Source organism: Anopheles marshallii, chromosome 3 (genome assembly GCF_943734725.1).
Source record: "Anopheles marshallii chromosome 3, idAnoMarsDA_429_01, whole genome shotgun sequence".
Taxonomy (NCBI): Eukaryota; Metazoa; Arthropoda; class Insecta; order Diptera; family Culicidae; genus Anopheles; species Anopheles marshallii.
The window spans coordinates 41751590-41877968 of NC_071327.1; the positions used below are offsets into that span (position 1 = coordinate 41751590).

The 126379-nt window shown below is 39.5% G+C and overlaps 17 protein-coding genes and 1 pseudogene across 18 annotated transcripts; 7 read left to right on the forward strand and 11 right to left on the reverse strand.

Annotated features, from left to right (window-relative positions):
• Positions 1-308: 308 nt before the first annotated feature.
• On the reverse strand, positions 309-2700 carry LOC128711191 (probable glutamine--tRNA ligase). Its single transcript, XM_053806055.1, has 2 exons — positions 1200-2700; positions 309-1117 (listed from the first exon to the last, which is right to left on the reverse strand). Exons 1-2 carry the CDS (start codon positions 2698-2700, stop codon positions 309-311), a joined length of 2310 nt encoding a protein of 769 aa, XP_053662030.1.
• Positions 2701-3367: 667 nt separating this feature from the next.
• LOC128715384 (28S ribosomal protein S9, mitochondrial) lies at positions 3368-15095 on the forward strand. The gene is made up of 7 exons (XM_053810276.1): positions 3368-3433; positions 3507-3893; positions 3959-4047; positions 4110-4354; positions 4431-4546; positions 14762-14924; positions 15004-15095. The coding sequence occupies exons 1-7, from the start codon at positions 3368-3370 to the stop codon at positions 15093-15095; spliced, it is 1158 nt and encodes a 385-aa protein (XP_053666251.1).
• Positions 6301-9934, reverse strand: LOC128715383 (transient receptor potential channel pyrexia-like). Its single transcript, XM_053810274.1, has 2 exons — positions 9804-9934; positions 6301-9505 (listed from the first exon to the last, which is right to left on the reverse strand). Exons 1-2 carry the CDS (start codon positions 9932-9934, stop codon positions 6301-6303), a joined length of 3336 nt encoding a protein of 1111 aa, XP_053666249.1.
• A 1301-nt stretch (positions 15096-16396) lies between the features above and the next one.
• LOC128716160 (ionotropic receptor 25a) lies at positions 16397-20110 on the reverse strand. Its single transcript, XM_053811081.1, has 10 exons — positions 20005-20110; positions 19728-19877; positions 19431-19636; positions 19020-19284; positions 18647-18884; positions 18210-18570; positions 17544-18136; positions 17300-17485; positions 16871-17200; positions 16397-16805 (listed from the first exon to the last, which is right to left on the reverse strand). The coding sequence occupies exons 1-10, from the start codon at positions 20108-20110 to the stop codon at positions 16397-16399; spliced, it is 2844 nt and encodes a 947-aa protein (XP_053667056.1).
• A 625-nt stretch (positions 20111-20735) lies between these two features.
• On the reverse strand, positions 20736-24329 carry LOC128711903 (phosphatidylinositol 3-kinase catalytic subunit type 3). The gene is made up of 14 exons (XM_053806793.1): positions 24268-24329; positions 24000-24188; positions 23755-23914; positions 23545-23694; positions 23357-23479; positions 23187-23282; positions 23023-23108; positions 22683-22946; positions 22518-22620; positions 22347-22446; positions 22053-22286; positions 21683-21968; positions 21259-21617; positions 20736-21181 (listed from the first exon to the last, which is right to left on the reverse strand). Exons 1-14 carry the CDS (start codon positions 24327-24329, stop codon positions 20736-20738), a joined length of 2658 nt encoding a protein of 885 aa, XP_053662768.1.
• A 1163-nt stretch (positions 24330-25492) lies between these two features.
• Positions 25493-27983, reverse strand: LOC128711913 (PP2C-like domain-containing protein CG9801). Its single transcript, XM_053806804.1, has 5 exons — positions 27850-27983; positions 27180-27757; positions 27025-27108; positions 26526-26741; positions 25493-26454 (listed from the first exon to the last, which is right to left on the reverse strand). The coding sequence occupies exons 1-5, from the start codon at positions 27981-27983 to the stop codon at positions 25493-25495; spliced, it is 1974 nt and encodes a 657-aa protein (XP_053662779.1).
• Positions 27984-28812: 829 nt separating this feature from the next.
• On the forward strand, positions 28813-31692 carry LOC128713528 (myotubularin-related protein 10-B). Its single transcript, XM_053808388.1, has 9 exons — positions 28813-28875; positions 28972-29023; positions 29090-29238; positions 29314-29466; positions 29548-29672; positions 29737-29971; positions 30125-30355; positions 30434-31156; positions 31279-31692. The coding sequence occupies exons 1-9, from the start codon at positions 28813-28815 to the stop codon at positions 31690-31692; spliced, it is 2145 nt and encodes a 714-aa protein (XP_053664363.1).
• A 640-nt stretch (positions 31693-32332) lies between these two features.
• On the reverse strand, positions 32333-36194 carry LOC128710956 (pyruvate dehydrogenase (acetyl-transferring) kinase, mitochondrial). The gene is made up of 8 exons (XM_053805819.1): positions 36092-36194; positions 35301-35508; positions 35000-35190; positions 34764-34925; positions 34392-34688; positions 34207-34316; positions 34029-34127; positions 32333-32407 (listed from the first exon to the last, which is right to left on the reverse strand). Exons 1-8 carry the CDS (start codon positions 36192-36194, stop codon positions 32333-32335), a joined length of 1245 nt encoding a protein of 414 aa, XP_053661794.1.
• Positions 36195-36861: 667 nt separating this feature from the next.
• LOC128713878 (succinate dehydrogenase assembly factor 3, mitochondrial) lies at positions 36862-37376 on the forward strand. The gene is made up of 3 exons (XM_053808749.1): positions 36862-36919; positions 37001-37110; positions 37221-37376. The coding sequence occupies exons 1-3, from the start codon at positions 36862-36864 to the stop codon at positions 37374-37376; spliced, it is 324 nt and encodes a 107-aa protein (XP_053664724.1).
• A 50-nt stretch (positions 37377-37426) lies between these two features.
• Positions 37427-38056, reverse strand: LOC128712017 (dihydrofolate reductase). Its single transcript, XM_053806911.1, has 2 exons — positions 37974-38056; positions 37427-37904 (listed from the first exon to the last, which is right to left on the reverse strand). Exons 1-2 carry the CDS (start codon positions 38054-38056, stop codon positions 37427-37429), a joined length of 561 nt encoding a protein of 186 aa, XP_053662886.1.
• Positions 38057-53558: 15502 nt separating this feature from the next.
• On the reverse strand, positions 53559-55748 carry LOC128712617 (segmentation protein even-skipped). Its single transcript, XM_053807507.1, has 3 exons — positions 55622-55748; positions 55018-55220; positions 53559-54293 (listed from the first exon to the last, which is right to left on the reverse strand). The coding sequence occupies exons 1-3, from the start codon at positions 55746-55748 to the stop codon at positions 53559-53561; spliced, it is 1065 nt and encodes a 354-aa protein (XP_053663482.1).
• A 9235-nt stretch (positions 55749-64983) lies between these two features.
• LOC128714073 (L-dopachrome tautomerase yellow-f-like) lies at positions 64984-67438 on the reverse strand (annotated as a pseudogene).
• A 2574-nt stretch (positions 67439-70012) lies between these two features.
• LOC128715707 (gamma-aminobutyric acid type B receptor subunit 1) lies at positions 70013-74925 on the reverse strand. Its single transcript, XM_053810618.1, has 15 exons — positions 74869-74925; positions 74547-74786; positions 74336-74470; positions 74083-74253; positions 72656-72872; positions 72413-72578; positions 72095-72344; positions 71870-72019; positions 71660-71802; positions 71461-71584; positions 71266-71382; positions 70951-71158; positions 70450-70706; positions 70229-70366; positions 70013-70162 (listed from the first exon to the last, which is right to left on the reverse strand). The coding sequence occupies exons 1-15, from the start codon at positions 74923-74925 to the stop codon at positions 70013-70015; spliced, it is 2523 nt and encodes an 840-aa protein (XP_053666593.1).
• Positions 74926-76578: 1653 nt separating this feature from the next.
• On the forward strand, positions 76579-79629 carry LOC128713396 (DNA mismatch repair protein spellchecker 1). Its single transcript, XM_053808253.1, has 6 exons — positions 76579-76615; positions 76675-76724; positions 76788-77318; positions 77392-77663; positions 77738-79379; positions 79447-79629. The coding sequence occupies exons 1-6, from the start codon at positions 76579-76581 to the stop codon at positions 79627-79629; spliced, it is 2715 nt and encodes a 904-aa protein (XP_053664228.1).
• Positions 79630-81963: 2334 nt separating this feature from the next.
• Positions 81964-84322, forward strand: LOC128715822 (protein Wnt-2). Its single transcript, XM_053810740.1, has 7 exons — positions 81964-82016; positions 82523-82677; positions 82749-82811; positions 83012-83151; positions 83332-83466; positions 83752-83942; positions 84004-84322. The coding sequence occupies exons 1-7, from the start codon at positions 81964-81966 to the stop codon at positions 84320-84322; spliced, it is 1056 nt and encodes a 351-aa protein (XP_053666715.1).
• A 5339-nt stretch (positions 84323-89661) lies between these two features.
• Positions 89662-109725, forward strand: LOC128715819 (plectin). 2 transcript variants are annotated; one of them, XM_053810737.1, is made up of 22 exons: positions 89662-89812; positions 91191-91301; positions 91377-91538; positions 91613-91851; positions 91925-92074; positions 93623-93719; positions 93869-93924; positions 99738-99827; positions 99899-99976; positions 100133-100300; positions 100368-100859; positions 101309-101425; positions 103891-104073; positions 105813-105980; positions 106050-106187; positions 106335-106340; positions 106383-108113; positions 108398-108619; positions 108696-109058; positions 109124-109194; positions 109415-109549; positions 109635-109725. In XM_053810737.1, the coding sequence occupies exons 1-22, from the start codon at positions 89662-89664 to the stop codon at positions 109723-109725; spliced, it is 5019 nt and encodes a 1672-aa protein (XP_053666712.1). The 2 variants fall into 2 exon arrangements, with proteins under 2 accessions (XP_053666712.1, XP_053666711.1); XM_053810736.1 differs by having other exon boundaries at positions 100368-100860; positions 101286-101449; positions 106050-108113.
• Positions 109726-118637: 8912 nt separating this feature from the next.
• LOC128712618 (uncharacterized protein K02A2.6-like) lies at positions 118638-121435 on the reverse strand. The gene is made up of 2 exons (XM_053807508.1): positions 118709-121435; positions 118638-118658 (listed from the first exon to the last, which is right to left on the reverse strand). Exons 1-2 carry the CDS (start codon positions 121433-121435, stop codon positions 118638-118640), a joined length of 2748 nt encoding a protein of 915 aa, XP_053663483.1.
• A 1743-nt stretch (positions 121436-123178) lies between these two features.
• Positions 123179-123898, forward strand: LOC128715823 (YY1-associated factor 2). Its single transcript, XM_053810741.1, has 2 exons — positions 123179-123317; positions 123579-123898. Exons 1-2 carry the CDS (start codon positions 123179-123181, stop codon positions 123896-123898), a joined length of 459 nt encoding a protein of 152 aa, XP_053666716.1.
• The last annotated feature ends 2481 nt before the right edge of the window (positions 123899-126379 follow it).

Here is a 126379-nt window from a genome sequence, read left to right on the forward strand (position 1 = left end):
GCACCTTCATTTTTTATCAGTTCGGCTACTATTCCGTCGGTGCCTTATTATTCTTGAGTCGACGGATGACCTTTCATCAATGTTAGATGATAGTAGCTTTTCACTACTTACTACTTTTAATTTTGCCCAATATGTCTGTTAAGAACCTTGGCAAGATCATCGATTCACACTCATTCAAGTTATACAAATGGTCCATAAATTACATTAATTGATTTTATTGAACTTCATAGGAAAATAATGCCTGGATCGTCAAAACGGTACAACGATTATATGGACACATTGTCCGAGAATCCCTTAACTTCGTCTAACTAGTTCATTTTTCCCGTATCCTCTTTTAGTGTGACGGTACGATTGAAAACTAATTGACCGGTTCTGCTGTCCGGATCAATGGAGAAGTAACCGATGCGCTCAAATTGATATTTATCGTAAACTTTACTATGGGTCACATATGTGTCGACGTATCCACAAATGGTGCGAATTGTATCGGTGGCACAATCACTCAAAAACCCTCCGGGAACTTCATTGCTATCTTCGGGGTTTTTGTGTATGAACAATTTCTCATACAAACGAATTTCCACCGGGATTGGTTTGGCTACCCAGTGTATATATGCCTTCGGTTTTTCCGTAGCAGTGCATGGTTCAATTCGGCAAATTAATTCCTCCACAACGTTGGCCTTGCGCACAACGCTTTCAACTCGCAGCATGAAGCCGATGTACTTCAGTCCAACCGGTTGGCCTGGTGTCAAACGGCGGAATGATTTGTCTGCCTTCTCCATGAAATCCGACCGCTCTATATAAACCACGCGGTCGAACCATACCATGTGCGTTCCTTTTTCCGGTATGGTTGGAAAATCAGCCACCGAAAGCTGAATTGGTTCATCATGGGGATAATCGAGTATCGTAATCTTAAGCGGTTCCAGAACTGCCATTGTACGTGGTGCAGTCAAATTCAACACATCTCTGGCAGATGCTTCGAGGGCAGCAGGATCAATGGACGTTTGTGCACCCGTTAGGCCCATCTGGGCACAGAAATTATTTATTGCTTCGGCAGGATAACCCTTGCGTCGCAAAGCCGACAGAGTGAACAATCTTGGATCGTCCCAATCGTTCACAATATCTAAAAATAAAAAGAAAAAGGATACCAACATAAATTACAGGATCGTGCCACCTGTTGCATGCTGTTCTATTCTTTTACTTACTTTCAGTGATTAGCTTGTTAATTTTGCGCTTCGAAACAACAGTGTAATTCACGTTAAGACGTCCATATTCCCACTGCACAGGACAATAGATGTTTAGTGCATTGCAGAGCCAATAATAGGACGATCGTCTTGATTGGAACTCCTTTGTGCAGAGGGAATGGGTGATATCTTCCAAACTATCGCACAAGCAATGAGTGTAGTCGTATGTCGGATAGATACACCACTTCGTGCCCGTACGGTGATGTGGAATAAATTTGATCCTATAAGCTACTGGATCCATTTTTCCCTCTTCCAACGTAATTTTCATGCGCAGCGTCGCGGCTCCTTCGTCTATTTTCCCATTCTTCATATCTTCAAAAAGCTGTAAGCTTTCCGCTATCGGACGGTTACGCCATTTGGATGGCTCCGTAGTGAACCCCTTCATTTGTTCGGCAGTTTGATGACACACATACGCCATGTCCTTCTCTATGAGCTTCACCGCAAAATCATACAGCTGTTGGAAGTAATCAGACGAGTAGGTTATTTTATACGGTTTGTACCCCAGCCATTCGACGATGTCTCGAATGCCTTTCACAAACTTGTCCTCTTCCTTTTCCGGATTAGTGTCGTCGTAGCGAAGAAAACATACGCCATCATTTGCTGCTGCGTAGCCAAAGTTTATGTTGATCGCTTTGGCGTGACCTATGTGAAGAATTCCGTTTGGTTCCGGTGGGAAGCGAGTTCGCACTTTGCCGCCAGCTCGATGCAGGTGTTCTTTTAATAAACGCTCCGTTTCGGGAGTAACCACATATCCGTCCGTTTTAAAGTTTTCACCCGGGCGATGGAAATCCACATTTCGCATTAGATCGACCATCGTTCTAGGTCCATCCGGTCGGTTAGTGCTCGTTACTGATTCAACCGTAGTTGCCGGCTTTGGTGTATTAACAACCGGGGGTTCGCGGCGCTTTTTAGCAACTTTTTCTTCATCTGCCTCCGTTTTTGGACCAAGCAAATCGAACATCTGAACATCTACTTCACTCTTTAGCGCCTTACCATCGACCCATGGCAGAGCGGCACGAATTTCGATGAGCAATTTTCCGACATTAAACCGGTAACGCTGTTGAACGATTTCATTACGATGTTTGCCAATAGTTGTCTCAACAGCTCTTTCGATTTCTTCTGGCGTCACCACTACCCCGACACCGCAGGCCACATCGAAATCAGCTTCGTTGAACGTGGCTTTCGTGACGTTAGCTAGCACATACTCTAGTGCTGTATCCACGCGCAAGCTAGTGTCCAGGTTGTTGTTCAGGATTTTTTTTACTATTAGTTCCAAAAACTGACCACTCTGCGGCTTGATCTTCGAGCACGCCTGGAACAGAAGCAGCTTTTGGGCAGAAGTCAGCTCTACACCCGGCGGAACGTAGGAGAAGGCACGTGTAATCGTCGCAGTGAGAGTTCCATTTTTAAACGTTTCCTTCACCTTCTGCTCATTCAATCCGAGAGAAATCAAATGCTCCATGGTTACAGGCTCTGCACTGTGGAATGGATCGTGAAATAATGTTGAAAGTTTAATGTATTTACATCAGAATAAAACTAAACCGAATGCAAAAATGGCATGTACCGCTCACACGTATGATGAAACAAATGACAGAGATTGGCAAACAAAGAGTAAGCGCATGACCCTTTATACTTGACATCTAATGAAAGAAATTTCACTCGAATATGATTTTTTTATAAAAAAAAATTCTGTAACTGTAATTGGTAAACTAACATGAATGATCGGTGAGTACAATATCGAATGCAGTTAAAAATCAACACGACCAGTGCGCCTTTACCTTTATGCTTACAGCCAATATCGCCAGGGGATGAAATTGTCGAATGATCTTGTGTTCGTTATTGTGTTATAAAATGCGGTTATGAAGAATGGTAAACTTTTTCATTTCGGTTAAAAAAGCCTTCTTTATCGAGCCTTTCGCACCTCTCACAATTAATATGCCGTTTTGGAACGTCCAAATCTAAACTCCATTCTTTTTCGTGACATTTCAGTAACAGCAACGTGTAGTCGAGACCTAATGAATATTCTGCACGTCACATTTCGAGAAACAATAACAAATCAGCAAAAGGAACACGCATCGTGTTCAGCGGACGGTGTTATTTAATAACTGTACCGGTAATTGAGTTCAGAAATGTTTTCGATGTTAGTTCATGGTTTACAGTCCATATTTCCTCGGCAATCGAGGTGTATGAATGCGGTAAGCTGTTACACTACAGACACTTTGAACGGTGTACACATTGTGTGACCTTTCCATGCTAATATTCTTGCAGGCCCTTTTTCATTTTTCGGCTGTCTGCAAAGCCGAAGATGTGGTCAGTGTGCAAAAGGCTAAGATAAGCAAAGCAATGAAAGCTTACTTGGAGCGTGCTAAAGAACACGAAAGTTGTATGGAAACTGCGCGGTTAGAATATCAGCTGGGTAAGCGACATTTAGCCAACATGATAGGAGCGGACGTAGAAAACTTCACTCAGCAGGACATCGATCAGGCGGTGCAATATTTATTCCCATCCGGTCTGTACGATCCAGCGGCAAGACCCACTATGAAACCACCGGAAGAATTCATTCCCAAAACGAAGGGAGCCGAATTCGATGAGACGGGTCGACCGTTTCACACATTGTTCTACACTGGCAGGCCTAATTTCTTTCAACTGCTGTTTGTAAGATATACTATTGTACGTATAATTAGTAAACCATAGATTACAAACGGTTGTACATGTTTTAGGACATTGTTGAAAATATTAACAAGCTAAACGCGCTGGAAGATGCAACCAGACTCAAAGGCAAATCGTTGGAATCGGCGGGGAAGGCATTGTAAGTAACTGCAAACCGATATTGGTATGTTGAGGGCTATTATATCTTATGCTATATTACAGAGACACAACAGGCTCTGAATGGTTGCCTAAAGAATTGTTGGAAAAGAAAATTGTCGAAACTATTTCTGACATTGAGTATGAAAACTTTGTCAGTGCTATGAACCGTCTCGTGAGCCATCCACTGTCTGAGCGTGTCAAAGGGTTTTTAATCGAATATAGGAAACCTCTAATTTCCAAGCTCGAAAATGATACCATACCTACACCACTACATGATACCGACGGTCGCCAGTATGTGACGATATACGGTAAAATTTTACTAACTTGTGATTCACATTGATCGGTTGGAACGGTTAAACTATTTTTTTTATTCTCATATTTTAGAGTGTCTTCGTAAAACTGCACGGGCAGACGTGACTGTTAAATTTCCTGGTTCCGGAAAAATTGAAGTGAATGGACAGGATTTACGCAGTGTAGGAAATGTACAGCAGCGTGAACAGGTGAGTGTGATAGCATTATTTTAAAAATTAAGTAATTATTCATAATTTACATCGTTAGTTACTATAACAGGTGGGTTGGGATAAGTTGTTGTCCTGGTGTATAGATGGCGGCACAAAAATTAAATTGAATTTAGCCAGTTTTTCCCCACAGTAAAAAGAGACTAGTATGAATTTGGTAGCAGTAAGTTGAATAGATTATGAGATACAGTCAATACCCCAGTTATGATGGCAATCGGAGATACGCGGATTAAAAAAAACATCACGGAGTTTTACATGCAAAATTCAATTTTTAAATTGCAACTATCGAAAATACGTTACATTGTATCAGTATAAAAGTTAATTTTCATAATTTTATAATCGTATTCCATCCCTTAATACGACTTATATACGATGTTTTAGAATAAATTTGAGATACGCGGATTCCTCTGGAACGCATTATCCGCATATCTCGGGCTTAGGTTGTACAGTGATTTGAGCAACTTCCGTTATTTTACAAAACATGAATAACCAGATTTCATGTGCTGATTCATCACTGGTTTTGAGCATTGCTCAAAATTAACAATGGCAAATCAAAACTCCGTTGTGGCAATTTTTTGCATTTTTTGCCGAGGTGGCCGCCATATCCACCCACCGTAAGATTGCCACGGGAAAAATCCTTTAATCAGAATCTTGAGCCGTTGTTTCTGGTTTATCGCATAGTTCTCCGGCAAAGCAACTGAAGTTAAAGTACTAAAGCAGTTGCAACAACTTTGCGGTTCATCGCACAAAAAGAATTAGCTACCTTGTTCACCATGTTCTGGTTGCCCTTTATAGTCTGGATCCTAGGATCGCTGTTCTAAGAAGCTGTGGACGGTAGGATCCATGGAAACACGACCGACACGAAGTGCGTCGCGATGATTTTTTTTTTATTCTGGAATAGACCAGGCAATATGAACAAGCATAGATCGAAGCTTTGGACCTGTCACAGTAGTTAACTAGTACATATTGACTACTTACCAGGACTGGACTTATTGCACCGACCACCAGGTGGCTGAGTTATCACAAGAAATATAAGAACATTCTGTCACTTTTTAATGTATTCGTGAATACTGTCCTGATGTTTTAAAATAGTGATATTCTGTAGGTTAAAATATACGTGTTAATTAATTCCGATTTATTTCGGAGGATAACTATATGAGGACAACGATCTGTATTCAGCAAAAGTATGGCGCATAATGTGCAGAAATCCTTTTTATTAGAATCACAATTGATTATTTGCGCATAACTGTATATGTTTGTGATTTAAAACATTCGCTGCTGAAAGTGCTGTGAAGTTATCATGATCGCTAGCTATATTTATAATGCATAGTTCAACCTCTTTTTGGAAACCTGTCCTTTGCGATGAATGCAATTTAGAGGTAATACTAATGTCGATCAACGCTACATATTGTAACAATAATTATCTATCGATCATCTTCCTGTGATCAGCAACATTATTTCTGAATGATTTTTTAACAGTAACAGCCTTTATAAAACTGTTGTCGAGTTCCCGCGGTAATATTATATGTTTACTACACACTATGTAAAATCACATCTAGGTTGTTACTGTGGACAATGTATTGATAGAAAGTTGAAATCAGCTTTCACAACTGCATTTTGTCGCAACAAAAATCGATTAAAGTAAGCTTCAGGTTAGATTAGCGCCACGGACCATGAGTTTTGGCCATGCTTCTACTGGACGGGGCTAGGATAACATTCTTGTCCAAGGTAAATGATTAGTTTGATTGAACATTGTGTTTTGAACTTTTGCTTAACAATTGAAGCACCTGGCGCAATATCTGCTGATTCTCTTCTACCGACGATCGCAGCTCAGCGATCTCTGTTGCAATATTACCAATGTAGTCACTGTGCTCGTCTAGCTTATTGGTGAGCCCATACAGTGTCGGTGTATCGTAGACGTATCCAAATTTTGCAGTATGCTCACTGTTTGCAGACGATAGTCCTATACCTTCGTTAGGGTCTCGTCGATTGGCGGGTAAAGTGAAGCCACTATCAGAACGATCGTATAATTTAGGTCGCATTCCATTCATAGATGCTTTCTGTGGTTCGTACGATAAATTACGACGTACCGTAGAGACATTTTTTCTAATGTAATGCTTCTTTTGCTTCGCCACCTCGTACGCTGCCATCATAATGTCCCGCGGGAGTCGTGTTTCTCCAGGGTTGAGTGGTTTGACGCTAAGCACCACACGGTAAGCTTGTGGCGAAACGAGTGCTGTGTAGTACAGCAAATTGCGCAACCAGTTTGGTAGCCAACCGTTAAAGAGAGCCGATTCGATATAGGAAATTAGTTTCGTCTGACGAACTAATTTTGATAAGCCGGCCGTTTTTTTCAACCCTTGTATGTCATGCACAGCAATACCTATGAGCAGGTTCATCAGAATGACTGTGACAAACAGCAAAAATAATATGAAAGTAATCTGCGCACTAATCTCAAGCAGAAACGGAGGATCTTTGCCATCGGGATCATTGATCAATAGTTCAAGATCTTGTTCCCCGGTCATCATTACTAACACCGTGATAAATCCCATGAAGGGATTTGCGAACGAGGAGGACGATGGAAAAATGACACAGAAACTGATCGTGAATCCTATCAACATGCACGAATATGCCATGAACAGTTTAGCAAATTCTACCTGCACTTTGGTGTACATGGCGACATAAGCACCAAAAACGGGCAACTGCCCAATCATTAGCATTAGGTTGGTCCATCCAAGAAGTACTGCGAAGGCTCCTACATGGTTCTGCCAGGTGTAGGTCCGCTTAGTGTAAATGTGCGAGATAACGAATACGCTCATTATGATGAACCATTCGATTGCATTTTCTGTCTGCGTGACGTAGTGTTTCAGTGAGGAATACCCGGTAATGCCATAGATCTTGCGACAGATCTCAATGATTGTAATTGCCACTAGCACCATCCACTGCATTTCCATCACGAACGGATTGTTCCGCAACATATCACCAAAGATAGACTGCTTTTGGCAGAGCTCCTGTTCCTGGATCGTTTCCTTCATATCCTTGCTGCCGTTGTAGCAGTTGTGTGCAAGCACCGTGAGTACATACAGTGTTAAAAATAGCACAAATGTAAAGCAAAACAGTAAACGAGCGATGTAGTATTTGCGTATTTTGTTCCATTTGATGTACAGGAAGGCCGAGCACAGTGGATGCTGCAGAAACTCCTTCTGTCCATCGTCCACAAACGTGTTCAAGTAGCTGATTTCCCTAGGATGGCAATGCTGTAGAATACTGCGAAAGTCAAGTTCCAGCTCTACCTCCCGGCTGGATGAATCTTGCGAGTGCGTTAGTGTGATAGCTGCGTCAAGCTTGCATTGTATGACACCTAGGGAGGCCGGCGTTTTACGGCTGATAATATTGAGAGCGCTGGTTCCTTTGCGCGATTTCATCGTTACATCCGCGCCGTGATACAGCAGTGTTTCGACACACGGGCCCAGTGCGTCCAGTGCCGCAAGATGCAGTGCCGTAAAACCATACACATCCCGTTGGTTGACATTGGCACCCCATGCGATGAGCGTTTCAAGCATCTCCACGGCTGTATCGGATTTGCTTACCGCAGCGTGCAGTGCCGTTCGTTGGTCGAAATCGGCCATATTTGGATCACAGCTACCAAGTTTTAATAGTGCCTCGACGCAATCGGCACTTCCACTGCGGGCTGCCAGATGCAGCGGTGTAAAACCACGATGGTTTCGCGCACGGACATCAGCTCCGCGTGTTAGCAATTGCGTTACGCAATCCAAGTTACCTTCGTCAGCGGCGAGATGTAACGCAGTCATCTGCTTGTCACCCTGCTGTATACGCACGTTAGGATCTGCATCCGAACATTCCAGCAGCGCAGCGAGACACTGCGCATGGCCGAGATCAGCGGCCAGATGGATTGGGTTCGTGCCATTTCGTTCAAGTGCGTTCACGTTTGACCCGTGGGCAATAAAGAATCGAAGACATTCGATAGCATTTGACCGTACGGCACAGTGTAAGAGAGATTCCTCGCAATGTTGCTTGTTTGTTGGCACGTTTATGCGAGCACCATTTTTAATTAGCAACTCAGCGGCAGCTAGTGAGTTACCGAATGCGGCACAGTGAAGTGGAGTGTACCATTTGGGTTGCATGTTTACATCAAGCCCATGGTGAATCAGGAACGCACAGCATTCGGTACAATCGCTGAACGATGCGAGATGAAGCGCGGTCAAACCGTTCGAGTCGCAGAAGTTAATATCCGCCCCAAGCTGCACACACTGCTCCACGAGATGGAACTTTCGCAAAAAAGCCGCCCACAGAAAGCAGATATTTTTCTCAAACTTTTGTCCTCCGCTTGCTGGAGTGTTGTTGGTAGAGCCAACCGCTGAGGCATTTGCAGGACCCGACGAAGGTGGTGTTGATGTTGTGCACAGCAACTGTTCGATGGTGGTGGCGTCAAGTGTTGGTTCGAGTTCAAAGCTCTCGAGCAGTGTCACTCGGCCACCAGCAAGACGCATCTGCTCAGTAAGAGATACGCGAATGATGTCATTGCAGAGTTGGGCACTAGATTCGGAGTAACTTTCATCGTAGCTATCGTAAAGATTGGGGGCACCTTCGGCGGGCGGGGATGGTCCAACCTCCATATACTCGTAACTATCAATGTGAGATTTACGTCCATTAGCCTGACCCGTTCCACTATGTGGTGTAGTTGTTTTGGTACTAGAATTAGTGACGGTAGAGGTTTCATTGGCCGATGCAGATTTGTTATGATCATCAACTGAAGTGGGACTGGTGCATCCAGCCACATTGGGCACAATGTTTTGCATAAACGTTGATTTGCTGTTGGTATCATTGTGTAGACCATTTTCGATCACGACAGGTTCTGCTAAGGCGGCTTCTGGATCCATCTCCTGTGGCCTGGTATCCTTAGTAGTTGATGCATTAAATCTATAATTGCAAAATGGATTGGTAGTTTAGAAATTGAATATTACGATCGAAAGTCGATCAACAGCTTAATTATAATATTTGTTTAGTAGAAGACTTGGTTGAATGCTCTGAGAGTCCTGCTTCGTGGCATGATTAATAATTTTGGAAAAATAATTTACAAGACAAACATTGCCAAAAACAAATAATATATATCAACCGTTAATATTAGGTTGAAGCCAAGTACATGTTTTACTGTACGGTGGTTAAAGTTTCCACAGACTACGACTCAAGCGAACTCACTCCTATAGTGACTACTTACCTGGTCGCCAAGCGAGGAAATTTGATGGAACCATTCTCTATGCAGCTTACTGTCCGAAATATTCTAGGGGGTCGTACCGGTGGTGTCGAGGGTGGTGTACTATCACTATCTTTAAAGCCATAATTGTCCATTATGTCTCTTCTGCCAGGCTAGAGTCCGGATGTAACTTTGTTGTGTGAGGTTTAATGTGCTTTGTTTAATCAGTTAGTTCAATTTGTTGAGCTCTATTGTTTTGGGTGCTACTATTGTTATTCTCGCCAGCTGTAAATGGTGATCGTGTGATGGTGTCGGAGCTAGAATACCCATACCCCGGTGGTGGCGGCGATTCATTCTGACTGTTCCATTTGTGGTTTCGGTGTAGAGAGAAGGTGTTTGATGCTGCTTGTTATTTTATTTTATCTTTTCAATCCCCTGTGAACCGTGTTCGGTTGGCAATGTCGCAGATGGACAACTATTGATCGGCTGGCTGTTGCTGTTAGCTAGCGGGATAATGATCAGCACTACACCTGAAATGTAGCAACAGAAAAGAGACAAAAAATCCACGTTTATAACCACCGCGAGCAAAAGAGCAGAGGTGGAGGGGCAGTTTGGTATACATAAAAACTGGATTTAAAAAAAAGAAATTGAAATGAATGAAGGGGTGGGAGACATAACGGAAGAAGAGACGAGCGATCTTGATTTTGTGCCGACTTGTATTTGAAACGAGTTTTTGCACACACAAAAAACCCTCGTCGTTTTGGCTGGTGCCGTCATCGGATTCGGCGTTCAACAAAAAAGTTGAACAAAAAGATTCGTATGATTGACTGAAAGCTTTGTAGCATTGGATCGTAAGGTATTTGAAGTGTATTCTAACTAGGTAACAGTTTATATTTAATTTAGTTTAGGACAGCAATAGAGCGAAATCCCTACGATAATCATTCTGCCTGCTGCCAGTTCAGTTATTTGTCTTGTAGAGCACACAAAAAATATATGCATATTGTAATGACGCCATCCGGAATGAACTGAATGGAATATGTATATCAGAATCAAAGCAAAATAGGCTTTTTCATTGGAACGTAATGAATGGTTGCCGAGAGCGAGACTAAAATCCACTGAAATTGTTGCTAGTCAGCTTGTTTCGTGAATACACAGTTGTGGCTGATGAATCATGCTTGCTACAGATGCTAGGAGAATTTTTGATTTTTAATTTGTCTATAGGTAACATCGGCACACGTTGATGTTGGACAGAAACTTTATGGCCAAACTGAAAAATATATGTGCAACCCAACTCCAAAATATCTTACTGTCGTACGTCTCTTCTTGTGGGAATAGTCGTAAAAAGCGGTGATAAAATTTATGTATGATGAAGAACAACAATGGAAACAATCTATTTCGTTTGTGCAATGCTCAGATGCAGAAAGGAAACGGTGACCGGGCGTGGAACAAAATCACAATCAATTTTTCTTATCACAGACACACACATACAACCACACACGCGCATAATTTATAAATGCAATCACTTTAAAGCTGTGTCTTGCCTGGCGTCACCAGGAGCAGAACACAATGTTAGTCTAACGCCGGATAAAGCTTAGTGCATGACAATACACCGAATAATCGATCATTAATTCTGGATGCTGGAAATCACATGGCAACATTTAATTTAAAATCAGCAAAACCTTAAAACTTTACTAGAAGTGATGTACCCACTACAAACAATATTATGTTCAGCTAACAGCTAATGCAAAAAACACACGACAAAGATTTTGATTGTCAGCAGCACAAGACCTACCCAACCTGATCAAGCCAATAGGTTTGGAAAAATGATCACTAACCGTTCCCAAACACGCGACTATCGTGCACGGCGGTAACTGTCAGACTAGCGGCTTCAAAATAGTGAGTGTCGTCTCGGTCCGGCTGTGCGATTGTCTGCTGCTGTGTTGATCGAGCCCCATAGAGGACAAACACAGCAGCAAACAGTAGCATGCCCTCCCGGCATCATTCCATTGTACACGCAGTGAACGTACGTACCATGTTCTGAGATGAAGCATCTGATTTCTGACTTTTTCTTCTGGATGATAACAATCCATAAGGGGATGAAGCGTGTCGAAACAATCTAAACCGATCAAATAGAGATAAATGAATAGGAAGAGCAACGCGTGAGCGAGCAAGAGAAAATGTTTGATCGTGCTGGTGGATGCGTCAAACGCTCGATAGCATAGGTCTATAGCAACATTTTGAAAGTTTCGAAAGAACCAACACACTGGAAGAGATACTGTTCTCTTCGACGGGACATCTATTACGTTCGCAGGTGAAGCAGACATATGCATGTGGTCAACAGTGGTCGGCAAGCTGATTGAAGAGACACGAGACACGATGACGATCATGATGGTGGTGATGATTGGGTTTAAGAGTTTGTGGCATCGTGCCAAAGGTGTGCTTCTTTCAACTTTTCGCACCTTTTACACAACAGAAATTAGGCAGAGAAGACGAAAAATTATTCCAAAATTCCAAAAATTCCATCACAAAGTTTACATTGTTGAACCATAAGTAAGTTTCTTTATAAGATCCATCGTTGTGCTCTGCTTTCGTATATGCTTTAAATTCGAAGTTTACTTTACACTGCATATTGGGAAAACCCCAATGAATCCTTTCATTTAATGTGCCATTCATTCTCTGATAGACCGTTCACTCTGTCTTCATTTAACTTGTCCCTCTGCAGCTACAGATTTTAATTCACGACCCTGCAGTGTCTCTCTCGATCCACTTTATGAGCTCTTTATTTTGCTCGAAACAGGTTGCCAATAAAATCCTTCATTGCTAACCGTTCGTATCCTTTCGCTACTTTTTTCGGGTAGGTTACTAAGCCAACTGTGAGTTCCTCCGCTCTATGCATGCGTTTTCTGCAATGGTAATTCCGCCGCGCAGACTGTCTAGTCGAACTTGAAACTAATGTGGGAGAAAATATTTATACTGGTATTCAATATATTGAAAATCGTAAATTGAACGGTAGCGAGTTCAGAGGCTGATACTGTCGCCCTGGTCGAACTCGAACATCAGTGATCATTCAAGCAATTCTATTTCATTGATCTCAAAAACGTAAACAACAGCATAAGCAGGTTGCAACTAATCAACGTAATGAGTTCTTATGGAAATCCTTACCACCTCTCTGTCTCTCGCCACTTGTAAACACTCAGCTACTGTTCTACTACCAATAGTTTCCACCAGGGTGATTGGTTGGGATTGTTTAAATTCAAAAATATATATTACCATAAAGAAAGCCAAGTTCTGATAAGACGTTGACCATAAAAACGAGCAGACAGTAGACAATCTCGGACTGGATATTGGAAAGCGACGAACCTGCATAATAGGTATATATTAAGGAAGATGTGACAATCATATAAGCGATCGCCGTCATTTAAGTCGTTCAAAAGTTAACCTGTCTAGGGCAAAACATTAGTGCAAACCACAGTATCATTGTTCAGATATGTTCAAGGTTGTTCTTGACAAGGTTGATCTTATAATATTGCTGTCACGGGATAGTAAGTCGCGCGAGAAAAACATCTTTAGAAGGAATTTTGGCCTCATGCTTGAGGTAGATCAATTGAGCTGCTATAGTCGTGTAATGTTTTATGTTTATTATTCAGTCGAAGGACAGGTGAGCCCTCTCGATACCGGGTTAACGTGCTACGTGACACTGACATTGTTGTTTGGATTTCTTGATTGCAACCAGAATTTCTAATGTTCAAGTGGAACCGATCGTCCAGGCGATTCGTTCCTCATCCAGGCTTAAGTCCTTTTATTTATACCAAATTTTTGAAGATTTCTCTTATTTATTTGTCTTACGTTGTTATATAAATATTTTGTTATAGTGTGGTTTAAAGAGACCTCTATTTTATCTACTAATTTAGCTGTAAGGTTATTGTGGCATGTGTGTTAAAAGATATACAGTCTTTTAACGAGTTTCGCGAATAATGCGTGCCAGAGAAAATCGCGTAACTCGCATTATCGCGTAACTCGGATTCCCTTTAGAATATTGTTTATAGTTAGTACAGGCAGTCCCCGAGATACGCTATTATAGCGGTCCGCTTTAGCCCTGGAAAATCCGCGTAAGTCGAAACCGGGGGTAAATTCGTGTATACTTCAAAATTAGATAGTTGTCTTCCTTCTCTGCACTAAATTTATTCAGAAAAACAGGCTACTTTTTGATAGAATACATTAAAATAAACTAAAAACAAATGTTTTATATGACAAGGGAAGGTATTTTCGACCAATTTTTAACCTTTTTGATTAGATTTTGTGCTGTAAACTAACTCAGCTGTCAAATTTCTAGAAACTGCGTATCTCCGAATCCGCGTATAAGAGGTACCGCGTATCTCTGCCTGTACATCCCTCAGTCGGGGACTGCCTGTACATCCCTTTCGCTACTGTCGTTCTTTTTTAGATCGGAGCGCGCCGTTTCGGCGTTCGGTCCCCGAAGCTCATTTGGCCGAACCGACGGTTTAGTATCCCCCGAAGCAAGGCTTTCATTTGCGTATTATTATTATTATCCGTGTGGATTGTGTTATTCCGTTACATGTTCACTTCATGGCTCTTCAAAGACGACCCCTTCTATTGATTACTACACAACATTAAGGGGTATTCAGAATTTTTCCCCAAAACTAATTTTCCTCCCAATTTAAGAAACATAATCAAAATAGCTAGGCTACAAATATCATACTATTCGAGTTAAGGAAATATCCGGCACCGATTAAATACCAATACTGTTAGTGACTACATATATATTATAAATAATAAATACGAATGAAATGAAAAAAATGATGACTACACAACATACTGTAGTGGATCGCATAGATCTTCTAGTGAGTGCTGCCCAATGTTTAATACATTGACTCACCTCTTCGATTGTCATATTTCCTTTGCATTTTTCGGTTCTCACCAGTAAAGTTTAACTAACAAGTAAATGTTTCACTATATTTCAGGTTCTTTTCCCTCTATTGTTTACCAACATGAACGGGAGAGTTGATATTTCAGCCAACGTTTCCGGCGGCGGACCCTCATCACAGGCAGGTGCTGTACGATGGGGCATTGCGATGGCATTACGCAGTTTTGTGGATGCTGAGCAAATTGCTCGTATGCGAGTTGGTAATTATATTTGCTCTAGAAAAACAATAAAAATTTTCTACAAATTTCAATCAACAAAGTGCAATGATATCGTTTTCAGCTGGTCTATTGACTCGCGACTATCGTCGGCGAGAACGCAAGAAGCCGGGACAGGCAGGTGCACGCAGGAAATACACATGGAAAAAACGTTAAAAACAGATGGTATTGTAATTGTAGGTAAATGAAAACAGATTTTCAGAGGCAGTGGTATGAATAAATTGCTCTAGTGCTTGTAGAAATCCCTGTAAGTGGGCCATAACTAGTGTTCAATTTAGTTTTATTCGAATATTTTTCAGTTGATGTCTTTAGATTGGATAGCAACCTTTTACTCCACATTCAACAGGGGAACATAGAGTCCTGCAATTACAGGGATGATATAGTAATGTTGTAGTGTAATGTAACATCGGAAATAATATTCGAAGAAGAGTTAATTGAAAACTATCCAAGAGGATTCCCATACAGAAATTCAATCCCTATTCCACAGCCAAATATTGGTAAAGATGGTGGAACAACAGTTCCATCTCTATATTGATTTCAAAGCCGCATATGATAGAACAGCCATGGTTAAAGTTTATGCCGCTCAGAGTCTCGACTAAACTCACCTGACTCACCTGACTGACACCTGACTTAAAATTGACAATTATGTCACTTGCCTAGTGGTGGTGTATGGACACTCCTAGGACCTTAAGCTATCACCAAGAGTATACGCTAAGGATTTGGCACCATCTGCACTTCTGCTATAATACTCCAAGCTACGCAGATACAGTGAAGCACATATAGTTGATCGCTCTTTTGCAGTCGTTCAAAATGTCAACTATCTTTGGTTAGCACCGACATCAACACGAGATACGAACCAGGACCCTGGGTGCCAATCGGCCTGTTTGAGAAAAAAAACCCTTGCGCGACTGTTGAATCTTGCACCCTTCAGATATTTAGGGACGTTTAAGATTTATGAACACGAGTCGTGTTCGTGTTCGAGTCGAAATGAAAATGCTCAGAAAGACTTTTGGCTCAGGAAGGAGTTGCTTTATTGACGCACTTTATAATTGAGAAGCCGTCACAATCGCACGATGAACCTACTATCGTGCAAGGAAGTAGATTGGCTAGACACTGATGGGGGAAAAAGATTCTTCTACAGACGAATGTCTATGGGACTTGGGCATTTCTCTTTCTCATTGCAGGTTGAAATAATTACCACAATAATTAAGTTAGCCAGGGATTGTGTTTATTTTTGCAAAAAAAGTGTGAAACATATTTATTATGTGTTATGCTAGAATTTCCGCTCTAGAATAGGTACCGTAAAATGATCTTATATCTATATCCCCATAACGTTAATGTGTCAAGTTAGTAAATAAAGAATCAATCCATGTAAAATGGAGGTCCAGATTCCGTATTCGTCTGTCCATCCATTTTATTCTGTACCGTTAGCTAAGGTTAAACCGCGTACTAACACCTCAGAATCGGGGTTGAAATTTGCTTAGGTTGGGCATTAAGGTACGTGTTCGGAGGGTTTGAAAATTTTGACCTTTCGTAGAATCCTTTAGTGAATCTTGCTTGATGAGCTTACCAGCAGGGCGAACATTTTTAACGACTGCATTTTGCTGTTGCTGCTGATCGTTTGATTCCACAATGTCGATCACTTTTGAGTTGTTGCGATACTTATAATACCAAAATTCAAACAGCAACGTAATGCATGCCATGCCAATACCGACAAATATTACGATAAACACGCCACCAATGTTCTGTATCGATATGCCGTCCGATTGGTCGTCCGGCTTTTCGCATTTGTTTTGTACATCATCATTTTTCCACCATTGTTCCTTCAATTTTTCCAGCTCACGACGGTTCAACAGCATCAGTATGCTACAAGAAAATATCAGAGTGAGTCAAGAATGGTTGGTATGCTGACATTGGAATCCTATACATACGCATTGTTAAACTGGTCTTTTAGCGGTGACCCTTGCTGTACTGCAATTGCATACGGTTTGCGTGAAAATTCTTCTCCAACCATTTGTAAATCGCAGTTCGTTAATACTTGGTAACGAATGTCGGTAGCATCACCGAGGAAAGCAAATCCCGAGGCAGAAGTTGAATTTCGAATACGCTGTACGGCTTCTTCAAGGCTGTTCGGTAAGCCTGCCTCGAGCATAGCTTGCCACATCTTGGTATATTTGTCGCTAACCGGATAGTCCCAGACGGCTAGCTTAGATCGTTCGACCGCTGTTAGTGAATCATTAAGGGACATTTCCTTCCAGATTCTGTAAATACCAAATTGTACCATCAAACAATCAAACGAGGACAGCGGACTAAGCAACATGATTCAGACGATTGGGAAGATGTCATCTGTGCATACTTACTCGTAAAACTTGGCTTCAATATCGGCCATACGCTGGAAGTATGTCATTGCTGACGATCCGTTCAATGGCGCATACAAAATTTTGTACTGCTTGGACAAATCATCCAAAGATTCCACCGGTGTATCTAAACGGGACACCGTTAGAAAGGCTGCCAAATTAGCAGTGTACGATGCAATGATGATAAACCTGTCGAGTAGCATAACCTGTAGTTAACGGTTGTTAAAGTGTGAGCATGGCCACTTACCCAAACAACCACCAGGTGGCAGCTACTAAGCGTCCCGATAAATTTTTCGGTGCTTCTCCTCCGCCTTGCGGAGTGAGTGATGTCATACAGAACCAGAGGCACTCTTTTATATTAAACTCCCGCTTTTCGTCGTCGTTCTTATACTTTTCCCGATTATTTTGGTAACTGTACGGGCTGTACCGATCAAAGACCCACATCAGAAAGCTGGTAAAGAAGTATGCAGCCAAAATGCAGAGCCACACGTTCGTTTCCAGCACAGTCAAGAACTTAAACAATGAGCTGGGCGTGCTGGGCAGCTGCATCATGATACTAATGCCAACCAGATCGTAGTACGGGACGGTAAAATCGATAACTGTTTCCCGCTCAGCCATTACGGACATGGAACCGAGCCCAATATCGGCCTGTTTGTCGATCAGTTTGCGCACAATCCCATTCCATTCGCCGTTTTCATTCATATTGCCAAACTTGCCATCTTCTACTTCCCGAATTTCGTAATCAAACTCCACTATTTCGGCGATCTTGTTCAGCAGATCGATGCAATACCCTTTAAATCCTTTGGGCGCTGCTGGGTCTCGCATGATAAACGGTGCTTGCTGCAAATGCGCATAACGGTAACGGTTGATATTGTGTGACGAATGGATTGTAAAACAATGGTGACGCACTTACCACTACCGTGTACACACGGTATACAACATCGGCAGTGAGATTTTTTATCTCCGCCTCATTCGCCACATTGATCGGCGCATTGAGACTTGCTTCCCATGTGCCGAGATTGCGCGTATTCACCGAAGCACCGCCACGAATGGAAACGGCATTAATATCCATATCAAATTTCATGTACGTGTTACCGTTGAAGGGTATTTTTGCTCCCTTGGGTATTTCGAACGGCCCGAAAGTGGTAGGTTCGGTCACTTCGACAAACGCCGTTTTCAGATCGATGGTGTGATTCGGTGTATTAGTACCGTCGTAATCTTCGCACGTAATGTACTTCATGTTCGATGGCCACGATCCGGACTGCAAAATGTTTCTAAAAAGAGGCAGGCACATGCAGTTAGCATATTTGGATATTAAAACAAATAGCAGTGTACATGCAGTCGTCTTACTTGATCGCGATCAACGCTCGTAGGGTTAGATCGAAGTAGAAAAACCCGGTGATTTGAGGTTCCTGCTTCAGGTTATATGTGGTACGAATACTGCCCAGTCGATCTTTGCTCGAACTGTCGGATATCGGACGAAGGAACATAATTGTCGCGTTCTCTACATTGCACGTGAGATCCTTTTGCTCTTGCGTTATCACGTGCCATGCAAAGTTACGCTCAAAGTATTCGTTTTTCGCTGATTCTGTGCGTAAAGATGAATGTGAAATGTGAAATAGTACAATAGTTATATTTCGTTTGAGTTGGAGAATACCGCCACTAACTTTCTAACAGTCGTTCTGCAATAGAGTAAAACGTTTCTGCACGTTCAACCACTTACCCAATACTTGCTTAATTGATGATAAGGATCCCAGCACAAAAAAATTATTAATATCCAAATTGCGAAGCTTCTCAATCTGGCTGGCTCTGTCACGATCATCGGCAATACTGGTGATAACGTGGCGGGTGGGAATATTTTGCAGTAAAGCTTTATATTTGTGATCCATCACGAACGTATTGTCGTACAAAATTGCTGCATTCGTAATGTTCATATAGATGATGATTGATCGAATCACTTGTGGAATCATATCGGCCGGTGGCATAACCTGAACGTGAACACAACAGCGAAATGAATGTTTCACGTGTAGTATATAAAGTTGCTATAAACTAGCTAATAGACGATAATTAACAGCGTACTAGCAGAAAATTGTCTAATGTTCACACAAGAAGCGCATCAAACATTATTGCTTACCTGCAACAAATAACCTCGTTTGGTAGGTGTCAAGTCTCTCCACTGACGCAAATCGCCCTCCTGCCCAAATGAGGCCGATACCGTCGGTATACCAAGAGCCAGGCTGAAGGATTTAACCGTTTCCGATGATACTCCAGTCAGCGTAGTGTCGAGTAGCAGATGCGGTGGCCGATTATCGTTCAAAGATTGGCCATACTTTGAACATACTATTGCCACCGATAAATGACAAATGATAAATACACTGAGAAACCAAGTTGGCAACACACTAAAATAACTGAACGGAATGGAAATTCTTACGTGTTTGTAACAGGTCCTTTGAATCCGTACGGTTGCCTTCAACGTACATCATATCGACCGAAAGCCCTAATTGAGGATTTTTTTTCACGTAGTTTAGCGCAACTTCAACAGCTACATTTGCCAGATTGTTGTCCACTTCGTTGACGAACACTGTGGGAATGTTTTAAAGTGGTTTTGATTATTTTTACTTTGTTTTTGGCATAGAAAATGAATGGTCAAATCGTCACTCATGAATTAAACAAAAGAAATGAAAAAAAAAACAAATCACTGTTCTTACAAATGTTAATATTTTGGGTGGTTTGTCCCACGATCGCTAATATTGCATACGATACAATTTGCAACAAGATTAAGAATATCCACCGCCTTTCGACTCGGGGAGCCATGTTGATGGGACGAGAAGTGAACCACGGATGTACAGTGCGAATAGTACGATTGAAAATGAAACCCGTCAGTAGTCAAGCATTGGTCGCAGACCTACTGGCATTAAAGGTATTCCTATGAATTCGTACGGCATATGAAGAATCTGTTGTCGTTATGCGTTACCGAGGAGATCCTAACGATTACAGTTCCAGTGTAATAACATATTGATTTGTAACACAAGTGCATGCGCAAATATATCGATTTGTAAGAAGATCGTTGTCACACGTGTACTTACGTGATTGCCAATGTATCTGTGTTAATATAATGTGTTTGTAGAATTTCATCCCCTAGCCGCCCACTCCCCCCACACGCTTACTGAAATGACATAATTAATGTTTAAACATCACAGCTTTGCTATTACAATTGTTGGTACAACGATCGAAAAGTGCAAAATTTGCATTTAAAACACCAGAGTATTGTGCCGTGAACGTTTTCTTTTGAATTGATGGATACCATTTTGTTTTTCTATTATGCTTTGTTAACAAATGTTAACACTATTAACATTGTTTATTTGCTGTTAACATTATTTCTTCGATATCGTAATAAAAAGTACAGTAACAACACATGGGCCCGTTACATTTGAACACATTACTTTCGCCAGTACTGTGCCAACTTGTGTATTTGTTCTACCAAGGCTGGCATGACGGCCGTTATTGAGATGTCCAACAAATTTTGCAAATGCTGCACCGCCTCTTCATCGGACAGATCCAGTCGTAAATTGTCCTCTACCTTTTTCACCGACTTATCAGGCTCTAATGCAATGTCAGGAACGGACGCATCCACCATCAAACCGAAAAGGTTAAGCATTACGTTTGCATGGCGACGTAGATGTAAGAATGCGGTGTAGCACAATTTGCGGAAGGTGTTATAGTACTCTGAATTGATTCCGCCCATCGCCTCGACCATCTCCTTACTCAGCTTCATTGGTGGAGGCATTGGTTTTGGATCACGACCCAAAATATATCCGAAATCGATGTGAAACAGTTTCCCGCTCGATGTGAGCAACAAATTGTCCAGATGTCGATCACCGATTCCTGTACCAAAAAGGAGTCGATATTTATGTTTTACACAAAAAGAAGTGGATATTTATGTTTTAGACACAAACACTTACCCAGCAGATATGTTATGACGCAGTATCCTGCACAGCTCTTAATATACGTGTCCATTATCTCCGGCATGATGCCGAATGGACCCGTTTCGCAGGGATTAAATTTACGGAAGTAGTTATGAATGCTTCCTTCCGTGTTGAGCACTTCGGCCACCGTTACCGAATCAATATATTGCATAAACCCATGCTTAGAGCTCGTGGCTAACACACGGTATGGCGTTAGCTTTAGGTCGAGATTTTCTTTCTGCAGTAACTTATCCATCAGAGTAATCATTTGCAAAATCAGCTGATCCTGTCGAAGATCGTCTCCATGTTTAAAGATCGCCACGTAATCCCTTCCGGTAGTGGTGCGAAAGGTCAATCTAAAACAACAATGACCACTAATTTTGTACAAGAGAGAAGGCGTATATTACGTAGCTAAACTTACTTTGACGGCATTAAGGCACTTTTGAACAAAGAAACCTTTTCTGCAGCAATGCCCGCTATCTGTACGCTGGGATCTAGCGGGAACACTATCGGGCCAAAGCTGTTAAAGTTGAACTTCGTAGTAGAGTTGGAAGAGCTCGATTCTGCCAAAAACTGCTGAAATTTCTCCGTCTTACGCTTCCTGTTGCCCGACTCTTTCGCCACTATCTTCACCAGTGTTACCAAACGATCGACGAAGTGCTGCTGCTCCTTTAACTGTGCGTGGGTCATTTTCATTTCTGGCGTCCCTTTTTAAGTACCAGAACCAGAAGAAAATAAAACAGTGGATAAATTTGGCAAAAATGCTTATAAAGGGGTGACTTTGGCATTACCTTTATACAAACGATTCAAAAACATCCGTAGCACGTTGGAGTACATTTCGCTTATTTTTAGATCCTTCTTACCGATTCTTTCATCTTCACATTCAATCGATAGATACCAGTACAGATAATTGGCTAGCGTTGGATTTTTGCAGGCACGTTCGACAAGAAAACTGGCCAGATTATTAACATTACTGTTGTGATAGCGATTTTTGATTTCCTCTTCTACATTCGTATCTGATGTGCCTACAAATTTAAGGTAAGTTGAAGTTAAAGGTACGCCATGTAAAACAACATCAAACAAACCTCCGTTATCTGTCTGTAGTTCGTCATACTGGGCTTCCGTAGATTCGTCATAGGATTGAAAAATTTCTCTTCCATCACCTGGAGGACGAACTGCTAGATTCTGTAATAAAAGAGTTTTCTTTTGTTCAAAATCATATCCCCATTCTAAAAGCGTTTATCAATTCCACGTACAGTTGGTTCATCAAATGGCTCATACTTTAAGGCTTGTACCAGCTGTAACAAATACAGCAGCAAATATTCATCGGAAGCTTCATTGAGACGTGTGATGGCGTACCTAAATGATTCAACAATAATTTTCAACACAGTCACACACTAAACAATTGATTCTTCTCATACCATCTGACGACCGGATGACGGAATGTTGAATTCAGTAGCTCAAGGGCATCCTCGACATCCATCGGAGACCAGCTTTCGAGCAACGCGAGCGCCTGTCGAACTTCGGTAGCAGTTTCCCAATTAACGCACTTCAAAAATTTTGTTAACGCTTTCTTGTGGCTACTAAGATAGAAACGATATTTCCAAATGATGTCCTGCTCCTCGCTACTCAATGGATACGTTGAGGAATATCGATACACAATCGCGTTTAGTGTATCTCGTACGCTTCAAAATAAAAAAAAAAACAATACGTTAAGCTCACTGGATTAGTAACAAATTCAGAAAGAAAAGCAACACATACACAGCATTAGGCTTGACATCTCTATCTGATGTGCCGGAACGGGCCGAACGGGAAAGTCTGTGGTGTTTGCGTTCAACAAGATTTTCCTGAAAAGTTACGTACATAATCATGAACATAGTGCGATTATTCTATGTGCTACTAGAATCGTTGACATAAACTCCTACCTGATGAATTTCACAGTCCGGGACTACCACTATTTTTGGCTTCGGTATAAATGTAAGCATAGAATTGGAATTTTTTTCCAGATGTATTACGGAGTACTGTTAAAGAAGAGAGTTAATAAAAGATTTACTACAATTTATCGTACAAATGTTACGACAAATAGCAATCGCACCATTTTTTCTTCGATGAACACTTGAGGAAATTCCACCATCAGATAAAGGAATTGGGAGTTGCGCTTCTCCATTTCATTTATAACTTCCAGTTCGCGGAACGTGAGACGATCAAGCCAATCGATCTGCAAATGAAACACACGGGAACATAATGATACGTTTGTTCCAAAACAATGATAGTTTCAACTACTTTTTCCATCTGCCCGTTACGGTGCTTTTTTGCCAACTTTGATAATCGTTGCATTTGATTAACACCCGCATTCGAGCACTTGCCAGGAGTTGTTGAATTTCTGGTCCCATCTGGTTCCATCTGCGGCCACACTTTTAAATCATATAAACCCTAAAAGTTTGCTTTTTTAATGAAGTTGTAAATCGTACGTTAAGCGTCGGTGCTGTTTACCTGGCGAAAGAGTCCGTTCGTGCTGAAAAACGATATCGATGTCCCGCCTACTACTGTTAGCTGTTCTCTTCCTCCAGCACAATCGTAGATCGTCAGTCCAATCACAGCCGTGCGGGATATATCGGTGAATCTCAGGGGCAAGGTAACCCACTCGTTCCAGCTGTAAACAATCAGAGGGAATTATTTAATATACATTCTTAGTGGTACTACTCTGCGCAACTCAAATCCCACTATTCGCAACATACCTCCATCGCGTAGAGAAGTGCTTATGGGATGTGCATACCGGCAGACCCACTGGTTCTCCGTGTTCAAATATCTGTAATTTTACCTTCAAGGGTGGCGTTTTCTCAGTGTACATTCCGGAGAATTTTAGCAACGGTTGCTCAATCAGCTTTTCGTACGAGTAGCCAACATTTTCTCCTTCCAGAGTACCTCTGTAAACGGAACGGATGAATCAATGTTAACGGTGTCATATGAGATCACCCAGAGATAATAGAAATGGGGCCAGTTTACATTTTGATCGCTATTCTTTGATGCAAAGAAGAGCTGCTAATGTATCTCAGCGAGCTTTCCATGTTTGTCTGCCTTTCCCACTGTGGTGCTGTGCAACAATTTTACTTTCTGGCCAATAAACTAACTTTCTACAATTGCTTCCACACACGGACTGTATCTACAGACAGCATATTTTCACAACAATGTTCCTTGCTAAAATTGTGCCCCGATGACGTTTGATTTGTTTATGTTTGATAAATCATCGAAAGTTTCGCTCGGTTCGCTTATGGCAAAAAGCGAGCAAAATGTTAGCAGGGGTCGTCGTCTAATGCGTGCGCTCATATTTTCAATAGAGTTTTTACAGTGAGTGCTATAAAGTAGTGGAAGTTTGTATTATGGTGTCGATATATTGTAAATGATATTCTTTGTTTCAGCGTGAAATTATGCCCGATTGGTTGAAACAGTGTTGTATAAAAAGAGATAAATTTAAAAAAAATTGCTGCACGTGAAAGAGGATAGAAAACGAAAACTGCACTATTTTATTTAATCAACGTATTACGCCACAGTTCTATTGGATTTTCTTCCTATCTACCACAAACGTACGTCACTCTGATTAAACTTTAGCTTAAACAACGCCTGCAAACAGTGAAACTATAATAACCAGTGACAAGTAGTAAACTATATTATGATTTCGGATGACAATAAAGAAGCAACTAAATCGGTTTCACTCGAAATCCATCGCTTGGCTGACGACTCTTTATATGTACTTTTCATACACTTATCGCTGCAGTACCTTGTACGAAAACTTGGTTAAAAAGATGTTTGATCAAATTTACTCTTCTCAGCAAATTCTTATACTAAAGGCGCAAAGTCGCTAGCGAGAGCAACAAATGGACGAAATGCGACGGGTAAAACCATTTTCCGTGACGTAGAAAATAAACAAATTTAAAATAAACTGGTACTAGAGTACTGGTCACTGGTACTAGAAAAACTTGGTACAGTGTTAAATTTTAACTCCAAACGAACAGAACTTCTGGTTTAATAGACCAGAACAGCCTGAACATGTTCACAATTAATTATGTGTTGTGAATTATGTTCACAATACTATTACTGAAAGCTGAGACAAAAATAATACTTTTGTTTCGCACGTTACGCTATTTGCGTTACTGAACGTTAATAGTGGCCTTTTTCAAGCGAATACATAAACACTGAACTATGCGAAAAATGGGCAGCTAAAAGATTATCTTTATATAATATGTTCAGCCGTAGGTTTCGATTTATATCTGTGTACGGTGTACGCGACAATCGAGGCGTGATCCAGTTTACCCGGCAGCAACGAAAATGTTGTTCCATCAACCATACGCTTCCGTATCACTTTGTGTTCGTGTACACTGTGCGCAACTTCCTTGCGACTTCCATCTGGATTGGATACTATTTTATAGTAAAGTTCGCGTTGCTCCAGTAGCTTGCGTTTGGCCGCTGTAATACACGATACAAAATCAATCAAAAGCTGACACAATTGCTTTGCATTCGTGCAGGGCCGCAGCGAACCATTAATACCGTACACCAACAAATCGGCTATTCGTAAAAGTGTTAGTACGTGTCTCTGCTGTGCTGTTACTTGCGGCAGTATCATCGGAGAGGAGGCCTTTGCAACGATATTATTCGTTCGCCTTACTACGGCCGCCGGTTCAATAAATGTTTTCGACCGTGTCACATACTTCGAACCGTAATTTTTTTCCTGAGCTCCAGCGAGTTGCGTAGGCGTTGGTTTTCTTACAGGGACCGGTACTTTTCGCTCTGTACGCGAACCACCTGCATGATTTGCATTGGCATGTTGCAGATCCATTGCACCGTTACTTTGCGCTAGAGTAAGCATTGGCGCACTTTTGTTTTGTCTTTTGGGTGCTAATCCCGGCTTACTTTTACGCTCATGATGTTGATGTGATGATTGTTTGTTGACGTTGGTCACATTTCCGGGTGGGTTGTTTCCGGCGCTAGTTTTGCTGCCTACGGCTTCAGCAAATTTTCCAACTACTGGATCAAAATTATCGCTGATTCCATCCGAAGTAAGGAACACGATGTCTCCTTCGTCGACGTAGGACATGGATAGTGTGAGATTGCTCATTTCCGGTTTATCACCATATACAGGACCCAATGCACCTAACGCATCTCGCATATCTCGCATAAGACTAACATCATGTGATCCTGCAAAATTGCACCGGAAAGAAACATAATTACCACAAATAACCTCTCAATTTGGGGTGCACAATACTAACCCATTGTAATCTCTCGCATGATGTTGTTCTTTGCAAATATATAACCAAGCGAGTCTCCTACATTGCAACAGCATACTACACTTTGTTCAGACGATTCAACGGGTAAAATAATGGCGACTGTCAACGTACTCAAAGCACCTCCAACTTGGAGTATGTAATTGTGCGCTTCCCAAAAGCTACGAATCAAGCTAACGAATATTTCTCTGGTTGATGACACTGTAATTGAGAACAACAGTAAAAAAAAATAAAACTCTCACATATCAATAAACGCATTTAAAATGTATCTACAATAAACATAATCTCAAATTCCTTTGGATATTGAAGGTAAATTATCGAATTCTTCTAGCTCTAACGGAGGCTCTATGATGTACACCGATCAGTCATCAGAGGTATCACGCTGCTCTAATCCGTCCAATGTAGTCCACACATAATTCAAGTCGAAAAACGTTGTTCTTGCGTGTAAAGTTAGCAACAAGAAAAAGTTGATACAAAATCTTACCTTGATGTATGCCAAATACAGCCGAATTTAAATATTCAATTGCACCCTGAATAGCAGACCTTGCAGCAATCCGGGCTCCTTCACCTAAGCACAAAAAAGAAAGAACAAAAAAGTTGATTGCATTATGATTGCAAAATAGATGCATCTCCAGTTACCCCAATTGACACCATCTGCCATGGCCATTATACATGAGTCGGCTCGGGATATTATACCAAAGCAATCAGCAATCGGATCACCAACATTGCCCGACGTATGCAGATGCTTCTCGTACAACGAAACAGATATACCGTACGCATCGTCGTTTGGACGGTTCCAGTCAGTGATGTTAGCAATAGGATCATCGTTGATCTTTTTGGTTTCCAGATTTTTGTCCGCATTCGTCTGTTTTATGATCGTGGAATGAGATTCGGAACGTTTCACAGCAGCATTCAACATAAGCGACTGTGTGTTTGAATTTGTATCCAATCCAGGTACTGATGGTTTGGTAGATGGTTCCTGTTGCGACGTGGAACCTTGCTCTTGCAGAACGTCAATGTAGTCTATGTCGTCTTCAATGCCAGCCGTTAGATGCGACTTTGCTCGCCTTACTCCCGTTAGGCCTTCAAATGGTCCTGTATAGGCGGCATCAGTTTCGGTTCTGCTGACAACATACCGTCCGATACGTACATCCGGCAAGTCCTCCGGTAATTTACCATTGAAAATAGGCGCCTTAATATCTGGAGGTTCCCATTCGCTACAGGTTGGAGGGATAACAGAACAAATGATGTTGTTAATTATGTTAACGTTTGTTCACTTTTTTGGTGCATCACATCATGCATTTCTTACCCTTCTAAATATCTGGTCATGAAACTTCCGGACGCCATAGTAGAGCATTGTTGCGTTGGCACACGCTGGTCTCGTTCCGAAACAAAACTTAGTTGACGGAAGTAAGTTGTAACCTTCTGTCGGAAGGAGGGCATGATTGTCCTTGTGGTGTTTAACACAAAGATCAAAAATTCCTTCGTGTATCACAAAGCGTTTATTGATACACACGATTGATACAGCACACCGATGAACTGCAGAATTAAACCAGATTAGTCGACAGTGGCCACCGTATACCCCAATTTCTTTCAATACGCCATTACCACTTTTCCTTTGTTTCGATCGGACTGCTGTATTGCTCCGCACAAGATTTCCCGTTAACTGATGTATGTAAATCAAGGCAAAGCTTTCCACTCGATTGAGCAGAACTCACGCACCGAAAGATTGTCTCAGACGGGTAATAACTATCGTTACGCAGTGTAATATTCGAAGGATTTTCCGATTTTCCTTGCTGTGCGTAAACGCCTCCTATTGACTTTTCCAATTGACGGAGTTCCGTAGTAATGTTGTGACATCTGGAGACATCGATGTAGAGAGCGAAAAAAAAAACGAGCAGAAATGTGACGGTTGTACCCAACCGTCAAAATATTCGTAGCGAACCAACCCGGCCCGCAACAGGGGTTTCGCAAAGTGGCGTGTCAAATTACAATAATTTGTTTTCTCATCTGTTGTTTATCTTGTGTAAAAACTTGGGCTATAAATTTTATCGACTGTTTCTCTTCTATCCCACTGGCACAGTTGCTTGTCGCAGATTCATCGCACAAGGATTAGTTGATTGTACTGTGTAAATACATCCAACAGTCATCATTAATCAATTGAACCAATAGAGCTACGGCACTTGCTCGAACCACTTGCTTACCACTTGCAAGATTCTCATTCGATGTGTGCTATTAAATAGTTAATGTATAGAAACACGGCACATACCGAATGCCAACAATGTCTGAGGGTCGCAGTAAGACGAAACAGAATTTTACCAGCTATGTAAATCAGGTACCGGCTCTGCTAATAGTAATGTGATGGCGGTGTATTCTTCCATATTCCCGGAATGGTGGCGTAATCTTAATCCGTAATGTCTTCCCGTTACAGGTTCCGGAAGAAAACTTTGTCAATGATGACTATAAACCAAAGTTACTGTCAGGTACGTATCATCGAGCGATTGGTTTGTCTGGTTCATCGAGGCTATTCACAAGATGTATTATTTTAGGGGAACTAGAGGCTGCTCGTGCTAATAACGTATGCATGTACATTGCATCCTACCTCAAAGATGGGAAGGTGTACGGTGAAAAAACGGGAATCTTGCTGATCACTAACTTTCGGTTATCTTTCATATCATTGGACATGGAAGACGAACAGGCAAGAGAAAAGTGTAACTAAAGCAGTGATTTATTTACCTAAATATTTCCAATTTGCTTCCATTTCGATGCGAAGCTCTCGTTCCAGAGTAATCGATTCCTTGGCTCATCAGATGTGTCACTTTCTAATATCGACAGAATTTATCAGTATGTTGATAAAAAGAAAAGAATTATAAGTCCACAGTTTAAGAATAGCAACAAGATCGACAAAATACGCATCGTGTGTAAGGTAAACAACGAAGGAAATAGATGCCCAGTACGGAACACGATATAAGCAGCTTAGTAACGAATGTCTGTTTTTATGTTGTAGAACTTTAAAACTTTTACATTCGGTTTTCAACTGTCGGAAATAGGAAAAGGAAAATACATCGCGGATGCACTCCTAAAGTTTGCCTTTCCCGCACGGCATAATTTATTGTTTCTGTATCGGTTCAAGTGAGTTTTGCACAAAGTTTGATAATGAACATCGAAATGATTGTTTATATACTGCATGTTTTAGGGAGAAGTACTACCGCAGCCCCATGTGTGAGAATGTAACAATGTACGACAAGAAAATGGATTGGTCCCAAGAACTGCAACGATGCAATGCAACCGGCGGTTGGCGCGTATATTCAAAGGATTGCCGAGTCTCTAATAGCTCCTTACCGATGCATTTCGTGGTTCCAAAGCACCTCAGCGATATCGAGTACGATAACATATCGAAAAGCTTTCGCAATAATCGTTCGGCTATTTGGGTAAGTGAACATTAAGGAAGCATCTAATTGCTCTATGTTAATTTAAATCTTTCGGTACTTTTTACGATATCGGGACGCATTCACACGGCATATGTTGTAAAAGTGATTTATTAAATTGCACATCTAATATTATGTCCACAAAATAACTTGCAGGTATGGGGCCTTAAGGATGCGGCACTGGTTCGCTTAGCCGAACTTAACCCTGATATTACTAATACGACGGTAGAAAACATTTTGCTGGAACACGTGCGCCGTTGCGATCCACAGAAGAGACAACCGAGGTTACTGGAGTTGTATAAAATTTTGCCTAGCATACAGGATGTCAACCTTAGCTACATCAAATTGCTCGACCTTTGCACTCCCGACACCGATCAACAATTTATGGTGAGGATAATGTACCAATTTAGTGCCCAGACCGTCCAGCAAACAAAGAGATAATACTGTCAATAATAAATATTTCAGGCGCAGGATGGACGATTTTATACACTGTTGGAAAAAAGTTACTGGCTCTTTTACGTGTCGCTGTGCTTGAAACATTCAGATATGGCAGCCAAATTATTGCGTGAGGGGCAAACTGTAGTGCTGCAGGAAATTAATGGGCGTGATATGAGCTGCGTGATATCGAGCTTGGTGCAACTACTTCTGGACAGTAGTTATCGCACGATACAAGGCTTTCAAAGCCTAATTCAAAAGGAATGGGTGATACTTGGGCATCCGTTTAGCGATAGGTTGGGACACGTGCCTACGGTGAAAGTAACCGAGCGCAGTCCTTTGTTCCTTTTGTTTCTCGATTGTACATGGCAGCTGTTGCAACAGTTTCCGGAGGCTTTCGAGTTTTCGGACGTTTTCCTAACCACTCTGTGGGATTCTCTGTTCCTTCCCATTTTTGACACGTTTCAGTTTAACTCTGAAACCGAGCGATACCAGGCACTGAACGCTGAGCACGTTGTGCTGCGACCGGTTTGGGATTGGGAAAAACAATTCGACAATAAAGATCTCGCCTTGTTTACAAATCCACTGTATCAGGCGAAAATGCGACAAGCGGTACTAGCAGTGCAAAGCAATAGTAATAGTTCTTCCAGCCCGCAAACTCCAATCGCTAGTTCTTTGTTTAGTGCGCGACGACCAGATGAATCGAATGGGCGTTCGGTGCCTAATGGTGCCGGCAAGCTACAATTGTTAAAGGCAAGTATTCGGTCATTTTTTGTAGAAATCCTCAAAGCACAATAGATTATTGATGATGTAGTTTTCGTTGATTTAGACAACCTTTTTTTTGATTCAAAAAAAAAACTTCTTTCTTCACACAGCATGATGAACAGTTCCTAGAACCGCAATGCTGCCTGCGTGATATCGAACTTTGGCAACAGTGTTACTTTCGCTGGATGCCCCATCTTGAAATTAAATACGGTGGCATCGCACAGTGTGATCTGTTGAATCGATTGCTGTTGGGTAAAATATACAAACTTCGACAGGATCTCGGTCAATTGGTAACATCGGACCCCTCTAATGAGCAAGTGGAAGATTTGGAACAAATTCTATCAACGATGATAGTACAAACACGTGATCCAGATGTGGCTTCCGATGCATCGTTGGCAATTAGTTCGTTCTTTCCATTTTCTAGCATAGTGCCGACAGCACAATGCACGGAGCTGTTGATAGCGAGCAATGATATAAATTTTTCACACGATTCAATGTATGATACGTCTTCGTTAAACGACTGAGCCAACTATAGGGCTAAAGACACGGTCTCATTCAAAGGAATAAATTCCCTGCTTAACGCTTTCGAAAACGGTATTGAGTGAAGTGAGTAATAGTAACCATCAGCCAATAGTTGTTAGAAGCAGGATTCGTTATTAAATAGTTATTTTATTACGTTTACCTCGGAACTAATATTAATATAAATAAACATTTTATTACACTGCTTGTAGATTATTAAAACCTTATTTTTCGATCGTTATAATACGAAACAAAACGAACGAGGCGAAGGACTTTATCGTTAAACATCATTGTCTGAAGGGAACCAATACGAAAAAAAAACTGGAAAAATTCGAAACTATTCTAACTTCTGGCATGTGAAGCAACACGCATGTTTAATAACTTTTTTTCATTGGTATGGTAGTGTTATATTATCGTATCAACGAAAGTGCAAAATTGAAACTTTTAAGTTCGTGTAGCAAATATAAAACTGTTGATCCTAATACTATGGATGACATAAAAAATCTTTTATGAAACATATTTGGAACTAAATCGGGAAAAAATTACGCAATTTCTTTCATGAACCTACAATTTATATTCCGTGCCAGCTTGCCGTCACTTTTGCCTTCTGTCGTCGTCTTCCTCTTCTTCTGTTGATGCAAAAGATCAAGATGTGTTCGTACCGAAAGAGCCAACTCGCCTGGTTTGAGCATTCATTTGCTTAGAGTTCATATCAGAATTCTGTAAAACGATAATAAAAATCTTAATAATAATCAAAATGTTGTACTGCTTATGTACTACTCATGAACTCGGCAGACCCCTTAAAAGGACACTATGGTATTAAGATATGGTAGTTTAATAGTTGGAAGTGTATGGAATGGTTGCCTGGGTGCCCTAAGTAATTCCCTTGATGTCACCACTCAAACCTGTGTTAGAGTATGAGGTGCGACTTATCACCATCATTGTTAGCATACGTTTGTTAACAATCAAAGTGATTCGGTAAAGAAAATCGATCGAAACTTTCTTTGTGTACTAGGCAACTATAGATTGTGATTCAGTAATAGAACGATGGAGTGATTGGAGGAAGGCTTTAAACTTTGCTTTTCTCGTGACTTGCTTGGTGGATTAATATTATCGTTTTCATTTATTAAACTAAAACTATAACTATTGTGATGGTATGTTGGCTTTCGATGATGTTTTAGAGTCGAAAAAAAAAATTAAAAAAAAAGTCACAGACATCAATATTTTCGGATAAACTAGCCTGTACAGACAGTAGCTTACTTGAGGGATACAAAATACACCAGAAAAAGCAACATAATATTAAACATAATTTATTTGAAAAACTGAGATTAAAAAAAAGACAAACACAAAAATATTGTAAATATAAACATCTATATTTTTTCTTCAATTTACATTACCTTACAAACAGAAAAGATAAAAAACATACAACAAACGGAATATGAAAGTGATTTTTCATATAAACATGTAACTAAAAAGCAATATCGAAGATTACCATACTATTGTGATGTAGTTTGGCAAGCCTTAGTAACAATAATAGTAGCAGTAGCAGAACAAGCAGTAGAAGTAGCAGAAGTAAGTAGGGAAGATCAAAGTGAGGCAAATAAAGGGCGACGATCAGTTGAGATCCATCGTTCTGTCACTTGAGCTCTAAACATCATAATCCTACCATGGTTATTGCACAACGGCTACAACAACCTGTTGGTAAAGTTTTTGCCCTAGTAGAATAGAAAAGAAAGTGGAATACTCCATAACAATAAACAATAAGAGAAAGAAGGAACATGTATCCAAACTGTAACGACACAACATATACGAAGATACCTAAACTAAGCTTGTCTAATTTTAACCTTGTAGAAAGGTCTTACATTAAATATCGGTGGTAACCTACGTCATCTACCGGGACTATCTTAAAGGGCTGTATGAATTAGGATTGGTGTTTTTTAAATAATAATTTCTTATTGCACTGATGTCCATATAGCAAAAAAAAATAGTTACTGTCTATATGTGTTGTCAGTTTTCGTCCTATTTGGAAATTGTCCTATTTGTCGGCTGTGGCCCTTCATATGCAAAGGCAAGGTGTTACGTAAAAAAACTTGAGGTATGTTTAGCTGAAAAGTCACATTTCACTACCTACTACTACTATTTGCCCAGCCCAGGCAATACGAAAGCAATATGACCTTGAATACAAGTTAAAATTCTGTATACACTGCCAACAACAACCCTTGCTAGTTTTTCAATAATAGTGCAAAGTGGTTTTACAAATCGTTGAATGCATTAAACAATACAATATTTGACCCATTTGTAGGAATTATATAACTATTGGTTTGATTTTTTTACCCTTTACCTGATTTGACCAGTCACCAGTTGGAACTGTTGCCTTGTAGAATCGTGTGCTGGTTTTATTGAATATTGGTAGCAACTCGTTGGCTTCATCTGAAAATGCCTGTGGTATAGAAGTAAAAGAGAATTAAAACATATGTCGCAAACGGCGGCTAGCTTCTGAATCCGTCGCTCGTACGTACTTTCAGATAGATTATTGCATCGGAACCATATCCTTCACAGGAGAACAGGACCAAATCACCGTGAAAGTATCTTGCATACAATCTAGAAATAGGTAACCCGTATCCATATCCTAAAACATTTGTTAGAAAAAAAAGCCACGTTCTTAAACATTGTTGCGATGAAGCTACAACCATTCGCATCATACCTGCCAACGGAACCAATGGCAAATCTGTTTTAGATTTAGGAGGTTGCGGCGCAGTACTATACATGTACTTAAACAGTTGATCCACCTGCGATCGGGGAATGCCACCGCCTTGATCGGACATCTTCACGCATATATCCTCCTTACCCTTCACGATGGTAACTTTAATCGGTGGCACATCGTTTTCCGTGCCGTGATGTTCCATTACGGCACGCATCGAGTTCTTGAACAGCTCGAACAGCATGTGATACAAATGAGACGGCACGTAAACGATCTTAATGGGATTACCCTTATCAATCTCTGCCATAAATAACAAATAATTAAAACGATTGTTGGTGCACGCATACTGCAATTTGGGAACGGGGAGGCACCTACCATTATGCTCTATGACTTCAAGTTCGGGACTAGCAAGGTAGTATTGATCACACAAAAAGCGTGCATTTTCGTACGCATCCCTCACAACCATGTGGGGGTCGCACAAGGGATCTATGCTGCCGATGTGGCGTCCGGTTTGTGGTATTTCACCAAACAATATAGCTGAAATGATAGACGAGCAACATAGCTCAACAAACTGCGCACAAGCTTCTAATCTGTTAATAGCTGCCACTTACTATGCTGATTGATGAGCATTCTGATACTGATACGCGACATGTACAGACGATCCAGAAAGTATTGAATCGAAAGTTCAGTCGATGGTTCGATAGCTCCATCACGGCTTTCCTTGAGCTCCAGTATACCTTGGGCCATCGTTTGCACCACATCGGAATGGCGGTCACGAATCTGAATCAGCGATTTGCAAAATCTGTCCATACATAACGGCATACATCGAGAGGCGAAAGAAGAGAAAAAAAAGAAAACCGTACGATGCGGGATATGTATTTTACAACATATAACGATTAATACTGTCAGTACTTCTCTAGGTTGGTTTCCGTTGGGTCGGTTTTTTCGAAAGCGAGCACTTCCTCGAAGCTTTTCACGTACCATGCACTAACCAAACCAACAGAGGGCATTCGTAGCAGACTTTCGGGTAGCAGAGTGATTTCTTTCATGATATTCGCCAATCGAACCGGCAGCTCTTTGCGAAGGAAAACAAAAGACTTTCGAGGACATGCATTTAGCCCTGCGGGGAGATATAATGGAAAGAAAATTAGGTTGTTAAAAATAATAAACCAGAAGCCATAAACACATCTAGCTAGGGACGGTAAACAGTTATTTTTCTGTTTTCTACCATACCGGATACAGCTCAAAATGAGGCCAAAAGCAAATTGAAAAACTAAACATATTCTCACTGGTTTGCGTCAATCGCGTCCATCAAAGTCATTGGTTTTGCCAGACTGTGGAAGAAATCAGGGGCGAAGCGGTAAGATGACAGCCGCTAGGGCGCATTTGAGACAGCTTAGCAACAAAGTGTCGGACCTAATGAACTGTCCATTGGCATTCCATTATTCACACCTTCTTTACAATTTCCATTATTTTCAGTCTCATATCAATTACATCACTAACATTGTTCAATGTGAATTGAATCAAATTATCGAGAGCTGGTTGAGTGCATCATCTTTTAGAATTGATCACTAGAAATTTATACATTGTACGTCAACTTCAACCTCGCTCTCGGAGGATGAAGATCGATCTAAATAGTTTTGCATAGTAACCCCTACGAAGCTAGCTATAATCTAAACGAAAAGAGTTACACAAATACTTACCGAAATCGATAAATTGCTTAATGCTCAATGGTGATGGATTAAACTGGGAGTAAAAATCCAACATCTTATTGATGTTGGATAGCCGCACGGGGAAAAGTTTCATTTTCACGGCGCGGGTGTCCGTAGATGTCGGTGTCTCGCAAGGTCACTGATAGAACAGCACGGCTCAACTACGAACTCATCTGACTAGATTCAGTCCAGTGGTGCGGGTTCGCCCAGGGTTCGCTTCTTTTTACCAACGTAAATACCACTTTGGCTAACACACACCGTGGCAGACTGGGTTGATAAGTGGTCACTGTAGATGTTGGCAAATGCCGTAATGCATTCGATGTATATTTCTTTTAATATAAAATAACTGATTCAATGTTTACCGATTTAGCACGATATGTGTTGATATATGAATGTTTTGCCTTTCCGAACGAAGGTTGTCAATTTAGAACCAGTTTGACGTTTGACCCATCTGACATAAGCGTTCCTTTTATCGTACTTTTATCTTGAGCTGGTGAGTACATTTTTGCTCTGATCTTGGAGCAGGTGCCAATGTCGACGTGCATGATCAATTGCAATATGTCGAAGTTGTTAAAAATTGAGATCTCAAATATTTACTTAAAGTCAATGATTTTAATGGCTGGCTCAGATTTCATTAATTTGACCGTTTCAGATAAGAATTCCAGCACGTGTTGGCAACACTGGCATTGTTTATGTAATGTGATTTGACAGATATACAAAACAGGCCTGAAAGGTTGCGGAAATCGTAGCTGTGGATAAAAATGAACCACGGACAAAAAGTGAGAGTTTTGTACAAAACTATTCTCCGTTTACACCGTGGTAAGTTATTACCGGTACGAATCAAAGCGTTACACATTAGCATCCTACTTTATATAAATACGATTTGGTTTCTTTTGCCAGGATTACCGGAGGCACTACAGGAGCTTGGCAATACCTACGTAAAAGACGAGTTCAAACGGCATAAAAATTGTTCTCCAAACGAAAGCCAACAATTTATGAGCGAATGGGCAGTAAGTTAATGCTCGATAGATAATTTATATTTGTAGCAAAAAGAAAACTCATCGTACGATTAAGCGACTTAAAGAATACATGGTGATACTCTTTTTTCTAACTCTATTAGGGATATGCTATCAATCTGGCACAACAATTGGGCTTGCGGGGAAAACCAGGACCGGTTGGAATGCTAGGAGAAGATTTAACAGAAGGTCAACTAAACCACTTCCGCGATGAACAGATAGCACAGTTGTACGAACTTTTGCAAGAAGCCAAGCGATGATCGATGGCAATGGAACGTAAGTTGCGTCTTGATCAGTGCAACGCTGTTTGTTAGAGTTTGTTCTCATAAATTTTGTACACGTATTGGATTCCGTTTTCTTCTTGCACATCACTCGGGATATCCGCATCATTGTCCACAACCACAAAGGATTTCGGCATTTCGGGGAAGAAAGCATCACATTCGAACTGCTTTTTGATTTCCGTCAGATAGACACGATGGCAACGATCAGATTCCATCGCCTCTTTGTACACGCTGTTACCACCCACAACCCAAATGCTTTCGATCTCCTCGCCAAAATTCGAGGAATCAAGCCGAAGCAATGCATCTTGAAGACTGCCGCAAACAAGCACATCCGGAGGAAAAGCATACGCCGTGGCATCGCGCGTTAGAACTATGTTCAGACGATCAGGCAATGGACGCTTGCTTTCAGGAACGCCAAAATATGTTTTTCTACCCATAATAACTGCATTTCGTTTACCAGCATCTTCCACCTTTTTTGTTGTTCGGGAAAAGTATTTCAGTTCTTGCCTAGCGAGAAATAACCAAGGAGAGATACATTAGGATGGCCAAATGTAACTAACTTTTTTTTTCATTTACTTCAATTTCCATGGCAGATCTCCGTTGATGCCGATACCGCGGTTTTCACAAACTGCTACAATGCAGCTAAACTTTTTAGACATAGTTGTTAGGTGAAGTAGAATGTGATTTACTTCCAGAAAAACACAGCGCGTTGATTGGTCTCGTGCTGGGTTGAAAATTCAACAGGTCTATCTTGACAGCTGTAAAAAGAGAATAAACGATGACAGTTGTGATCGAAGCAAATAAGAAAACAGTTAATACGAAAGCTTTGTCTGTTTGATTTAAATGCAGTTCAGTGCAGTTAAATAATTGTTCGCATGCAACTAGCCCTTTACATATCCTTAGCAAGTTGTTTAAATAACGTCCCATTCATTTTTTTATGATTGCCAACATTTTATCATATGAAATCTCTCAAATGTTCGGTTGAAAAAACCACATTTGCTATTAAAACACGAATTCGTAAAGATTGTGTTGTCGTGATTCAATAACACGTTGTGTTAAGCGTGTGTAGCTAAACTTTATTGGTTTTTGTTATAAAACTAAATTTAATTAGCTCCGATTATATCTGCTATCCGCAAAGGTTTGTTTCACCGGCAGAAACAACTAAACGAAACGAAAGCTTCGCATTTCCTATGAATTGTACCAAACAATCGCACACGCGCAAGATGTGCACATATAGTGTTTCCTCACTCTCGCTGAATAGCTTTTTCATTCACACGGTTATGTGTGACGTCATCAAGAATAGCTCTCTTTTTCACTCACATATCGCATTCTAAATAGTCCTATTTACCCTTTCGTCATGTTTTCGGTTGCATACACAGCTGATCAACAAATCCTAAAAATGCAGCGATCGTGGTGGTATTTTTTTTTGTTTTGCTTAATTTTTTTTTACAAGCAATGACAATTTTGCCCATTCATGCCTCACATTGGCTTAGCGAATTTATGTTTGTCACATTGTTGAGATAGTCGATTTTTCGTTACGAGGAGTTTGATCCATATGAGATTCGAATCAACGATTTGTGGCCGTATGGTATGTAAGGCACCATCGTATTGCCTAATAATATTTACATAATAGTATCCTAATTTTTTTCTTTAGGCGAAATAAAGAATGCAACAATCGCTATTGTTCTAGGTTTACCTCGTTAATAAATGAGACTGGACCGCAAGCCAATTAAAAGAATTAAATTAATTTTGACTATACGACGAATAAGTATACTTTTATTTTATTTTGAAAGACGAATATAACAATGAATGTACCTATTCTAGGGATTACATATTCGGGGGATTTATTAAAATTAAATTGTTTTATTTGCTTTGCACTAGTTAAATCTAGAAGCTATGAATTTATTAATGAATTTATTTGCTATTTCTTTTCAAATTGCAAAAAAAATGTTTGCCCGTGATAAGATTCCCTCTACAGGATTGTCTCACCAATTGTGAAGTGTATCATAGATTAAGTTATCATTAGTTATAAGCATAGGGACGGATTTTTGCTATCAAACTAGAAGGTTTGGTTATTTTTGTGTCGTTTGAATTGTTCCTGCATTTTACAACTGATGTTGTCAACGTTCTTAGAGCCGAAGTATAGTCTCCTGACGCACTTGGCACAGATCTATTACAGCACTTTTCCACTCCCCACCGTCGTTTCATGCCTCCCTTCCTCCGCGTGTCGATTTTCCAAGCAATTATTAATACTATGGATTCAGCGATTCGTTTTATTGTATCAAATTTAGTGCACCAATTAATGAAATAATAGTTCGTTGTACATCAACTCAGATCCAAATGGTATTCTAAAGTATTAAAAAATGATTATTCGAACACTTCTAGGTCGGAGATAAGTTCAGTCGTTGCTTACGTTTTCATCGTTGTACGTTTCGTAAAGAAATGAAAAATCTTTGACCATTTCAAAAGAAGCCTTTTGCATTTTTCTCTCTTTCTTTCTTTATGGGCACAACAATCTAGAGATCTAGACCTGCTTTTTCAGGCTTTCTTTGACTTTATTTACCCGTACCTGGATAGTCCTTATGGTGAAGATTTTCGTTGCTCTAAATACTTCATCTTAGTTTATTCGATCACTGGTGAGCAAAACTATTCTAGAAAATTTGTTTTTTTCTGAATACGCTGTCCCGTTGTCATGAGATTGGCAACGACCATCCTGGAATCGGCTTAATGTTTATTCTGAAATATCTTCAGCAGCAGCTGAAAAATAAATAGGCTCTTTAATCTTCTTTAATTCCACAAAGTCATCCCTAAGTATCCATATATGTTACAATTTACTCTTAATTAATTCCACAAAGCCATTCCTAACTATCCATATATGTTACAATTTACTCTTTTTAATCGTTGAATCCTTCTGACAAATGTTAACGCGATACAGAACAATGTTAGACGAAATCAAATATCAGTCTCAAATAGCTAAAATTCTATCTAGTTGATGCTTTACAAGTGATAAGTGAAGTGCAAACTCTTTTGTATGTATCTTGTATCAACTGAAATTATCTTGAAATTGTATTATGAACTCTTCTAATTTTTGTGCCCTTAAAAGGTGGATGGTTAGCGGGCCGGTGGCATGATGATAGCGGCGCCGGTCTTCACACCAAAGGACCGTACCAAAATACCATCCAGACCAATTCCCCGTAAAATACAATATTAAACCCGCCATTTCTGGCTTATAACCCTTATTTTATCACTTATTCCGGATTTTATCATGTAACGGTCCGGATACATTTTACTATTTTATTAAAACGTTTTAAAAAATCTAGAAGAACTGTATTATGTTTAAATATTTTTGCAATTTAGAATTCGCATGATCGACAAAAACAATGAAAGTCAATAACGGTATGATTGTATAATCTCAAAAATTAAAGTTGTTAAAAGGAAGCGACCCATCTGAAAGGACTGGGCAGGTACATAGTTCCAGTGTATAATGTTAAAATGAATGTTTGAAAAAATAGAAGAGACGTAGAAATAGAATTTATCATCGCAGTCAATATAAACGTGTAAGAAATCTTCATTCCACTATCGCTTTATTACTGTTAACACTGTTGGAGTTGTTGTACATTCAAACGTTTCCCAACTATAGATCTTTCTACCCTACTCAATTTTGCAAGAGCATTCGATGGATGGGAATAAATGCGAATCATTTTACTTGTTCCAAATAAGAAAACAAAAACAGCTCAATCAATCCAAAATTAGGTGTGCTGCACGATTTATTTATGTGGTAAACCGATTGTAATAGGAACTTGAAAGTAATATAAATGATTTGCCTTTCGAATATCAGATATTCTACAATTTGTTAAAATGGTCCAAGATGTCAGAATATGGGCTAATTCGTTCTTTATCAATAAAAAACAAATTCCAGATGTGCTATAATGGCACGTAAAGGAAGTGTTGTATAATTTGTTGCACATTCAAGTAATATAACTATTTCATTATTTTCGTTAGAACGGCCAGGCCATATTAGGTAGGTATTGAGGCCAGGTATTGACTTATTTTCACACGTAACCGGATAGTCAGCTCTTGCTACGAGGAATTGGTCCGGATGGGATTTTGGACCGGTCCGTTCGTGTGAAAACCGGCGCTTTTATCATTATGCTACCGGGCCGATACTAGATAAAAAAAAATGTTCTTTTCTCTTTCTTTTATTCAAGAAGAACGGCCAGGCCATATTACTTATAACTAAAGGAAACTTAATCTAAGACACAATTCACATTCATTTGAGCCTTTCCTCCTCCAAACAGTGTAAGGTTTCCTTATCCCGGGTATACTCGGGTATACTATAAATAACAATTAAATGGTGCACAAAATATTTCTACGAGCGAAACAATGTATAGTTAGACTTGGCGTATTATAATCATTTGTTGCATTGGATATCATTGTCATTATCTGTTCAGTGTATCAGTTTAATCATTCATTTGTATCACTTTATAGAACAAGTATGTTATGCCTTTGTTAGTGTCAATTTAACCATCTGATACCATAGCAGGAAAGTTTGTGTGTCTGAAAAGGTGCTTGCAAACATAGAAACATGAGTACAAGAAGCCGTACACAAATAGGACAGCTTCGCACAGTCGGTCGCAGTAGCAATAAATGTGGTTTTGGAAAAGCTAAGATCACCCGCTGCCTTAATTCTATGTTTTATGACAACACGTTAAACCATGAAGCCATTAGTGTAGAATCCGAGGACCCTACACAGCTTGAAGGTACTTTGTTAGTGGTAATGAACGCACCGAACGCAGCGTATCTACTTGAGGGTTTTGGTGTAAAAACCGACGAAAGAACCAGGCATTAGATATGAGGAATGTCCCGGGCGACAGGTAGATCCATTCGTTTGATTTGCAGCGCATGCAGATACCCGTGTTCGAGTATTTTGCCTTTTGCCCCTCCCGTTTTTGGGACAAAACAACCAAACAGAGACATGTTGGCCAGAGAATCATCTCCGAGGTATCAACGCTCATAACGGAAGAATGGGCCGGGCGAACAAATAAAGTATAATTGACGGGAAACCATGGGATGTATGGGTTGCATGCAAGGCTTCGCCCAACAGCACCACATAAAGCAGCGATGAATAAAATAGGCTGTAAGGACACTAATTTGTCATAGCCTGCAGAGATTTCCTCAGCAGTGGTAGCTGTAATCAAACCGAGCGTCAGCATTTGTAAATATGTGCTAATTTATGAGTTCCCACCCGCACAGCCACAGCGCACCGCAGGTTTCTCATAGCCAATGGCCAATTTCTGAAGGTTGGCTGAAAGAATGCACGAAGGGAAAAATGTCCCGACAGTTTCGCTTTTATCGATCGCTTTTCATTTAAACACTCACAATGCGACACCAATTTGCACCAAATATAAATATGCGCCTACCACACAAACAATGAAAAAGGGCGAAATTACTAGCAAACCGAACACAGGATGGAAGTGCATTTTCCAGGATAATGTAAGCGTCTTTTACGTATGAATACATTCGTCCATCTCATGATGGAATTTGTTAGTGGAAACATTTATTGCACCGTTCTAATCGACCATCATGCCTGAATAATATGTATCCGCTTACTATACACATTTCTTCCAGGCTCTTACAGGCTCGTCATTTCTTTTTGCAACGTGCCGCATGTATTATCTATGTTGAGCTTCCGTGCGTTTATTACTAACCAATTAACCAATTTTATCTTTTGGGGTAAGTACTAGTGCAGATAGCAGTTTCACCGTGAACCGTTAGGTAATTTCAGCGCGTATGTTTCAAAGTTACCATTCGAGGCTGTGAGTTCACGATTATCGCTAGATTTCCATATACATTGATCGCACCACTCCAGCTGCACGTTGGCGGTGCAGTTTTGCGTTTGATAAAGCCAGCTGAAGCTGCGCGGACCAAACGGTCTGTGCATGCAGTGTTATTTAGCGTAATTGGGTCGTTGTGGTCAATCAGTCCTTTCAAATATCCGGACGGTGGTAAAAACACAGTCGCATAGTCACTGATGGCTACATCAGATAGGTCGTTCCATATCCTCGGAAGCAATTATTGAACTACGATTGGGAGATTGGATGCTATTTCAAAGCCGAACACATCCCGTGCCTTTTAATTTGTTCCCGTTGGTTGTCGGGTGGCTTGATATATCGGTGTGCGAACCCTAGTTTCACAGCATGCGTCCTAAAGCCTTGCGGCATTGCTACTCCTTTTTGGAAATACTGTAAATTTACCACCTACGCCGTTTCCAAAAGCAATTAGCTGGAAAAGCAAGCGAAAATCGTTGTCACCACCAGTGGTTGTCCGATGATGTCGATCGTGGGCAGATGGTACAATCGCTCTCCACGGTTGATGATACCGGTGGTGAAGGCGTTTAGTATGCTTTCATTGCTTTTCATTTAGGCGTAATAATTTCTCAACCACATTCCGAGTGCACTGAATTCGTTTATGTAGCGTTTAATTCGATAGGAAATAATTTTGCACTAATTATGCCAGAATCAATAAGAGGGTGTGGAGACCAGTGCTACACACATTAAATTTCACAACTAAAGAAGCTCTCATACTTCATACTGCTTCATAAAAACAAAAAAAAACAGTTCGAATAAAACTGTCTTTTTTCGTAGCATGTTCCAAATTCGGGAAAAACGTCGCACATTTTGGAACAATGGAAGCAATAGATGATTTATGATATGCAAGAATCTTTGCCTCGGACTGCTAGAGTAGAGAGATTGCTAGAGTAGCCGACATCCGACCCATCAGAAGAATTTTTAGCATTTCTGTGTTTCCACCATCAACCGGGAGAACGCCCAAACGTCCTATTCCAATTTCATAAGCATCCCTATCAGGGCTTGCGGCTGTGGTGAGTTTTCGGCTGTTGAGTGTTAAAGCGGTAAAGCTTTTATTTTCCTGCTGTTGTACATTAAACTGTGCAGGGCAAGTGGTGATGGAGTAAGTGAGCGATGGTTTTGTTTTATTCATCGCTTTGCTCACCATCGAAGATATGGCCTTATGTGCTTGGATTGGAGCGATTTGTTCATGTGACATGCAGTGCTTGTACATTTTCCTGTCCTCCGTTGGGAAATCAACTTTAGTCTGTATTTATATCCTTGGCGATTCTCTGTTTTTTTTTCCTTGGTAGCGACTTTCATCCACCCCTGGTCCTGTGGTAGGGTTAGACTAGGGTTATCATAGGTTTTTAGTGCCGTGAGAAAGAAAGATTTTTCACTTTCTCCTGATACATGATTATGCCCCGTAGGTACAGACGGTTTGAGTAACGCCTTTTGGTAGTGAAGTTTCAAAATGGTTGAGCTAAGAAGCGGTGGTAGAATATAAAGCTTTTGCTCTTTCAGTATACAATGTCAGTATTACAATGCTATACAGTATAAAACAAATCACCTTTTTAGTGATCGAGCAACGAAATTAGGTTAATTTATTTTATTTTATTTTATTTTATTTATTTTTTAGTACCTTATGAAACTGCTGCTGCTTCTTTGTACACGGACAACTAAAAGCACATTAAGCACCAATTGTTGAGCTATTCTAACCAAAATGTCCTTCATAGACAAAACGTAATTTCTTCTCATGATGTGAAATTTATTTCCCTTTGAAACGCATTGTATCGCAGCACAATATTATCACTTTAGGCTTTATTAGTGTTGTTGAGGCAAAAGTGAGCATATTGTTTGCCCAATTTGCTCCCTACATGCATTGTCCCTTGCCGGAATACGCTATTTTGGCAGCTAGATTTCACCATTTTAAAGTATTTTGGAATATTTTTCCCGTTGCCCTGCAGCTGCTTGTTATCTGGAGGGTGAGAAGGTCAGCATCAAAGCAAAAATACCGATGTGAAAGTATAGAAGTATTATGCCTGGTCGACACTGATTGTGTTATTGGTTTATTACGGCAATATAAGACAATGAAACAGTTTCTCTAGATGTGAGGAAGAGTGCTGAAATCAGAGAGAGAATGGAAGAAAAATGTACAAAACTTTAAACTTTTCAGAATATTCATTCATTTATGATCAAGAATAGAATTTTATGATCTCTGTCTGTTAAATTTGAAGTATTGAAGTAATGTTAAAAACCCATTTCGTATTCCACTCAGCGCTCATTTGTTTGGTGTATTATCTGGATATTCAAACAATATCATTAATTTTTAAATCTATTTTGGAAGATTTCATTTGTAAGCAGTTACATTGTGTAATTTCAATATTTTTGTTCTTAATTTACCAAAAATGTTGATAGGAAGTATACATGCTCACATCTGTGATCAGCTTAAATCGATGTATCCATTGATGCTTTGTGATATCATCGGTACAATTGTAATTGTAAATATCGGATTAGGGTTTCACTTATAAAAAAAACGCTCAAAATACAACATCTCACTGCCCTCTGTGTGCCCGTTAAAGGCATTATTCCTGTAATGGTCAAAAAAATGCAACGGTGAATTATCATTTCACACCCCATCGAAAACATCATCCCTCGGTACTCAATCGGACCCTTTTTTCTCTGTGGTGAAGTGCATTTGGACGGAACACGAGTCAAGTGAATGTAAATTGTAAAATAATAAACAAATCGCATTATAAATGGGTGTTTTTATTTATTCACAACCTGTTCAGCTTGCTAATAGTCAACTGGTCCTTCCCCGTTTGCATTGTCGATTGAGTGGCGATGCACCGAGCGGATTGTGAATACACTGATTGTTTTTTTGTTTCGTTCCCCAAATGTTTTAGCCTTTTTGGTCAGCATAAAATAAAGGCATGACTATTCGCACCCTCTTGCTGGCAGTGGGTGAGATATCTGCACAGCACAGCAGCTACCCGTGGTGATCGAAATGATCAACGCCAATTCCCAACATGTTCAGCGGGGATTGAATTTTCCCCTAGCCCTGCGTGGCGCTCAGTAAGGAAAGAAGGATGGCACGATAGTTGTCGTTTCTAATTTCATACGGTTCGGTGTGCGTATAATTGATTCGTTTCAAAGTAGCAGTCATTTATAACTAGTTAAGCCATGAAATTAATTATTTATAAACACACGCGGATGATACCAACCCGACAACATCAACTGGGTTCGAAATAATATTTGTCTTGTTGCATTTCGCCGCCCGTATGTGTGGTTTAGGGTGACAATCGTGTCGGATCAAACCAGTCGCTCAGCATGACCGCTCGCAACGAAAATATGTTTTGATTTTCTCGATTAAGGACATGATTTGCTGCATTGTGTGCGCAAAGCGAGAAGGGGTTTCATCGCTGGTACGTGCGTGCGTGCAGTGATACTCAATTTTCCAAGGTAATTTAGGGTCATGAAAACATACGCACAAACATTGAACATCAGCGATGATAATTTCCTACGACTGGTATGGAGGCAAGAATGAAACGGCCAAAAGCGATGAACAATTATCTTTTGGTACAAATCTCGTCCTTTCGGAGGACTTTCGCAGTTGACAACATGTTTATCATATCTTATTATCATTCACTATAAACATATCTATCAGTCGCGTGTCTTTCGGTGGCCATGCTCGGAAGCAGAAATACGAATGGGCTGTGTAAATGTAGCATAATTTATTAAGATTTGATAGCATGGTATGGTTGGTTACAAGACAAAGAACTGTGACCTTTGTGGGATAATGATATTTTGCCGTTGCGTATAAATGTTCTCAACATATTTGAGCATTATTCTATAAATTCCTCATTTCTTCTATATAAATTCCATAAATGTATCTTACTATTTGTGTTGTTTGAATTATGTATTATCTTTTCTTTATGGTTTCTTTGAAATAAAATAAAATTTTGCATATTATTATATAACGACTACTTAACGATAACGGTTCGATGAATTGTCAAACTACATACAATGAACACTTCACACGAGCACTTTTGGTTTCGCGGGTGTGGTCATAAGCAACATAGATGCCAATGAATATGTTGGCCCTATTTGAAAATGATTTCAAATGAGCGACTGTACGCACAAGCGGCGCACATCTTCATTATGAATTCATGTATTTTCTATTGCATCTTTGCAAAATGATGGCAGATCATATTGTTATGTGCCAAATAGCTTGCTCGCTTAGTATTGCATGATCAGCAGTCGTTGTAAAAGAATTGCGAATTAAAAAAAACATCGTCGCAACAGTTGGTGTACTATAATCGAGCATTACAGTTACTGGCTTTGTGGTGGATGCACGAGAAGTAAACTTAGCGAAATAAACCGAATCCGAGCATCCGAAATTTATTTTAGAACTAATTTCAGTCCTACAAAGGTTATGCTATTATTTACCTTGAATTATATTTAACACTAAAACTACCGCACAAATGATCTGTAATAACTCGATTTGTTTTCTTATCACTTAAATAGGGATTAATTAGTTCTTCCGTTCATAATGTTTGATTTTTATACACCTAACCTGTAGAACTTTAAATAAATATTGAAACATAATTCAGTGCTTTGGAATTGTTTATTAAGAGAAAATACACAATCATTATGTTTTTAAAAATTGATTTTTTCTCTAGCCCTTTATGAAGATGATGGTTTCAGTGATATCTGATTGAGTAAAGCGAGAAATAAATAAGTTACAGGCCAAGGAGTAAATTTTCTCAATGGAACGTTTTTCGAATCAGTATCCACAACTTTTCTGAGACCTAAGGACCGATTAACTTTCGTTAGATATTCTTTTTGCAACATTCGCAATACATAAAATTTGTATTTATCTTCAAACGTCTGCCATTGTATCGTTAATGTAAAGTTTAAAAATCTTTCCGTCCTGTCCATTGTATGTTCATACTGATTATTTTTAAAACATCACAAAACGAACCATTTTTACCAACTTTTGAGTGTGTATCACCTCTTTCTGATACCATAAATATAAGCAGGAAAAAATACTGTGAATAAATAAATATAAAAAATTAGTAAACTTTAAAATTGCAATTCTCATTTTTCAACGTATTATTTGAAATCGCAGGTATTTGAAAACAGTTTCAGTTGAAATCAATATATCTTATAAAACATGCTTAGTTTTAAGTGCTGTGGCTAGCCATCTTTACGTGACAAAAAATAAGTTCTAACACAACGTAAAACCTTTTAAGTTGTTTGCTCTACGAAAAACGTATATAAAGCTACTGAATGAGTAACCAAAAATAATAAAAAAAAACTGCGAAAACCGAAAACAACACGAAAACGGAAACCTTTTTGCAATAACATGGTTTATTCGCCGTGTACCTTGAACCACCCACCTGCATCAGAATCGATTCCGCAACGGAAACCTTCATCAACCGATTGCTGGAACAACAACAAACAAAAAAAAAAGCAGCAACAGCAGGAAAAAGTGTAATAAATTGTGTGTCTGTAATCGAGTCAATAAATTCATCACATGATGCCTGCTTAATATATTCGTTATTTCTAACTCGGTGCAGAAGGGACTGAAACGATGTCAGAATGAGTAAGATTTCAACGCAAGGATGTGATTACCAACTGAGGCCAATAGACAGATTCTACCCCGGTCGCATTACCCATTTGTTAACGGAAGAAACCCGTACTAGTATATGAGTATATGGTTCCGTATCATATAAGCCACCACTGCTGCTGCTGCTGCTGCTGGGATAAATAATAGCATCGCTACCGTTTCTACTATCGCTTATATACATAAACGATCGTTCCAGCGCCATCATCGCATCTCCCCCTTCGAATCGGTTTTGGAGAATCATGTCGGATTTTTGTTTCCGACTGGTTTTCATGTTCATCGCTGTTTGCTGTTTTTCTTCTTTCGTTTTGTTTGGTTGTTGGATGCTTTCTTGTTGGGTCGTGTTGGTTTCGATAGGGGACCCCTCGTTTGAACGCAAGAAAGGTACCATTTTGATTTGACATTCCTATTACGGTGGGAGCAGTTGTACGGAACATTTTTTTTGTGGAATATGGTGTCAGTGGAAAATTTGTAATAGCATATAAACATCTTCAATTCCTTCATTGCGTTATACTAATTACTATTTTATCAAAAAGTGAGCTTTGAATTGGTTTGGTTTGAAATACTATCGTAGATATACGAGTATTTGTATAAAACAGAGAAAGTTATTGTAAGAACAGTAGCTTAACATGCAAACTGCACTTGAGGCAACTTACAATTCTTCTGCAATGTTTCTGCCACTTATCAGCATCGCCGCATACTTCCTCTGTAGGATGTTTGCTGTTATGAAAACTCAAGTTTATAAACAATCTCTTGTTGTGGCAGTAAAAAGTACAAAATGACTCCCCATCACATGCGTAATACTGAGCGAAGTGTAGATGAGCCACGGAAACCTGGCTGAAAGAATGCTAACGGCTGCGACGGGAAATTGATGGCGTATTCCTTCCCGCCGGATAAAAGGGACTTTTTAAAAACGTCTTTAGTATGTATCAGTGAAAACTAGACGTGGCATTCGGGGCTGGATGCGTAAATTTGGAAGACATCTTTTCTTTTCAACGCACACGCACACAAAACGGAGCTGCCGCACCATCATGTTATGTGTTTCGTTTTAGTGGTATGTTTTACATTTTGCTGATAGTTCCAGTGAGTGGAAAATCCGTGAACGAATTAGAACTCTTAACGCCCCCTTTCACCAAGATTTCCCAGATTCTCAGTGACAATGTGTTTTTATTTTCTTTTCCTCTTCAATTTCTACTTCCTTTGCTTGTTTTGTTTTGAGTGGGCGCTAAATATAACCGATGAATAATCGTAAGCAACGGTTATGACCAATATTTACGTGGTAAACTATTGGGACTTCCATTCTGCTTCGTATAATTCTGTGGTTTTAAATGTAAACCAATTAACGCATCTGTGCTTTGAGTGTTTACTAAGTGGGGGAAAATGGTTCCGATGTGACTGCATGTGTTTTAAGGTCCGTCGGAAATTAAGTTGATTGTACCACAACTAAATCGTTAACCATAAACTGTTCGTTTCGTGGCTGTGCTGTTAGCAAACGTCTATTCTCGGAACTGACGATGGAAGATGTGTAAAGAAATGATGAAAACTACTAACAGTATTGATTATTTGAACAATAAATATCATTTGGTTTTATTTACCATCGTTCCCAGCATATCGTTGATGAACTTTTAAGCTGCCTATACGGCCTAGAAAGTTTTATCGTTTTGAAAAGCATCTTTCTGTCGAAGAAGTGTTGTGTTATGAGTGTAATTTGTGTTTTATTTATACCTATATTACGGCTAGGCGGCTCTCCTTGTTATATGGTAATTTATTTGTCTTAGATATTTTTTTCGTTTAGTATTTAGGAAGATAGGAAATGCATTTTCCATGCGTTTTCATAAGCGTTGGTATAACTAAAACCCATCCATCCATCGAATAACATTTCATGAGTTGCTTTCTTTTTTTCTACCGTTCTGATGATACAGCAAACAAAACGGTTGCCTGTATCATGATGAAAGTCTTAAGAAAATAAACATATGTTTAAAGGTTTAACACGACGGGTAATCCAGTGAAGCGAAGCATTGGGGTGTAAATTGTTCACTTGTTAACAACTGGCAATGGTTTTCCCACAAGGGAGAAATATCACCGGGCTCGGGCTAGCGATCCGGGCGCGGTACCAAACCCTACGCCGGTTAACTAGCTGTATAAGGTGCATTCAGAGCGATTTCAATGGGCGGACATAGGAAACCTTTTGTTTCGGGTGCCATTCGTGGATGATTCTATTGCACCCTTTTTCTGATACGAAACTCCTTGTTTATATGCGCAATCAACACCAGCTTAGAGTGGATGCGGTATATTTAATTATACTGTTCATGAGATTAATTGAAATCTCCGACAAAGCAAAAAGAGTAATTGCCGTAGAATTGTTGTCAACCGTATTTGGAAGCAAACAGTTCATGCAAATAGAAATATTTAACTCCTATTTATTTGTTCGGTTGCTTGATTCGCTCTGCAATATCTTGTTTTGTCGATAGTTTCTATTATTGCTGTTATAGAACAATTTTTATTATATCATCGTATGCAAGATTTGCAGATTTTTACTACCGCGGAAATCCTTCTGAAGGACTGCAGGGTGACCCACATAACATTTAATCTTGGATATAATACTTTAGAAAGCATGCAGATTAAAATATAACCCATCAGTAAGCTTATGGCATATTGATTTCCGTTTTCTTCAATATCATAACCATATACTTGCACCTGAAGCACCTTAGCTCCACTCATTAGGTTCTGTTCTACATCTGGCTGCAGTTTTTTCTGTGCGGAAACTCACCTTTTCATCATGTCTGCTTAAGAAAGATTTTACCTCCTCGGAATGCTTCCGTAGTGCCTGCTTCAAAATAACCCAGAATTTTTTATTTAGTTCCGTTGTGTTGAGGGAATTCATGTCCTTGAGTTAACTCATTTGGCTGCGTACTACTCCAGAACAATATTTGAATACGAAACTCGATCCAGCCAGAAGATCATGGGGATCTCCTGTTGCTTCGACAGAGGAAGCAGCAGGTTCTGTAAACAGTTTTCGAGACAGATTTCTCCGTTTACAGTTCCGGTACTAATGGCGCACTTCGTTTGCCACTTGAGCAGATCGCTTGCCAAATCAAGATTTTTTTTGACAAGCTTTGAAGGAAGTTTCTACTTCTTAACCTCCTACGGAACATCAAACTTGTGGTTGGTGGTGAAGAACAGGAGCCCCAAATGCTTTTACGTAAAAAAGTCCGGTTTGACGTAACTTACATCAACCATGATGTTTCATCAGCATCGGATGCTGATGATTTTCCGGATGATCGCACAAAATCTTTTCGAGGCGAAGCATTTGGGGAGAAGTTATTTTTTTCCAAATTTTGAAAAAGTAACAGCGATGAAAGTGCATGCTAAACAATATACTCTAAATAACTTAAAAATATCAAAATTCAAATTTAGAATTTTCAACAAAAAAAATACAATAGAGACACAAATACATTGCCCAATCATTTTCGAGCCGCTTTTTGTCGCAGTATCTGTAGGGTTTTTCATAGAATAACAATATAGTCTAACCGTATCAAAATGGTAATTTTCTACAGCATTTTTTGAAGTGGGTCGTCCTTTTTTAACTCAAATGTGTTTTGCATTTACCTTCAATACAGAATTATGTTTGTGTTAATCAATACTTTGTTAGTTATAGCTTTGACTAGATCGCAGCCCTATAGATACGATCCCGTTTATCACTTATCTGGTAAAATAAGTCGCTGTTAATCTTTCCGTGTCACCTAGACATACGTAGCCATTGACAAAGGCTGTTGAACAAACTAAATAGTATTACATGAACAAGTTTTTCATCATCACCGTCGGAGATTGAACATAATTGAACTCGAACGTAAAGAAAAGGGAATAAATACATTGCAAATTCAATAAATCTGCATAACTGATCGAAAAACCAATATAATATGATCAAAGTCAATAATAATCGTTCATATCGACCAATAACTGCTTGACATTTTATTAAGCTGATCAGGATAATAGATCTTTGCTATGAAACATCGGATCAATTAAAGCTAGTTTCCACGTGTGTGGTGTGTTCGGCGGATAATTTATCTGTGAAACACGAATGATGAAATATTGAACTTAACGAAAGTAAAACACCATTGAACAACATTCATGGTATGGATTAAAACCTATGTAAAAGAGTATACGGGAACTATTGCTATTAAAAATGGCAATTGTAAAAATCGATCAGATTCTCCGTCTGTTCAGTACGTATTAGAACTCGTAGAATTTTCGCTAAATGCCGCGAAATCACGCTCCTCCTGAAAAGCAGATTTGTGAATAAAATTTAATAACACTTTATGTATAAAATGGTTGACTTCATTCGTATTTATTACTGTGTTTTTTTCTCTCTATGTTTCATTAATAGATCGGACTATACATGTTCGATTAATTTTCTAAAACAGTGGCATTAGGCTAAACTTTACAATATCTACATCGTATGTCCTTCACGATTCCTTACAATCAATGGTAAATAAATTATTAAAACAAGAGAACAGTTTCACGTCCTACCCCATAGCCTTCAAACTAAATGCTTCATAATGTTGTACAATATGTCATTCTATGCACGTCTGCTAATGCGTTTGATACAAACGCGCAAAACCCGCGGGCGTTTCTACACATCACTTCGTCACGTGGAAGAAGTTCGATTCACTTCCGCTGCTTTGATTACACTTCTGACTTGTAAGGCTTGAACAGCTTCGGTTTCTCCGGTGTGACGGGAATTAAAGTAGTCTGAGGGCTAACCGACTGGTTGACGACTGCGGCGGCGGCCGCGGCCAGCAAAAGTCCTTTAGTCGATCCGTTCAGCGATTTCACCGGGCTTACGCTGGCGTTACTTGAGTTTGAGGTCGATGCGGAAGTGTCAAATTTGGATACGGACACGGGACTGAGCGAGAGTGCTGAATGTGGCGAAGCAACAGGGCTTCGGCCTTGGTGGTGAAGATGATGCTGTGCACTACCGACGGTGTCCTGCGGGGGCGTTTGTGCCTTGGGCATGCTGAGCGGTGCATAGGGCGACGGTGGCATACTGCCGGTGACCAGCATCGAGTTCGCCGCTGGATACACCCCGGGAGCCGTTGGTCCAGTGCCGGGTGCTCCGGGCAGTGTTGTGGTGGTTGTGCGCTGCGGGAGCGGATACGGCGCGTACCGCGGGTATCCGTAAGCGGTGAAGGAATGGGCACTGGCCGGCATGCTGTTCGCACCCGACATGACCGGTGGTGGAATGACGGGCATCTGAGTAAGCATCGGTGCAGGCGGATAGCCGTACGGCATGCCGACCGAATTGGCTGCGGCCTGCAGGATCGAGGCGGCGAACGCTGGATCCGAATAGACGGCTGCATACGGCCAGGCAACCGCTATCCGCTGTCGTTTGTCCTTCATACGTCGATTCTGGAACCAAACCTGGGAACAGCAGAGACAGAAGCACACAGAAACGATCCATTAGCATATGCTATTTGTGGATGAGTTACACGGTTCAATAAAGCCGCAAAACAGCGCAAATCGTGAATCATCAGCATTTGGGTGCTTGGCTCGGGAGCTTGGCAAAGGAATTTAAGCAGAAAGTTGTACACCAGCAGCAGCCACAATTAGCACCTTATGGTTGTAAAGCTTCTCCTTTATCACCTTTATCTAAACCCTCTCGAAAGCGGCCCAATGGTGGTAACAATGGGCTCAATTATTTATTTTCAGTAGCCACCGACACAACAATAAAAGTCGGGCAGTAAAATGCCCTCACGCGGAATGGTGGCCAGAGGCAAGAGAGGCAATGCACGGTGAAGAATGTGCTACCGATCGTTCCAATCCAAACAACTATATTTTCGTTTTGTGATTTCTCTTGGCACCGTTTGGAATGTGTTGGTGTGGTGTTTGGTCAGATCCGTCATAATCATAATGTTGGTGATCATCGGGCAAAAGCCGCCGAAGAAAGGATCGTGCGATTTTATTGACTTTTGCTGAGTCAAATGGGCCGACAAAGCGCACAATCACACGGGCGGCAACACCACAAAGGCAGGTGATAATTATATTAATTTTATAATCGTTATATACGATAATTGCTCGCAACAACTGTATTGCATCGCGACCCGTATTAGGACCTGTGGGAACAACATTGGGCACGAACTCTTACCTTGATGGTGGATTCGGGCAGATTCAGCTGAGCGGCCAGCTCACAGCGTCGAGGCCGTGAAACGTAGTTTTCCTTGTAGAACTCCTTCTCGAGTCGGGCCAGCTGATCTCGCGTAAACGCGGTCCGGTAGCGCCGGACAGATGGATCTAGTGGCGGTTGTTGGTTGTTTCCTCCGTGGTCCGACGACGGTGGGCTGTTGCATTCTGGATAGATAGCAGAAGGGCGAGTTTAGCATGTTTTTAGCACATGAAGTGACACAAATGCACACACACACACAGCCGGAAGCACGTGACGGATAGAAAGCAGATGAACTGGAGCCAGTTGCAGTTCCGTGTGACCTCACTTATCAAGGTTCAAGTGGTGCCGCGGCTTGCCTCAGCGACCAAGCAACCAAACAAGCAGACAGGCCAACGGGAAGGAGACTCTTTAGAAAGATGAGACCTTTTTTACACATGCTCCAAAGTACTTCCGCAGTTTAATTGCTTCTCGTTTAGCAACATCCACTTAGCGACCACTTTGATCTTCGACAAATCCATTTCGGTGTAGCTTACATAGGCATACTGTGACTGTGTGACCGGAAGTGGTTGTACTGCTTGATTCTTACCGCTTAGTGGAGATAATGGAGGCGACGCCTTCGTGCTGTACTGATGTGCCATTAGGTCGACAGCTAATCCTACGCTTGAGTCACGGTGCTGCAGCGCATCCATGCTGTAGTTACGGAAGCCTTGCATTTTCACTGAATATCCGTTCGGCAACCGTATTTAATCCAAATTTTGTTAAAGCTTCACTGTTCCGAGTCGCTCACTGCTGCACACTGCATCTAGTAACGCACACAATTGTTTGTAGCGGATAGTAATTCATAAAGCACAGTCAAGCACTGAAGCAAACAACGTACACACGCACACCTGCGATTCGAGCATATGCGTCAAGTGTGATAATTTTCGTACACCAAAACGGCACGACACGCACCAACGGGCAATCTTCTGCAAACTGATGCTGGGTTAGAAAAAAGCAACTCGTTTTATATGTGTTTTATGTACCGGTAGAACTTAACGAACGAAACGCCATCGTTTGTCCTTTTCCTGGTGCCGCAGTGCATACGGCTAGTTGTGTATCGGGCACAAAGGGGGAGGAGCCAACTCGGAAAACGCGCCTGCAGCGAATGAACGAAACAAAGAAAAGTTGGAAAAATACGCTGGAACAGCACATTCAAATCGCTCGATACGTGTAGTAAACAATTCGAATATTGTGGTAATTATCACTACAATGAGCTGAAAAATGATTCCAATACCTGTCGAAACCCGATTCACTGCCATGGCTCTGTCGCTGTTTATTATACTAGAAGGAAAACCAACGAATATATGACGTAATACAAAACTGTTTGCCGCAAGGATTATGATCCTTTTTGCGATTATTGCAGCATGATATCGCATACTATGTACCGGGCATTCCGCTACCCTATAACAAAACCACCTTCATCAACACTGTCCAGAGAGCTCGCTTTTATAGGATATAATCGTTTGAATGCTCGAATAATTTGATACGCTTGCAAAATTAATAACGAAGACATAGGCACCCACTATGTGCATGTAGGTGGAAACAGTACATAAAATACACGCCACCGAAGCCACCGTTGAAAAGGGATCCCGCAAGGAGGAGGTCGGTTGGGAGTTGAGAAGTTAAATACAGATAACGAACAGATAGGTACATAAGCATTTATACGATGCGCGGACCCGACATTTTCCACACCCAGCCAGGACATGGCCGTCTTTTGGCGGTGTTTGGGGCCAACATCATTGTGTGTTGTATAATCGCCTCTTGCCGTCCGTTTGTTCGGCGATACGTAAACCGGTGTTTGCGGGCAGGGCTTCGCAGGAAACCCGCCGCAGCGCTTGTGTGCATGCGCTTGCTGCTAAAATATTGGCAAAATTTATGATTTTGGGTAAGTTTTCGAGCATGGTTGATGATGGCGTTTATGCGCTGTATAATCGAACATTATTACGAAAGGAAATTGATATAAAACGGTTACATGCTGCAGAGTAACTACTAGTAACGGCAATAGTTGTTTCATTCTTTGCCGCATCCCAGGTACAGGCGTTGACTGTTCGCTAAACAAACAACATTAAAGCTCGTGAATAATTACCAACCGTGAGGTAGTGCGTTTTTGCAAATCGCTTACCCGTACAGCCACGAGTAGGCTGCTGGGAACGGTAAGAGCCGTATGTATATACGGCTGGATATCTCGCCCTCATCAGGGAGGGTATTAAGAAAAACAAATACAGGGAGTATCTAACAACGCCCATTAGTTTGGTAATTGGATGCTTTCGATTATCGGCCAACAATAGCTAAAACAAATATGTAATTTTATTGGTCTCAGCCCACTATCCCTTTTTTTGCTTCTGCTGCTGCTGTTATATCAGGTCAAATGCGATCGGATTGGTATATAGTTCGACGGAAGATGGTGCAGGAAAGCGCCGAGAGCGTGAGAGCGAGAGAGCACGGCAAGGATAATAATTTAGAGTGTCATTAGAGAATTTGCCTCTTAGCCCCCAAAACATAACCCCGAACAGGTTTACAGGGTTTGAGCCTTTGCAGCTAAGGCAGAAACCTTTTTTTTTATAACAGGTAATTGCAATAAGTCGTCGCACTAACATGCCAATCGCGGGTATTGGCAAAATGTGTGTTGATGAATTAGGAGGTCGTTAGCGTAGCTTCAATGGGGTATAAGTTCGAATTATAACTTGCTCCTTTCAATATCAAATACTTTCTGAAGTCATCAATCTTGTGTATTAAACTATGCTTTTTACATTTATGTTTTAGAAATCTCCAAACTAACATGTCGTATTGAACTGTTTTACAGGAATATGTTTATTCAACTATATTTCCAGAAGGTACACAAACGAAAAATCTATAACGATTCTAGTTGCTCTGTTCTTAGCGATTTCAGTTGCTTATTTTGCATCGGAAGATCATATTAACTTAAAATAAAGCTCGATGTTTTGTGAGATGGTCTGTGACTGACAGCTATTCTTCCGTAAAATAGCTTGAACGCTTGGCACTGGTTGAACCGGAGAGCAAAGGATTCTGTGTCAGACAGAGCTAAAAGGCTTAATCTGTGTATGTTTTGATGGCAGAGGGTATGTAAAACAATAACAATCTCCACCAACCATCGACGCCTAATACACCTCCCTTTACGGCTACGGTAATGGTAACACAGGGGAACAGTAAAATTTTGGGTAACCATTTGCCCAAATACCAAACTACGAAATTGCTGCAATTCATTGTTGTTGTGTTGTATAAACGGTATCGAACATTGGTAAGGGCACAGAAACGCCAACGGTAAAAACCAGAAGTGTAGTTAAATTTCAATCGACAACGACCTTGTCGGGAAAGATTGGGATGATATTTTTATGTTTATACAGCTTAATTAGTTCCAATAACCGCCTCCACAACCGCTATCGGTTTGGAAGCGATCCTGCAAAAAGCAAATGCCCGACCATCGCTGGTTCCCTTTTTTCCCGGTGCCCTCTTCATTGTGGGCTCACATCGGGGGCTGGGAGGTTCAGTTGCTTGTCCGGTATTCATGGTGTTAATAAGATTTCGCTATGCTCAGTAGGTTCCTAGTCCCTGGAACCCGCATGAAAATTAAGTTATATGGCTACCGAAAGGTTAAGCAATACATGTGAACCATAAGGTGACCGATGAAATGACAGAAAAACGGCAGTAAACTGAAATTCGTTTCGCAGACACTTTGGAACAAACACGAAGACGAAGGGAACGAGCAAAATAGAGAAACGTTTTGGGCGATACGTTCCTTTGCGGTGTCACAGCGAGGACCTCCATGGAGAAAAGCACAATAAACACCAACAGTGGTGTGTAAACATACAAAAACAACCAGCAGAGGCACAACACAACACAGCATCAGTAGTAAGGGCCGTTTCGTGTGTGTGTATGTGGAACTTGTCCTACGAACAAAAACTGATCGATGCGATGGACGTCAAATCGTCAGAAGATGTATGCAATTGTCGCTCATCTCAATTATGACAGGGTGGTCTGCCGATGGTGCTGTATTTTGGTATTGGATTGCGCAAATGGTTGTTTCCTTTCACAACTATATCATAGCTGCAAACCAACGGAACGCACCCACGAATGCTGAGCAAAGCTAGTTTGACAAGGCATGTGTCATAGCAATGTGCAACGATCCTTTCCTAGTACATATAGAAAACGGCAGGAAGATTGCTAGAGCAGTGGGGCTGGGGAAACGGTAGCAAAAAATAAAAATAAAAGAGGACAGAAAAGTGAAGATGATCTACTAATAAATCGTTCTGCGCTTATGAGCTATGACAGCTATATTGCGGGAAACGGCAAATGCTTATAACTTTTGAGGGAAACGAAATCATCGAGAATAAAAATAACACTCCTCCGCCGTGCGAGAAAAGCATCATAAAACATGAAGAGCACAGTCCATGTGCGCCCTAAAACCACGCGCGCTATAAAACGCAAAATTAATATCGATCAGACTCAGAAAAGTTGTATCCAAGGAAGCTGCGCGCTTAATGATGTTTCACTCTCCAACGCAGATGAACGACATCTTAAATGGTGTTTATGTTGTTTAACGGTGTGCGAGCAGGATGCCAGGAATGCCAAACATTGAAGCTTGCGTTAGGCAGGAATGGTGGTGGAATACATTTTAAGACACGCGTCTTCGAAGATTATGACACAAAGTTTGTTTGGTGTGCCCGCTGGTACGATGTTGGGCGATGTTCGGTTCATGAGAATTTGGGGTTTAGCGTATCATTTTACATTCCGTTAAACCGTTGGACTAACAAAATCGTACCGTTTTTTTTTTTCAGTAAAGAGTACATACTCCATTCTTTCAATACACGCGCATGCGCATTGCTATCCAGTGAAAGGGACATGGAACACCTCGAACAGTAGTACCTAGCTGTTGCTAATGCGCTCTGTTTACCCAGCAAATGGAACGTCGCCATTGAGTGTGTTCTGTGCCCTAGAGCACACTAGAAATGGCTTTTTTTCTGCTCTACTATGTAACACCTGGAACAGAGGGTTTAGTAGGCCGTCAGCCCCATGACGTATAAATTTGATTACCTGTAGCAAACAGATAGCAGACGAAAGTCTTTTCTTGCAAACCGAACAGGGTGCAAATGTGTCAAACGTGCGAATCGTTCCATGCATTATTAATTGAATTGTTTCTGAGCTAAAGAGATGCTGCTTACCGCTCATCACGGTTGTTATACCGTAACCTCACGTAATGGATATAAATTTGGCTTACATACCATATATTTGTGCAACATTTTGTACCATCATTCGAAACGTAGTTTATTCTGAATCGGCAAATTTTCTATACATTCCCCGATGTCTCCAAACGAACGTTGAAGTAAAACAAAGAGAGATTCATTGAAAAATACGTTTTGCTAAAATATTGTTAATTGAATTTTGTAGCTATCTAATTATGTGGCGAAATGTACTTATATGCAAGAAGCAAGTTGAATGGTAGCAATTCCACAGGGATTCATACTTCTTTGAAGACAGAGACTTGTCGTTAAATGACTTGGTGGTATCGTATTTAATGTTTATTTTAATCTGGCGTACAAATTTCGGCGTTGTTTAACGTTAACGAATAAGAAACACTAATCAAGGAATTAGCAGCATTTTACGAATAAGAAACATTGGCCATAATTGTTATTTACGTATGCAGCGTAAACACATGATTAAACACATCTATACATCTAAAAACGTATCCTACAGGAAGAGATCTTTTTGTACACCCTGTTTACAAACAATAATTTCAGCAAGTTTTAAAATGTGTATTGAACATGCATTGGCATGAGAGGATATCATTGTGGGCAGGAACAGGAATATATATTTTTTTTCATCTTGCTTTGTTTAAACAAACGGTTTCGAGCTGAATAAACATGAATATATTCTAAGAAATTTATATTTTTACAATGTACTTTATCGTTCTAATAACTAATATGAATGTACTAAGAGTACATAGAAATAGAAAGATATAAAAAGTAAACAAAACGTTTCAACCTCTTTTTGATAACGATTAGCGATTGATCAATGTTTGACTCCATATTTACACGAATATTCGTTTCAGGCGGTTGTAAATAAAACATAAATTTGAAGTTTTCCTCCGATGTTCAATTAAACGCTGACCTTGCATTATTCCTTTCCTTTCTCTAGCTGATGTTACAACCCAAAGGTTCAATGTACATCGATCAGCTTGTAGAACTACTGATTTGCTTACTTTACAACCTAAACCCTGCAAGAATGGCCGGACAAGATATGTAGTGAAACGTTTTATTACACTATCGTAAATGAATGAAACAGTGATGAATTGTGATGAAACAAAATGGCAAAAGCAGGGTGGAAAAAAAAAACAAAACAACAACAGTCGGCTTAAAGATGCTCAGCTTTCACCTTTTCTGAAGCAGGGGCAATTTAAGAAAATGATCAATGTTCAGTTTGAATGTAAAATTTATGCGCCCTGAAATGGAATGGAATAGGATGGAACAATTAGCTTTTCGACCAGTTAATTGTTTCAAGACTGCAATATGTTATATTAGTTTGTTTACGACTAAATTGTTGCAAACTTTCAGTTTTACAAACCATTTTTTGACAACCTTTGTTGTTTTGAGGATAACAATTTTCCATAAGTAAAAGGGACGATAGACGATAGAAGGAATCTGCAAATGAAAATATATATACATATATGTATGTATGTAAATATATTATTTATATCTATATACGTATAATTATATGACACAGATTTAAAAAAGAGCTAATAGAATATGGTCTCTAATATTGTTTAATATATTAATAATTAAGAAAGGAAATGTTAAGAATGTACTTTCTGAAGATTAATCGTTTTAGGTGCAGTTTATTTAGGAGTCGAGAGAACAGAGAGAATAACGAATCAAAATAGTAGAATTAACTGAGAGTTTTAATGATTGTGTGGAGAAAATAGGCAAATCTACTGATAACTTATTTGTCAATCCCAATTAAAGCCTTTGAAGGAATCGAACACATTGGCATCCGAGAACAACAAATTTGTAGATGATAAAAGTCACAAATAGTCATCAAAATTGGCTATTGATCTGTAATCTTTGCTATGGCGAAAATATTCATTCGGCAATTCATTGAACACATTAGCAACGTTGTTGCGGCCGTTTAGCATTCCGTAGGCTGCTTATAACTTTCATGCAGCAATACAGCGTGGGTTGAGGATCAAATTGTATCTAAGCTATGTGCTATTGAACTTTCTTTATCCTTTTTGCTGAACTGAACGATATCTTAGGCTTAATTGCAGCTCTAGACTGATTGCTAAGTAGCCAGTAGCCAGTACCGTGAATTGGTACAGAAAAACTGTCCAAAAGGCAATGGTGGATTTGCGCTTGTGGGGGCTCTCAGCGGGAAACGATCGAAATGCTGATACTGCAAATATTTGAAAATGTAATGAATTCATATTTTTAAAATTTTGACTTATTTCTCACCGCAGTATTTATCGTGAAAAAATAATGATAAAATGATAGTCTACTACTGCTTAGGTTGAGAATGTCTGGTGTATTTAATGCAATAGCACAAAAATAAAAAAGATACTCGTAGCAATTTTCCCTACCGTATTAGTTGCTACACATCGATCGTAGATCGTAGAGTATGTATGTATGAAATGTATGAACATGTACACGCGTACTCGCTTAGATAACGGCACCGCATACGCACACGGCACAATGTGGTACAATACCGTACAAAATAGGTAAAGAAGTTACATAGGGAATTGTTGAGTAATTCGATTATAGCTATAATATTCTGATGCCGATCAAAATTGCCAATGTTGCTTTCGTTGAGGCCAGTATTGCATAAGGCTTGTAGTGTTAAGGCAGTTGTTATTCGTTTGCTGTTCATAAGGTGTTGCGAACCATAATGGCATACAATGCTGTGCTTTCCTTTCGAACTTGCATATGAATATGCTGAATCTTTCCAGCATATTCGCGGATTGTCAAAGCAATGCTTTAATTCTTAACTCGTAAAATGCTTCAACCATCCTCTGGCCATGCCATCCAGCGACACCAATGTGGAGTCGAGAGCAAACCATCGGTCAGAGATATCAGTGGTGATCTATTGCAAGATCTATCTTCAATGGGGACTGAGAGCTGAAAGTTTAAGGTCTGTACGGTCAGACTCCCAGAGATACATATCCATCTCGTTCCTTATTCAACCTTTTCTGGTGTCCAGTTCCTTGCGCGAATCATATTCGTCGCCAGCTACTTGATCTATTTCAATTGCAAGGAGTCTCGAATCCAGCGCAATACTTACAGCGCTTTACATTTTACTGTTATGTACTAAATAGGAACCGGCTACTCGAGAATTGTTAGCGTTTTGTACTGCGCAATGAAAGATAATCTGCGCAAAATGTACGGAAGGCAAAGTGCTACTACGCACAGTATCTAATGATGTGTGAAATACGTGCATACTTTAAGTGACCATAACTTCACTCCAATGTTTCATATATTTTTTAATCAACGATGCGTGACGGAGAAAAAAACACGTGTGCGAGGAGGACAAACTTAATCAACCCACCTATTCGTACAAGATCGATGTGCGCTACGTGTACATGTGTGGGAGAGTTACGGTGGGGAAGTGTACAGCGTGAGAGAATTCATCAACGAGAAGCTTCGATGAACGTGCTCATTCCGTATGGGAGCAAGCAGGAGAGAGATAGCGGTTAGAGCGAGCACTTTCAAGCTTTGTACGGCGCTATGTCTAAATGTTTTATGGTAATTGTTGATACAATCGCATTCTTACCCTAACAACAACCAAAGAATTGAAATTTGTGTTTATTCTATTTCCATTTAAGTACCTCTCAAAAAATTTGAATTTAGTACAGGCAGTCCCGTGTATCTATGAAAGTTTAATTTCAAGGGTGATTGTAGGTTACCACTATGCCGTAATGAGGAAATATTTCACTGTTTCGAAACTGTGAAATTTATTGATGAAAAATATCAAAATAGCCTAGGTCAACAAAAATAGCCACAGAAAATAAACACAATGTCGCTAACGTCGGACGAATTAGCTTGACGAATGTCGGCCGCTAGAGTGCTCCGATGATAGCGCCACCTGTTGTCATTTATCTGTTTCCTTATTTTATCTATGTTTCGCCTAGGTATCGTATGTTTTCACGGCCATGTTTCATTTTCGCCTCAATTGCAAGTTAAAAACGGAAAATTTTTCATGATTTCTGCTGAAACTATTCATTCATTCGCTAAAGGTTTTACGGGCGAAAATTAGAAAATGTTCTTTTGTTTCGTTCTTGCTACGCTAGGCAATTTCTCCATCTTTCTCTGGCGCATAGTTATGACGTCATTATGCGTAAGTTTCTGTTGTCTCTTTTTCGCATCCGAGCAGCGTAGATTGCACATATGTAGTTGCACTTTCACCGGTGATGTAATGTTCATCGTTAACAGCTGATCGTCAAAACAAACTAATGCAGTGATAATTTTTTGGTAGTGGAATTATTATATATTACTCAAATATTTGTTTTTCAATATTGTCAAAATAAAGAAATAAGACTGTAGTTTCGGATGATATTATTCTAGGTTGTTAAGGCATTGATTTCATAACCTTCTAAAGTAAAATTTGGTGTGTTAAAGAGATAAGAGAGAGATAAAATCAGTTTCTCTGTTCAATACCACTTTGAATTCTAATGTTAATTGAAATTTTAACATTTGGCATATTTGACATGCCGGTAAAAAAGAGATTGAATAAAAATTCAATAATCTACCACTTTCGGAGTTAAAATAGAAGGATTTAGTGTAGTTATCCAGTTTGGGTATAGAAACAGTTTAACGTCGTAATGTTCGTTACTTTTATTGGTAAAGAAGCGTTGTTCTGAAAGAGAGCTTAGTGCTTGTTTGTTTTGAGTTATGTAGATTTATCTGCTTACTTATCACACGGTGTTCCCTTGATGATGTCTCGAGTATCTCCCACCAAAATGCGATAGTTGTACTGCTCTGCATCCAAGCTGGTGAAAATAAACATGGGCAACCGATCAGACAGTACCCACAGTGTTCCCTCGTTATCCACCTTCAGATCGTTCGGAAACACAAGCGCATCGCTGTCCGAATCAACCAGTCCCTGAGTGTCTGCGGTAAGTGGCATGACCGTATTCCAGCAACCAACACCGTCCTTGTTGACTTGCGTGTAGAAAATGACACCCGTTTCCGAATCATAGAATTCGGCAGACGATTGCGAGTTTGGTCCACGGTCACCCAACAGTTTGTAGTCATAGTACGCCTGGGGACTCTGCGCATACGATTCATTTTTCAGCACCGTGTTCGATACCATAAACTCCTTAGTGCTGGAAAAGGCGTGGAAGTACACGGGTCTGGTACCGTCCTGCAAGCGTTTACCCACTGCCATACCAAACACACCGTCCGTCCATTGGAAGTTGACACCACCGATGTTATAGTCTCCCGCGAGCGGATCAAAGTGGAAGAAGTTATGCTTAACGCGCCACGATCGATCTTCAGCCAGAGAATACACGATCACCGCATAGCTTCCCAGGTCCGGTATGTAGGCATGAGCATTGTCGCAATCTCCTCGCTCTGTGTCAACGATCTGCAAATGAAAGAGTTTGGCAGGATGACACAGCTTCAACGTTCAATTATTGTTTGGTACTTACGACATTCGCAAAGAATGAATCTTCCTTAAGTAAGGTACTGTTGAAAAAGTGTCGCCGAATGAGTTTGTCCGTATACAAGTCAAATAGTACAAGCGAAGGTGGAGCGTATTGAACAGCATCGCCGAGAATATCTGCAAGCCCGGTGTCCATAACCCATAGACGATCGCACTCATCGGCACGAACCCGAAAGGTGGAAATGATGGATGCATTATTCTTCAAGTAGCTTGATCCTTCGTCTGATGCTCCATTGCGCTCTGAAAGCCGGTAAGACAAGGTGTAGGTAGGCAACATTTGAAACGGCGAAAAGAGGCTTGATAATTATCTAAAAACTGTATACGCTACCTGTAGGAAGTTGATTTTCGTCCCATCCCGGGTAAGGGTGTAAATCGGGACTCATTCCGTCGGACACGTTAACGTACGTCAGTGACGCTGCTACACCTGACTTCCATCTGTGTGTACACATGTGTAGTTTTTAGAACATTGAATGAACATTTATTTTATTATCCCAAAAACGAGGAATAAGACTAAACTATCTTAGGCTCAGATATCGTTAAGGCTAATTAAATTAACTATCTACTTTTTCTGTATCGGCAACAACAACCTCAAGAGGCCTAGGCCTGTCATTTCTGGCTTCCTGTGACTTTATTTACCCGTAGATGGGTAGTCAGTCTTGCGTACGGGGGATTGGTTTGGATGGGATTTTGGTCCTGTCCGTTCGTGTGAAGAACTCCGCCGCTACCATCATGCCACCGGGACGCCGCAATTATCCACAGCGTTCCGTAAATTACAGAAACTTTTCGACAGCCTCTTTTCGTCAAGGTAAGAAACTATGTTTACGTCCTTTGCAAAGTGAATTTAAGCAGGGCATGAGCGCAAGGAATTTTTCGTTTTCGCAAGGAAGCAGTTGACATTTATACCTTCTTCCAATGAGGCAGCCTTTCAAGGGCAACCCCTTTCGTTTCGCTCAAGAACATTGAACGTGTTAAGCAGCTTAATTCATGCTTCAGTGTCAGTGACTTTAACTCAATCTCACGGAAGGAATTGTTCGGTGGTGCTGTAAACCAGTTTTTTTTTTAACAGCACTGTTCGTTTGTTCTGTGTAGAAGTTGTCTCTACGACCACTGCTAAACTAGGTGTGGCTTCATACACTTTCTATGAGTTTACTAATGTCAGGCAATAATTTAATCCTCAGCATTGGGCGCATGCGCTACGTGAGATCCTTCCTACTATGTGACCAATTATTTAAATGAAGGTTTTGCTAATCTCCTAGCAAGTTATAGTCGTTGTACAAATTTTTAACATGCAACTATAACTAGAACTAGAATAATAATTGTAAAAGCACCGATCACCGACCAAGCGCAATGATTAACGCACGAAAACAACTGAAGAACGCTTCTCCATAGGAAACAGCATGCTTTCACTAACACCGTGTAACTTGTACTGTTGTTGTTAATAGTTGTTATTTTGTTATTACCTTGGAACCGTGATAAACAGTTTGTCTCGCCAGCGTTCTAGACCGAGTGGGAGATTGTTGTGTACGATATATTTTCCGGCAGTTAATGCCTCCTGCTTAACATCTTCCGAAGGCCAGGCGAAGGATACCTCACGCCACTTAAACTTTTCCTTAAGCTTCACACCATACGCATCGGGTAGCAACAACAGCGCCCCTAGAGCGGCAATTGAAAGCACCAACCTATGTGACCCGAGTTTCATCACTGAGCTGTTGTTTTGTTTTATAAACGATCCTCTATTATGCACTGCACCAAACGATCGCTGTCACAGTTTGTTCTACCAATGCACCAAGAAAAACAAGCACCAATATGCGCGGACGCGTCCGAACAGCACCACGAACAATCGCCAATTGATGGCACAAGCGTGTTTGCATACGAGAAAGCCTATCCAGCGACAAAAGCAGCGATCATCGGCTGTGTGCAGAGGCTGGGGCTCTCGTAAAACCGGCTACTACCAAGCGGCCGCTGTATCATCGCGGCATCCACGAACCCACGACGCGTACCGGTTTAGTTTCATCGCAGTGTTTTTCCCTGTGTTCCTCTTTCCGTTTTTCTTTTTCTTTCCTTTTCTCTTTCTCTCTCTCTCTCTCTCTCTCTACCCTGTGATCTTCATCTGGCAATCAAGCTCAGGCTTATGTTTGTACTAAATCTGAAATCAATTTGATCGATCCACCTAGCGTTGTTGATGGTTGTTGCGAAAAAAGAAATAGCTTAACACCATCGGAACTTTTATTCTAGTTGCGGGTATACCACAATCGACAGGAAACATTTTTAAATCGAAATCTATACAAATATATGTGTACTCCATTTTGAATGGTTTCTCGCTGGCACTGGCATCGATTTAACAGATAAAGTAAGTTGGGCTAGTGATGAAAACATCGAGAGGCATAGTTCCTCTTGAATTGCATAAGATCACTTGTCTTTACGTGACGAACGATCACGATCGCGATCTTCTAAATTATAAACTTGGGTTTGAGCGCGTACCACCGTGTTGGGTTTTTTTTTCTTTTCTTTTCCGTTTTAGCGTGCTTACCGTCTTTCTGTTGCTATTTGTTCAGTTCACATGGATGTGGGGAACACTACTCCGAGCTGCTGACACTCGCCCCCAGGGGAAACGCCGAGGGCGGGCAGGATGTGAAGGGATCAATTGGAAGTAGTTTAATATTCAAACATCATCCGATCGGCATCCAAATCCAATTCCAAAACGAGGTACGTCAGCCGGCCATTCATTTACACCGTTCCATTACGACTCACACAGTACGGTAGCGTGAACTACTTTGTCGTGGAGAAGATTTTTCGGAGCTTGTGTCTAGTCGGTAGCGAGGAAGGTTGAACCAGCCATCAATCAACTACAGACAATCGATCAGTCGTTGAACTTATTTCCTGGTGATTACATAAATTGTACTGGTGTATATGTTTTTTTCTTTCTTATACTAATTTTCACTGTAGAAAATCCAGTTAAAATGCGCTAGCTTCTGTGAAATAGTTCACAATTAAAGAATGTGACAAAATGCTACCTTTAACCCTTTAATTTTTTCATTGGGTCATATTCTGACATTATTGCATTCAAGTATCCCGTCCCGTCCTGTCCTAGAACGTTAACTGTTACGTTACGTTTCGGTGAACATGGACAAATAGAAAAATTCGCTTTAAAGGTAACAAAACTATGAATCGGTGATGTAATGGTGTGTGAGCGGTAATGGCTTTACAGGTTGTACGTTCACAGAACGCGCAGATACTTCCAGCGCATATGGGCATTACAGTATGCTCATCCATATGAATTATTCTTTGCAAGTTTGTGCAACAACCTTAGCGTAGCATGAAAAATATCATTTTTCTGCCAATGTGTGTTCTTCTGCATTGCCTCGCGATTGTTGATTGGTATGTAACATACATTTCATGCTGCTTGCTTCACATGAGCAGTGCGAATCAAAATGTCAAGGGCGTGATCCACAGCGGATCAATCAATTGAATACGTACACATAATTGTTCTTTTCCACCAGATCGATCCATGGGTAAGAGTGACCCATATTTTTGCTACTTTTGTACATGCATCGGTTTTTTGAGCCATACGATTTCTAATTCTAGATTTTACATCGGATGAATTTTTGAGATGTTTGAACTTTGTTGTTTAGAACTATAAACTAATGTTTCTTGCAAGACTTTAAATTGCTATTGGTGATGAATAATGTAGTACTATTCTATTACTCTCAGATATAAAAATACACTTAGAATAACAGGTTCTTCGTGAGCCCTGTGGAATGTACCGATCGATGAGATTGTACATTTTGTAATCAAACTCACGTTTCGGGGGTTCACTGGAGAATTAATGCGATGCACGTTGAATGTCATGATCATATCCATTTTTCTTTTGCCTAGCTCCGTGCAAACATTATAAAAACCATGTGCTACATTGTTTGGAGAAGGAATAACACGGATGTGAGTGTGTGTTTTGTTTTATTTTTGTTAAAATATACACTGTTCGGAGTTGCTTGTTGCTCGTTACGCTTCATGTTTCCCAACGTAGCAGAAAATTGATTTCAATATTTTTTTCTTTTCTCGTTCCCTAAGATATTTGCTTTCAAGGATGTAATTTCACTATTTCGATACATTTCGTTTGCTAATATGCATTTTTGCTTGTCAATTTATATGTTATAATAATATGTTTCAATTGTTCGTCATCAATACTTTCGTTTCATGGTAGTAGTACACGGATAGCATTAATCTTTAGGATGCCTTACGCATTCACGTTACTGCTGTTGATGCTGCATTTACATTACTTTTGAGCTAGAGCGGTTGAAGATGATCGATTAAATTGTACTGCACCGACGGTGTTACCATTTAGAGATTCATTAAAAGGTTGAGCAGGATTCTTCGATTCCCGTTCCGTGAGTCGCTGTTTCAGTAATCGGATTTTATCTTCTTTCTAAAATGAGTGTAATGCATGAATGTGGACTTGCACGCTACGATTTGTTTTCTCATGTTCACTTACTTGAGCGATTAATTTTTGGAGATCATCATTTTCGGATATCAATTTTTGGTAGCGTTCTTCGTCTTCCTTAGAAATTCCTGTATCAGTGCTGAATTTAGACTCGACCTTGTCCTTAGGATGGCGTAGAACTTCGATTACCTGAAGCGTATATAACAGCAAAACAAATGCGTACAGGTGGTATATTTCCAGACAGTCCAGACATCATTCCATCATGCATTTACCTTCGGCACGAATATTAGTAGCATACTGAGGAAACAGCAAAATATGACAGCCAACGCAACAAAGGCGAAGGACGCATCTTGCTGTGACGCTATCACCATAGCAACCGGTGCAGTGATTAAACATAGCACTACCACGTTGTAAATACTCATTCCTACGTAACGAGAGTCGTTTATTTGCTTCACCTTGATGGAACGTGTCTCATATGCCAAGAAGAGTCCAAACACTAGTATCAATCCCTTAAAGCCGTAAATCACACCTGAAAGCAAGCGTATCATAATGTTAGCATTCTACGCAGTTTCAAATACTTAATTCTAGCAGGATGTATTGCTTATAACAGAAGGTTGCATTATGTGTACAATTCGCACTGGTAGTGAAATATTTCCTTCTGCGACCTCTTACCCAATGTTGAGTAAGAAAATTTAACGCTTACTAAACAATTACTGCCATAGTATTCATGTTACTTTGTTAAAATAGAATCAAAAAAACTTTAAGTACTTTACCTAACCAAACGGAATTGTTGTGGCTTTCACAGTGCTCCAACTCAGGTCGTATTTTAACATCATCATTCGAAGAAATCGGATCCTCCAGGGGGAATGTTTCTAGCCTTCGTTGTAGAGGATCTTGCATTTGCCATGTCAGTAGTATAACCAAGTCCACCATCAATAGTCCAGACACCATTGTGTACAATTTCCATGGTTCCACTTTTTTCTGTTCGTTAATGTGAAACAATTTAATTAATTCAGTGCTGTTCTGAGACATTTGCTACACATGAAATGTGAGTTACTAGATCTTCGGAAAATGAATATCTAACAAACCTTTGGATCCGTTTTAGTTTTCGTTGTAAAGCGATGCACACGCCATACTTTGCTAAACATGGCTCCGTACGCTAAGGTAAACCCTGTCGACAGGATCCATGCTCTAGCCTGGCAAACCTGTCATCGGGGAAACATTGGAAATGATTCATTATTCTGCAACCTAACGTTCCTTTGTCACACTGAAGTAAGACATACTTTTGGATAGTTATCCGCAGTTATAAATTGTCCGTCAATACCCAACAAGATGACGGATACGAGACAGATGATCACTCCAAAAAGCATGATGGTATTGCACACGGGATGTGACGATTGAATAACTCTGAATTTCATAAAAAAAAATAACATTATTACCAATTTTGTGTGCTGTTATGTAAAGCACTTCTTTGTGTGTTACCTTCGATGTCTGTGCCAAATGTTGAATATGATGAGTGTTATTGCTACCAGTATGCCAAAACTTGATATTGTGCTCATGCAGATAAAGAGTGGTAAAGAAACTGTTCTCAAAACCCGTCTTACAATCGTACGATCTTGGGGGACCTGCAATGCGTATGAATCATATTGTCATATACATTAGAAGAATACAATAAAAAATTAGAAGAATAACCTTTTCTCCGTCCCATTTCTCCTTGTTAAACCAGGTAAGATTGTCGGCTTGTGTGTCGTAGTATCCTAGCTTGTAGTACTGTCCATCAATCATTTGCTCAATCTGAGTCAACGCAATACGATCACCCTGCGAACTGAACGCAACAACACCCTGTTAAACGAAAAGTAAATATTGTTTATTGCATTACCCAGTCTGCAATACGGTTGCACAAAACGGTTCTCTTACCGATACGCCTAGAAATTGGGTCGAGTTCATGGCGGCGTAAATGGCGTTTGCTATTTCCTTATCAGTGTACGTGAAGTCTTTCAGATTTTTACCCGAGTTTTGCTCCGTCAGCCTTTGCATCGTTTTGTTAAATGCTAATGCCACACTCCACACCGCATCGTATGCGAGTGGAGCCTCCTGGTAACCTTCCGGATAGCGATTGTGGCTGATATCGTAGCCCTCCTCAATTAGTGCAGCATTCAAACGTTTTCTTAAAAGATACAACATCATGCAAATCGTTTCCAACAATTTCAACCCTCAGTGACTATCTCACCGTACCGAAAATCCTCTGATGACATTCCTGATATCGTTTTTTGATTGTTCTGATTCCACATTAGCGCTTCCGTTGTTAAATGTCCTTCGGCAGCCATCCTCATCTGTTCTTTGGTGCATGAAATGTTTTCGTTCTTCAGGTTTACCTCGTACCAATTGTCCTCGTACCAACCTTTAAAAATGGTTAGGATCGATAATGTACACATCCCAGTTCAAACTTTTCGGTTTTGATTCAATACTAGTACTAACCAATAAAGAACCACACATAAGCCCTTCCATATAGTTGCTGTTTATACATCTCGCAAAGGACTCGCCGTGCTGCCACCACATAGAACAATCCCACTATGATACGTGCATCCTGCCGTCGTAAATTTCGTACTGCATCCGTTGGATCGGATAGAAATGATTGTCTTGTCACTATTTCGATGCCGGCATCTTTGCATCTGGTTTCTAAATCCTCTACAGTCTGCAAGAAAATTGTGAAAACGTATCATTATAAACTTGTTTGTACTCATCATTGGTTGGTAAATGTTATAGGGTTAAGTTATTCAATAAAGTATGTAATTTGTTACATAAGAGTACAATTATTTGCAGCCTAAATATGTCCACCGCAAGGAACCAAATAGATGCTTTATATATACTTCAAATTACTATAAAACTAAGAGCTATAGTAGGCTATAGTAGGTTAATACATCAGCATCGAGATGGGGTAGGGATTAAAAAAAAAGATTTTACACGGAATCAGAAAACAAGGACAACGAGACGTGGAAGTCGAATAAGTGAGACGGGGAATGAAAAGTGCGCAAGCAAAAGTGCACGCAAAAATGCATCGGTGCGACTAGAAATGGATTAGGTGTGACGTCTGGGGATGAGGGTGGATACATTTACGTTTTGAAGAACGATTTAGGAAAAGGTGGACAAGCACGTTTACCAGTTATAAATATGAAAGCAAGACTGTTTTGCCATTTAGGATGATGTTAAGTGCTTGATACTCGAGGCCGGTTTATATTAGATTCGAGCAACGATTTTCTGTATAAAATTATTAATTATTAAATAAATGCCTCATGGGCAAACTACAAAGTAATTTCTATTTAAGGTTAATACTAAAGATAAGGAGGAAGGAGTTAGAAATTAAAGAAAGGATCTGGAACGGAATACAGAAGGTAAATGGTGGATATCAATTAAATGAGACGAACAATTAAACTCGAATGTCATGCAGCAAATGATCATTGCAAATAACTGAAATACGGCGCCTAAAGATAATTGGTATGAGCACAGTAACGGGAAAATTGAAAAATCGGGTCTGTGCACGTATACTCCGTCGAATATTTGATCTACAAGTTTTAACCAGTTTAATAAGCAGACTGATGAATCTGAGAGACTTTAATCGTAGAATGATGTATTGGTAGATTTTTACTTGTTGCCAAGCTAAATGACAGGTTATCACTAAATTTAATTGCTCTTAATTGCTTATTAACGATTCTGTGTTCAGAGATGGACATGATCCATGATGATGATCAGATTGAAGTTTTGGTTATCGTAAGAATTTAAATGTTGGCCACTGTGTATGAAATATGCCATATCAATAACAATATCAATCTACTTATGTTGATGACGTTAAAGATTGAATATGAAGCTAGTACTACTAGTAATTTAGAAATACATAATTCACATACCGATATGAAGACTTCCTCTGCTTGTTGCAGGATTGCCACCCTTGACCAGCCAAACTTTTGCATCAGTTTAATTCTAGTAGGGTTATGGACTGTAGCCGATGGATGAGTTCTAAACAGCGTAGGAAATCGACTGCGATCGGATAGAGCCGGACTGGAAGCTCCGTAGCATAACTAAAACGTATCAACAACAGATATACCATAAAAATTATTGTAAAAAAGAATATTGAAATAAACTGTAACTCAGTCTTCTTACCACAACTAAATTCCACATTTTAGCTGCCTCTGCTACCGTCGTACAAACTGTACTGCATCCCGCTAACAGCATCAGCTTTTGTGGTGAATTGTATAGCAAGTTGTACATTACGCTTGCTCCAAGACCTGGTTCACACTGCAGATGTACAGGAGAAAATCAGCATTAGATTTGTTAAGCAGAATAGTTTCTAGTATGTAAATTCCACAATCACCTCGCTATCATTACTGTGAAGCGTTAAGTTGAACCCTGGCAAAAGGTCTGGGTTTTCATTCACATCCTGTAGGGCCAGCTTGGCAGCTGGCATGCATGCCTGTCCTCCCTGCCAACCACCCTTTCCTCCTATTGGAAAGATTCCGCCAATATGCAGCTGATTTGCTCCATTTACGCTACCGACAAATAGGACTGCTAACAGCATGCAGAACACTGTGGGGTACTGCACGAAGCATGTTACCTGTAATGTACAATAATAAACGAATTACTGAAATGTTCTGAATTCTCGCTCCACAATGTTAACAATGGATGGCAATACTTACACTGCTATATGTTTCGCTAAAATAACTATAATTGGGCTTTAAAGCTCTATTTTTCATTTTGCTAATTTGCTCTATAAAACAGTTGAGCTAAAAGGCTGTAGTAGACCGTGTACTTTAATTATATGACGAATTAATTTAACACCAATTTGTACCTGTAAAATCGACAGTTGAATTAGTTACTTCTCTAACACTAATCGAGCAATGCATTGTAAGTAATATGCATATGCGTAACTGTTTTGTTCGTTAAATCTTAGTTGAACACTTATGCTCGATCATTAATATTCTATTCTGCTCTGGCGTGTGCGAATTGCACTTCACACACCACTTCAGGTAGTGATGTAATTATTCCATCAACATAATCAAATATTTCATCCCCCAGCCACCAGTCAGATATGGAACGTCCTAGGCCTTAATTCGTGTGAAGAGCAAAAATGAACTGATACCGATGAAAGATGCCACAGAAATCACTGTTCGTGTTTTTCATAAAGTTGTTTATGGTAGCAACAACTCTGTAACGACTAACTGTTGAATCGCTGTAATTTGGCCAGATTTTTTTATAGTCTAGCATGAAGCTTTTTCGGTAACTTTTCATTTAATTTACATAATCTCTTTGGGCTTCAATCAAGACGCAGGTTGATACAAGGGCAAAAAACATGTGCAAAAGATATGATTTGCGATGTTTTTGAGTTATTATCACTTTAGCGAAAACATCACAACATAACTTCAACATTGTAATTACATTTGGACGAGATTGTTTCCACATCGACACTAATTTACATTCTGTACACACCTATGGTTTTGCTTTGGCGAATAAAGCATAAGCCAAATACTGGATATCTTGTTCCACTTTAGAGGTGATAGTTTGAGCAACAACTATTTCCAGTAAGTATTTTTATCATTGTCGCGTTCAACATTTCTCACATATGCACGAAGCTCGAACTAGAAACTCGAACTCAAAACGTAATGTACCTTGCATGAAAGCTCCAAAAATATCCTTATGCCTTTCTACAAGCAGAACACTGTTGAAGAATGTTGCTGCCTTGTTTCTCGCGTGTGTCTTTTTTGTGTCACATCGTTACGCATGCGCGTTATGGCGTGTTTTGTATGTATGCGTATTTGCGAAAATTTTTAGAACTTGTTGAAAAAATGTTATCATTCTAAATACGTTTGCCCTGTAAAGCAGTAGTGTGGGGCAGTATGCTCTACAAATGTATTTATTTTGTTATTACTAAATAAATTTAATATAATCAGTTTGAAATAAACTTCAAATAGTTCTCAGAATCATCAGTAGATCAGTATGCTACAATTAAACTTCCTGGATGCTCTTTTTGCAGTTTCAAGATTGCACTTTAATCTAGGTAAATATTATTCAGGATTCGAAAGTAAATAAATTTTCATTAAATGTAGATGTTGCTCAGAAGAGCCTTAGTTATTTTAAGAATAACATCATATAAAAATAATGGTAATCTCAACAAAGTATCTATTTTACCAATTTCAAGAATTTTTACGTTTTAATTCGTATAAACCACCCATGCTTTTAATGTCTGAACATTTCAACGAAGCAGTATAGCCTAGTAACATAACTGTCAGACATTCACAAAACACAACATTCGCGCGTTTCCCGCTCTTGTAATCAAACGTATCGCTAAATTTGCGTTGTGATTTTCTGTAAACTTAATTACGAATATAGTGCTTTTCTCGTGCAGTGCCATGTCTAATTTGAAACCTCTGCAATGCCTCAACCTAGGTATGCAATTTCACACAACTATTACGTTACATTCTGTAACAATCTATTTCTCCTTGCAGACAAACCACAGCAGAGAACATTTATGGAGTTCTTCACAGCATTGGGCGAGGTATGCACGCTATGTTCGCTTCATATTATCTACTAACGTTTAATTTTGTGTTACCTTTTACAGAAACCTGCCAGCACAGTGCGTATTTTTGATCGATCGGATTACTACAGTTGTCATGGCGAAGATGCAGTCTTTGTGGCGAAAATACTGTTTAAGTCTACGAACGTGATAAAGATAATGGAAATCGATGATCACCAACTGCCATACGTTTCTTTAAGCAAAAACAATTTCGAAGGCCTGATACGAGAGCTGCTGCTTGTGCGCAATTATCGCATAGAAGTGTACACAAAATCTTCGAAAAAGAAACTTGAGAACGAATGGTCAATCCAGTACAAAGGGTCTCCAGGTAATCTGGCTCACTTCGAAGACGTTTTGTTCAACCACAATAATGAAATGGTGAACGGATCGGCTCTGATTGCTTTACACGTTCGCCAAGAATTGAAGCAGCGGATGGTTGGTCTGGGTTTCGTGGACGTAAACGAAAGGCGTATGGGTGTGATCGAGTTTGTTGACGATGATTTCTGCACTGAGTTAGAGGCTCTAATAGTCCAGTTGAGCCCTAAAGAATGTCTACTTCCGAACACCACAGGAGAGGTGATTTTGTGGAGTAAGATTTAATTTCTGACCATTGTTTAATTTCCTTTCTCTTCTCGAATTTGTCATTTAGTACGAGCGTATCGAACAAATAATGAAGAGAAACAATGTGATTATTACAACTCGAAAAGCCAAGGAATTCACGATGGAGAAACCAGAGATTATCGAATGTTTGAACAAATTGCTTCGTTTCCGAGAGGGACAAAAGCAAAATGCAAATACCATACCCGAGGCATCAAAGGCGGTCGCAATCAGTGCGCTTGGCGTGGCTTTAACATATCTTGAACTAACAAACGAGATAGCGAATCACGGCCAATTCCAGCTGAGTTCTCTTGATTCGAACCGGTAAATAATTAGAAGTACCTTCTAAACTAGTATAAGAAACGTTCTTTTACTATCTTTTTCATCATCCTTAACAGTTACGTTGCGTTGGATGCGGCAGCAGTGTCAGCACTGAATCTCTTTCCCAAACCGGGCACATCAACCAAATCGAGCACTTACCGTTGGCAGAGTGTGCTTGGTGTACTTGATCGGTGCCGCACGCCTCAAGGTCATCGTTTGATGGCACAATGGATCAAACAACCGTTGCGAGATTATGAGCTTATCAAAGATCGTCACGACATTGTAGAGTATTTTGTCGAAAATACAACGATGCGCACGGAGCTGTACGATAATCACCTGAAGAAACTGCCAGATATAATGTTCGTGCTTAAGCGACTGTTACGTCGCAAGGCTTCTTTGCAGGATATTTTCCGTTTGTACCAGGTAATACTACGTGTGCCCAGGATGTTAAGTCTGCTCGATATGCATGATGCTGGGAATGTAGCTGTGCTTAACAATATATACAAGCCGATCAAGGATAGTTTGGCAGATTTAAAGTTATTCAAGGCGATGGTTGAACAAATTATCGATTTGGAAGCGGTCGAACAAGGTGAATATCTCGTAAAAGCTGATTTCGATAGTCAGTTGCAGGAACGGAAACAGGAGATGGATGAAATTCATACGAAAATGAAACGCCACCTTTCTGCGGTAGCAAAAGATATCGGGCTAGAGGCTGGATCGTCAATCAAACTGGACTTTGTATCCCAACATGGTTTCCATTTGCGAATTACGCTAAAGGATGAAACTTTGATACGCAAGAACAATTCTTATCGTGTTCTAGATGCGATCAAAGGTGGCGTACGGTTTACCACAACCAAACTACAGGACTACAGCGAGTTATTTGCTACGTTGAAGAATGCTTATGAAGAACAACAGCAAGCAATAGTTTCAGAAGTGATACGTGTGGCTATAGGGTACATTGAGCCATGGACGATGCTTAACAGCCAGATAGCCCAGTTAGATTGTTTGGTAAGCTTTGCTGTTAGCGCTTCAACTGCACCGACTCCTTATGTCCGGCCCAAAATGCATAAAGTTGGACCAAGTGTTTTGAAACTTGTACAAATTCGTCATCCGTGCCTCGAACTTCAAGAAGATGTTAACTTTATCGCTAACGATGCAATGTTCGATGCTAAAGATACAACCATGTATATCATTACCGGTCCAAACATGGGTGGTAAAAGCACCTACATAAGATCGGTTGGCGTTGCAGTACTGATGGCACACGTCGGCGCATTTGTACCGTGCCAAAGTGCAGAAATGTCCATCGTGGATTCTATCCTGGGTCGTGTCGGTGCGGATGATAATTTTACTAAAGGGCTCAGCACGTTTATGGTAGAAATGGTTGAAACATCCGGAATTATTCGTAAAGCAACAGATAAGTCTCTAGTAATTATCGACGAACTTGGACGTGGCACATCGACATACGAGGGATGCGGTATAGCATGGTCTATTGCTGAGTGGTTAGCAAAGGAAAGCAAATGCTTCACTCTATTCGCCACACATTTCCAAGAAATAACTGACCTTGCCACGTACGTGCCGACTGTTAAAAACTGTCACATGGAAGCTATCGTCGACGGTGAACGAATGACTTTATTGTATCATGTTATGCCAGGTGTGATGGAGAAGAGCTTCGGAATACAGGTCGCCAAATTAGCCAACTTTCCTCCTGGTGTCATTAAGGTAAGAGTTAGCAACGTTTATAGAGTTTTAACCTATGTCAATATTATATTCTGTCATCTACTTACAGCTCGCCCAAAAATTCTACAATGAGTGTGAAGACCATCGAGGATCCCTTAAAGAAAAACAGGATAGCGATGGTTTGGCATTGCTACAAAAATGTTTTGATGAGATTGATAATTTTGATGGTAACAGCGATACTTTTTCTTTGTCAACTGAAGTGCTGCAAAATCTACGATCGCTGATGAATTGAATGAATATATCATCATTGCATTTTGCATTGTAATCTTTAACAGATATGCTATGAATAAACAGAATAGGCCGAATGGTAGATAAATAATGCAATGTGTTTTTATCGTTTTTAGTCCGTTACAAAATTCGTAATTTGGAAAAGATTTGAAACGCCTGAGAGTTCGAGTTACATTGCCAAACTTTTAATTATCTGCATATTACTTAATAACAAACAATAAGGGAACATATGTGGATGATTAGACATTATTATATTCTAAATAAAAAAACATTCGCGGGTTGTTGGATAAAAATCTGGTTCCTTGAACCAATGTTAAGTTCATCGCAAAGATTGCCAATGGAATTGATTTTCAATGAAAAACAGGATGTCATGTAGCATTTGTAGTTAACAACTACAACAACATCTATTTTGTTTCAATGTGATATGAATAGTGCGAACAATGCTTCCTCCCTTGGCCTGTAAATCTGTACATAATTAACATATTAGCATAATGTTCCACATTCGGTAATATTATTCGCAGATTCTTATGCGGTGATTTTTCTACCTTTGCCGTAAGTGTTTAACACGTCCAACAAGATTAATTCTTAAAACTAAATCTACGCATTGTAACCAAAAATACTTGTTAACGTTAAAAGGAATAAAAATAGTACGAAAAAAATAAAATAATTCGCAATTCCAAAATTCATCACAGTACTGTAGCATATATTCGGGAAACCCTTTTTAAGTGGATTGAAATATCTTAACGTTTGTTCTCAGTCTAACACGGTACTGACGGGGATCAGGATTCCATTCCACGTTTCTTCAACGATTTGCTATGTTCAATTCTCTGTGCCTTTCGTGCTAATGCTCGAAGCGTGCATAGAGAGTTGAATCAGGCACAGAACGAGTTTTTTCCTTACCTTCGGAAATCTTACGAGCGAGCAAGATTCATCTTTACGCTAAGGCAGGCACTCAATCGGGTTGGCTTTCATCGCTATCGTCATTGCAGTGATCATCGGCGAGGTCTTCGTCGTTTTCAGTCATTCGACGTCCGCGAAGCCGTCCAGAGCAGCTCGTTCGGAAACGTGTATGGAGTAGATAACCGAAGTGTCTGGAACCACACAGTGTTAAAAGAGAAAGAAAATAAAACATAATCAGTCGCACTAGAGCAAGATATTGGCCAAGGGTGATCGATATAGTACAAAGAAGTAAAGAAATGTGTGAATAAATATGCAGTGCTGGGTTGGCTTTTGCGCTGAAAACATTATTAGTTATTTGTAAACCCGCATATCCGTGTTTTCTGTTGTTGCTTTTTACATTTGCGGGCTTGTTAGATGCTGCGAAGAAAGGTGGACAGCGGTAGGCTGTATGGAAATCTTTAGCAGCCAGCCTGCTTTACAACAGTGTCGTGTGCAGTAGTGGAGTACCATGTGTTAGTGTAACGTAACTGACCAATCGTCATTAACGTTTGCTATATTAGCTATACTGGCGTAATGCGGTATCCACAATCCAGCTCCCGTCGTTTTCTTTCGATTAAATCTGGAAGGTGTTGTTTTTTCACTATCGCAAAGATACATCTAAAAGCGACGAACAAGTAACAACATTACCATACGTGATATCAGAGAACAAAGCATAAAAAACTGTGATAAATTGTCAAGCGTTGAATTTGCAACAGTTCTGCAAGTTGTAGTTCAGCCAAAAAGATCCAGCCTTTCAGCAGAAAAAAAGAGCTCGCTTAATTTAAGTTTTATTTTAGATTTATTTATGTGAGAGATGCATACCGGGATCCAGCTGTGGACAGCATCATTGTTTCAATATCATATGGAAGCCAACGAGTGTTGCAAGTCAATTGATTTTTGTTTCGTTTGCTACCCTGCTTCCTGATCCCGAAAAAGGGTTCGTCGCTTTACCTAGTTGCTACCGCTGCTGCTGCTGCAGTCTTTCGTTGTGGTCGTGAGCAAATCGTGTGTTTTTATGCGTTTGCTATTTGGTAATTATCGGCAATCGGTATTGTGAATAACTTGGTCTAATACGTGATATCATTTGGTGTTTAATGTGTGTCGTGAATATACAAGTAGCATGATACCTACGCTTTCGCTGTTTGTTTTTACAGTGCGTTGTGGTGATCTTGTTATAATATCCGTACGTTAAGCACTGGGTACCGCATTATGTAAAAGATGTTACTGCAAAACGAAAAAATATTATTAGTGACTGAAAACTGTAACTCCTTGTACTGAGTCGGGTGCAGTCGAAACTTGTAAAAAAAGGGATTTGCTCATTGTGCTGCAGAGATCGTCATCATTATTCTGCCTTTCTTTTAGCAAGGCCATAAAATGTTTTTAGAAGCAAGAGGATAAAATGAGAAACGTTGCAGCGGCGCTGTTTGTTATTCTCACAATCTTCAAGTTAAGGTAGGTGTTGATATTGAACAATGGTGCGATGGTATAAAGTGATAGAATTGTATCTTCGCTTTTAAACGCTTTGCCGGTTTTTTTTTATTATATGAAACTTGATACAAAAATTACTAATGAAGACATAATGATAATAATAATGAGTTTAAATAACATTATTACGTGCACTTCTTATACCTTGAATAATTATTTGTCCTATCGCGTCTAAAAAATATTGTAATTATTTTTGTGACTTATTCTTCTCGTACAACAAAACCAATATCAACAAGCTGTTGATCGTTGTTTTGAAATTTATCAATACGTAACATAATTGAGAAAACACCAAATTTACTTTTTGAAAAGATAATTTCATACAGTTCTGATTTGTAAATGATATAATCACTGAAATGTCTCAATAAGAAAGGTGTAACCTTGCTGTACAGAAAATGATAAACAGTCACAATTTAACTAAGACATCCAATTACCATCCCGTTTAATATGTTAACTAAAGAAGTTTGTTTGCGCAGGGCTGCTAAATGTTTCGTATCAACAGTACTTTGTTCGCGTATACCTGGCCTTTCGCAAATCCAGCGTCAGATATGCACAGAATCCTCAGATGCTGTTGTATCATTAGCATCCGGGCAGATGTTAGGAGCGAATGAATGCCAAAAACAGTTTTACGGTAAGGATATTTCAAATTATATACTGTTCGACACATTTGACTCATGTGATTTTTTGTAAATATTTTAATAGGTCATCGATGGAACTGTACTCACGTTTGGAATAATGACATGCTCGGCCAGATAATAGTAATAGGTACAAACATAATTTTGCAGTGCACTTAAATACCGTTAACAATTCAAGGCAGTGAATTATTATAATCTTAAATTCGATTTCTTCGATATCGATATCTTTAATGATATATTAATTTGAACTCTATATATTGATATACTGAATTACTAGATATATTTATTAGAAAAAATGTAATGCAACGATAGTTTTCTATTACCTTCCAGGTTCAAAAGAGGCTGCATATACATATGGCATAACTAGCGCCGGAGCAGTTTACTCCATAACTGCAGCATGCGCTAAAGGAAACATTACTACGTGTGGTTGTGACACGAAACAAAAAAGTTTTTTTTCCAGTGAGACTGAAGTGAGTGCAAAACGTACATTCAGCAATGTTATGTCGTTTGTTTTGTTTCTATTTCGAGATAGCCAAGAAGCCATGTTTCATTATGCTGATAACGCTTAATCATATTGATCGTTCTCGGTTACTGTTTTTATCACTCTCTTTCGTTTTCTTTCTTTCCATATACAAATATTCTTTTAGTAGAACTGGAAATGGGGAGGTTGTTCCGTCGACATTGGTTACGGTATGCGGTTTGCAAAAAAGTTCCTCGATGCCCGTGAAATCGAAAACGATAACCGCAGTCTTATGAACCTGCACAATAATCGTGTCGGAAGAAAGGTAAATTTCATATTCGTTCGTTGTGCATAAGCCACATAACACCTGTTTATGTCGATATTGCTTCTACCTAGAATTCAATTATTTAACTGTTTTTTTTTTTATATGCATAACATGCTTTTACCGCGAACCATAACGATATTAGATTAAATGAATATCTGTAAAATAGGTTAATCAATTCAACTCACTTTATTTTTCTTCAGTTCACTTTGATTCTATTCAACTATGCAACTGTTGAATGCTGCTGCATTATATTTCTTTGAATTTTTCACAATATTTTTTTTAAAGATAGTGAAGCTTCTCTTGAGGACTGAATGTAAGTGTCACGGCGTTAGTGGTTCCTGTGCCATGAAAACCTGCTGGAAAAGCCTCCCATCGTTTCACGTTATTGGTAACACCATGATGAAGAAATACCGCAAAGCCAAGATGGTACACGGGATTCACCTGCGAAATAGTCATCTTCAACTCGTGGTGAAACGGTATGCATGTACTTTCAACCCATGTTTAACTTATCTTCTAACTCTCACATTCCGTTGATAGTAAAGGCAACAAGATGCAGCAAAAAAATGGAAATATACTGAATGATGGTCAAATTCCAAAGAGAACGGAGTTGGTCTATCTGGAGCCTTCGCCAAATTATTGTGAGCGTAACATCAGTATTGGTGTTCTGGGCACAACAGACAGAAATTGCAATCGTACTTCAACTTCCATGGATCGCTGTGATCTACTCTGTTGCGGACGAGGCTACAACACGCACCAGATCGACCGGACCTGGCAGTGTAATTGTAAATTCAAATGGTGTTGCACTGTGACATGCGATGTCTGCTCCGAGCGTAAGGAAGAATACACTTGTAAATAAACTAGTATTATAGTACGCTTAAAAAGATTACTGTCTTCTATTATGAAAGGCTCTTGAATATGTCACAAAAATCCTGTATGATGTTAGGAAATTTTAAGTATGCTCGATTATCAATGGAATTTACATTTAACTTCGATAAAAATCGACAAAAACATCTATTTGAGATACGTTCATTCCATTTCATGTTCACAGTACTTAATTATCGATGTGATCATCGCCATCATAGAAGACGTTAATGTAAAACCTATTCAACCGCTGATACCAACTGATACCGTTGATGAAAATATGCTGCTTCAAATTCAAGCGCAAACCATGTCACAATACTGCGAATGACACAATTATTGATAGGTTGATATTCAAAAACTCGAATCGAACCGACAAACCAGAAACGAACTGTTTGTGAAGTAAAACTGCTGCTAACCGATAATATTGTGGTATTCATTGTTAATGCCATTCAAAACTGCAAGTAGTAACTCGAAAATACACAATAACAACAGTAGAAGATGACGCCCAAATAATTGAATTTTAAATTCAAATATGACTTTAATCCAATCACATCCCAAGTGATGGAGACGATTGGTTATTGTTTTCATAATACTTCCTATAATACTTCAATCGTTAAGCTGAAACCACTATCTGGGGCTAGCAAACCGCTTCGATACAGCGAATAAATTAATGTGATGAAAATCAATAATAGCGTTTTGTGCGTAACACAAAGTTGAAGCGTTTTCTCTCCCCGTAAGCAAGCACACGTGATAAAAAGATCTCTTCCTATTGAAACCGCCACCGAAAAGAAGCTTCACCAATATTGCGAACCGATGCCAAACCCGAATGCACCAGCACTACCCAAAAAACCGTGTCTATCTATAGCAATCGCTGCGAAGCTTCTAACAGGCTGTTTATGTCAGAAGCTCGCCGAGTGTTTGATATACATTTATGTCAAATGACCATCGTACCAATATTTGTGCAAACTACTAGCAAACGGGCATGCGCAGAGCAGATTGAAACGAACAGCGCTTTTTCATTGATTCTTTTCTTGCCAGTTTTGTAGCGCGAAGTCAAAGATTTTGGGTGGTCGAATAAACGGGCTTGTGCAACGGAATATCAGTTCGAGTGTTCTCGGGTGTATGCACATTTCAAAGGGTTTGGCACTACAGCTCGCTGTACCGTAGTGCGGTTGGGCTGCAACAACTGTTGGATATCGAAATATGATAACTCCACCGTTGCGGTATGTCCGTCCCAATACTCCATATTTGTTCTACGTACGCTCGTGTTCGTTGGTATGCTCATTAGTTTAGCTCTTACGGGAAAAAGTTCTAGTTCCGAGAAAAGCCGTGCGCTGAGGGGTCCTTCTGCGTATAGTGTGTTCACGATATGTGCAAAACAGTGTGTTGAGGAAGTACCGCGTATCACAAAATCAATGGTCTTCGACTGTCGAATACGCCACGCGGTGATGGTGATGTGCAGCATAGCAGGCCAAAAAATGTTAGAAAGATAAGCTTGCCTGATTGGCTGGAACAGTTCTTTTTTCCTCGCCGCAAATCGTAGTGTACCACCCTGGCTCATGTTGCGATTTCGTTTTGCTACACAATTGACAAACCAATTTCTGTGCATGTGTATAAATGAGGTAAACGAAACAAACATAGTTACACACAGAAGTGAATATAATTGGCTCCTCCGACTGCCATTCAATGGGATGACGCGTTGAATCAAGCTGAGTTAATTCCCTACACCTTATCGCTGATTGTACATTCAGTTGTACTCACGTATATGTACTACTTTCTGCTGTGCTACAGTTTAACTAACCGCGAACTAAGTGATTTGTTTCTCCATAATTTTTGAGGTGCGTTCCATTTGCTGTGCATTTCGTATCGTATGAAGTTACCCTACCTCTCACCTGCGCCATCGAAATCATCAGTATCATCATCATCACCCTCACTCTTGTCGTCATCATAATTTCGAGCAAGGTTACCAGATTACCATTCACATCCTTGAGCGGTAATAGAAAAAGAAGCTTTTGTTAAAAATAACATATCTAGCACGCGCTTCAAGTGCAGAGCAGCAAGAGAGACAGAAATCAAAGTTTTCTATCATCTCGATAGTGTGAAATTCTTCTCTGCCAGTTATATGTAAGCATTTTTCCCTTTCTTCTTCTTATTCTTCTTCTTCTTTTTGATCCAGTATGTACCAATTTTATCAAATGGTATGATTGTTATTTTTAGAATACGAGCTCAATGATATTATTTCTGTCCACTTGGAGCCACTGTATAAGAAAACATAAATTCTCCATAAGCTCCTCTCCGCATCTGTATCAACTCAACAACTCAATTACTCTCTAAATGTTTCTCTTCTTTCTCTCTTTCTCTCAGTCTTGAGCATTATTCTAACTTGTACATTCCCTTACGGGGCATCACTCACACTTCCTTAAATCTTGAACTTTCATGCTTTTCTCAGCATTCTCTTCTTTTATACTACATTTTATGCTCCTTGTTTCATGACCATTCCTCCTTGAAGCCTTTTTGAGGCCACACAATTGAACATGCCATATATAACTGTAAGAGACGGTTTATGCCAGAAGATCAATATTGCAAAAAATTCACAATGAACATGACGGACTGCAGGAGCCATGTCCATGATTAACATACTCAATAATTATGGCCAACAGATTCTTCTAATGTCCCATTTTGCCACTGCTTTTGCCAAATTCATGCCTCATTCATTGCTGGGCCTTTTCCCACCATAGTGATGAGAGCCTGAACAGATAGTCTTATGTGCTCCATTCATACTACCTGCTGCGAGCTAAATTGTGTAGGCGCCTGCGTGCTTATGTATGAGACTGTGTATGATAGAATTACCGAGAGCAGGATTGAAATGTTTCCTCGTTTTTTTTATTATCTTTCTCTACACTAGGGCTTACACACGTTATACTTTCATGCGAATGAGATACTACGTACAGCACTGCTCTTGATAACACATCAGTGCTTCAACAAAAAATTTGATTTATTTGTCTTTTACTCCAATAAACTGCTGGACATTTTGTTGTAACATGATTTTAAGTGCAAAAACGAATTGAAGTTACTGGCAAGGTTATTAAAGTTGCAGAGCGCCGTGTTTTATTTTTTTCCCTCCCAAATTCCAAATGAAATCATGCAACTATTCACATAAAATCAAATTTAAGTGGACCATTTATTAGGGCTTTTTTATTAGATTTTTGAACGCTAATGAGCAATCATTTTGATTCAAATTTATAATTGACACGTAAGCAATTGAACAATCAACCGAACAACCTAATTTGAAACATGATGAGGATGAGTAATTGGTTTGCGGCACAGAACCGAATCATTGTGCGAATCAGTCTTTATTGTTTATTGTTGTTTTAGGGAATTAGCAGCTTTCCATGATTTTTTTTGAAGATGTGTAATAAATTGCTATGTGAATTTGCAGAATATTTGAAAATAAAAGTGGTTCTAAACATTTATGTAAATGCAATTGAAGTAAAATCATACGTCTCCTTGAAAATATACGTGGTTTCCAGACATGTGTGAACACTTAATAGCAATTATGTACAACGTGAAGTATTTCCTATAAAATCATTCAAAAATAACAATTGGCTTTTAAAGCCCTTTTTCTCTCTCTCCCTCTTTCTCACTTCCTGGTGTAACGATCTACTAGGTCATGCCTACCATTTGTGGCCTACTAGACTTGATTTTACCACATATCTGGATAGTCAGTCCTTGCTACGGGGGATTGGTCCGGATGGGATTTTGGATCGATCCTGTCGTGTGAAGACCAGCGCAGCATTTTGCCATTTCTTCATGGACTTAGATTTTACGAATATCTTTTACATATTTGTAATCGACAAAACGGGAAATAGCAAAGTTACAACCCAAGAAGTTTGAAAACAGTGTTTTATTATTAAACGTCTACGATTTTGTTATTGAGATTTTTTAAGTTCTCTTGAACATGAGAAAATCCAAGCATTTGAGCAGATCTCGCCATACTGAGCAAATCCAAGCATTTGAGTTTGGATTCCTTACGGTATACCTCTATTGGGTTCCGGATACTAACTAATTCTAATCAGTATCAGGCACAAATAATGTTATTAATAAGCCACGTCCCCTGAATTTAATTATACTACTACAATCTAAACTTGAAAATAAAATAAAAACAACGATAAACTTTTTTGTTAAGAAACGTGAACTGTTCACATTAAAATACATTTACGCTTAAAATATTACCTATAACATAATTATACAAAACCGCAAAGCTTGTATATCTAATGTAATTGTATTACGCGTTATATCTGGCGTTGCCGTTATGTTACCTATGTATGGGAAAACATCTTTGTTGACAAGTTTTCATACAAATTTATCTCATGGAATCATTTCATTAAAGGCTATGAGTTGTTTCCGATTTTATGATGAAACACGAGTTATAATGAACTGTATTTTGTCTTATCATTCGATTCTGCAGCATCGAGAAAAAGGGTTTGTCAAGGTAATTCACCGTGATTCGTTTCAACCTGAACCAACACCCATACGGTGAGTGTTTGTCGACGACGTCTACCGTTTAAATGATTTTTTTCCAAACGTTCCATGGTCCAGCACTCCTGATGTATAATATTGACTGTCATAATACAGCACCCCGACAATATCCGTTTGCCTAACAAAACACTTTGTTCTAATAAACGACGAGAGGTTCATTTGCTTCAGGGGTTTTAATTTATTTTATTTGTATTTCTTATATTACTCCGCTTCTGTGAGCGGTTAAAATTCTGTCTACTCCATTCAACACCAAGTGTTAACGCGATTACACATAGCTCGAAGTTGAATTGGAATTTTTTGTTACAAGTGAAGAATGTTTTTATTGTTGTATTTAAACGTAGTATTTAACGTACTCGAACTAGAAAGATATTTATTTGTGTTTTATTTCAAGGATATTTAAGATTCTTTTATACATGCGATATCGAAAACATGGGTGTACTATCGCTGCATAGCTTAAAAAAAGCACTTCTTTCCATTCTTACTCATAATATCCGATTACGACAGTATTTATAGTCATTGTTTTTTATTTAATACGTGTCACATTAGAATAATTTAGCCTGTACATCTTCTTCCGTTGTAGCTACGCACTTGCATTATCCAACCCATTTAAAATCAGTTTCGTTGTTACTCATCTATCTATGTTGCTTTTCTTTATATGCACCGATTACACATGATGTGAAAATGCGCCACCATCAATACCACAACAATAACACTGTAAAGAAAAAAAAAATCCAAGCATAGCCAATCCCCAAGCTGCAGAATACAGTATAGACCGCGACCCGTTCGCGGCATATTATGTCTCGCGAGGTCTACAGCACAGGTCAAGCAAATCCAAGCACTACCGGTACTAGAAGCCCTGGTCGACCAACGAGAAGATTAACTGAACTGCCGACTGTTGATAAGTCGCCTTCACGAGACTACGGCGGAATCCGAGGAAGACCCTTAGGTGAAATAATTATCGTTTTTACATTGATCGTAATTTTGTATTGTATGCCTCTATTTTTCTCTTTGTATGTAAATCTTTTATATATGGAAATTGCAATTTATCTTCAGTGTTTCATATACTGAAATACGCATCCCTAAGGCCATTCTTCAGTACCAGCTGCACGAAACTTTAACGTCCAGCCGTTCTGAAACTAACATTCGTAGTGATCCACATTAAGCCTTTGCGCAAACATGATAAACACAAACGGATAGAAAAAGATCTATGCGTTATAATCGTGATGCTCAATATTATTGAGTATATCAAAACCAAACCAAAATTACCAAACACGGAGCAGAAATAGGAAAGCTTACGGACTATAGAACAGTCTCAGAATGTTTAACAATGTTTGACATACCTTTGTAGGGAAATTTTAGCTTAGAGTTTTTCTTATGAATATCATATCACATGATTTTCTACTTTGTCAGTTTACTAACGAGATGTGTTTCAACTAACGAGAATCATTCAATCTAACGGCAAAGAGTGGATTATTTGCTTCATCTGCAGTTACAATGTTGGAACCCGCAATGTAGCTATAACAACAACATTTTACTTATCGATTTTGTACGATGAGTACTCTATTCTATCCTCGCTTCGATTGAAAATGCTTTCAATTGATTTCAGTCTGCTCGCTTTAACATGGTATTTCCCAACAACAGTTTGAAATGTTTTATCAATTTTTTTTTACTATACTTCTTTACTATACTTCTTATACGACTTTACAAAACGATGAATTAAAACGCATTTGTTAGACATTTTTATTGCGAACGATTTTCCAAAATACAGTACAACTTCGGGTATCCCACACGCTTTTGTCCATTTGGTCGTGGTAGATGCGAACTGTTTTCAGCTAAGCAAACAATAAGCGCTGTAATTTTAATTTTTAATTTAAATACAGGTAAATACGTCTCGAATCACCATTACAGCATAATTACTAAACATTACTAACACTTCATATCAGCACCAAAACAAAAACCATAACAACATTGTACTACAAATAATTCTCTTAAGAACATTGACAACATCAAATCATATTCATAGATTTTTTTAAGACCAATAATTTTTGTCCATCTTTACCTTGTTGATTTGTTTTACCAGATAAAAATCGAAGACGCGAAAAAAGTTGTACTGTATATGAATAGCATTCATCCCGCATGTAGTACCATAAGTTAACCTTCTTTGTACTGTGTTTGGCTTTCGATCCACGGTAGAATCATCATTAGCTCATGAACGTCACCTTTCCCCATTTTTATAGGGCCCAATACACAACAATCTCGCTCAGGAACTAATTCTCCGCTGAACTACAGCTGGAAGTCTTATCCACATCATAATTCATTTACAGCCATGGGTAGTCCATATTATCGTGATATGGACGAGCCCATCAGCCCTGCTGGTGGTCACCATCGCAGCAGAAGTGCCACTCGCGCTCCTACGCACTCGCTGGAGTATCCCCGTGAGCAACTAAGTACATTTTGTTAAATTTTATCAATGGTCAGATATCTCACGAGTCATACACACATTTGCATAGGAACTCGTTACCAATCATTGGACCGGGGTCTCGTCGATCCACACGATCGAGAATTTATACCAATTCGCGAACCGCGCGATCGTTCCCGGGACCGATCATTAGAACGGGGGCTTTATTTAGAAGAGGAGCTCTACGGTCGACCACCAAGACAAGGTGAAAAGCGCCATTGGTTGACGTCCAATGCTTTAAACGTGCTATAATTTTATAATTATCTGTTTATCTTTCCATCACATTAGCAATGCCGGAACGAGGATATTTAGGAGATTTGCAGGTGCAAAATGGTGAGCTGCAACGCGAGCTCGGTAATCTAAAGAAAGAGCTCGAACTTACTAATCAAAAACTCGGAAGTTCGATGCATAGCATCAAAACGTTTTGGTCCCCCGAGCTGAAGAAAGAACGAGCTCTTAGGAAAGAAGAAAGCGCTAAATATAGCCTGATCAATGATCAGTTGAAGTTACTGAACAGCGAAAATCAGGTACAGATGTTGCTATCAATTTTGTTGCCACCATGATCTCAATTTTTCCCCTTCCCCTTTCCGTTACATTTAGAAACAAGCGATGTTGGTGCGACAACTTGAAGAAGAGCTGAGATTACGCATGAGAGCGCCAAATATCGAAATGCAGCAGCAAATGGAAGCCCTGTATGCAGAGAATGAACATCTTCAAAGAGAAATTTCCATATTGCGCGATACCATTAAGGTAACGTATTGCTTAACATATTTGAGTTCCTATTTATAACGCGTCCGATTGTCAGTTAAGTTATGTTGGCAATTATTTATAATTTTAATATTCACTAGAAACGGCCACGCCGCATCGCCGCAATAAATGTTTATTTTAAAATAGAAGTATAGAGCAGGAGTCTCTAAACTTTTCGGCCCGCGGGCCGTATTGGTTGAAACTGCGATAGTGTGTGGGCCACTAACGCATTATCTAGATGTTGCGCTCGAGATGTTTTGTTTTTCACAATTGCTAGTATTTAATGTAACTGATTGCTGTCATTAGTATTTGAACAATTAAATAAATAAACAACTTTTTTAATTAGACAATTTCTTAAAATGGTAACAATAGCGATTGCGTCGCGGGCTGCACTGGAGGCTCTTGAATGCCGCATACTGCCCACGGGCCGTAGCTTAGAGACCCCTGGTATAGAGCAGGGGTCTCCAAACTTTTCAGTCCGCGGGCCGCATTGGTTGAAACTATGATAGTGTGAGGGCCACTTATATATTACAGGGTTTTACATTAGATAGGATATGGCGAATCCAACTTACTGAATCGTACGAACAGACAAGATCAGACACAAAAACTACAAACTTTAATTAATCGCTAAAATTGGATATGGAATCGCATGCGCAATTTAGTTAATGCCAAATCGGTTGACATGTTTACGTACAGGCGGATTCAAGTGTTGAAATACAAAATTAAGTTGCAATTTAATCACAAGTATTTAACATCATTAAACCTAAGTTTTAATGGATAATTTAAACAAACTTTGTTTAAAATGTCGTACATTAATTTTGAATATTCTATCTCAACTCTTGAATCCGGCAGATATGGAAACAGCCCGGCCGGATTTGACATTCACTAAATTGTGCCCGCGACTCCATATCCAGCTTTTGCGATTCAGTAAATTGTGTTGTGATTCACTATCAATCTCCCAGTTTATCTTATAAGCTTACGCGATTCAATAAGTTGCGCTCATCAGATCTTCCGGGTAATTTAGAGAGATGTTGCGCTCGGGGGATTTTTATTTCACAATTTCTATTATTAAATATTGCTAACTATTTCAGTAATTAAATTGAATAGTTAAGAAATATTACAACTTTCCCAAAATAGACATTTTCATTACAATGGTAATATTAGCAATAGCGTCGCGGGCCGCACTGGAGACTCTCGAGGGCCGCATGCGGCCCGCGGGCCGTAGTTTGGAGACCCCTGGTATAGAGTATCACCAGATATCATCTTTGATCGATATATATCATATATATATATATCAAATAATAAATCAGGTGACAGACAACTTAACGACTGATTTGGTCTAGGTTCAAACCTCAACAAAACCGTGTTCTTCGTGCCCAAGTCGGCTTTTTAGAACCACAAGTCACAGAAAGACTTCAGGCAGACCTGGCAAAACTACAACTGTTACGCTACTAGAAGCATGTGAACCTCAACGCCAACCTCAACCTCAAATTCACTGTTTATCAGTAGAAATTTGTCTATATAGGATATTCATCTTGCTTTTTTATTCAGGAACTGGAACTCCGAATAGAAACGCAGAAACAAACACTTCAAGCAAGGGACGAAAGCATAAAAAAGTTATTGGAAATGCTGCAAAGCAAAGGCATGGGTGCGTATATAATGAACAAAACGTAACAATAAACAGACGCTTTAGCAAACAAAATGTTTTACGCATACATTTTAATCATATACTCGATACTGATACTGATACTATCCTATATGCAACCAATCACTAATAAGCTTTTGTTTCGCTTCTAGGCAAAGAAGAAGAACGACAAATGTTTCAACAAATGCAAGCTCTTGCCCAGAAACAGGTAAGTTTCATTTGTTATTAATGGTTCAATACTTGAAAACAAATTAAATTGACAAAGTAATGCTTTTGTACGGTATAAAAAAACACACACATATTTGTGATGACCAAATTGATGAGACATTTGAGAGAACGTCTTATTATGTACCCGTAACAATAACAGCATGAAATAATTATTATATTTATACGTTGTTTTCTTTTTCTAATCGAAAGCCATCTCCTTAGTAATGATTTTTTCACAATGTTTTTCCAAGACCGTACATTTACATAGTTTGTTGAATTTACATCAGTTTCATGTTTTGGTTTAGCTACCATCTATTTTTATTTCTTGTTTGGTTTAGTACATTTCGCTTCTAACGCTTACGTACCTGTTGTTTGGCGAAAGAATTATGATAACTTATTTGTTAAAACAACCGTGCGCATTAGCAACTACGCTAGCGATCATACACCCACACACGTGGGATAAGCTATTTGTTTCGATCTTTCTCTTTCTCTTTAACTGTAATCTCTATGTTTGTTGTTTATGATTTATTGTTGCTTTATACGTTTTATTTTAATCTATACTTTTGATTTTTCGCTCCTTTCGATTTTATATCATACTCTTTCTCGTTATCTTTATCTCTCTCTTGCTCTCTCTCTTCCACACACACACTGTCTCTGTGATGTCATTCACGTTTCAATTATATGTTCAATGTATATTCGCTACCATATTTCTTGTATATATGTTTTTAGAAGTATCACTGAGCTTTTTAAAAGACAGAAGAATCTTCTATTCTCACAAAAACTTTTTTCTTTATTTATCATCATTTCTTCACACGGATGTAAGATTCATTTTTACTTGTTACTTCCCGATCTTTGTACATGGTATAAGATATGTTGCGATTTATACATTTTTAGTACGATTCGTGAAGATTCTAATTTAATTTTCGTTGTTAGAATTAAAAAAATGCAGCAGATGAAATCAGTTTGCAGATAAATTATCGAGAGATTCATTTCGTTAACTTGCAAGTAATCAGTTAATACAAATTTCATATACTATATCAATTACCTCCGTAGTTCGACAACATATTCTTGCAATATTTAATGGCATATTTGATTATTTTCATTCATTTGTTGACTACTACATAACTATTTCAGTTTTATTTTCATTTTCTTTTGTTTAACCCATTTCAAATAAAAAACACCCGAGAAAGAGTTCATCTCTATAGAGCACTATTGTGCGATCGTACGTTTGTATGCCGGCAATAAAATTGTGTGGGTGTATGTGTGCGTAAGTGTGAGGGTTGTTTTCCGCTATGATCGTATGCTGTCGTTCGCTGGCTCTGCTGTTACGAGAAGGCATCTAGTTTCAATGAAGAAATGCGACCATAACAGTTGGGCTATCAAGTGTTCATAGAATAAAAGATAACGATAGTATTAACAACATCGCAAAAATATCAAATGCACACAACAGATTAAGTACTCAAATGCAGTAATCTTGTTTATAAAAAAAGTATACAGCTGGCAGAAAATTCTATGTGGCACACGTTTATGCAGATAATCATTGAAATCCATTTAATGTTAGTCCAGAACATGACAATGCAATTAAATGTAAGCAAAAATGTTAGCGGATGATGACGATGATCATAAAAAATAATTCTTTCGTCAAAACAAATGCGATACTTGACGAAACGTGTAGAGGCAAAAATGGTTCATACAATTTTATACTGATAAAACACAATTAGCCATTGTTCTAAAATTGTACATAAAGTTTACACGTATAAGTAGATCTTATTGTTGACGCTAACTTCTAATGCAAAGAACATGAAACGAATTGTCTACGTTATGAATGCAAAAGACTACCAATTAAAAATTATTGTCACAAATAGTAGCAAAAAAGAAAGCAAAATTTTGTTTACTGTACAAATAATGTTGAAGAAAAGAACTGTTTTTTCACACTTAAAATATGTCAATTTGAGACAACACAATATGCGCTTTATCTAGTGAAGCATTAAATACATCATGAAGTGAGAAACAAAAGCATTTATATAATACATAGACCATTTAGAAGGTATAAGCTCTTTATTTATATTACAACACTGTAGTACGCTTCTGATTCTGTTTGGCAAACCATATACTACTATCTAACGACGAGAAACCGATTTTTCCCAGTTTATAATTCAAGATAGCAAAGCAACCAATCATTAGATTTTTTCATTTCCTTACGTTACATAAACAACTATTATTTGATTGTCTTTATCACAACCCTCATTAGATCAAAAAAATTTCTCAGCATCCTACAAATTGCGGATTCTAGGGAACATTACTTTCATATTAGTTTATGAAAACATGGAGCTTACTTGTAACTCCAGTCTACGACATGGATCGGACGGCATGTCATAAACTAGGCCAATGCAAACCAAAAACTATCCAAACTAATTAACTGACCATTGTTAAAAAATAACAACATCCGCTAAACGAAAACAAACCAACATCCAGTGTTGTCTTCTCTCTCCTCTCTTTCTCAAACGGCCATATTTTCAGATGTTTGATTTCGCCAACTGCACAACTACCACACCTGATTTAATGCGTAGCAGTTTTTATCCAGCCCAGCCAACGTCCGTACTAAGTTCAAACTACCACAACATCGCTCCAACATCTAAGCTGTTTGAAGTGCGCTCCGGACGATTGCCGGCCCGCCGCTACAGCATAAGTGGCAGTGTGCCATTGTCCTCCATGGTTGATTACTGCAATTTGTCCGAGAACGCGGCCAACCTTTATACACAATCGGCCAATCTGACCAACTTGTTAAACGAAACCACCAAATCATTATCCCGCTCTTCTAATATATTAAATATGCGCTCCTTGGGCACTACGGCCACAGGCGATAGTGGAATGAATCTACCTATGAGCCATGCATCGACACTCTTTACACAACCATCACATACTTCAGCACCAACATCTTCTTCCAATACCGTTTGCGGTGTCCTCGATCCATCGCCATCGATGCCACTTGACCGGATGGCCACCTCGGCTGCTGCTTCAGCGGCAGCAGCCTCGGGGTTTCTTTGTTCATACCCGAACACATCCAGTATCTCCCATTTACCGAATACGCTTAGTAACAATTCCAACTTATCGTACTATCACCATCACCTGCAGCACCATCTGCCTCAGCTTAATCAGCAAATCATGTCTCTACCGCAACAACTGCAACAGTCACAGCAAAACTTATTCTCTAGTACCGGATATAGACCGTCAACCGACTACCTGCTCTCAAAACCGATTTACAGCAATAACACTATTAATGCTTCAACGAACGTCTCCTCATTCATGTCGCAGCCACACAGTATGCAATCCCAGACGAAGAATCTTCTATCGCAGCATCATTTTCTCTCTAACCCAAACATTACTCGTTCATTAACTAACTTGCCTTCCTCTACCACATCTGCTTATCCTTACGATCGTAATATGCCATCGGCATCCACTTTACGCTATCCATCGTCTTTGGATCATTCGCACTATCTGCACACGATGCACGATAATATCGATAACAGCGCCTTCTTCAAATATCCTACCACGTATCATGCTCCTTTTTCCAAACTAGACTTAGACTATAGTAGGGCAAACGATATGAAACGCCAAGTTAGCTTTAAATTTGATGTCGACACTTTATCCATTGATTCATAGATCTGTGGTAAACGGACCTTTTCACCTTATGGACAACGAATATTGAATAGGCATGCAAATGAATTAGATAGAACATATTCTTTTACATAGAATCGTCGTACCAATGCATTTTTAGAATGAGATTCGATGATAAATGTAACTACAATAGTGTACACACACACACACACACACACACACACACACACACACACACACACATACAATAGATATCGACCAGCAACATTTCGTATTTGATGATAATGTATGGTAAAACTAATACGTTCCAAGACTGCCAAACTGCCAGCTACACTTGCCATAGCTGTACATACGAAATTTAATGTAGAGTATTTTACAATTTTGCTTACTTCAGTTCCAACGGTGATGTTATTAAAACGTATTATTAACACATTTTCATCAACGCAATTCTTGTGCTTTGAGCTTAGACGAGCGATCGTGAGTGATTCACAAACAAACTATAGTATGTGGTGCAGCCAGTATGATTGTGTATAACTATGTAATTCTCTAAGGAGCATATTGCCAATTATTAAACGCCAACATGTAGAAAAGTAACGGTTTAAACTAGTGCAAACATGAGTTGTGGTATTGTTGAAATGCCTTTCAAAAATTTTAAATTAAAATGTTAAGAACATTACATTCACGATAACAGCCTATGTAAAAAAAAAACGCCAACAAATAGGCCAAAAGTCAAGAAAGCTTTACGATTATGTTGCCAAACTGAAGGTATTAGCTACTTAAACCAAGTAGTAGAAAAACATTCTCGAATACTTATGAAAAACAATAGATTTACTGTGTTGCGTTAGTTTGCGTTGAAAAACTAGATCATTTACAATTTCTCGCATAAAATAATCGTATAAGTCAGTTCATATCTACTACGATCAATTCTTTAATCTTCATCTGATTTCTGATCATCGATTGTTTAACTTGATGTATTGTAAACGATATGTAGAAAACATGATTGTTTTACTCACCAAGATTAAAACCATTACAGCTCATAGTTATAATCCACAGTACATTAAGATAGCTTGGCGAACATTTTCAACGACACAGATTAAGAAACGATCCACTGATTTCAATACAAATGTTACTTGATATTATTGTGATAAATATGAGACCCTTTCTGGTGGAAACGAAGCTATGAACAAAATTTAACGAAAAACAATGTAAAACAGTCAATGTCAATTAAACACAGTGCGCTCCACTTCATTGGTATGTACATGATTTCATTTAATGTGAATTTAGCACGCGCGATTATGTTATTGGAGCAATTAAATTTGTACGTCTTTCACTACTATAAATAAGAATTTTACTTTTACTAGAATACAACATCATGATATAACTGTACTTTCAACGAAAACTGTAAACAAAATTTAATGGGTTACGAGTTACGATGTAGGCGCAGTTGCATATGTAATAAACATGAATAACGTAGATTGGATTTTAGCTATATTTGATACGTTGTTTTATTTTATATCTTACGATCTCTTATCAAACGATTCCGTTGTAATGTATTAAGTACAACGAGCAAAACAAGTGCACATGGAATCTTTACAAATGTTTACCACCATTTAACATTAGATATCAATGTTAATAGACAAATCCAGCCCGAGTGATAACAAATAGACGAACAGGTGGAGCATGTTAACAAAACAACTCAGTATTAATGAATAAGCTAAAGCTGTAAAGTCAAGGTTGCAATTTTCAAAGCGAGCAAGTACGCTATATTTAAAGAAAGTTTGAAGTTTAGACATGCTGTGTTACAGTTTCCTTGAGTTCGAACGCATTTTAGTAGCTTTTGTTTGTTACTGCAAAGTATATCATAAGACTAATAAAATCGAATTTAAATCTGAAATACAGTCAATTAATCAATTAAATCAAAAATCGTTCGAAACGTTATTTTACGGCCATTCGATCATTAGTTTCTGCCATGCTCTCTCGAATAGTAGTGCCTTCGAATATTTATGAAACTGCAATCCTCACACTACAAAAGCGGCACTGTACTGTGAAGATCTACGATCATAGAACTTTCAATCCTAAACCTGTTTGTGAAGCCTTAAGTATATTAGAAAAAGACAAAACAACGAATCCGAACGGTTGTATTTGGACGTGTGAGCAAAAAGTTTTAAAGTCAGTTTTTTGTATTTATTTTTAAAGCTGGATGATTTTCGCTTGGAAATCACACGTCGCGATCAAGAGATAATGGCAATGGCCGCTAAAATGAAAACGCTTGAGGAACAGCACCAGGTACGTAACCGTCTGTTGGACTGCTCTGTCCAAATTGTGCCACTGCTTACAGTTTTCATCATTGTTCACAGGATTATCAACGTCATATTGCTGTTCTCAAGGAATCGCTATGCGCAAAAGAAGAGCATTACAATATGTTACAATCAGACGTAAGTATAACGACACAACCGGATGTATGGTACATTTGTATTACAAGTTAATATTTCATATTTCATTAAATAATTGCATTGAAATGTACCAAAAAAACCATTTCCTCGATCCTCGAGCGTGGCTCCAATCAGTGTTAATTCTATTTGTTTCGGCAGGTTGAAGAGCTTCGTAATAGATTAGAGGAGAAAAATCGAATGATTGAAAAGAAGACACAAGGTACAATGCACACCGTTCAGGAAAAGAATCGACTACATACAGAACTTACGGAACTAAAAGAACATATGGATATAAAAGACAGGAAGATAAATGTTCTACAACGAAAGGTATTTATTGGAAGCGTGCTGATTGAGCAAATAATTCGATAGCCTTTATATGATTTAATCGTGACAGATTGACAATTTGGAAGATTTACTGAAAGAGAAAGATAATCAAGTGGATATGGCACGTGCGAGGCTCAGTGCAATGCAGGCACACCACTGCAGTTCAGAGGGGGCGTTGACGAGTCTAGAAGAGGCAATCGGTGATAAGGAGAAGCAAATGCAACAATTGCGCGACCAGCGAGATCGTGCCGAAGCCGAGAAAAAAGAAGAACGAGAGCTGCATGAACGCGAACTCGCCGAATTTAAGATGAAGCTTCATTCCTTGGACAGCGAGGTTGAAAAGCTAACGACTCGTCTCCATAGAGCTCTGGCTGAAAAGGATCGCTTGGAAGCAAAACTGGAGAGCTCGCAAAGTGAACTTGGAAAGTCTAAAGCAGAGCTTGAACATAAGTCGGCAAGCGATGTCGGTCGCAGTGGAGCCGACTGGGAACATGCAAAACAGCGGTTGTCCCGCCTTGAATTGGAAAATGAACGTCTACGAACCGAATTGGAACGGTCACAGGTAATGTAGAATCAGTAGCATCCCAACTGGATCTCAATTGATGAATATATACCTTCTTAAATAAGCTATGTATGGCTTTATTATGACCTACATTCTGCCGAGCATTCAGATGTGAAGCGTTGGCATATTTCGCTTATTTTCGTTCAATCTCTATACAAACACTAGAACCCATGGTATCCTATACAGTTGTGGAACATTTTGATCAACATTGTCAACCACGTCTGTGCAACTCGTTTTCATTCGTCTTGTTTTATTGAATATTTCTTTTTTCACATTATGTTCATTCTATTCTTTGAGCCTAACCTTACCATCTTGTTTAATCATCCTTATTGTTTAATGGTTAGATTTATTGTAAATGAATTTTTGGTATTTATAATATGAAGCAAAGGAAGTAGACATCTAACTCATAATGTTGTTCAACGTAATTCTTGAACATTTCGATGTTTCAGACCACTTTTGGTAGATCTACATTAAGTACGTCGCAAGAACTAGATCGAGCGCAAGAGCGAGCAGACAAAACAACAAACGAGCTAAGGCGCACGCAGGCTGAGCTACGAGTGACACAAGTAAGCCTAAAACGTTTTTTTTTTGTTGGTACACTTCAGGCTAAAACATTGTTTAGCTGTTTTAAATCATTATTGCGTCTTACGGTTACTATTTTTCATCTCATTATTTTAATAACTTGAAAAACAGTTTACCATACACATGTACAAAAAAACTCTGTAAATCAAAAATAAAATATATTTATAATATATGTATATGTATGTATATTTATATACATATACATTATATATTAACATGTATGCTTATATAATCTCATACATATATATTTATATATATATATACATATATACATCATTTAAGTAAATTAAAAAATTGCTTGATTATCTGAAGTGAACTGATAATCAAGCTAACGACAGATTAATAGCCATTGATTTGTTCGTTTGATGCAAGTTATGTTCTTACAACTTGGAACATAAACTAGATGGAGCTTTCAAAAAATTTCACAGAGAACTGTCCCAAATTTTCTTTAGGTTATTTTTTATTAAAAAAAAGTTTTTGTTATAAATATGAATGCGTCTCCATTTTTGAACACAGCGCATTACAAAGACCCTGATTTTTCTTTTAAATTTTTTACTTCGAATAACTGTGTTATGTGCTAGTACATAAAAATAGTTACAGAATGTGTAAATTTTTGTCATCAGAGAATCAATCTGTCTCTGTCGTAAAGCTGAAATTACACTAAATTTTACAACGTAGTTACAAATGGACGCATATATAAAGGAAGAATAATCATTCTTGTACCATACCATGTGTTATACACAACTTTTAATGAATAAAAATATGGTGTTTATATCAATTGCGGTACATAAAAACCTATGTATCGCTAACATAGCTAATCTTTCAAAATATCGCAAGGATGTTCGTTTTTCGTCTTTTAATTTCCCGTCGTATTTCATGGTAAATCGTAGATGCAATATGAAGTAAAAACATTAATTATTTGATCCATTTAAGTAATTGTAACGCTTGTATAAAACCATAATTTGGCTAGGTGAATAAATTGTGAAAACATGCTTTGATGTAACTGTTTCTTGTGCATGTTTTGGAATTCACGCGCTTTAAATGTGAAAATGATGCTTGATTTCATGTAACTGTTTTTAATTTGGTCTTACATTGATTACCTGTAAATCGTAAATACATATTATTATTTTTCTTACACGAATGTCGTGGATTGTGAACAAAATAAAAACTAGTTTGCTCCAGAAAAACTATTTATTCACCTTTTTTATTCTTGATAAGGATATTATTGTTATCTAATCTTTTTTGACAATTATATCAGTAAGCTATAATTACACCGACAGATGTGTTTTTCTATGTTTCCCTAAAATTTATTGTAATCATTCCCAAGCTGTAGTACCAGTCACTTATTTTGGTTTAAGATGTGAAGCATAGAAAACATTTCTACGATAGAAATATTCGTTACATCGTTTTGTGAGCATCCCCTATCGCATATTCAAATAGATATTTTTTATGTTCAATTCATTACACAACAAATAACACAATCACTGATAAACCGTTCACCAACGTTTTATAGGAACATACGGTACACGATTTTGTGAGTAGCAACTTTTTACACAATCTTGCTCTTTTCTCACTAATTCATTGATTTGATTTAAGATTGAAGATAATGCCAAAAAAATTATTTTAACAGCAATTGTCTTGTACCATTATTCGTTTTATATGCTCTATTTCTTGTTATTAGATTTATACGATTATTCTTAACAGTAATTGTCTTCAGTTCTGCCACGTTCATTGACATATTGAAATTATTTCAATTTCCTTGATTATTTACTTCCAAATGAATCTTCGGACATTAACATTATCGATTTTTCACGCTGACATTATCACAAATCACTAAGTGATGTTTATTATTGCTACACATGCACTCAAAATACTGTTGATTGAATATACTATACAGTTTCAAAAGCAGGAGCGGAATAAAATCACACAATTAGCAATACAGCTTTTTTGCCTACTCTTTATATAGTACACATAATCATCTTAAACACGTGGTTAGAGAATGTTAACAGTTGTTGAGCTTTTGTTATTACCAAAATCTTCTTGTTCTTAGTATGTTTTTTTTCTGTTACTGAGTTACTATACCGATTCCATGGCCACTTGTATATCACTAAAAATTATTGTTATTGGTTGGTTGTCAATCTCTTAAAACTCCTAGCCTTTTTATCGTATGATATTTACTAAGAAGTGTACTATACAATACAATTCTCTTTTAACTATCATAACACATAGCAATATGTATTTTAAGTATAACATTGCTATAGTATTTGCTTGCGTTAAAACTTCATAAAATTCGATTTTGATTTCATTTTCTTTCCTTTCTTTTCTTTTTTCTCTCCGCGTTTCTTTCTCTCGTTTCCATCCCATTTCTTAACCTGTGTCAATTGTGCAATTGATGCGCTGCGACTCTGCATTACAACTTACTGAATCGAACGGCTATTTTAACGCCTAGACCGACGCTGAACGATCAAGAGCGGAAGCTGCCGCCTTGCAAGAAAAATTAGAGAAGAGTCAAGGCGAAGTCTATAGACTTAAGGCTAAGCTTGAAAACGCACAAGGTGAACAGGAAAGCTTGAAACAGGAAATGGAAAGAGGCCAGGCTGGTATACAACGAATTGTTAGTGAAAGAGATAAGGTAATTTCCTGTTTCTTTGTTTTGAATTTACTCACAACATACCCTCACATGACTGGCTTGATTACATACATTCCACACAATCTTTGCTCTTACATTGGCATTTTATTAGGATATGCCATAGATGCTAGTTTTCTATAGCTGAAAATATACCCGCAAGTGTGTTATTGGAGACTGGGATGCTAATTCGTTTTAACAACTTTGACAACGTGTTCCTTTCCCGGCATCTAAGATTGCCTAAACATAATTGCTTTCATTTGCGCGTATTGTTTCAACACGGACCTTGACGTATAGTGCACTATTTGCATTCATTATTTTAAGTTTCCTTATTTTGACTCATGTACACATTACTGCAGCAAATTACTGAACCTTCCAATACAACAATCGATTCTTTCTAATTTAACTGTGTTGTAATTTTCATACAATAATCTCGTACATATCAAACACGCTCACGAACAACAACTATAAGTGCGTACGAACTAAACAAGCATCAATATGATCCATGAGACTACATTGTAGATCACTGCAAAGTTTCTTATATCACAACCGTCTTTTTATTCAACATTCCTAACTAGTACCTTGATCACCTTGTACCATCATCATGTCCTACAATATAAATCGTATGAGTGTCGTATAGCAAACAATAGCAAGATATAATCAACAATGTACTACACACACACATGTTTTGTGGATATGGATTAGATAAGTAGTTAGCAGTGGCATTTCCCAATACAATAATGGGTCTCGCAAAAGGGATGTCTTCATTTACAAATGGCGATATGTTTTATTACCAAATTTTCATGCATTCATTCGACCGATCACACATTACTTAAATTTTAAAATAATACCAAACACATCTAATTTACTATTAATGCTATAGCAGAGTATGCTCGGAAGCATAGTAATGTATTGCAAAACTTCTTAATTAAAGTGAACCATTATTTGGACCATTGATAGTAAAGCTTAAAAAGCACATTGAACGAATTGAAACCACTTTTCTTTTTTGCTTTTTACAAATTTTAATACTGATTCGGGCATTTTGTTTAGAAAAATCGATAAAATATTAGCTTAGCACACCACAGGCATGGAAACACGTCTTGGCTTCACCGACCTCCATAGCCATTGCAACTGACTATTCAGCTATGTGCACCATAATATCTTGAAATTCATTAAGCCACAAGAAGATAAAAAGAGAACAATAATTAACTTCAACTATAATGCATGCAGCTAACTACTTATGAATCCATGCTGTAAGTGTAAACACCTGCATATATCTGCCTACATATAAAATGTAACTAATGTCTAATTATAAGTACCTATCTAGAATATACAAATGACATGGCTGTATGTAAATATTGAATGATTGGTAGCTCAAATCTATCGCTCCTGCAGTACGTTATCACTCTACGCTTTGTAGTGTAAACTCTATAACCTTATTTATTTCCCACATTCAATCCGATATGTCTATGGTTGCTTGAAATGGCCTTGAACTTAACGGCAATAAATAAAAAAAATATCATTCAACTAACAGCCCTGAATGCACCACTGTCATAGTACGGAAAACATCAATGCAAAGCTCCCATTCTCCACTTTTATACACTAACCGAATATTTATGGGAACTTTTTTGTTAATACGAATACATCACTTCGCTCGATTATTGTAATACCAAGGAGCTCGATAGTTGCACAAAAGTAATCTAAACATTTTAATTATATTGCTGATCACTGTTCCACACATTCAGGCGTACACTGAGCTGGAAAAGATTCGCGAAGAACTTGAGCGTACGCAGGCTACACTTGGGAAATCACAGCTTACTCAAGAAAAACTGCAAAACTCGCTCGACAAAGCACAAAACGAAATTGATCATTTACAGGAAAAATTGGACAAGAGTGGTGGCGAAACCCGCAGGGTAAGTAAGCATAGTGGACGTTGAACATAACTCAAAATTGGACATTAATATGCTCTCCTTGTTTCACAGTTACAACTTGAGAAGGAAAAAATTAACTATGAATTTGAGAACATTCAATCACAGTTGGATAAATCATTGGGACAATCTTCGCGCATCCAAAAAGAAAAAGAGGCTGCACAAATGGACCTCGATCGCTATCGAGATAAGGCAGATAAACTACAGTCATCCCTTGCCCGTTTGCAAAAGGAGCGCGATGTACTTGGTGATGAGTTGGAAAAATTGAAAGAAAAATCCGAATCTACCCAAAGTAATGCCCTCAAATACCAGCGCGAACGCGATGCAATTCAGACCGAGCTTGAAGTGGTCAAAGAACGGTGGGAAAAAGCTCATCAAATCCACCAGAAGCTTCAGATGGAACGAGATGATGCCATTACCGAAGTCGATATATTGAAGGAAAAGTTGGACAAGGCTCTGTATGCTAGCCAGAAGCTAATTGATGAGAAAGAAACCTCTACCAAAGAGTTCGAGAAAATGCTCGAGAAGTATGATCGGGCACAGAATGAAATTTACAGGTTGCAGTCACGAGTGGACACCGCAGAAGCCGATCGCAACCGATTGGAGGTAGAAGCAGAACGTTCTGCATTGGCGGCCTCAAAGGCGCGCGAAGACTTGCGTAAAATACAAGAAGAAACAACACGGCTCCAAGAAGCTTGTGATCGTGCCGCAATGCAGCTTGGTCGTTCGAAGGAACTCGAGGATAAGGCCAAGGAAGATGTGGACATGATTCGTGAAAGACTGGACAAATGTCAAACCGATTTGCGCCGGGCACAATCAGAAAAGGAAAACCAACAGGCAGAAGTCGAACGTTTGACATACGAATTGGATCGCTCCCATAATCTATACACTAAACAAACGGCATCGCTTGATTCAGCACAGGAAGAGATTGCACGCTACGGACTGGAGGTCGAAAAAATGCGCGAGCGTTACGAAAAAACGGCGGCTGAGCTGCGTCGACTGCAGGAGAATGAATCCTTCTCACGCGAAGCTCGACGAATGAAGGATGAAAATGATAGGCTACGCGAAAAGTACGACAAAGTTATAGTGGAGCTAGAGAACTTCCGCGGTAAATCACAATACGAGCAGGAAACGTTCGACAAGATGAAGGAAAAGTTTGAGGTACGAGAAAATGAGTACCAAACGATGGAGCTCAAACTGCACGAAACCAGTCTGCAGCTCGATCTGGCCAGGGCGGAAGTTACTAAGTTGATCTCCAATCAGGACAAACAGCGTTCGGATGCTGAACGAGCTCACATTGAATATGAAAAAATCCGAGACAAGCATGAAAAACTCATCAAAGAAGTGGAGCGCTTGCGGCAGAATCCACAGTCTGCCATCAGCCCCGGTGCGTTGGCCGCTGCCAGTACGGTAAGCTTAACAGACAAAAACGAACTTGAGCGTTTGCGGGAACGTTTAGAGAAGGCACTGCAAAGTCGCGACGCCACCGAAATGGAAGCAGGACGATTGGCTAAGGAGCTCGAAAAGGCGCAGCTACATTTGACCAAACAGCAGGAAGTTTACGAAGCTACGCGCATCGAGTTCGAGCGTATGTCAGCCGAACTGACACGTGTACTCGAGCGGCTTGAAAAAGCTGAAGCCGAAAAGGAAACGCTTCGCCAATCGACGAAGATATACGAGAAACATCATCAGCAGCATGCCAGCAACCATCATGTCGAGCAAAGCCTCATGAAACTGGAAGCCGATAACAAGCAGCTGATGGCGGAACGCGACCAACTTGTGATGCAGTTGGAAAAGAGTCAAGACATGCTTATGAGCTTCCAGCAGGAGCTTAACGCAGCTGAATTAGAATTACAGCGGCAGTGTGAAGAAAATCGTCGGCTTAAGAGTTCACCCCAGCAGCAAGGAACTGTTTCAACTCCACCTCAACAGGCTCAGGCTGCGGCCCAGGAAATTCAAAGTTACAAGAAAGAAATCACTAAGCTGAAACAAATGCTCCAGGAATCCGGTTCACGTGGGGATAATGAGCTTGAGCAGTGGCGTAAAGTTGTCGAGCAGGAAAAGAACCGCGCGGATCAAGCGGAAAAGGCTGCAATAGAGTTGCAAAAGCGAATGCAGGTAGGATTACAAAACACTGATTATGCTGCCCTTTCTTTTTCTTGGCGTAATGACCTACTAATTCATATGCCTGCGATTTCTGGCATGCTAAACTTATTTTACCTCGTCTGTATGGGGGAACTGTCCGGATGAGAGTTTGTCTCGGTCCTGTCGTATGATACTGGCATCGCTAACAAATTCCACACCGGGCTGCCGGGATAGTCGCTTTATTGCCACATATTTTAGTAAGATCTGTTAGACCGGCAAAACCCTTGCTAATCAAATTGTTTCTTATTACGTGTCAGGTAATGGAGCAACAATTGAAACAGCAACTATTACAAATGACCAACATGCAGAAACAATTACAACAGCAATCAACGCAACAACAGCAACAACAGCAGCAACAATCGCCGTCAAATAAAAAGGAATTAGAAAAACTGCAGGAGGAACTCAAAGCTGCGGTCACCCATCGAGACCAGTTCCAAAATCAGCTCGAGTTATTGGTGCAAGAGCTTGAAAAGAGCCAAGTAACTATGACCTCAAACCTCAATTTGTAGTGCACAAAGTCTAAAATGAATCTCTCTTATCTTAACATTTTTATAGACCGAAGCTCTGGATGCTACTAAAAAGACTCAACAGCATCAACAGCAGGTTGGCCAACTCCAACAGCAGATTCAGCAATTGCAGCAGCAATTGCAACAAGCCACGCAGGCAGCAAATCAAAAGGTAGCGCAGAATGCAGGCGTAAGTGAAGCAGAGCGCAAGCAGCTAGAAGCACAAATGAAACAAATCGAAGACGCAACTCGGCTGCTAGAAAGCGAAAGAAAAACATTTGAAGATCAGCGCAAAGCCATTGAAAACAAGCGTAAAGAGTTGGAGGATAAGGAAAAGAATCTCATCGAATTCGATAAGCAGCTTAAGAAGCGCAAAGAACAAATGGACCAACTAGAAAAATCACTACAAAAGGTATCATATCTTCGTTCAGATCATTGTAACATTACACTTGACACATGTTTCTTGTTTCTTTTCAGGCTGGCGGAACTGCCGCTGCTGCTGGAGAATTGAACAAACAGTTAACAGAAACTCAGCAGATGTTAGACAAGTAGGTTGATATAAATTATTTGTATTAATTTTCTGCCAATAGTCACTGGGCATTTTATATTAAGGATAATATTTTTATAAATCTTATTTTTTATCGCATTTATCGATTTACTCTGCATGGCAACATCCTACAGAAAGCATCAATTCGAATATTATTTACGCTATTCTTGTGCAGCATAACCCGTGACAAATAAAACCATCTTATTTTTTTCACAATGCAGAGCATCAAAAGAACTGGGCGATGCAAAGGAAGAAGCCAAACGATCAGCTGCTGAAACTGAACGGCTCTTACAATTAGTGCAAATGACTCAAGAAGAACAGAACCAGAAGGAGAAAACGATAATGGATTTGCAGCAGTAAGTATATTCCAAATTTGCAACCCGACCCGACCCCCATATCCCGACTAACGAATCACTTACCAACATGTGCTTTTAATTCCAGAGCCTTAAAAAATGCTCAAGCAAAGTTGAAAACAGCACAAGCACAGCCACAGGATGCGGGACCAGCAGGATTCCTCAAGAGCTTCTTCTAAAAAAAGGGTTTCCTTCTCTGGTTCTGCTATTGGTGTATTTTAGTTCATTGTACACCATTTATTAATCGTATTTGGATGCCACAAAATATTTAAAAAAACAACAACAATATCGCAAAAAGAGTACAACTACTAGTAGTAATTCCGTTTAGAGATGCTGAATAATTCAGGGTACCATACTAGCAACTTCACTCGATACGGTGAGTAGTTTTGCAACAGTTTTGTTAAATGTTTGCCTGTTATATTGCATTGCATTGTTTTTAAACGCGCAGTAAGATTGTACAGTAACAAAACAAGGGATACATTAGTTTTCTGAACCATATTTTTCTGTTAATTCTTGGGACGTTGGCAATTGATTAAGTGGTTAATTATTGATCGACTAGAAAGTCAAAGCAGAAGCATGTCTTCTGTATGAACATTGCACAGAATAATAGAAATTGCTTTAATGCGATGTAGTCACTACTAGCCAGTGAACGATCTTTATTATAAGCAATAATCTTACATGTCCTGTAAAGCAGCAGCAAGCCAAATGGAGAAACGATGAAGCTAGGCGATTAAAGCATATAGCCCATGTGGCAACCATTTAGAGATATTTAGTAGAACATGTGAAAATTCGCTGCCATTTCATTATTTACTTTCAATGAATATTAACAAATGAAGGTTTTCGAAAACTACAAAGATTCTAACTGCACCCTCCAGTTCTCCATTACATTACCGGGAAAATCTAGTATTTATGTGCAATGATGGTTCAGTTATATGTTAAATACTATGAAGGAATGCAAAAGACCTGTTAGAACACTTAGTTAAAATATGAATGCCAGAGAGTCTATCTCTTTCAATTTTTCTGAGGACCGTTAAAAGTATCACCCTCAAATACAACAGTATTTCGTTTGATGATATTAGAATAGGAAGATAATACACTTGACAAAACAAAATCATAAACGACCAGTTTTGAGCCACCGTAAATGTTGGATACGTAATACAAACGTACCATACATGCCAGTAAAATACAAAACCAATCAGTTATATAGTATTTTACGCACCTACGTATTGAACGATACACCGTATAAGTAGAGCAAAAAATACACACACGCAATAGACAATAATAGGATTCAAAGGCAAGTGTGTAATCGGTATATATTCGCATTCATGGACCCAACGAAACTGTGTAGCGAAATAACACTTTCATTTCATCCTATTCATTCCTTATGCTACACGAACGAACTATAGCAAAGCTTGGCTAGAAAAGCAGGACCAAATCGTTAGTAGGTCTTGCGCACTGCTATTACTCACTGCTAATTGAATGGAAGTATTTCTTTATTCCAAGTTATATGCACCCAGCGTTACTCGTCGTTACTCGTCGATGTTACTCGTCGATTTCTATAAAAAAGATCTTGGAATCATATTTGATTTCCCATAACTATTTGAAGCTGTTTTGCACTAACGTTCCAAGACAATAATGCTTAATACTTCATTGCTAAGACCAAATTGTTTCTTATGCTTTGTTGGATAACGATTTGATAATCTACAAAACTTGGAACTTTTGATTTTGCAAGTGACATTGTTTTGAATGCAGTAAATCAAAAGAATAGAAATTGTAAGAACTTTATCGTTTGAAGGTAATAACAATGATAACAAGGATAAAGAAACGTCTCAAATGCTAATTTCGAATATTTTGTCCAGCCTTAAAATATTATTGTCTTATCTATAAAGTACGGCCAGGTCGTGTTGCTCACTCTTTAAAATTATTATTGTATACCATTAGTGACAAAATTGAAATTTTTATTATTTTATTTTTCTGTAATTTAACATTTCAAAAATATCTTTTAGTAATTTCTCGCCATGCAATTGACCAGTAGTCGTGTTTCATTTCGTTTTTCATTTTTCATATATCTTATTCCCAACATTGATTAACACGCACTCGATAACATCTGCAAGCAACTTACATGTGTAGTATTCAATACATTTCCAACCCAATCTTCAATAATATTTTCGTTACTTACATTTTCAGCATTCACAGAGACAAACCAGCATTTACATGTACATTTAGTGACTAAGGTCTGTAAACTATTCTTGAAAAAAAACCATGGAGCTGCTGTCACATTCTAATCTGCTATAGTTCAGATTAGTCAAAGCAAATGTAGAATAGTATCTCGAAACCTTGCATCAGTCATTTACCACACTTAATTAAGCGCCATGTCTCAATATCTGCAAAGCGTTTGGCTAGAAATGCCTTGTTTATATTGCGTCACCAACCGAGATACAGCAAACTTTTTCAAATGTGATGTAGCATTAAAATTCTTCCAAAAACAGAAGATTTTTTTAAATTTCATTTCATTTAATTTACCATTCCTGGCCGTATTGCTTCAAATACAGAAGTTATTCCAACAATATTGTTTCTATTTCTTCTTCAGTACTGCTTCTGCGGCTGTAAACGTAGAATATACATTGAATTAATTAGGATTCATTATTTACTTTTTCTTGTATGAATAATTTTCATCGAGGTATTTCCAAGTGCCTTAACGATAATGTACTTTTCTATAAAATTTGGATTAAATATTTCTCTGTGACCTTTCCATTTTAGCGTTTTGTTTGAATTTTCTGATTTGATAGTTTTTCGTACACTTAACAGTAAAATTAGTTTGTGAATAAAATATTTTTACACAATGGTTTATTAACTATGGATAATTTCATTATTTTCTTTTGCTGTTTTATTCTACACTGTGGATTAGCTACGAAACATGTTACATAAATGTTCAATATGTTCAGCGGCGATATGCTGAATATATCGTTTAACCAACATTGATTATGCCGAATTGATCATTGCTTCTACTACAAAAATGAACCATCTAAGCTACTTTTTTTTCTCCTTATCAGGTTCTACAATTGTTGTCGGTCTTGGTCTGCCTTGCCTAAATACTAGCTGTCGGTGGGCAGAATGATTTACCCATAAGCAAAAAGTATTTCCTGAACAAATGGGGGGCTACGGTCCAGTCCTGGTATAAACTTGTACCGGACTTGTTGCTTAGCCGTCCATCATCGCCAATGCTATGGATTTGGCTCAAAAAGCCATCATACTCCAAACTTATGTAGATGATAATGAGTAGACCTTCTAAATAAAATTACACCATTTCCATTATGGTTTTGTACAAATAGTACGTGCAACGACAATCATATCAGTTGCTATTTTACTTAACAATAGTTTTCCACCATTGTGTACTAATCGAACGAGTTTTCAAATATTATTTTGTCCGACGTGCAGTATCAGAAGAATGTCAGTGTGTAATTAAACGAACAAAAAAATAAGATACAGATTCTTAAACTTATTCCAAGTCGAACTGTGATGTTGCTGAAAAAATTTAAATTACACTAGAGGGTTTCCGTGTTCTTTTCAATCGAATTACAATCGCACATCTCAATCATAAAATAGTTCGAATATATCGTAAAGTATACAATCTGACTAGGCAATGTTCATTGACATGCGTCATACCGTTCGTCTCTAGGAATCATACATAGCCCGCTAGCATTCCTGGTAGTTGTAAGGAGCTGGTCTCCTGGGTATGCCCAAACATAAATTTACTACTCATTGCCGTTTAACTATGGTTTGATCTGGTATAAAGGTTATGTTTTTTTTTTACATTTTCGAATAAACATTTCATTTAATTCAACAAAGTACCCACAAAGCATATTGGAGAAACATAATACCATTTCTACGTAGCGACACATTCTTGGCGAATTTACGCCCACTACTATCTGCTTCAAAAATGTTTCGCTAGCCATTGTTGAAGTATATTTATGTTGAAAGTCTACATGGCATGGCGGCAATAAAAAACAACAAAAATGAAATACCTAGAAAAAAGGACCACTTAAAACCACACACTCACAGATTGTACGTCTCATATTTTTGTCACTCACGACTCGAGCTCTTAAAGATGAGTACTTAAGTACTGCACTTGACGGTTACCCGTTTCTCGTATATTTCTATCGCTACGATTGCAATCTCTACAACTTCTACTATTCCTAACTGTTAATAACACTGCTTTCAATGTACTATCATCACTGTTACTATTAATACCATGCACAGAAACTATGACTAACGTCAACACATCAACAGCTGCTCATCGAACTAACAAGTATGATACTGTAATACAAACAAGGGTAACCTCATCTAATACTCCTATCTTTGTATTAGAATTAGTTATAGTTTAAAACGGAATGTACGTACTAGAAAAAAACGTGAAGAAAAAACTAGAGATATTTTTGCAACACTCGAATTTTGCAACACCACCATGAAATGTTTGCGGAAATGGTTTGATTTATGGTGTAAAAGCTTATGGCTGCTTTCATTTTAAATTCGGTTTTCGGTAATTCTTCCTCTGGTACAGTAGCGAAACACGAGGTGTACGAAAATGGCACAACAGTTCAGATGACTAACAAAATATTACATAATTCATTGTAGCCCCCTGTATGAGGCAGGCAACATTAAATAGCAATTCAGGCAGTTAAAGATGTCACCACCGTTGCACCACAATTGCAACTGGCTATTATAAAGCGTAAAAGCTAAAGCTGCAGCATGCATATATAAATTAAACCTCTAAATACAAGAAACGTAGCGCGAGTGCTTTTCTCATTTACATATCTTGGAAATTATTCAGCACAGTAATATGTAAACAAGGCCACAACCCATCAGTAAGCGAAAGTTAATAGTGCATATTTCGTAAGCGGAGCCATACAAATCGGTATTTATTTTAATAAAAAAAGGTAAATACGAAACTGGCGAAACACAAAAATGGCTAAAATAGTACTTATATCGGCAATTATACGAAAAAATAATGCGAAATATAGTATTAATATGGCGATAGATTAGTCACCCTAAAGATATATAATATTCATGAAAACCATAATTATTACGCTAATTTATCAAACTAGTCATAGTTTATGATCAAACGAGATGTGTAGGATAATGACAAATATGAATACCGTTATAAATATCTACCTAATAAACAAACATAATCACGTTATTACAAAATACAACAACATAATGTATAGCTTAGTACAACATAACAAATTCGAAAAAAGCAACATAATGGTTATCTATCTCAATTCATGAGATAGCTCATTTTTGAAAACGAACCACATTATACAAAAGCTTATAGTTCAAAGGAAGATGTTTGTCAAAAGATAACCTTTAAGAGCAAGCGAGGAACCTGCTGTAATAATTTATGTTCCACTGTATTCGACAACGGTCGAGCCGGCATTCGAATAGAGCTAATTTAAACACACAACCAAGACAAATGTGGCAATTGCGGAAACAACCTGGTTAATATTCACACTTTGTTACATGTTATTGTATGAAATTATCAAAACAACAACAAACAACAACAATCTCGACCCTAAACATTATGTGTGCAAACATAGTTAAAATGAAATAAAAGCTGTTGAACGCGTAATGTCAACAAAATAAAACTTACATTATTTTGGGTGATTCACCAACTATCGCTAAATTTATTACTAATAACTTATGTATTAAAATTATTACTAATGTTTCAGTTGTTTGCTTCAGTTCTTTGGATCTGCAACCGGGTAGGATCCTAAGTCTCTTTAAGGTATCGAAGACTCTTTTACAAACTCCTATTCCGTTACGTCAACGCTGAGTCAGGCTGAGACCCCCTTCGCTTGCGAGGCATATTCTTAAACATCAGCCTCATTAACTTTCACGCCCCTTCCGAAGACAACGACGAAAAGGAGGACCTGTTTAACGGCCGCCTTACATAAACTATTGCCAAGTGTCAGAATGATGTATTTCAGTGTTGCCAATGCAATTATAAACGGCTTACAGTAGAGTTTCGTGTCTATCGTATGTTCTATCGCATGCATTCAAGATGAAGGGTTTGCATTCCTAACACGCCGGCTGAAACAATGTAGTAACAATACTTCTGCTTAATCCTTATAGACCTAGCTCGTTCGCTTTAACCACCGGGCACTCGAACAACCCAAGACTAGCATGCCATTTCCTAAATGCAGATGCAGGAAGACTCTTTGTTAATAAATCCGTTTCTGACTCTTCTGTTGGTACATAATATATTTCAATACTACCATTTTCTACCAGTTCTCGCACATAAAAACTTTTCACATCGACAAGCTTCATCTTGATAGTCGATTGATTATTTTCATGAAATGTAACTGGCGGATCCAATCAAATCAATCAATCAATCAATCAATCAAAATCCAATCCAATAAATCTCGTTGGGGATTTGGGAGTTGGTGATCTGGGCCTAAGATCTTTCGGAGTGTGAAACTCAGTCTGTGGTCTAACCACACACATAAGTCTTTCGCAGACACCACCTGATCAAGAGTGTTGGAAATGTTTTGTTCCATAATACCATCTCACATCTCTGCACCTTGGTAGTACGGACAACGCGCACTGTTTAGTAATCCCTCGGTAGTTAGACGCTAAACTACGGATTCCCTTAAGGATTGGGATCAACCAGCAGAGTGATGCATAGTTTTCCATAGTGGGAAAGCATGACTTTCGTATAGATCGTTGCAACAGTACGAACAGATTCGGGACTATAATATCACTACATTTTAATTACGGTCGATTACGGAGAAAACGAGTTTTTAACACCAGAACACCTAACTACCACATCGCGAACAGTGCACAAGCCTCAGGGATCGTGGTGTTACTGATGCCGATAACATCCGTGTTATGTTTCGGACACTATATAACACAGTTGCATGGTCGCGGGAGTTACAATTAACATCACTATATTAAAATCGCACACATTACACGACCGTCCCGGTCCGCAGCCCAAGAGTCAGAGAACGGTCGCGATCTTTCATGCTAAGGTCTGTCGTCAGTGTAAAATAATTAATACGTTAAGACGTGCACGCGGGTACGATTAACACAATTACTTTATTAATCCTATCCTAACGCACTGCCAGAGAAAGAGTGTTTTCTTATCCTGACAATCTCCTGAAACCCTACAGCATCTCACGGGACGTGAAAATTCCATGTTGTATCATCTTAGTATTTCACCATAACATTTCACACGATCGCTCCCGACGTCCTGACGCCTCACGTCAAATGTCAAAGTCACCTCGGGTAACGGCATTGAGTCGCACCTACACGGCCTAGCTGCCCACCAGTGGCGGATCAATCCCCATGGAGGGCTTGGAGGGAGGGAGGGAGGGAGGGAGGGAGTTAAGTAGGGAGGGGGGAGGGGGGTTAGTTTCAAGGCTCCTCCAATTATATGAAGCAAAACGCGTGGTTGGATAGTTTTATGTTTTCTTTCGCGCCAAATAGGAGGACACTATACATGCACGAAAATGAATTACACGTGAACCGTTTACAACACACGTATTATAAAGTAATATATTCTATACCGAAATTCGACACCTTACAACATGCACACTCCCGCCTCTCAAACGTTCATCGCGGTCGCTTGTCCGAACCGAAGTGTCTGGCCGCGCGCGCCCGTACGCTGACCTCTCGCTGGCACCGGTGGATCGCACTTACACCATCGACCGCTGGCCGTTACCTGTCAGCGGTGAGTTACCGTGTCGGATCCACAGATGCGACATAGGGTGGTCCATAACATCTCCCCCTTTTAATTTGCAGGTTATACCCCTCGAGCCTACGCGGAAGTCTTCTAGTCCTAGAAGACCGGCGTGGTGATCCTACTGGTTGTTGTCGCCTTCTCGGAATGAGGGGTATCGGTCTGGGAGATGGTCCACTCGGTAAAGGTATTTCTTCAGTGCCTCCAGCAGGCACTAGCTGTTCGTCGTCGGGAGCACTTTCAATGAGAAAGTCTATGGGTAGCTGGTGGCGAGGCGCTAGTGTGGAAGACTGGCGAGTGGCGCTAGTATTTCGCTCCCTCAATTGGTTCAGGTGGCGGCGATGTAAACGACGATCCTCGGTCTCGATCTCGTATACCACGTTACCAATTGCACGTAGGACTTTTGCAGGAACCCATTTCCATGAGTTCCGCGTATACCACTTTGCGTAGACAAGATCACCTCCCTGGAAACTACGATCTCGTCTTACTGGTTCTGCTTCCGGTGTCAAAGGTGGTTTTAACAGCTCCATTGCTGTCCGGATCTTTCTTCCGAACATAGCCTCCGCTGGCGACCGATGCTTTTCCAACGCTGGGTTGGGGGTTGCTCGGTAAGTTTGCAGGAATATTTCAAGCGCTTCTGAACGGGATGCTCCTCCTTCTTCAATCTTCTTTACTGAACGCTTGAAAGTGTCGACGAAACGTTCGGCTTGCCCGTTGGATTGAGGATGAAATGGTGGACTGGTGACGTGTTGAATACCGCTGCTAGCACAATACTCCGCGAATGTGGTACTAACAAATTGCGGTCCGTTGTCACTTACGAGCGTTACCGGAGACCCGAACCTCGCGAATAGGTTTCGTAATATGGCGATTGTTGCCGATGAAGATGTGCTACTCGTCTTAATGACTTCTGGCCATTTGGTGTAGGCGTCCACTACTACTAAAAAATATTCGCCCTCAATCGGTCCTGCGTAGTCGACGTGTATTCGCTCCCATGGCTGTTTCGTAGTTGGCCAGGATACTGGTTTAGTGTGCGGTGGCGTTTTGGCGGCAACCGCACAAGCACTGCACGTTCTGACGCATTGTGCGATGTCCTCGTCCATCCCTGGCCAGTACACGTAGCTTCGGGCTAGTGCTTTCATCCGCTGCATTCCTGGGTGCCCCTCGTGCAGTTGCTTAAGACACCTTTGGCGCAATTTTGCGGGAATAACCACTCTCTCCCCGAACAAAATGCATCCACGTACTGTGGATAGCGCTTCGCTTCGATTGAAAAAGCGTGCCAAATCTTGGCCGTACGTTGTGTCTTGAGGCCAACCTTGCAGGATGTAGCGGTGAACTCGTCGCAGTACCGTATCAGCCCTAGTAGCGTTCGCAACGTCTCTAAAATTAAGAGGGAATGCATTTATTGACTGTATGGCAATGTAACTTACGTCCTTTTCGAGTTCAGTGCTGGCTACGATGTATTCCGGATCCGGCTTCGCATGCTCGCTTATCAACCTCGACAGTAGATCCGCGTTTCCAAACTTTGTCGAGGGAACATATTCGATGCTGAAGTCGTACAGCTGCAAGGACAGCGCAAAACGTTGCAGTCTGTTAGCTGTGTAGACCGGTATGCCTTTTTTGGATCCGAATATCCGTAGCAACGGACGATGATCTGTCTGCAGACGAAAATGCCGACCGTACAGCATTTTGTGAAACTTCTTCACCGCAAAAATGATGGCAAGGCCTTCGCGATCGATTTGGCTGTAGTTGTTTTCCGCTTTCGTGAGTGCCCTCGATGCGTGCTGAACAACCTTTAACGAGCCATCTGCGAATTTGTGGCTGATCGTGGCGCCAAGTCCCACCGCTGATGCATCTGCAGATACTACGATTTCGGCGTTTGGATCGTAATGTGTTAGGAGCAGATCCGATGATAGTATCTCCTTGAAATGCTTGAAAGCGCGTTCGCATTCGCGAGTCCAGATAAAACTGGTTTCGTTCTTTAAAAGAACATCGAGAGGGTATCTAAGGTCGCGCATTTTCGGAACGAATCTACCATAGTAATTTACTGCGCCTAAGAAAGACCGGACTTCGCTTACGTTAGTTGGCGCTGGTAGTTTTAGGATCGCTTCGATCTTTGCAGGGTTTGGCCTGAGTCCACGACAATCGACGATGAAACCTAAATATTCGATTTGGTGCGTTTTGAATGCACACTTTTCCGCACGGATTGTAAATCCGTAATCGCGTATTCTGTGGAAAAGGTTAAGAAGGTTTTCGTCGTGCTCGCTTTCCGTTTTACCACCAACGATTACGTCATCCATGTAGCCGGATGTTCCTCGTAACCCTGCGAGCATTGTGTCGATTAGTTGCTGAAATGCGGCCGGTGCTATTTTGATACCCGGTGGTAGGCGATTGTAGTGGTACAGTCCACGATGTGTGTTGATGGTTAAGAGGGGACGGTATTTAGCATCAATTTCGACCTGTAAAAACGCGTCCGAAAGGTCGATTTTGCTAAAAAATTTACATTGAGCCAGCTTTGCGAATATATCATCTGGGAGCGGTAAAGGGTATTCGTAAGACTGGAGAGCCGAATTCAATCCTGTCGAGTAGTCTCCGCAAATCCTAATACTACCGTTCCCTTTTCTTACGACGACAATGGGCGCTGCCCAATCGGAATAATCGACTGGCGTGATGACATTAAGTGCCTCTAACCGATCAAGCTCTTTTTCAACTGTTGTTTGCATGGCATAAGCTACTGGGCGCTTGGGACAAAAGGTCGGACGTACGTTTTCTTTTACTTGCAGCTTGATACTCGCCTTGGTGCATAATCCGGTGCCGTTGAAAACAGTCGGAAATCTGCTCTCCCATTTCGCAGATTCACACTCGACTCGATTGCAGAACTGGTCCATTGGCAAAGTTCCTAGCGAAAAAATGTCGACAAAATCGGCCCCCAGAAGCTGTAGATTAGAGGGAACAACTCGAATCGTTGCGGATTTTGTCACACCGTTGATCGTGACTTTCGCCTCAAACTCGCCATCCAGCTGAAGGCGTGTACCGGATGCTGTCTTCGCATGCACTTTTGCTGTCGTTAGAGGCGGCATGCCTAGCTGCTTCCACGTTTTCCTTCCGACTATTGTGATGTCCGATCCCGTATCGAGTTGCAAACTAGCTGATTTGTTACCTATTTGAATGTTTACAAATTTGCGCTTATGAATGTTACGAACATTCACTACCACTACACGTGTCGCTGTCGAAGTGCGCTTGTGAGATCGGATGAACTTCTTTTTTCGGCCTGACGAGCTGCAATGACCCTCGCGATGGCCAAATCTCCCACAATCCTGGCACTTGTGAGAGCCGTACGTACACTCTCTCACCCAATGGGAATCGCCGCATAACCAGCACGGTCTCGGTGGCTTCGATGCCGGTGAACTTCGGTCGGGATGTCGCTGGTTAGTACGCTCGTTTTTCTGAGCGCTGCGCTGCTTATTCTCGCTCTGCAATGCAAGAACTTTTTCTTCCTTCCCAGTGGCGAACATTGTACTTACTACCTTTAAGCCTGTTAACCGTTGGCCTTCGGCGGATAGCTGCTCCAGCGTGAGATCCGGCCGATCCTCAATTCGTGCTAGGAGCCTTGTTCGGACGTCGTTATCCACTTCCTCTCTTAACCCGCAAACAAACATTAAGCATTTGAACTGGTCCTCCGTCATACTAGCGAACTGAAAATCGTTGCAGGCACGATTTACTCTACAAGCGAACGGAAGCAGATCTTCGTTTCGCTCTTTCGCTGTTTGGAGGCACTTGTATCGCTTACTACTAAGCGATTCTACGGTTCCGAATAGCTTCTTTAGTTTGCTTACCGTCTCGTCGAACGTGAGGTCGCGGGGCAGGCAGGGAAGAATGAAGTTTGCGTACCGCGCGTGTTCCGCTGTACCCAATTTGCGAGTGAGCAGGCGGATTTTCGCTGAATCATCGAGCCGGGAAGCGTCTTGTACGAACAGATCCTCGAAGCGCGAGTACCACGCTTGAAATGTGGCACCGGATTCTGCGTCGTACCGAAACTCGCTTATGCTTCCCGATAGGGCGTCCATGATCAGCTCGGGATCCCGTGGCGCTAGTGACTGTTGCTGGGCGGGGGGCTGGGGTGTCGTGTGGTGCTGCTGCTGCATCAACTGAGCCATCATCTGCTGCTGTTGAGCTGCTTGTTGCTGCTGCTGTTGCATTTGCTGCTGCATTACTTGCAGCATTTGGTACAGTAACCCGAATTCAGGACTCTGCGTTACCGGTCCTGACTGGAGTGACGCTACGCCTTGATGCTGCGACGGCTGTTGCTGGGTCGATGCATTTTGCGATGGTGGAGGTACGCGTTGTGAGAAAGCCGCGTTCAAAATGCTTGCACCATTCTGCGACAACCGACGCTGTTCGTCTGTCTCTGGATTTTCGCCGGGACTATACATTTATTTTGCGGTATCTTTGACGGAATTGTCTAGGATTTAAATAGGAAGCACTTCACACGCGAAAAAAAAACTTTTTTTTTTTTCAACACTTATAGTTCCTATTTTAAATTTCGTTTTCCTCGTCGCCACTTTTATGTTTTCTTTCGCGCCAAATAGGAGGACACTATACATGCACGAAAATGAATTACACGTGAACCGTTTACAACACACGTATTATAAAGTAATATATTCTATACCGAAATTCGACACCTTACAACATGCACACTCCCGCCTCTCAAACGTTCATCGCGGTCGCTTGTCCGAACCGAAGTGTCTGGCCGCGCGCGCCCGTACGCTGACCTCTCGCTGGCACCGGTGGATCGCACTTACACCATCGACCGCTGGCCGTTACCTGTCAGCGGTGAGTTACCGTGTCGGATCCACAGATGCGACATAGGGTGGTCCATAACAGATAGGGCCCCAGAACTGCTTAAATTAAGCCTGGTTAAAGAGGGGGGGGGGGGGGGGGCTTGTGATACACTTCGGGGTCCCTCTAGCATACGGAGAAGGTTAAAGCGACGTTTTTCTGGTCCGTTTCTGGCACAATTCATACAGTTTTTCCATCTAGACAGGACCCCCCTCACGTCGAGGCCCTAGGCTTATTCCGTTTACTGCTAAAGGCTCCACAAACATAAGCAGACATGAGCCAACACTTTTATACTAAAAAATTCCTTAGGAAAAGCGGTGTTTAAGAGAATTATATAACACCAAAGTGCGATAATAATAACAAAGAAACATTCGAAAAGCTCGCGCTTTACTGACTAAATACAACCTTACGCCTGAAAAATTTAATGGTTTGACTCATATGCGAAAAGGTCCTGCCCACTCCAGACAATTTTGCCATTAATTCGTATCATGTATGCTTTATCTGCAAAAATTCAATTATGTTATGCCTCGGTACAAAAGCCTTGTCTTATAACTGCTATATTGAAGCGAAATTTCAAGGATCTTAAATTATTGAAACGCTTCAACCGGACCGCAAGTAGCAGAGGCCCGAACCATATCAATTCAATACACCTTGGTTGCGGTTTTGGAAATTCTTGATATTTCAAAATGACAGCTGACGTCTGTCTTGTCATTGCGAAAAGAAGAAGATGAAGAACATTCGTCTCTTCTCAACAGTGTTTGCAAAAAAGTCAGACAATATACATTCATCGGTGGCTTCGGCTTACGTTGCATATCAAACGCCCTATTTATTTCAAAACCTTTCTATTCTAATCAATTACTGCTTTGCAAGAGTGATTATGTGTAGCTTTCGGCAAAGAAACGATAGATCATTAGTTACGCATAACAGCGGTTATGAATAGACATTCTATTGCTGCTGCAAATATCTGCTGGAAACAAGCAATTTTAGCATCATTTCCGCGCGAGAGGACTTAAAAATACATACATCCGTGGTGATGTAAAACAGTGGTGCGGATTAACGCAATGGATAAGAGCAAATCACCTGTACGCCGTGCTAAACGTCAATCTAAAGTAGTGGAAGAAAATTTCTGGGACTGCAGCGTCTGTACTTATCGCAATACTGCTGAAGCATTCAAGTGCTTAATGTGCGACGTGAGAAAAGGTACTCCGCATCAATAGGAAAAAGTTTTTCCACAAATGATTGTAGCGGTGGGCATTTGGCCAGTCCTTTGCCGCTTCCATTACCACCAACACATCACGTTTTGCAGTGGTGGGTGTTTTTTTAACGAAGGAGAGCAGCAAAGGCACAACACCAAAGGCAGATTATAAATGCATCCCATTCCTTCAACCATTTGTGCACTGGACGTAGACATTCTGCAGAGTGGGGATGCATTATAATTAATTTCAGTTTACTCCGTTCCAGGCACTTCCACGCGAAAGCCGCGACTAAATTCTGCGCTAGCGGCACAACAGGCAGCAACGCAAGCATTTCCTGGAGCGTCCGGTGGGTCACAGGCCGGATCGAACGTGAAGTCTCCTGGCGGCACAAAATCACTGCGTAGCAAAGGGAAACGTTCAAAACATCCGGCAAGGTTAAAAAACATTGATCGTTCTAGCGGACAGACTCGTGAAGTGACCGTTAATTCGGTTACGGTGGTAATTACCGAATACAAACCAAAGCCCTCCGTGAGCCGGCATGATTCGAGTGAAAGTTTTAGTGAGAGTAACGATTCTAGAAGTTAAGCGTACTTTCATTGTACTTCCATTGCTTTCTTAGATAATATTTGCGGCTAGAATGTTAAAGTCTGCAGATAGTATAAAAATTTGAATGAACAATATAATTGGTTTAGTTTGAATAATGTATCGCAAATGGTGAGAATATGCTGATTACGATTTCAACTCATGTCTTGTGCATAATACAATCGTTTTGTTAGGAAGCATTTTTTTTCTATCGTAAAGGTATTGTTTAATTATAAATACATACAGACTCACGTTAGCTATTCAGACAGTTCGCATATAATCATCTCTCATGCATAGGCAGTACGACAACAAAATTCTAGTACAGAACTAGTTGAGATATGAGCTGAGAACTGTTATTTATCCATTACAAGTAAAATTAGTAGGGTATCAAAACAAACCATACTATAATGAGTCAACTGTGTTATCAAATTTCAATCCTTAGGTCTTCATTAACACAATGAGCGTTATGTTTAAGAAGACAGTCTTGATTTAAGGAAAGAATAGATGCTCGATGCTCTTTTTTGCTAATCAGGAAATTATTGTCTCTGCTTAGGTTTGTATTGTTTCATGCTTCCTACTACCGAATCAGGTGAAGAGGTAAATAAATTTTAACATTACAACAAGGCAAACACTCTGTGTATCTGTGCTAGTGGTGATTTATAGTAGTATTTTATAGTGTAACAGAAATCCGCAAAACTGCCAGTTTCCAACTATGTAACAATTCATCATAACTTCATCACGTACAAGGAAGGGAGTATGATACTGTAAATAAATAAACTTACTAATATGATAACCCGATGTATTAAACCGGTTCTTTTAGATGTTTGTTATTGCAGCTTGTATAACGCTATAAGAAGTATAATTTACTCTTTCCTTACCTTATATAAAATAAGACACAGCTTAATGTTATCAGTATTGGAGAAAATAATTAATTAGCGTGTTCGTAATAATAGTATTGTGTTTCAACCAAAGATCTCGACCGCCATGTAGCAAATTTGTTAAATTTCGCTATTTCCATAGCACGTAAGTTTATCTTCTCCGACGTTTCAGTATGAAATACAGATTCAAATAAGAAGTAATACTTTGCTCCTTTTTAGTAATGCATGCATGATGTGTCTCGTTTTGTGATCTTTCTATAATTTGTTTCGGATAAAATTAACTTTCTATTTTTGTTTAATAAAGTGGTTTATTTTGAAATAATTGTATGAGCTCTATACAGTTGAGACAGTAGCTGGTTGCTTGGATCATTGGATGAATGAATCACATATAATAATAATAACAGAAACCGTTTTATATAAACCCACGGACTTAAGGAACTTATTATTATCATTATTATAATACTTCACTGATAGTGTCTTATTATCTTAACAAGTGACATCGGACCTAACGAGACGAGCAGAACAACGATGGTCACATACGTAGACTCTCCCGAAACGCAGATGCGACATACCAAATTCGTTATTATATATATTATATATGCAATAATGCTGAAAACGGTACACATTGCTTTTAAAGGTTCTGTCTAACCAAAAGTAGTTATATAGCGAGCAACCCAGATTATTTCCCGCTTTCTTTGAATCCTAAACAGAGGAAAAAAAGGTCACTGAGTTTAGGAGCGGTAATCAACTGAATTCAAATTATACTGTGCATATCGCACCCCTATAAACCTTGACTGTAAAACGACGCATGTACGGTTTATCCGGGATGTGTATAAAACCAGTATTTAAAATTTTTGAAAATTCGTGGATAAACAACGCTCAGTTATTTTTCAGAAACACAATGCCTCTACAAATAAGTGAAAAAAATAAAAATAACGCTCGGTTGTTGTGCACGGCAAGTGCCCTTCATTGCGGAGCGCGTAAAATAAGGGTAATTTGTAAGATTGCGCGGATCTTCACATTGCATGACGATGCGTACATGTTATACATACGATCCAAAAGACATACTATCAATGCCTTTTAATAACATGCAACATCGCTATGGGATTCCTTTACCTAGAAATAAGACTAGCGTGTTAGCGATTGTCGCTAACATGGCAATACCGCATTCCATTGCATTGCAGATTTTAATTGATGATCAATGGTCAAAGCGAATAAACGTTATTACTCTAACGCATAATCGCTGGAGTATGTAAAGCATTGCAAAAGCTGCTGTGAGAATCCGAGAAAATAAGATCAGACAATATAAATGGAAAGGACTCATCGACTACGTAGGTACTAGTGATGAGAAGTTGGAGGTGGATCGATTGATCCGATCCTATCCAGGCTTGAAAAATCTTATCCAATCCTATAATGTGGGATCGAATGATCCGGGATCACTGTTGAATAGCACAGTTGATCCCTGACGATCCGGGATCACCATTGCTTTGAAATAATGATCCCTTGTATGGGGATTGTGATCCCTAGTGATCCGGGATCATCATTGCATGGAAATAGTGATCCCTTGTATGGGGATTGTGATCCCTATCGATCCGGGATAATCGTT

Excerpts from the sequence above, each read along its gene's own strand:
- LOC128712617 (XM_053807507.1), bottom strand. The coding sequence starts at position 55,748 with ATGCAAGGCTTCCGTAACTACAGCATGGATGCGCTGCAGCACCGTGAC. Across the intron at positions 55,221-55,621 it reads TCCATTATCTCCACTAAGCG|AATGCAACAGCCCACCGTCG; the intron begins GTAAGAATCAAG and ends CTATCTATCCAG. Across the intron at positions 54,294-55,017 it reads TGCCCGAATCCACCATCAAG|GTTTGGTTCCAGAATCGACG; the intron begins GTAAGAGTTCGT and ends TGCTGTTCCCAG.
- LOC128716160 (XM_053811081.1), bottom strand. The coding sequence starts at position 20,110 with ATGGCTCCCCGAGTCGAAAGGCGGTGGATATTCTTAATCTTGTTGCAA. Across the intron at positions 19,878-20,004 it reads CACCCAAAATATTAACATTT|TGTTCGTCAACGAAGTGGAC; the intron begins GTAAGAACAGTG and ends ACATTCCCACAG. Across the intron at positions 18,571-18,646 it reads CGAGCGTTGATCGCGATCAA|AAACATTTTGCAGTCCGGAT; the intron begins GTAAGACGACTG and ends GCCTCTTTTTAG.
- LOC128712017 (XM_053806911.1), bottom strand. The coding sequence starts at position 38,056 with ATGTCTAAAAAGTTTAGCTGCATTGTAGCAGTTTGTGAAAACCGCGGT. Across the intron at positions 37,905-37,973 it reads GATCTGCCATGGAAATTGAA|GCAAGAACTGAAATACTTTT; the intron begins GTAAATGAAAAA and ends ATTTCTCGCTAG.
- LOC128713878 (XM_053808749.1), top strand. The coding sequence starts at position 36,862 with ATGAACCACGGACAAAAAGTGAGAGTTTTGTACAAAACTATTCTCCGT. Across the intron at positions 36,920-37,000 it reads TATTCTCCGTTTACACCGTG|GATTACCGGAGGCACTACAG; the intron begins GTAAGTTATTAC and ends TTCTTTTGCCAG. Across the intron at positions 37,111-37,220 it reads AATTTATGAGCGAATGGGCA|GGATATGCTATCAATCTGGC; the intron begins GTAAGTTAATGC and ends TAACTCTATTAG.
- LOC128715384 (XM_053810276.1), top strand. The coding sequence starts at position 3,368 with ATGTTTTCGATGTTAGTTCATGGTTTACAGTCCATATTTCCTCGGCAA. Across the intron at positions 4,547-14,761 it reads ATGTACAGCAGCGTGAACAG|GTTCTTTTCCCTCTATTGTT; the intron begins GTGAGTGTGATA and ends ACTATATTTCAG. Across the intron at positions 14,925-15,003 it reads AATTGCTCGTATGCGAGTTG|CTGGTCTATTGACTCGCGAC; the intron begins GTAATTATATTT and ends TATCGTTTTCAG.
- LOC128710956 (XM_053805819.1), bottom strand. The coding sequence starts at position 36,194 with ATGAAACTTTTCCCCGTGCGGCTATCCAACATCAATAAGATGTTGGAT. Across the intron at positions 34,689-34,763 it reads TGAAGTCATAGAGCATAATG|AGATTGATAAGGGTAATCCC; the intron begins GTAGGTGCCTCC and ends TATTTATGGCAG. Across the intron at positions 32,408-34,028 it reads CTGGTGACTGGTCAAATCAG|AATTCTGATATGAACTCTAA; the intron begins GTAAAGGGTAAA and ends ATCGTTTTACAG.
- LOC128715823 (XM_053810741.1), top strand. The coding sequence starts at position 123,179 with ATGGATAAGAGCAAATCACCTGTACGCCGTGCTAAACGTCAATCTAAA. Across the intron at positions 123,318-123,578 it reads AATGTGCGACGTGAGAAAAG|GCACTTCCACGCGAAAGCCG; the intron begins GTACTCCGCATC and ends ACTCCGTTCCAG.
- LOC128711191 (XM_053806055.1), bottom strand. The coding sequence starts at position 2,700 with ATGGAGCATTTGATTTCTCTCGGATTGAATGAGCAGAAGGTGAAGGAA. Across the intron at positions 1,118-1,199 it reads TAACAAGCTAATCACTGAAA|ATATTGTGAACGATTGGGAC; the intron begins GTAAGTAAAAGA and ends TTTTATTTTTAG.
- LOC128711903 (XM_053806793.1), bottom strand. The coding sequence starts at position 24,329 with ATGGAAAGCTCGCTGAGATACATTAGCAGCTCTTCTTTGCATCAAAGA. Across the intron at positions 23,695-23,754 it reads CGAACGGACTCTTTCGCCAG|GGTTTATATGATTTAAAAGT; the intron begins GTAAACAGCACC and ends GCAAACTTTTAG. Across the intron at positions 21,969-22,052 it reads TTTGAATCGTTTGTATAAAG|GGACGCCAGAAATGAAAATG; the intron begins GTAATGCCAAAG and ends GTACTTAAAAAG.
- LOC128715822 (XM_053810740.1), top strand. The coding sequence starts at position 81,964 with ATGAGAAACGTTGCAGCGGCGCTGTTTGTTATTCTCACAATCTTCAAG. Across the intron at positions 83,467-83,751 it reads ATAATCGTGTCGGAAGAAAG|ATAGTGAAGCTTCTCTTGAG; the intron begins GTAAATTTCATA and ends TTTTTTTTAAAG. Across the intron at positions 83,943-84,003 it reads CTTCAACTCGTGGTGAAACG|TAAAGGCAACAAGATGCAGC; the intron begins GTATGCATGTAC and ends TTCCGTTGATAG.
- LOC128715819 (XM_053810736.1), top strand. The coding sequence starts at position 89,662 with ATGTCTCGCGAGGTCTACAGCACAGGTCAAGCAAATCCAAGCACTACC. Across the intron at positions 89,813-91,190 it reads AATCCGAGGAAGACCCTTAG|CCATGGGTAGTCCATATTAT; the intron begins GTGAAATAATTA and ends ATTCATTTACAG. Across the intron at positions 100,301-100,367 it reads TAAATGTTCTACAACGAAAG|ATTGACAATTTGGAAGATTT; the intron begins GTATTTATTGGA and ends TAATCGTGACAG.
- LOC128715707 (XM_053810618.1), bottom strand. The coding sequence starts at position 74,925 with ATGAAAAATAGAGCTTTAAAGCCCAATTATAGTTATTTTAGCGAAACA. Across the intron at positions 72,345-72,412 it reads ATGTCATCAGAGGATTTTCG|AAAACGTTTGAATGCTGCAC; the intron begins GTACGGTGAGAT and ends GTATCTTTTAAG. Across the intron at positions 71,159-71,265 it reads AAACTAAAACGGATCCAAAG|AAAAAAGTGGAACCATGGAA; the intron begins GTTTGTTAGATA and ends ATTAACGAACAG.
- LOC128712618 (XM_053807508.1), bottom strand. The coding sequence starts at position 121,435 with ATGGCTCAGTTGATGCAGCAGCAGCACCACACGACACCCCAGCCCCCC. Across the intron at positions 118,659-118,708 it reads GCACTGAACTCGAAAAGGAC|AGACGTTGCGAACGCTACTA; the intron begins GTAAGTTACATT and ends TCTTAATTTTAG.
- LOC128713396 (XM_053808253.1), top strand. The coding sequence starts at position 76,579 with ATGTCTAATTTGAAACCTCTGCAATGCCTCAACCTAG. Across the intron at positions 77,319-77,391 it reads TTCCGAACACCACAGGAGAG|TACGAGCGTATCGAACAAAT; the intron begins GTGATTTTGTGG and ends TTTGTCATTTAG. Across the intron at positions 77,664-77,737 it reads AGTTCTCTTGATTCGAACCG|TTACGTTGCGTTGGATGCGG; the intron begins GTAAATAATTAG and ends CATCCTTAACAG.
- LOC128715383 (XM_053810274.1), bottom strand. The coding sequence starts at position 9,934 with ATGGACAATTATGGCTTTAAAGATAGTGATAGTACACCACCCTCGACA. Across the intron at positions 9,506-9,803 it reads TTTCCTCGCTTGGCGACCAG|ATTTAATGCATCAACTACTA; the intron begins GTAAGTAGTCAC and ends TTGCAATTATAG.
- LOC128713528 (XM_053808388.1), top strand. The coding sequence starts at position 28,813 with ATGCCAACAATGTCTGAGGGTCGCAGTAAGACGAAACAGAATTTTACC. Across the intron at positions 29,239-29,313 it reads TGGACATGGAAGACGAACAG|CTCTCGTTCCAGAGTAATCG; the intron begins GCAAGAGAAAAG and ends TTCGATGCGAAG. Across the intron at positions 30,356-30,433 it reads ACACCGATCAACAATTTATG|GCGCAGGATGGACGATTTTA; the intron begins GTGAGGATAATG and ends TAAATATTTCAG.
- LOC128711913 (XM_053806804.1), bottom strand. The coding sequence starts at position 27,983 with ATGCCCTCCTTCCGACAGAAGGTTACAACTTACTTCCGTCAACTAAGT. Across the intron at positions 27,109-27,179 it reads GGCAGATGGTGTCAATTGGG|GTGAAGGAGCCCGGATTGCT; the intron begins GTAACTGGAGAT and ends TTTTGTGCTTAG. Across the intron at positions 26,742-27,024 it reads TGTATTTGGCATACATCAAG|TGTCATCAACCAGAGAAATA; the intron begins GTAAGATTTTGT and ends TCTCAATTACAG.